Source organism: Triticum aestivum, chromosome 4A, assembly GCF_018294505.1.
Source record: "Triticum aestivum cultivar Chinese Spring chromosome 4A, IWGSC CS RefSeq v2.1, whole genome shotgun sequence".
NCBI classification, from domain to species: domain Eukaryota; kingdom Viridiplantae; phylum Streptophyta; class Magnoliopsida; order Poales; family Poaceae; genus Triticum; species Triticum aestivum.
Window position 1 is genome coordinate 649,771,297 of NC_057803.1, and position 144,179 is coordinate 649,915,475.

Consider the following 144,179-nt stretch of genomic DNA (forward strand, 5'->3'; position numbering starts at 1 on the left):
TTTCCTATAGGTTAGCTCCAAAATAACTTATGTTAGCACAAAATGATCAAGTTTACACAATAAGCTTATAGTCTTCTTCTTATTCTTCTTCTTTTCCAAAATTATTCTTATTCTTCTTCTAGTGTTCTTCTTCTTCTAGTATTCTTCTAGACTTCTTCTTCTTCTTCTTCTTCTAACTTGTTTATCATTTTGCAGATTTGATTTAATTCACGGAAGCTTGCATGGATGGAGTGCTTCTTTTCCATTTGTGTTTTTATTTTGTATCAATGTGAAACTTTTGTGAATTGATGGATAACGATGTTGGATGAACAATGTGAAACTTTTGTAATATGTAACGATGGAACTATGTGTTGGCTATGTATGTATATATGATGGAACTTGTGTGTTGGCTATGATTGTTATATGGATGCTTGTTGTATATATATGTGTTGGATTTCTCATATGTGAAATAGTGACCTGGCATTAAGAAAAAAAAATTAAAAAATTGTTACTAATGGCGCACTACCATGTGGTGCGCCATTAGTATAGCAGACACTAGTGGCGCACTATGGGCAAAACTAATGGCGCACTGCATGGTGCGCCATTAGTACACCAGATACTAATGGCGCACCAGTGGTGCGCCATTAGTAAAAAATACTAGTGGCGTGATACTAATGGCGCACCGGTAGTGCGCCATTAGTAGGCAAAACCGGTGCGCCATTAGTAGGCCTTTTCCTAGTAGTGCCATCACCACTATGCTAACCGAGAAGAGCAGGAGCTAGCTTTGATGGATCAGTCGAAAGGAGATTCGTTGCCGAGAAGACGAAGAGAAGAAGTCACCCGCTGCCCTGCGATCACTCACACCTTGAAGAGCTAGGAAGTCACAGTCGCCATCGAAGGGTATCCCATTGCCTAGCCACGTCGCAACAGAGAGAGCCACTGACCGTGCCGAAGGGCAATGCTCCGCCGAGATAGCCCCTGCACCTCCTCTAGGCCACACCATGGCCACCATCACAAATAGAGGGAGCCAGAGCACTATGCAAAGCAACAAAACCTCACACGCCGTCGAAGGGCACCGAACACCAAGACATCACCGTCGCCAAGAGCCCCCATGAGAGGTCAACCAACAGCACCAAGATGACCAAGGCACCAGTCGCCACAACAGACCACATCCACCGCCACCGCCAAGCATTACAACCACCCAACAACCTCTGCTACCCAGACATCGAGCAACCAACAGCGAATTTCGTGGCTCCAAAAAACAATGCACCCAAGGGGGGGAACGACATCGAGATGCCATCATTGTCCGAACCAATAAAGGATCTAAGGCTTTCGCCCGGAGCACACGAATGAGCAGGTGGCAGCAGCTCCCCAATGACCCTTCAAGAAGGGAAACGACGCCCAAAAGCGTCGCCGTCATCGTTACCGACAAGGTCGGCACAAGGCTTTCGCCTGAGGAACCTGGTCGTCTCCGCAGATGCCAGCGCTTGATTCCAGCAACACAAGACCACCCCATCCCCATGCTAGTCACGGCGAGTGTCCCCGCCAGGTCTAGCAAGAAGCTCCGAAGACACAGCCGCTCATCTCGAGCATCCGCACAAAAAGGAGTAAGAGCAACCTGGGCTGCCATCAGCACCAAACCTCCCACCACTGGCCACACGCCTCCACCACCGCCACATCATGCCCCGCCGGCAGCATCCACCACCGACCCCCCGACCGTGGCCACGGAAGACCGCCACCCGAGCCATATGCAGCCACAGGAAAGGACAGATCTGGACGCCATGAAGCCTCACAGACCAAGCAGAGCAGCTCACCTTCACCACCTCGCTGTCCGTGCCACCATGCCGCACCGCCCAGCATCTCCGCCCCGCCATCATCCTCCGAACACTACCACCGGGAGCACCGGTAGAACGAGAGCACTAGTGCAGAACCAGCCTTTAGTGCCGGTTCATAACGGCCTTTAGTGCCGGTTCGCCAACCGGCACTAAAGAGTGGGGACTAAAGGCCCCCTCCCCTTTAGTACCGGTTTGTCACGAACCGGCGCTAAAGTGCCACCACGTGGCACGAGCCAGGCCCGGGTGCGCGTAGGACATTAGTACCGGTTGGTAACACCAACCGGTACTAAATATTAGGGGGGGGAGGGTTGATTTATTTTCCATTCAATTTTTTTTGTTTTCTGGTATTTCACGATAATACAAATTGTACACGTTATGCATATATATAAATAGATTTTCTCGTATGTAGAACCGCATATATATATATATATCATCGAATGTCTCACAAACCAACACCATTAATTATTCACACATACACATGTATATACATATACAATTTCTCCTACATATGTTGCCTTTGGTGCCTCTGGAGCACGATGACAAGTGGTTCATGGGGGCAGTAGCGGGTAATAGTATTCTCCTTTGGGATGTATGACCTGGTTGAGCAAAAATCCAGCTATTTTCTCTTGAAGTGCTAGTATGCGGTCCGATGGTAGGAGCTTATCCCGCACCGATCTGAACTGTTAAGAAGGAGATCAATATGCATGTGTGTTAGTTGTGTGACTAGATATTGATAATGGTGTGAATAGTGTTGTGACAAACGTACCCAGTCCTGTCTATCAGATCTGCTCCTTTCGCACATCATCATGCGAATGTTCTCGCAGACGTAGAATGCACACAGATTATTCCCCGGTGCCTGCTTCAGGGCCTTTACGAGAATGGAATTGAATCAGATAATGATTAATCAAGCATGATAATTAATTAATGATATTGAAACAAGAATTAAAGAGATGGTAGCTATCTAGTACTACTTAATTACTTACCTTGTGTTGATGCCAAAACAACTTTTTTGCCCACTTGCCTGGAGTCACCTTAATGAACTTTGCCCATGTCCTGCCCGCCAGCAAAGAAAATTAATAAAGGGGTTATTAAATAGTTCATATCAGGAAATGACGAACTAATAATTAATAGGCCGAGATATAGTTAATAATGATTGAAATTACCTGTTGACTACCCCCTTCACGATGGTGTAGTCTTTATCTTCTTTAGCTAGTGAGTCCAGTAATTCAACTTTTCCTTCCTCAACTTTAATGTCTAACAAGACCCAGTGCCAACTGCATACGCACACGTTTGCATGTCTTAATTATTAACATCTAGCTAGCTAGTAAGCAAAAAACAGAATTTGTAGTACAAGACAGTGTGACTCACGGAAAATTTTAAGGAAGTAGTATATCTTCATTGCTATTGAGGCACTTTAAGAACTCTAGCATGCTTTCCTCTACAGCATCTTGACAATATTCAATCTGCCATATGTCCTCATTAATGGTATTTGGGTCAATGAACCCAACGCCATAGCGTCCAGCTTTTTTCATTTCATACATCTTCATCCTGCATATAATACCACAGAAAAAGAATATAGTGAGGATAATTACATGTAATGATTGCTCAAAATTATCACTACATAACTAGCTTGAGACTTAAATTACAGAAAGAAATCACTTACAGACAATAGCAACTGACGATAGACTTGTCGAGTGCGTCTTGATTGTATAACTGAAATAGTTCTGGATACTCAATGGCCCGAGCTTTCTCATGGTAATAATGCTCATGCTTGACATTCACCATGAGGGACTCTCGATTGGAAATCTTGGTAATGTTCATGTACCATTGATGCAATTGATACATTCTCGTTGGGAGGTCCTTGACCTTGTCTGCATGGACCAAAGGTTGGCCTCGGACATATTTCCATGCTATTTCCAATTCTCTAAGCATAGGCATGGGCTCGATTTCGAGGAGTTGTCCAACAGAGATATTGAGCATTTGAGCCTGCATTATATGATCCTGCGTTATTACCACATCGTGCTGGAGAAAGCTAACGGTTTGCCCACAATAATATTTGGCGCGCGTACTACTCCTCTCATGTGTTGTTGGCACAACAAGCGGGGGGATCTCTTGCGCCGCCTGTTCTCCCAACTGGGGAACGGTTTTCCCGCATTTTTTGCCAGCTGCTTGTTGGCTCGAGCTCGAGCTCGCTTCCTTCTTTAGCCGTTCTCGATGTAGTTTCCTGATTTGGCGCTCATAGTCCGAGTCAACAGGCTTGGGAGCTGGTTCTCTAGCCATACGAATGAAGTGGTCAATTACTTTCTCAGGCACTTTCTCCTTTGGCGGCGGTGCCGGTTTCGGTCCAAAATGGGCGTCCACTTGGGCTTGCACTATGGCTGAGTTTTGCTCCTTAGTCATGTCGTAAGGCCTCTGAGGAAGAGGAGCGAGGCTTGGACCATATTTATATCGCTTGTCTCCACCTGTACTTCCTGAACTACCTCGACTCGTACCGCTACGCACCAAAGCTGCGGCATGTCTCTTCTGCGATTGCTGAGACGGCGGAGACGGCTGATGTGGAGTTGGACCAGGAGAAGTGGCCTGACAATGTGCCGGACTTGAAGCAGGAGGTGTGGCCTAACACGGTGCCGGACTTGAAACCGGAGAAGTGGCATGACATTGTGCCGGACTTGAAACCGGAGGAGTCAGCTCACGCATTCGGGGACTTGGAGGAGGTGGCGGACTTCGAGGAGGAGTCGTCTCACGCGTTCGTGGACTTGGAGGAGCGGGAGTCTGCTGACTCGGTGGCGGACTTCGAGGAGTCGGCAGACGACGCGGTGTCGGTGGACTTCAAAAGATGATGCAATCCTTTCTCCATAGGATGATACGATGTATGGCCTCTCCCAGTGTGCGCTCTTCTTCACCTCCAGGAATGTCAAGCGTTAGCCCCGAATATGGGTCCACCACTTCATCAATCATGACACGAGCATAGCCCTCTGTAATCGGGATGCAATGGTAGGTTGCTTCGGGGGTAACTGGAAAAGCAACGCCGTCCACCACCTTCATGGATATGTTCTTCATTTTAGAGTGTAGCTCACAGTTAGTGTTCTCTATGATGTCATCCACAGGGTATGCATCCAGCAGTGTGTCGCCCGGGGCAGAACCAACGCTGCTTCTCGGCATGGATGGGATGGTGCTATCCAATGCTGGACGATCATCCGCTTGCTTCTACCGCTGCTGAGACCCCCTTTCCTGGCTAAGTGAGTCGATCTGCTGCTGCTGCCGCTGCTGGAATTTGAGTGCCAGGTCCGCATGCCTTGCTTCTAGGCCTTGAAGGCGTTCTGCGTCCTGCTTCCTCTGCTCCTCCTCCAGCTTCCTCTTCTTCTCCTCCTCCATCTTCTTTCTTGCACGGGACCTGTAGTCGTCATTCCAGTCCGAAAAGCCCTCATACGAGGGAATAACGCCCATGCCTCGTGTTCTTCCCGGGTGTTCAGGATTTCCCAGGGCGCGCGTAAGCTCGTCGTTCTCTCTGTTGGGCATGAACACCCCCGCTCGAGCTTCTTCTATTGCGTCAAGTATCTTTTGTTCGGCTCCTTTTAGACTTGCCTTCTTCGAAACCAGGCCTGTCTTCGGGTCCAACGCCCCCCATGCGCATAGAACCAAGTTCTGCACCTGGGGCCAGCTCCTAGTAATCGGAGTGACCCCTGCACCCTCCATCTCTTGCTCAGACTTATCCCACTTAGGCAATCCCACCGCGTAGCCACCTGGACCCAGCCTATGGAACTGCGTCTTTCTTGCGGCATTTGCCTTGTTTTTCATCGATCATTCCTTAGATAATTCTGAATCCTTGAAGGTCATGAAATCGTCCCAGTGTTCTCTTTGCTTCTCCAGTGTTCCCTTGAAATCTAGAGTCTTCCTTTCATTAGCGAGGTAGTCGGCCCATACAGTTTCTTGTGGGTGTTGAATGCAATTGCCATCTTCTTAAGAGCAGCGACCTTGACTTTCTCCACATCTGCTTTAGTGAAATGATCTGGTAGGGTGAAATGTTCCATCAGAGATTTCACCAGGTCTTTTTTGGCTCTTTCGTCGACCCAAGTAACACCTGGACGTTTAGTCTTTGGCTCTTTCCATTCTTGAATGGAGATCGGGAGTTTGTCCTTCACAAGAACTCCGCACTGACGAGTCCACTTGTCCGCAACGTTCTTAGGCGTGAGGGGTTCGCCACTAAGTTTGGTGGATTCGATGTGGTACTTTACACCATCCTTCAACAATCTGCCCGGACCTCGCTTTGTCTTGCTGTCTGTAGAAGCAGATTTGCTCGATCCGGAGGGATGATAGAAGAAAGATCGATTCGTTAATATATCTTCAATAAAAAACATGTGATGATCACCAGGATGCATGCCTATATAAATATACCTCGCCGGTAGTCTTTGTTATTTGAAGATCAGCATTGTCTGTGTCATCACAAACATTGTCTGTGTCATCATAATCATAGTTTATGACTTCATCAGCTCGGTCGTCGAGATCTAATATCTTTTCATCACCCTCTCCGGTATTGTTCAGATATTGGGAGCCATCATCTTCATTCAGATCATCTAGCCTGTGAGGGCTGCGTATGATGTCGAACAATTCCTCTTCTCTCTCTCTGCCGGTATTGTCCGCCATAGCTTTTACTTTACTAATTAATACAATAGAAATATAAAACAATTTAGTATTCAAATTAAAATGCATGGATGCAATTAATCAATAAGGAAAAACTGAATCTCGAATACATCGTCTCAAATATATAATCTCGAATACATCATCGTCTTAATGTATATAATCTCGAATACATCGTCTCAAATATTATATATAGAATACGTCACTGGCTAGGTACCTAATAAAGATCGAGTACTACAGAATAATCTAGGACGCCACTCGCGGTTCCTGGGGCGCGGGAGGTGCACACCCAAAGAGAAGGAACCATCACAGGATCATATCTCCGTTCATCTGCCCAAAGAACCCGCCAAGTAGTGGAGAACCTGACATCGTCCATAATAGCCATGTAGCGATGGACGTGCTCATCTTCCTCCCTGACACGGCGACGCACCACCTCCGGCGGGGCCGGCTGCCTCTGCACCGAATGTGGCCCACGCGAACGCCACCAAAGAAGATCAGGGTCGATGACGGGACCCGAGGTCGGGTTCCTCACCAAGCGGCACGCCCCTCCAGGTAGCACCTCCCAGTGCCAGCCCGGCGCAGCCCAATCCCGGACATGGGTCCTCTGAAGCAGGACGTCGTTGTGAACGGGTCGACGGCAAGGATGCGGGCCGGGCATATCATCGAGAACAAATACTATATGCCCGCAAAAAGTAACATTTTTTAAATGATTGGATTGTGATAACTAAAATTCTATATATATATATATATATATATATATATATGCAAATTCTAACAATTTGACATTAATCTAATTCATCTAACTAAAACTAATTCTAAAATTTCTAACATTTCTATAAATATTGCTAACATTTCTATAAATATTTCTATAACTAAAAAACAGAAAACATTTATAACATTTCTATATAACTAACATTTCTAATATGTATATAACTAAAAAACAGAATAATTTCTAACATTTCTATAACTAAAAAACAGAAAAAAATTATAACAAACAAACTAATGTGTGTGTGTGTGTAGTGTGTGTGTGTGTGTGTAGTGTGTGTGTGTGTGTGTGTGTGTGTGTGTAGTGTGTGGGTGTGTGTGGACATGGCGGCCGGGGCGAGCTCACCGGCGAGGCGACGACGACGGGGCAGCGACGACGGGGCGGGGCGGCCGGGGCGACGGGACGGGGCGGCGACGACGGGGCGGGGCAGGGCGCTGCGATGGGCGGCCGGGGCGCGGCGACGGGGACGACGGGGACGGGGACGAGGGGCGGGGGCGGCGACGTCGACGGGGGCGGCGACAAGGGGCGGGGACGGCCGGGGTCGGCGACGAGGGGCGGGGGCAGCGACGTCGACGGGGACAACGTCGATCGTGGCAGGGTGGCGCAACGGAGGGAGGAAACAGAGGGAAGAGACAGAGGGAAACTGAATTTTAATCAAGTGTTGTATATATATGATGGACCTCTAGTACCGGTTGGAGCCACCAACCGGTACTAAAGGTCTGTTTTGGCTAGGCCAAGCGGCGGGAAGCGCACCCCCTTTCGTACCGGGTTGTGGCTCCAACTGGTACTAAAGGGGGGGGGGTCTTTAGTACCGGTTTGAGCCACGACCCGGTACTAAAGGGGGTGTGCTGGCTCCAGGCGGTGCACAAGTTTAGTCCCACCTTGCTAGCCGAGGGGCTACCGCACTGGTTTATAAGCCCCAGTGCGGTAGCTCTCTCGAGCTCCTCTCCTAAGCAGGCCTACTGGGCCTACCTGTCCTCTTTTACCCAGTGGGCCTACTGGGCCTTTGCGGGCCTGCATCCTGGCCCAACTAAAGGTTGTGTTTCTAGTCGTATGCAGGCCGCTTTGGCCCACTAGGCGGGGTTTTTTATATTCTTAATTTTTTTTGCTTTATTTATTTTTATTTTATTTATTTTTGAGTTATTTTTTTGCTGTATTTAGAGTTTCTTTTTGAATATTTTTGCTTTAGGTACAAAAAATTACAAACTTTCTGTTAGTGTCGGTAGTTTTCAAATTTGAATAGTTTAAATTTTGAATTATTTGAAATTTGTGTGAATCACTAGTTTGTGAATAACTTAACTTTGAAAAAAGTTTTTTCGGTGATTCTTTTTTCTTATGTTTAATATTAGTGTGTTTTATCATTATATTCAATTTGGTAATGCTTAGGTTATTTAAAAAATGAAATGCCTTTGTAACAGTTCAGTTTTCGTCGGAAACCCTGATACTTCGAAAGAGATTGTCCATTTTGTACACGAAGTGTATCCAGTTTTTGCCGTAACTCTCTCTACTTTTTTGCACATGCTATTTGTATGAAATTATGATACCATGCCATCTTTCAACCTTTTCTGAGTTCATTTGAAATGCTTTTCAATTTCAGGGTCATTTAGCTGGAAAAAATCAGTAAATGCATGAAAATAATTTGTTTGCACATAAAATTTCTTCGCGTTTCAAATGCCAAAACACATAATTAACTACCCTAACTATTACAGACATTCCCTCCTGGGTGTGAAACACATAAGAAAGTTATGATAGTGAAGCCGATCACATCCGAGATCTTTGGGTGTGAAACTTTTTCTTCGCGTGTGTCCCTTTGCGCCATAGCCATGGAAAATCTTCATCATTTAACTGGATGCTCGGGTCAATATTCACTGTGAATGGAGCAATTTCATCAAACTTTTCATAATCTTCTGACATGTCTGTCTTGTCATCCACTCCCACGATGTTTCTTTTTCCTGAAAGAACTATGTGGCGCTTTGGCTCGTCGTATGATCCATTTGCTTCCTTATCTTTTCTTTTTCTCGGCCTGGTAGACATGTCTTTCACATAAAAAACCTGCGCCACATCATTGGCTAGGACGAATGGTTCGTCTGCATACGCAAGATTGTTGAGATCCACTATTGTCATTCCGTACTGCGGGTCTTCCGTTACCCCGCCTCGTGTCGTATTGACCCATTTGCAAGGAAACAAAGGGACCTTCAAATCACCTGATCCATAGTTAAGTTCCCATATGTCCTCTATGTAACCATAATATGTTTCCTTTCCCGTGTTGGTTGTTGCATCAAAGCAGACACCACTGTTTTGGTTGGTGCTCTTCTTATCTTGGGCGATCGTGTAAAATGTATTCCCATTTATCTGGTACCCTTTGAAAGTCATTATATTCGAAGATGATAACTGGGACAACAAGTACATGTCATTTTGAATATCGCCATCATTCAGGGCACTTTTCTGCAACCAACCGGCGAAAGTCCTGGTTTGTTCGTGTGTAATCCAGTCGTCAGACTTCTCCGGGTGTTTGGACTGTAGAAAATTCTTGTGTTCCTCCATATACGGAGCCACCAAGGCGGAATTCTGTAGAACTGTGTAGTGTGCTTCAGTGAAAGAATACCCGTCCATACATATTATTTGATGCCCTCCTAGCGTGCCTTTTTCTTCCAGTCTGCCCTTATGCCGCGATTTAGGAACACCAATCGGCTTAAGGTCAGGAATAAAGTCAATACAAAACTCAATGACCTCCTCATTTTCATGGCCCTTCGAGATGCTTCCTTCTGGCCTAGCACGGTTATGAACATATTTCTTCAAGACTCCCATGAACCTTTCAAAGGGGAACATATTGTGTAGAAATACAGGACCCAAAACGTTAATCTCTTCGCAAAGGTGAACTAGGACGTGCGTCATGATGTTGAAGAAGGATGGTGGGAACACCAACTCGAAACTGACAAGACATTGCACCAAATCATTCTGTAACCTTGGTATGATTTCTGGATCGATTACCTTCTGAGAGATTGCATTGAGGAATGCACATAGCTTCACAATGGCTAATCGAACGTTTTCCGGTAGAAGCCCCCTCAATGCAACCGGAAGGAGTTGCGTCATAATCACGTGGTAGTCATGAGACTTTAGGTTCTGGAACTTTCTCTCTGCCATATTTATTATTCCCTTTATATTCGACGAGAAGCCAGACTGTACCTTCATGCTGAGCAGGCATTCGAAGAAGATTTCCTTCTCTTCTTTGGTAAGAGCGTAGCTGGCCTGACCCTGATGTATGCCGTCTTTTCCGTGCATACGTTGCTGGTCCTCCCGTGCCTCTGGTGTATCTTTTGTCTTCCCATACACGCCCAAAAAGCCAAGCAGGGTCACGCAAAGATTCTTCGTCACGTGCATCACGTCGATTACGGAGCGGACCTCTAGGTATTTCCAATATGGCAGGTCCCAAAATATAGATTTCTTCTTCCACATGGGTGCGCATCCGTCAGCGTCCTTCGGAACAGGTTGTCCGCCAGGACCCTTTCCAAAGATTACCTTCAAATCCTTGACCATATCATGTACATCAGCACCAGTACGGTGGCGAGGCTTCGTCCGGTGATCCGCCTCACCTTCGAAATGCTTTCCTTTCTTTCTTATGGGATGCCTTGTCGTAAGAAATCGACGATGTCCTAGGTACACATTCTTCCTACAACTATCCAAATATATACTGTCGATATCATCCAAACAGTGCGTGCATCCGCGGTATCCCTTGTTTGTTTGTCCTGAAAGGTTATTGAGAGCAGGCCAATCATTGATGGTCACGAACAGCAACGCCTTTAGGTCAAATTCTTCCTGTCCGTGCTCATCCCACGCACGTACACCTGTTCCATTCCACAGCTGTAATAGTTCTTCAACTAATGGCCTTAGGTACACATCAATGTCGTTGCCGGGTTGCTTAGGGCCTTGGATGAGCACTGACATCATAATGAACTTCCGCTTCATGCACAACCAAGGAGGAACGTTATACAAACATAGAGTCACAGGGCACGTGCTATGGTTGCTGCTCTGCTCCCCAAAAAGATTAATGCCATCTGCGCTTAGACCAAACCATACGTTCCTTGGGTCACCTGCACACTCCTCCCAGTACTTTTCTCGATTTTTCTCCACCGCGAACCGTCAGCGGGTACTCTCAACTTTCGGTCTTTCTTACGGTCTTTTGCGTGCCACCGCATCTCCTTCGCATGCTCTTTGTTTTGGAGCAAACGTTTCAACTATGGTATTATAGGAGCATACCACATCACCTTGGCAGGAATCTTCTTCCTGGGGCGCTCGCCCTCGACATCACAGGGTCATCGCGACTGATCTTATAACGCAATGCACCGCATACCGGGCAAGCGTTCAAATACTCGCACTCACTGCGGTAGAGGATGCAGTCATTAGGGCATGCATGTATCTTTTGCACCTCTAACCCTAGAGGGCAGACAGCCTTCTTTGCTTCATATGTACTCTCGGGCAATTCGTTGTCCTTTGGAAGCATATTCTTTATCATTACCAGAAACTTTCCAAATCCCTTGTCAGATACACCATTCTCTGCCTTCCATTGCAGCAATTCAAGTGTGGTGCCCAACTTTTTTTTTGTCAGCTTCACAATTCGGGTACAACAATTTCTTGTGATCCTCTAACATGCGCTACAACTTCGTCCTCTCCAGATCACTTGCGCAGTTTCTCTTTGCATCGACAATGGCCCGACCTAGATCATCAGCGGGCTCATCTGATGCCTCTTCTTCAGGTTCTTCCCGCATTGCCGGCTCAGCTTCTTCCCCCATTGTTGTATCATCGTATTCAGGGAACCCATGGCCAGGATAGCCGTCGTCGGACATATGCGGCAGTTCCCGCTGCCGGACTCTAGGCGGCCTCTCCCACCGGAATGCATGACCGGTCATCAAGACCACAGACACGGTTAAGACGAGTCCAATACACCATTCTTCACAATGGCTCGGATAAACAGGAGCCAGGGGCTGCACCTGTGTCCCCACAAATAATACGAGGGGCTGAAAACATGTCACACAATCCCACAGTTCGGCTTGCCTCGTTAACAGGCCGGATCTCGAACATTTCTCGAGCATAACTAACTTTTCACACGTTTTCTTTTTCTTTCATTCTCACATACACTACAAGTGCGACACCCTTCCAGGATACGGCACAACGGAGACATAGGCGCAGACGTGCAGCAGGGCCCCGCCCACAGGTTTCTCTTTAGATTAAGCCCCTGCGTAAACCTTCTTTACTGTCTCTTGTTGCTCATCGTCCCTTGGGTATTTCATACACCTGTAAGGGACACTGGCATTTTAGGCTTTTTGCCACGACAGATAAGTGCGCGTAACTGGAACCACAGGGTCAAGGGCATTATTCAGCCCAATATATGTTATAAAGTCCGAATACCTTCGGGAGTGTTCGGCGTCACGAGTTTGGACTTATATGCATTAGCTCTGAATCATGTCTTTGGTAAAATGTTGGGTTAGCCCGGCTCCTGGGTTTGGTGCCTTACGTTCCGTTCTATCGGCTAAGGCAGCCAAAGGAGAATTACTTTGATTGTGCCCTGGTTATTCCGGATGAGCACCTCAGTAGAGAAAGCCGAAAACTGACTGTCATGATATAGCGAGAGACTGATCAACCACTCGAGGACTCATCGGAATCTATAGGATTCCCCCGCAGTAATGAAGGACCGGTCTACCGGTCAAGTACGCGCACCGTATCTGGATGCACGCGGAAGTACCAGGGGCTATATAGTAGCCCCACCTTTCAACTCCTATGGCTAAGCAAAAGTGTTACAACTATATAGTCCGATTGCCTGGTTCGACGTGTGATCACCTCCTTAATGGACCAAGACGTTGGATCAAGTGTGTTCACGCATATTTTCTCGAACACCCAGCATTATGTGCGTGGGGGCTGAAGCCAACGACTGCTAACTTTCACGATTATATGCATATATAAATAGCCGCACAGGAGACACTGTAATACTTTCAGGCAAAAGTATATAAAAAAAGAAGCAGCCTCTATAATCAAACACATAGTTGTTTACAATTTCGTCACTCAAACATGACATTCTTGGAGCACTGGGCCTCTATTCTATGAGCACCGCCTATGACCTTCTCAAAATAGTGCTCGGCTGGGTCTTGGCTTCCTGCCGGACCCCGGGTTGTAATACGGGTGGCCTTCATATCCGCCCAATATGTTTTCACACGGGCAAAAGCCATCCGTGCACCCTCTATGCACGCCGATCTCTTCATGGCATCAATCTGCGCTCTGGCGCCAAATAATCGTTGCACCAAACCAAAGTAACTGTCCGACTTCAACTCCTTCGGCCACAGATGGTCTATTACAGACCTCATTGCAAGGTCGAACAGCCTATGGAGCTCGGCTATAGCGGCCATTTTCTCACTCAAGGGCAAGGAGCACGCTGGAGCATTGAATTGCGACCAGAACAGCCTCTCCATTTTGTTATCCTCATGATCCTTGAATAACTTGGTCGCATCAGCCGCACTCTTCGCCAAGTCCGCATACTCATCTGCGGCGCTCCATAGCTTATCCAACGGAGCATACTTTGGATCTAAAAACTTCATCCGCAACACATAAGGACTTCCGGCCACGATTTCTCCAGCTTGACGAAGTTCCTCCCGTGCGTCTCTAATCTGAGAGTGCACCTCTTTAGCCGAATCCATCGCCTTCTTCAGGTCGGCCGGCTTTGTTTGATTCTCCTTTTCGAGAAGCTCATACCGGCCAGCGGTGTCCCTCAGCTCCATAGCCATCTCGGCTATCTTTTCCTCACTTTAGAGACAAGCGGCCTGTTCGGCCTTTAATTCTTCGGCTGCCTTTAGAGCAGCCGCATTGCTAACCCGAGCTTGTTCCTTGGCTAGAGCAAGCTCTGCCCTCAGGGCCTCAACGGCAGCAGCTCCGCCTGCAACTACATAACATCACATTAATATTTCAACCTTGTTGCAAAAATAGATGTGGATATAGGAAAGCATACTCTGCGACTCCTCGAATCGCTTATTCACAAGCGTGACGTCGGCCTCCACAACATCAATCTGCCGCCTCAATTCGGCGCATTCAGCGGCCTGATCTATTGTTGAACCCTTAGCAACCTGCACATTAATGCAAGCGTGGTCATTATCTGGGAGTTTGATCCTCCGGTTGCTGCCATGGGCTGGCATCCACAGTCTCAGGGGCTACTATCTACACAGAGCGCATGTATCACATGCGGCTCAACTAAAAATTGCGTCTTACCTCAAAGCCTTTGAGCAGGCTCCTAAAAGCTTCGTTTAAACCACTTGTGGCGGAGGAAATTTTCTCCGACACAGTACCCATTAGGGTACGATGATCCTCCAAGAGATCAGCTGACTCCAGGAGGCCCGTCAGCGTGTTCTGTCGGACACCGGACTCTCCCGGACCCTTTCCATTGTCCGCCACAGGAGCCGAACGCGCTGGGCTCGGGGCGACCGAAGTGTTAGCTTCTGGCCCCATTGGATCCGGACTCCTCCGTGACGATACCTCAGGGCCGCCCACCTCTCGGGGCAGAGAGGCAGGTGGGATTTCACTCTCCATCATCTGTGGAAGAAGATCCCCCGAAGACGAACCCTGTTGAGATGAACTGTTAGCCGGGCTACAAACAATAGGTCCCGGTTATTACTCTTAGAGGAAAAAGCAATAAGATCCTTGCTTAATTAAACTTAGAGCTTGGTGGAGGGCTGGCCCGTTTGTGGGCACTATGTGGTGAGGACGCCCTTCAGGGCAGGGCCCTTTGGCGAGGTTCTTTTCCCTTGTTTAGGCGCCCCCGTCTCCAAATCTTCGGAGGCGACCCTCTTCTTCCCGCGGGGGGAGGAAAACTCAGAATCGCCTCCTCGATTCTCCTCCTCCGTTGAGGCGCTGATTCCCCCTGTTCGGATGTGCAATGTGTGAGGCCCACTCTTGGCCTCCCCGCTCTCCCCTTCAGCTCTCTCTGGTGGCACCCGACTTAGTGTCCGTTCAAGAATCCTGTCCATTGCCGGGCCAGGCGAACCTGCGGGAAGAGGGGCCGAACACCTGATCCTCTCCGCCTTACTAAGCCAACCCTGGTTGCGGATAGTGTTCAGATCAATGCCATGACAAATATAAGCAAGGTGTTTGGTTATAGGGTTACTTACTTGGGTATCGAGGCGATTGCAGCTCAGGCCCGCATCCTCGGTGGTGTCCGGACACTTTATTCGTGGTCCGAAGAACAACTTATACATCCCTTCGGGCGTCATGCCGAAGAAGTTCTGAATGGTCCACGGACCTTCTGGATTGAATTCCCACATCCGGAGAGGCCGGCGTTTGCACGGCAGGATCCACCGGACTAGCATTACTTGGATTATTTTGACGAGACTAATGTCCCTCTTGAGGAGCTCCTGAATGCGGCTTTGTAGCATTGGTACATCATTTGCAGGCCCCCAGTTTAGTCCCACGTTGGCCTAGATGCCAGTTGAGGTGGAGGGCCCGAGAGGAAGGCAGGCGCGGCCACCCACTTTGAGCCTCGGGAAGCTGTGACATAGAACCACCTCCATTGCCATAAATCATATACCTCCGGGAAGGAGCCTTCGGGCTATAGGGCATCAGCGTTCCTGCTTATTATGGCACCTCCACACTCTGCGTGTCGCTCCTCAATTATCTTCGGCTTCACATTGAAAGTCTTGAGCCATAAGCCGAAGTGGGGGGCAATGTGAAGGAAGGCTTCACACACAGTGATAAATGACGAGATGTGAAGGATGGAATCCGAAGCTAGATCGTGGAAATCTAGCCCGTAGTAGTGCATGAGCCCCCTCACGAAGGGATCAAGAGTAAGACCTAAGCCCCGGAGGAAGTGGGAGACAAATACGACGCTCTCGTTGGTCTCGGGAGTGGGGATAACCTATTCGGGGGCAGGAAGCCTGTGCTTGACATCGGCGGTCAAATACCCAACCTCCCTAAGCTTCGCAATATCCTCCTCTGTGACAGAGGAAGCCATCCATCGGCCTTGATGGCCAGATCCGGACATGATCGAAGATCCGGGGTGCTTAAGCTCGGGCTTTAGGTGTTGGGACTTAGGGTGCGAGATGTGCGAGCGTGGAGACAGAGGGATAGGCCTCGGCTCCTTTATAAAGGGGGAAGAATATCAAGCGTCCCCGAACGTGGTCGTTTGGGACTTGCCTAAAAACACGGGGTCATGCCAACAGGCACGGTCGAATTACCCATACCGTATTGATGAGAATCCCGCAATAAGGGGAACACGATCTTTGCTCTAACAGAACATGCCAAGGAAACCGCCTCGTGGTGTGTGCGGTAGCAAGTTGTAAGAACTGTTCGCATAAAAACCGGACCGTGGCGTGATTTCACTCTTCGAAGAATTGTCAGCGGATTGGATTCGTGGATTATTATTATTCTCTCTATGGTGATATATGGAATGTTATCTTGCAGAGCCGGACACGGTCCTTGTGTTCGGAATTTATCTTGGAGTATTCGGAGATGGAACCCGCATCGCAATGCCGAAGACAATCTACGCGCCGGACTCATTGTCATTGAAGCCTGGTTCAGGGGCTACTGAGGGAGTCCTGGATAAGGGGGTATCCGGACTGCCGGACTATGTACTTTGGCCGGACTGTTGGACTATGAAGATACAAGATAGAAGACTTCGTCCCGTGTCCGGATGGGACTCTCCTTGGCGTGGAAGGCAAGCTTGGCGATTCGGATGTAGATCTCCTCTCTGTAAACCGACTCTGTGTAACACTAGCCCCCTCTAGTGTCTATATAAACCAGAGGGTTTAGTCCGTAGGACTCATCATCATTATCATCAACAATCATACCATAGGCTAGTTTCCAGGGTTTAGCCTCTTTGATCTCGTGGTAGATCCAGTCTTGTAAAACTCATATCATCAAGATCAATCAAGCAGGAAGTAGGGTATTACCTCCATCGAGAGGGCCCGAACCTGGCTAAACATCATGTCCCCAGCCTCCTGTTACCATTAGCCTTAGACGCACAGTTCGGGACCCCCTACCCGAGATACACCGGTTTTGACACCGACAACGGGTCACCTCGAGTGCTTGCTTATGACGAGTTTGAGCAAGAGCGACTGTGGCAAGATGACGCGACGCTCCTCGAGGAAGATCGTCTTCGGGAGGCTGTGAGAGCAGCACGCTACCAGCAAGCCTTGCGCCGCTACCATAGCCGCAAAGTTCATGCCCGAAGTTTTGAGGAAGGCGACCTTGTTCTTCGGCGTGTTCAATCGGCCAAGAATTACAACAAGTTGACACTGAAGTGGGAAGGACCTTATCGGGTAATACGAGTCACCAGGCCCGGTGCAGTCCGCCTAGAGACCGAAGATGCCATTCCAGTGACCAACTCCTGGAACATTGAACACCTTCGCAAGTTTTACCCATAAGGCACGGCTTGCCCCCCCCCCCGGCGAGTCACCTTTTGTACGAGCCTTGCCAGCAAGGCATGCAACCCTTTGTACAGAGCCAGGCGCAGACCCTGAGAATAAATAAATGAAGCGCTGGCGCCCTAATTTATAGCATGCATGCTAGGTTGAGTCTCTTCCTTGTTAGGGTTGATAGTGCTTAGCAGCGACTAACCCCTAGCATAGAGGTTGAGTCTGCGTCTCTCTATTCTTCTCTGTCCTTCCATTTTTGGTTCACATGATGCGTGACGTATCTGCTAGGCCATGTGGAAGTAAGAAGAACAAGTTGGCGCTCTGGCCCTAGCAAGCCAAGGTTGCCGGGGGCTGAAGATACCAAGATCCGACCCCGGCAAGCCAAAGTTGCCGTGGAAGGACCGCATATTCAGATAAGTTTTTCATCCTCTGCCTTACATTCCCATATGGTACTAGGGGCGTATGAAGCCTCATCTTGTTCCTAAGCCACAGTGCCCCCTTTTTTCTGTACCCGAAGAATCATTTCTTAGGGCAGAATCTGGTTGTGGTCCGTTAGGAAATTCTATATTTTTGGTGGAGTCCGGATGCAAAGCACCTAATTTTTCGTCTCGATATGCATGAGCATAACAGGACTTTGTCTTGTCGAGGGTTTTGGACCGGCCGACTTTTGCTGATTTGGTTGTATATTTGCCATGAAAAAATGTGGAATGTGTATACAAAAATCTTTATCATGTATACGAAAATTTATACAAAACAAATGCAACCTGTACGAAAAAATGTTGATCATGTATTTTACAAAGTTAGTTTAAAAATGTACGAAAAAAATCTTAGTTCAAAATATGTTCTTGTTATTAATTTGTTTTCACAAATTCAAAAATGTTCTTTATTTTCTAAAAATTGTTCCTATATTATTAAAAATACTCGCTTTTCAAAAACAAAATTCTATAAGTTCACAAAATATTCATGTTTTCAAATTATATTTGGGAGTTTCAAAAAATCTTTCCATCTCAAAATTTGTTAACCAATTACCAGAAAATATTCATATTTTCAAATTTTGTTGCGAGTGTGCATAAATATGTCCATTTAAAGAATTGTTTGCAAATTCCAAAAAAAGTTCATGTTTCAATTTTTGTTCGAGATTTTCAAAAAATGTACGCAAGTTTTAGAACCTGTTCATGTGTTCAAGTTTTGTTCGGGAGTTTCAAAAAATGTTCCAAGTTTTCCATAATGTTCGAGTATCGAAAAATTGTTTTCGAATTTGAAAAGTGTTCGGGTTCCAAAAAAACTTTCACGTTTTCTATTTTTGGGAGATTTTAAAAAAATGTTCCCGTTTTCAAAAGCACTATATAAGGCCAAACTCGTGACGCCGAACACTCCCGAAGGTATTCGGACTTTATAACATATATTGGGCTGAATAATGCCCTTGACCCTATGGTTCCAGTTACGCGCACTTATCTGTCATGGCAAAAAGGAGGAGATCTGGTTTATATAGACACTAGAGGGGGCTAGTGTTACACAGAGTCGGTTTACAGAGGAGGAGATCTACATCCCCAACTGTGATACGACATGCGGTATGAACTGGATATGCGGAGTTGAGATTACCGGGGTTGGAAGTCATGTGAGATGTAGGCCCAGTATCCATATACCAGTCGCCGACTCCGGTGTAGGTGTTGGGTGTGTCGGAGCAGAGTGAAGCGCCGCGAGGAGGGTCGGGTCCCAAGGTGCTGGAGGAAGGGCAGTGGCCGCAGTAGGGCGTGCGGCGGGGTAGGCGGGTGCCGCACCAAGGTAGCCATACGGCGCGGCGAACGCGGGCGGGGGTGGCAGCGGCCCATCGTAGCTCCCCTGACCTAATTCCTTCGCCTACATATACTCTTATACCCTGAAAACATCTAGGAGAGCCACGAAACTACTTTTCCACCGCCGCAACCTTCTGTACCCGTGAGATCCCATCTAGGGACCTTTTCCGGTGTCCTGCCGGAGGGGGATTCGATCATTTAGGGCTTCTACATCAACACCATTACCTCTCTCATGAAGCGTGAGTAGTTTACCACAAACCTTCGGATCCATAGTTATTAGCTAGATGGCTTCTTCTCTCTCTTTGATTCTCAATACCATGTTCTCCTTGATGTTCTTGGAGATCTATTCGATGTAATATTATTTTGTAGTGTGTTTACCAAGATCCGATGAATTGGTGATTTATGATCAGATTATCTATGAATATTATTTGGTTCTTCTCTGAATTCTTATATGCATGATTTGATATCTTTGCAAGTCTCTTCGAATTATTGGTTTAGTTTGGCCTACTAGATTGATCTTTCTTGCAATAGGAGAAGTGCTTAGCTTTGGTTCAATCTTGCGGTGTCCTTTCCCAACGACAGTAGGGGCAGCAAGGCACATATTGTATTGTTGCCATCAAGGATAAAAAGATGGGGTTTTTCATCATATTGCTTGAGTTAATTCCTATACATCATGTCATCTTACTTAATGCGTTAGTCCATTCTTTATGAACTTAATACTCTAGATGCATGCTAGATAGCGGTTGATGTGTGGAGTAATAGTAGTAGATGCAGGAAGAAGTCGGTCTATTTTACACGAACGTGATGCCTATGTTCATGATCATTGCCTTTGATATTATCATAACTATGCGCTTTTCTATCAATTGCTCGGCAGTAATTTGTTCACCCGCCGTAATATTTGCTATCTTGCGAGAAGCCACTAGTGAAACCTATGGCCCCCAGGTCTCTTTTCCATTATATTGAATCTCTTTTCCATATTATTTAATCTCGTTTAAATCTTGCTAGTTTCCAATCTACTATTTTGCAATCTTTTACTTTCCGATCTATAAACCAAAAATACCAAAAAATATTTACTTTACCGTTTATCTATCTTTATCAGATCTCACTTTTGCAAGTGATCGTGAAGGGATTAACAACCCCTTTATCGCGTTGGGTGCAAGTTGTTGATTGTTTGTGCAGGTATTCAGTGACTTGTGCGTTGTCTCCTACTGGATTGATACCTTGGTTGTCAAAACTGAGGGAAATACTTTGCTGCATCACCCTTTCCTCCTCAAAGGAAATCCAACGCAAGCTCAAGAGGTAGCAAGAAGGATTTCTGGCGCCTTTGCTGGGATATCTACGCCATGTCAAGCCATACCAAGTACACATCATAAACTCTTCTCCCATGCATTACATTATTTGCCATTCGCCTCTTGTTTTCCTCCCCCCCACTTATAAAACGATTTTCGAAAACCTTTGCCATTTCTTCGCCCCTCTTCCGTTCGTCTCTTTTCGCTTGCTTCTTGTGTGCTTGTGTTTTGGATTGATTGCTTTGTCACAATGGCTCAAGATAATACCAAATTGTGTGACTTTTCCAATACCAACAACAATGATTTTATTAGCACTCCGATTGCTCCCACTACTAATGCTGAATCTTGTGAAATTAATGCCGCTTTGTTGAATCTTGTTATGAAAGATCAATTTTCTAGCCTTCCTAGTCAAGATGCCGCATCCCATCTAAACAATTTCGTTTATTTGTGTGATATGCAAAAGAAGAAAGATGTGGATAATTATATTGTTAAATTGAAGCTATTTCCGTTTTCGCTTAGAGAACGTGCTAAAACTTGGTTTCCATCTTTGCCCAAAAATAGTATTGATTCGTGGAATAAGTGTAAAGATGCTTTCATCTCTAAGTATTTTCCTCCCGCTAAGATCTTCTCCCTTGGGAATGATATTATGAATTTTAAGCAACTTGATCATGAGCATGTTGCACAATCTTGGGAGAGAATGAAATTGATGATACATAATTGCCTACACATGGTTTGAATTTGTGGATGATTATACAAAAAAATTATGCCGGATTAAATTTTGCTTCTAGAAATCTTTAGATTCGGTCGCGGGAGGAACTTTTATGGAAATCACTTTACGCGAGGCTACTAAGCTCGTAGATAATATCATGGTTAATTATTCTCAATGGCACACCGAAAGATCCACTAGTAAAAAAGTTCATGTGATTGAAGAGATTAATGTTTTGAGTGGAAAGATGGATGAGCTTATGAAATTATTTGCTAATAAAAGTGTTTCTTCTAATCTTAATGATATGCCTTTGCCCACTTTGATTGAGAATAATAATGAATCTATGGATGTGAATTTTGTTGGTATGAATAATTTTGGTAACAATGCGTATAGAGGCAATTTTAATCCTAGGCCGTTTCCTAGTAATTCCTTTAATAATTATGGTAATTCCTACAATAAATCTTATGGAAATTTTAATAAGATGCCCTATGATTTTGAGAATAGTGTTAAAGAATTTATGAGTTCGCAAAAGAATTTCAATGCTTTGATTGAAGAAATTTTTCTCAAGATTGATGATTTGGCTAGGAACGTGGATAGGATTTTTGTTGATGTCGATTCTTTGAAACTTAGACCTATCCCACCTGAGCATGATATCAATGAGTCTCTCAAATCCATGAGAATTTCCATTGATGAGTGTAAAGAAAGAATCGCTAAGATGCATGCTAAAAAAGATTGGTTTGTAAAAGTGTGTTCTTCTAGTTTTCATGATGATAACGATGAAGATCTAAAACTGATTGATGCAACTCCTATTAAATCTTTGTTTTCCAATATGAATCTAGATAAATATGGGACTGGAGATGAGTCAACTTTAGTTAAAAGGCTTCCCAATGATTCAGAGTTTTTAGATCTAGATGCAAAAAATTGATAAACGTGGGATTCAAAGGTCAAGACTTTAAGTAGCAATGAACCCACTCTTTTGGATTTCAAGGAATTTAATTATGATAATTGTGGCACCCCGGCTCAGAGAAAACCAGAACGCCCTGTATTCCAGCCTAGAGATCGAGGAGAAGTCTTCTAGAATACGGCACTGCTTAGCATAGAACAAACCAGCTATTTATTATTACATGAATATGAACACAAGGTTTACGATATTACAATGAATAACATCGGTACGGCGACACTATGCCATCCTCAGTTGCTCTATGCAAGCAGCAGAACAACTCGAAGCAGCGGAATAACTCTAGCAGTGGAACAACGACGATGGTGGTGAACTCCACTCCATAGGGACTCTGGCTGGAACGCTTATCCTAGCTCGCACGAACGGAAACCACGACAAGCAAGCAATCAAATTAGGCATGACCTGCAAACTGGCATGACACGCCAGGTCAGTACATTAAATGTACTTGCAAGATCACAATAACTAGAAGCATTCAAGACAGACAACAGCATGGCAATTACAGGTTAAACAAGAATTTAACATGATATCATCAGAATAACATGGCATGACCATCATAAACACGATATAACTATCACAACATGAACATAATAACCCGACAATACTAGCATGCAACATGATGACACTTCATGCACTACTTATTCTGCTCGGGTTAACTCATAACCAACACATGCATCACTTACCAACCTCGGACATCACACGATCATCTTAGGATCAAATCAAGCTTTGTATAAACAATACCGTAGTAATCAGTAAATGACCACAAGGAGCTTGATCTTTACCCATGACTCTCGTACCACATCACGAATATACAACAACTCGGTACCCTCGATACCATCGTGATCCTTACGGCAATCACAACCCGACCAACACTTGGCCCGTGATCCTTACGGCGATCACAACCCGACCAACACTTGGCCCGTGATCCTTACGACGATCACAACCCGACCACCTCGTGGCCAACTCAACACGACGGCCTTACTGCCATCCTTAGTGCAATTTAGTGTGCATATTTATTAGGTGTTGACCCATGGTGTACCCTACTTTTGAGCGTGTCCGTAACCGTGGACTCAGCTATCGATAGATTAAAAACACTCTGTAGAGGTTAGTACACTGTACCCACACGACGGAACCCATGGCCTCACACTCCCATTCGGGTGGACCAACAGCGTTCCGACGAAACCATTTCATTGTCATGACACTCTCCCGGCCTTCCCAACTCAGACCCCAATGGGCTAGTCCTGGGTGACCGTCCTGGCCCGTCCCACTCTGGGACATGGATCCAAAAACTAACTTACAACAGGCTCACAAGGTTATGCTCCGCCTACCTGATCAGGGTAGCGCGCGCCCATAACCTTCCCTAGTTGGAGGCACCGACCAGAGGCACGACAATTAAACGCATTAAGGCCGTCCCATACCGGCAAATGTGGTTGCACTAGGAAGACTCGTTTCAGCGGCACCACGACCCGGTCAACAACATGTTCAAGTTGAATTATTAATCAGGTTCAACTTAATGTGAATAAAAATAACCGGTGTCATAATGCCATACTATGCATCACTTAATATATGCATCACATAATCGTGCAAACAACTGCACCAACCACGCTCCCACAGAGTCATCATCAACACATGCTACCATTCTGGTTAAAACCTCACTTCACTTATACTAAAACCATTTCTGGCATTCTCATCCTTATTCATCATGCAAAATAATATTTTAACTATTCATCAAACTCTGTGACCATATTATTTATTTATTACTTGCAACTAAGTTCTCCTGATCTTGCCAACAATATTTACTTCAATCATTCTATAGTTCAAGTATTTCATCACATCGACAATAACTCATATCCACTGAGCATGGCATACTGACTAGCATGACCATCTCCAACATCAACATGTACTACTAGCAAGCATAAACATAGGAGAATAAATACTAGCAGGTACAACATGATGACAGAGTATAAGGCAACATAGCACAAAAGTGAACATGCAAATTTAACCATCACCGGAACAGCAATAACCATCTTTTCAACAAGCAAACATTTATTAAATATTCAAGTTGACAACCATGGCTATTGCATGACTATCATGGAAGTGGGTATTGTGGCTTGCTTGGGGATGAAGAAGGCACCGGGGAGAAGTGCGGTGAAGCCACGAAAAGATTCGCCGGAAAACGCTCCCTCTCAGAGGGGGCTGAATAAGGGCAAGGGCATAAAGGTCATTTTCATAGTGTCAAACCATAGTGAAAGTGTGGCCAACAGAACGGGCTCGACGAAACAAAGAAGTGGGCGTTGGTTTCACCTCAAACGGAGTTACGGTTGAAAAGTTATGAGGGGTTGAAGTTTAGGGACTTTTCTGCAAAAATAACATGACAACTAAGTCCCTGAGTGGATAAGACAGAAGCGGGTTTTCAGAAATACGTTTTCGTTCAGTGAAAATGCACGCACCAAAAGACGCTTCCACTTGCCACGTCAGCGTGGTCAAGTCAAAGGGGCGGGGGGGGGGGGGGGCTCCTGGGACGCTGACAGGCGGGTCCCGCGCACAGGGGAGGGGCCGAGCCACGCTCGTCTTCTTCCTCCCATTGCTCCCATGTGCAGGACAGAAGATGCAGGGGAGGGGACGCGCTGCCGGCGACGTGGCGGCCGGCTCAGGCCACCTCAGGTCGAGCGGAGACCACCGGCAAGATCGTGGGACCGTGCCGCACCCATCCCCAGGCAGAGGGGCGCCGGGGAGGAGCGGAACGGCCGTGGTGATGGAGGGACGGGAGCGGACTCCGGCGGCCCGTTTTCTTGGAGGGGAGCACTCCGGCGGCGAGGAGGCTAGGGAGAGTGGGCGGGGCGACTTGCAGGGACAAGTGGGAGGCACTGGTGGCGACGGGAGGGAGAGAGGAGCACCGGACGGCCGGATGGCGGGTGGCCGAACGGTGGAGGCGGCGGCCGTGCGCAGAGGCCGCGGCCAGGGTGCACTCCAGCGAGGGGAAAAGGGTTGGGTTGGCTGAGTGGAACGAGGGGAACCTCGCGGACAACTTGAAAGGAGGGGAGGAGACTCGTGCTCGCCGGAACCAAGGAGGGACCGCGGCGGCCGAGACGAACTCCAGCGAAAAGAAGAGGGGGCCGAGGGCTCCGGTGGGCTAGGAGGGACGAGGAGGGGCTTGGGAGCTGCGTAAGAGCCTAGGGGTCCTTTTATAGGCAGAGGGGAAGGCTCTGGAGCTCACGGGCGAGCTCCCGACCAAGCTTTAGTGGCTGACAGAGGCGGGGCACGGCACGGGCATGGCGCTAGCAGCGCATTCATGGCTAACCACACGAGCCATCGATGCAGGGAGATGTAGGGCATCACGGGGCAGCTACTAGACATGGATGGAGGTCGAGACGACGAGGAAGACGACGGGCACAGGGACAAGAAGAAGCTAGAGCGCGCAATGTGCATGACATCAGCGTGACCACCACGCGCACTAGTGCAAATGGCTAGTTTTGGCGTGGCCGGCCATGTCCAGTGGAATCACCTTAGTGACCTTAGTCCAAGAAAAGAAATAAATCGGTCCAGGGGCAAAGAAGATATTTGCGCTTAGCTCCAAAAGTAAATCAGTAAGAAGGTGTTTGTAACTTGCTCTGGTTAAACCAGCTAGGTAAATGAGTAAATATCTTGTCTGGCAGGTTTAGGTACCGAAGGAAATTCATCCTGGAGGTTTTGAGGGTAAAAGGAGCAAGATTTACTACAGTTACTTCACACTTGCATACTTGGTCCAGAAATGAAGATCATGATGGTGCACTCACATGGAGTGTCCACTTGAGCTCAAATTGGGCAAAGATTAGTCATTTGGTCGTGTTATGATGCTGTAAAAAGATCATGCGAAATGGACAAACCAAAATAGCACTTGCTTCACAAACTTCTCTGCTGACCAGAAACTTGGAATAATTATGGTGGTCAAATGGCTCAATTAAATGATGCCAAAATGGGTGGAGAGATGTTTTATGAGTATAATAATGATCTGTTAATTTATCAGGATTTTTGAAGCAATATAAAATATACTTGCTTCACAATCTGAAAATATTGCCAGAAACAAAGATTTGCTCCTGTGCTCACATAGATAATTTTATGGGGCTGCAAATGGGTGGAATGGGTTAATATGAGCACATTAAGGAGTTTGCAAAATTTCAACTCGTTTGGGTACTCCTAGCTAGTACTTCCTTCACAATGCATTCCCTCAGACAGTAACTTTGAAAAATCACTGAGGAAGATTGGCTACGCAAATAAATTTGAACTTGTTCATGAGGACATCATTTGGACATATAAACATGCCCAAAAAGTTTGGGAGTCAATAGGAGAAATATAAATGACACTTCCTTCACCAAGTGCCATTCAGGGCAAAATAGGAAAAGGGATATTGGGGAATTATTTTTGAACATGGAAATGAAATGTTTTGCCATATTTGATCAAGATATGACCCAAAAAATTTATGAGAATTATTTGGGAATTTTTGGAGTGATGAAATATAGGTTTCTTCACAACCTAGGGCAATTTGAGTTATTCCTTTAATAGAAAAGGAATATTCCCAATAAAAAGAATATTGGGATTTGGGCTAGGATGGAAATGAAAGGGTCTAGGGAAAGATTCAGGAATAGCAAGCCACTATGGAAACAAAGAAGAGGGCATCTTCTTCAGTTTCCAGACCACAAAGCCACAGAAAACAAAACTCAGGCAAAAACCTCGGAAAAACAAAAGAAAAGAAAGGGCCAAAAATCAGGCTGTCACAAACCTTACCCCCTTAAAGAAATCTCGTCGTCGAGATTTGGTTGCTCAGGGAACTAGTTTGAATATTCTGACTTAAGGAAACCGTTTCCAACTCGGGTATCCCTTTTTTTCCTTTATTGTTGTTCCCACTAAATTTTTATCCGACTGGCCCTGGGGTAGTTTGCTTTACTATATCCACATTCTGACAGATCTTACCTGGGTTGCTCATTTTTTATATAGGCTCCAATTTCTTTTTAGATCTGCTGACTAGCTGAGTGTGATTTGATTATCACGACTGAAATATATGTCCGTCTCACAAATCCAAAAGTGATTTCCGCTATGTGTGCCACTCGGCACTGACAACCTTTCATGTAATGATGATCAGAATTTTCTGACAAAAACTCAAGCTCTGACTCCTTGCATTGGGTTTCTCCACTAAATGCAGGTCCTTTAGGTTACAAACAGTGAGTTCAAATATAACCGTTTCCTAACAGATTCTGACTCATCGCAGAAGTTTCTAAATTATCTTAACTGGTTCCACTGTTGTGAGTATCAGATCCGTACCAAATATTTGATTGTCGCCTGTCGCGGCCAGCATAAAGTGTTTGGCCTTTATGAGAATATCTGCAGATTTGACTGACGGTGGTTCTGACGGAAATTTTTTGTTCACGACATGCTATCCATGATTATTCATATAAGTGAGGACTCAGGCTTCCAGATTGTTATTCCTCATGCCAATTACTCATGCTGTAGGCATATCCATGTGGATCAATACTGACTTAGACTGTCCAGGGATCTGCACCATGGGGGTCGTATACAATTTTCATACCTGCATCACTGGTCTTTCTCCTTCATTATTGTTTTCTTGGTCTGGATCTTTGGCTGAAAGAGCTGGGTCATATTGCTTCTTCGTATGACCATAGGTACTGTCGGTGCAATTTTTCGGCAATTGTAGTTTATCCTCATTCTTCTGATAGGGTAACCCATTAAATGGCAGGTTCAACACCTCTCAATTTCTGATCGTTGGGAAATGATCATCCGAAACCCTTGCAAGAAATCGGCTAATAAATCAGTAGCCACCAGAATGGTCTTTTACAACTCAGATCTGGGACATTACTGAAATAATTCAACCACGGCTCAGGACGGCCGAAAAGCAGCTCAGAGCATGAGACCGGGTTGATAAGGAGAAGGTGATAGCTCCCTAAAATAGCCAAAAAGCAGCTATAGGGCTACTGTCACAAAAATAAACTCAACAGCTGTACGAGATGGCCGAAAAGCAGCTCAGACTCGTGATAGTCATTGAAGAGAGAAACAAAAATTGGCATCCACCCCGGATGGCTAGAAATAGCTCAGATCACAGGCGTGGTGCCGTCATTGGAGAAACAGGGACAAGGGCTCATCAGGATCATTTTCCAGTTCACAAGTACTTGTATTGAGCTCATTGATGTCGTCAATCCTCATAATTCTTTGTCATGCTGCGGTGTATACTGGCTTTCTTCTCTTAATCATCCTCACGTGGTTATCAGATCCTCATTTGAGTGACTTGTAGGGTCTTGATGGTATGCTCATTGCATATATATGAGGACCTGATTCCAAGACAGACGTGTCTTCTTACTGATTCTTGATTCAGACCAAAATGTTGCGAATCTGATTCTTGGGATTCACTATCATATGCTGCCAATTCACAGCGTACTACCTTGTACCAATGTCTCACTGAGGAATATTTGCTGGCTTGTGCCCGAAACTTTCATCGGACAGCTTGCTGAAGAAGACTAGATATCATGCTTCAGAAGCTTACCCCCTTAAAGACTTTGCTGGGGAAAGACTCAGTACCTTATGCTGGAAGCTTTTGCAGTTGCTTACTGAAGAAGGCAGAGTACCTTGTACAGGAAGTTATCCAGGTACATCGAGTTCCAAAATCATCCTCAACGGAAAATTAAACTTGTATCTGAGCCATACCTTTGATAATATTCTGTCAACCTTGCACACAATTTATCTTCTTGCTGATTTAATCATTTTGTTGTGATGAGTGCACGTTAATGCAAACTTGATACTGACGGTCCATTCATGATTTCTTTTGCATTCAAACGAGATATTCCAATTTTCATTGCAGTCTGCTGATAATTCCATTCTGTTTAGCTGAGTTTCCAAATATATGCATTTCTTGCTGACTCTTCGGGTCTGGTGTCGGCTGACGAGCAACTTTAATAAGGGAAAAAATTGTAACACCGAAGGCCCAAAGAAAGGAACAATAGAAACGACTAAAACAAAAGCACACAAGCATTCTACTAATATAATTAATCAAGCAATAATCACATATTACTGCTAGTCACACAATATGCATGCCTACTTAAGCACACAAATTTCGCGGAATCTCCGGTACTACGATCTAGTATGCTGTGACAATGTGCACGAGGACGAATAATTGTGTGGAAGAATTGGTGTAAACAGCGCTACACCAAGTGCTAGCTTAGCCAGATAGCAATCTTGACTAGCTCGGAGGCGAGGACGTACTCGGTAACCATGCAGTGGGACGCCAAGGTCGCAACCACATCATTATCAAGCGGACGGAAAAAGATCCGTACTCGTCCAAGAAATAGGATAGCGGGGAAAAACTGAGGCTGCCGACATTGCCCTTTCTTGATAACTAAGATCATTAAGGGTTGCCAACACGATAGAATAAAAGAACGATTCGGAATAGACGCATGTCCATAACTGAAACGATAGTCAGGACTGAAAGAAAGACATCGGTGTGATACCTGAGCACCATTTTTGCAAACAGTGTCGGGATCACTTGGCATCACTCTGCTGGGACAGAAACGACACCAAACACCGAAAGAAAAAGGGTCTGGGAAAAGCAAAGGTTGAGCTGTAGTGGATCCGAACCGATGCCAGCTACACTCACCAGATAAACCGTTATCACAAATACTAAGGCTATATGCATGCTATGTGACAAACAAATGCAGCAATCAAGTGCAACAAACCAACTGGGGTTTAGACTACCGTTTTCTAACGTTCGCGCGGTCTAGGGCGTCCTACAGCCAGACCTGCTCTGATACCAAGCATGTGGCACCCCGGCTCAGAGAAAACCGGAACGCCCCGTACTTCCAGCCCAGAGATCGAGGAGAAGTCTTCTGGAATATGGTACTGCTTAGCATAGAACAAACTAGCTCTTTATTATTACACTAATATGAACACAAGGTCTCCGATATTACAATGAATAACATCGGTACGGAGACACTACGCCATCCTCAGTTGCTCTATGCAAGTAGCAGAACAACTCGAAGCAGCGGAATAACTCTAGCAGCGGAACAATGACGACGGTGGTTAACTCCACTCCGCAGGGACTCTGGCTGGAACGCTTATCCTAGGTCGCACGAACGGAAACCACGACAAGCAAGCAATCAAATCCGGCATGACCTGCAAACTGGCATGACACGCCAGGTCAGTACATTGAATGTACTTGCAAGCTCACAATAATCAGAAGCATTCAAGACAGACAACAGCATGGCAATTACAGGTTAAACAGGAATTTAACATGATATCATCAGAATAACATGGCATGCCATCATAAACACGATATAACTATCACAACATGAACATAATAATCCGACAATACTAGCATGCAACAGGATGACACTTCATGCACTACTTATTCTGCTCGGGTTAACTCATAACCAACACATGCATCACTTACCAACCTCGGACATCACACGATCATCTTAGGATCAAATCAAGCTTGGTATAAACAATACCGTAGTAATCAGTAAATGACCACAAGGAGCTTGATATTTACCCATGACTCTCATACCACATCATGAATATACAACAACTCGGTACCCTCGATACCATCATGATCCTTACGGCGATCACAACCCGACCAACACTTGGCCTGTGATCCTTACGGCGATCACAACCTGACCAACACTTGGCCCGTGATCCTTACGGCGATCACAACCCGACCACCTCGTTGCCAACTCAACACGACGGCCTTACTGCCATCCTTAGTGCAATTTAGTGTGCATATTTATTAAGTGTTGACCCATGGTGTACCCTACATTCGAGCGTGTCCGTAACTGTGGACTCGGCTATCGATAGATTAAAAACACTCTGCAGAGGTTAGTACACTGTACCCACACTATGGAACCCATGGCCTCACACTCCCATTTGGGTGGACCAATTGCGTTCTGACGAAACCATTTCATTGTCATGACACTCTCCCAGCCTTCCTGACTCAGACCCCAACAGGCTAGTCCTGGGTGGCCTCGTGTCTACCTCCAGACACCTCGATCACCATCGTGGCCCGTCCCACTCTGGGACATGGATCCAAAAACTAACTTACAACAGGCTCACAAGGTTATGCTCCGCCTACCTGATCAGGGTAGCGCGCGCCCATAACCTTCCCTAGTTGGAGGCACCGACCAGAGGCACAACAATGAAACGCATTAAGGCCGTCCCATACCGGCAAATGTGGTTGCACTAGGAAGACTCGTTTCAGCGGCACCACGACCCGGTCAACAACATGTTCAAGTTGAATTATTAATCAGGTTTAACTTAATGTGAATAAAAATAACCGGTGTCATAATGCCATACTATGCATCACTTAATATATGCATCACATAATCGTGCAAACAACTGCACCAACCACGCTCCCACGGAGTCATCATCAACACATGCTACCATTCTGGTTAAAACCTCACTTTACTTATACTAAAACCATTTCTGGCATTCTCATCCTTATTCATCATGCAAAATAATATTTTAACTATTCATCAAACTCTATGACCATATTATTTATTTATTACTTGCAACTAAGTTCTCCTGATCTTGCCAACAATATTTACTTCAATCATTCTGTAGTTCAAGTATTTCATCACATCGACAATAACTCATATCCACTGAGCATGGCATACTGACTAGCATGACCATCTCCAACATCAACATGTACTACTAGCAAGCATAAACATAGGAGAATAAATACTAGCAGGTACAACATGATCACAGAGTATAAGACAACATAGCACAAAAGTGAACATGCAAATTTAACAATCACTGGAACAACGATAACCATCTTTTCAACAAGAAAACATTTATTAAATATTCAAGTTTACTACCATGGCTATTGCATGACTATCATGCAAGTGGGTATTGTGGCTTGCCTGGGGATGAAGAAGGCACCGGGGAGAAGTGCGGTGAAGTCGCGAAAAGATTCGCCGGAAAACATTGTCTCTCAGAGGGGGCTGAATAAGGGCAAGGGCATAAAGGTCATTTTGACAGTGTTAAACCATAGTGAAAGTGTGAGCAACAGAACAGACTCTACGAAACAAAGAAGTGGGCGTTGGTTTCACCTCAAACGGAGTTACGGTTGAAAAGTTACGAGGGGTTGAATTTCAAGGACGTTTTTGCAAAAATAACATCACAACTAAGTCCCTGAGTGGATAAGACAGAAAAGGGTTTTCAGAAATACATTTTCGGTCAGTGAAAACACATGCATCAAAAGACGCTTCCACTTGCCACGTCAGCATGGTCAAGTTAACGGCGGGGGGGGGGGGGCTGCTCCTGGGACGCTGACAGGCGGGTCCCCCGCGCAGGGGTGGGGCCGAGCCACGCTCGTCTTCTTCCTCCCGCTGCTCCCCCGTGCAGGACAGAAGATGCAGGGGAGGGGTCACGCTGCCGGCGACATGGCGGCCGGCTCAGGCCACCTCAGGTCGAGCGGAGACCACCGGTGAGATTGTGGGACCGTGTCGCACCCATCCCCAGGCAGAGGGGGCACCGGGTAGGAGCGGAACGGCCGTGGTGATGGAGGGATGGGAGCGGACTCCGGCGGCCCGTTTTCTTGGAGGGGGAGCACTTCGGCGGTGAGGAGGCTAGGGAGAGTGGGCGGGACGACTTGCGGGGACGAATGGGAAGCTCTGGTGGCGACGGGAGGGAGAGAGGAGCACCGGACGGCTGGACGGGCAGGTGGCCGAATGGTGGAGGCGGCGGCCGTGTGCAGAGGCCGCGGCCAGGGTGCACTCGGGCGAGGGGAAAAGGGTTGGGGTGGCTGAGTGGAACAAGGGGAACCTCACAGACAACTTGAAAGGAGGGGAGGAGACTCGTGCTCGCCGGAACCAAGGAGGAACTGCGGCGGCCGAGACAAACTCTGGCGAAAAGAAGAGAGGGCCGAGGGCTCCGGTGGGCTAGGAGGGAAGAGGAGGGGCTTGGGAGCTGCGTAAGAGCCTAGGGGTCCTTTTATAGGCAGAGGGGAAGGCTCTGGAGCTCACGGGCGATCTCCCGACCAAGCTTTAGTGGCTGACAGAGGCGGGGCACGGCACGGGCATGGCGCTAGGAGCGCATTCATGGCTAACCACACGAGCCATCGATGCAGGGAGATGCAGGGCATCACGGGGCAGCTACTAGACATGGATGGAGGTCGAGACGATGAGGGAGACGACGGGCAGAGGGACAAGAAGAATCTAGAGCGCGCAATGTGCATGACATCAGCGTGATCACCACGCGCACTAGTGCAAATGGCTAGTTTTGGCATGGCCAACCATGTCCAGTAGAATCACCTTAGTGACCTTAGTCCAACTAAAGAAATAAATCGGTCCAGGGGCAAAGAAGATATTTGCGCTTAGCTCCAAAAGTAAATCAGTAAGAAGGTGTTTGTAACTTGCTCTGGTTAAACCAGCCAGGTAAATCAGTAAATATCTTGTCTGGGAGGTTTAGCTACCGAAGGAAATTCATCCTGGAGGTTTTGAGGGTAAAAGGATCAAGATTTACTACAGTTACTTCACAATTGCATACTTGGTCCAGAAATGAAGATCATGATGGTGCACTCACATGGAGTGCCCACTTGAGCTCAAATTGGGCAAATATTAGTCATTTGGTCGTGTGATGATGCTGTAAAAAGCTCATGCGAAATGGACAAACCAAAATAGCACTTGCTTCACAAACTTCTCTACTGACCAGAAACTTGGAATAATTATGGTGGTCAAATGGCTCAATGAAATGATGCCAAAATGGGTGGAGAGATGTTGTATGAGTATAAGAATGGTCTGTTAATTTATCAGGATTTTTGAAGCAATATAAAATATACTTGCTTCACAATCTGAAAATATTGCCAGAAACAAAGATTTGCTCCTGTGCTCACATAGATAATTTTATGGGGCTGCAAATGGGTGGAAGGGGTTAATATGAGCACATTAAGGAGTTTGCAAAAGTTCAACTCGTTTGGGTACTCCTAGCTAGTACTTCCTTCACAATGCATTCCCTCAGACAGGAACTTTGAAAAATCACTGAGGAAGATTTGCTAGGCAAATAAATTTGAACTTGTGCATGAGGCCATTATTTGGACATATAAACATGCCCAAAAAGGTTTGGAGTCAATAGGAGAAATATAAATGACACTTCCTTCACCAAGTGCCATTCAGGGCAGAATAGGAAAAGGAATATTGGGGAATTATTTTTGAACATGGCAATGAAACATTTTGCCATATTTGGTCAAGATATGACCCAAAGAATTTATGAGAATTATTTGGTAATTTTTGGAGTGATGGAAATATAGGTTGCTTCACAACCTAGGGCAATTTGAGTTATTTCTTTAATAGAAAAGGTATATTCCCAATAAAAAGAATATTGGGATTTGGGCTAGGATGGAAATGAAAGGGTCTAGGGAAAGATTTGGGAATGGTAAGCCACTCTGGAAACAAAGAAGAGGGCATGTTCTTCAGTTTCCAGACCACAAAGCCACGGAAAAAGAAAACTCAGGCAAAAACTTTGGAAAAACAAAAGAAAATGAAAGGACCAAAAATCAGGCTGTCACAATAATTGTTATTAATAGATGTATTTCCTTGTTGCAATCCGTGTTAAATTCTCCTCATGCTTATAATCAAAACAAAGCTTTTACTAACCATATCGTTGATGCTATTATGCAATCTTTTGAAGAAAAGCTTGAACTAGAAGTTTCTATCCCTAGAAAACTTTTTGATGAGTGGGAACCTACTATTAAGATTAAGATTAAATATTATTAATGCTATGCTTTGTGTGATTTGGGTGCTAGTGTTTCCACAATTCCAAAAACTTTGTGTGATGTGTTAGGTTTCCGTGAATTTGATGATTGTTCTTTAAATTTGCATCTTGCGGATTCCACTATTAAGAAACCTATGGGAAGGATTAATTATGTTCTTATTGTTGCAAATAGGAATTATGTGCCCGTAGATTTCATTGTTCTTGATATAGATTGCAATCCTACATGTCCTTTTATTCTTGGTAGACCTTTCCTTAGAACGATTGGTGCAATTATTTATATGAAAGAAGGAAACATTAGATTCCAATTTCCGTGAAGGAAAGGCATGGAACACTTTCCTAGGAAGAAAATTAAATTGCCTTATGAATCTATTATGAGAGCCACTTATGGATTGCATACCAAAGATGGCAATACCAAGATCTATTTGTGTTCTTATGCCTAGCTAGGGGCGTTAAACGATAGCGCTTGTTGGGAGGCAACCCAATTTTATTTTTCTTCTTTGCTTTTTGCTCCTGTTTAGTAATAAATAATTCATCTAGCCTCTGGTTAGATGTGGTTTTATATTTTAATTAGTGTTTATGCCAAGTAGAACCTTTAGGATAGCTTACGGTGATAGTTGTGTTGATCCTACTAAAAATCAGAAACTTTTGTGCTTAGTAAATTAGTTTTGAAAATTCACAGAAACGTTCTTTTGATCTGATTGTTTTTCTCTGGATTGGTACACAAATTGCTCAGGTTTTCCCAATTTGGATGGATTTTTGGAGTTACAGAAGTATTCGGGAGTTACAGATTACTACAGACTATTCTGTTTTTGACAGATTCTGTTTTTCGTGTGTTGTTTGCTTATTTTGATGAATCTATGGGTAGTATCGGGGGGTATGAACCATGGAGAAGTTGGAATACTTTAGATATTACACCAATATAAATAAAGAATGAGTTTGCAATAGTACCTTAAAGTGGTGATTTATTTTCTTATACTAACGGAGCTCATGAGATTTTCTACCGAGTTTTGTGTTGTGAAGTTTTCATGTTTTGGGTAAGCATTTTATGGATTATGGAATAAGGAGTGGCAAGAGCCTAAGCTTGGGGATTCCCAAGGCACCCCAAGTTAATATTCAAGGACAACCAAAAGCCTAAGCTTGGGGATGCCCCGAAAGACATCCTCTCTTTCGTCTTCGTCTATCGGCAACTTTACTTGAGGCTATATTTTATTCACCACATGATATGTGTTTTGCTTGGAGCGTCTTGTATGATTTGAGTCTTTGCTTTTTAGTTTACCACAATCATCCTTGTTGTACACATATTTTGGGAGAGACACGCATGAATCATAATTTATTAGAATACTCTATGTGCTTCACTTATATCTTTTGAGCTAGGCAATATTGCTCTAGTGCTTCACTTATATAATTTTTAGAGCATGGCGGTGGCTTTATTTTATATAAATTGTTGAACTCTCATGCTTCACTTATATTATTTTGAGAGTCTTTTAGATCAGTATGGTAATTTTCTTGGGTTATAAAACTAGTCCTAATATGATGGGCATCCAAGATGGATATAATAAAAATTTCATATGAAGTGCATTGAATACTATGAGAAGTTTGATTCTTTATGGTTGTTTTCAGATATGAAGATGGTGATACTAGAGTCATGCTAGTGGAGTAATTGTGAATTTGAGAGATACTTGTGTTAAAGTTTGTGATTCCCGTAGCATGCACGTATGGTGAACCGTTATGTGATGAAGTTGGAGCATGATTTATTTATTTAGTGTCTTCCTTATGAGTGGAGGTAGGGATCGCGCGATGGTTAACTCCTACCGACCCTTCCCCTAGGAGCATGTGCGTAGTGCTTTGTTTTGATGACTTGTAGATTTTTGCAATAAGTATGTGAGTTCTTTATGACTAATGTTGAGTCCATGGATTATACGCACTCTCAACCTTCCACCATTGCTAGCCTCTCTTGTGCCGCACAACTTTCGCCGATACCATAACACGCACCATTACCTTCCTCAAAACAGCCACCATACCAACCTATTATGGCATTTCCATAGCCATTCCGAGATATATTGCCATGCAACTTTCCACCATTCTGTTTATTATGACACGCTCCATCATTGTCATATTGCTTTGCATGATCATGTAGTTGACATTGTATTTGTGGCAAAGCCATCGTTCATAATTCTTTCATCCATGTCACTCTTGAATCATTGCACATCCCGGTACACTGTCGGAGGCATTCACATAGAGTCATATTTTGTTCTAAGCATTGAGTTGTAAGTAAAGTGTGATGATCTTCATTATTAAAGCATTGTCCCATGTGAGGAAAGGATGATGGAGACTATGATTCCCCCACAAGTCGGGATGAGACTCTGGATGAAAAAAAAGAGAAAAAAGAGGCCATAAAAGAAGAGAAGGCCCAAATAAAAAATGAGAGAAAAAGATAGAAGGGACAATGTTACTATCCTTTTTCCACACTTGTGCTTCAAAGTAGCACCATGATCTTCATGATAGAGAGTCTCCTATGTTGACACTTTCATATACTAGTGGGAATTTTCATTATAAGAACTTGGCTTGTATATTCCAACGATGGACTTTCTCAAAGTTCCCTAGGTATTTGTGAGCAAGCGAGTTGGATGCACACCCACTTAGTTCATTTTTGAGCTTTCATACACTTATAGCTCTAGTGCATCTGTTGCATGGCAATCCCTACTCACTCACATTGATATCTACTGATGGGCATCTCCATATCCCATTGATACGCCTAGTTGATGTGAGACTATCTTCTCCTTTTTTGTCTTCTCCAAAACCACCATTCTGTTCCACCTACAGTGCTATGTCCATTGCTCACGCTCATGTATTGCGTGAAAGTTGAAAAAGTTTGAGAATACTAAAGTATGAAACAAATGCTTGGCTGAAACCGAGATTGTACATGATTTAAATATTTTGTGTGATGAAGATAGAGCATAGCCAGAGTATATGATTTTGTAGGGATAACTTTCTTTAGCCATGTTATTTTGAGAAGACATGATTGTTTTGTTAGTATGCTTGAGGTATTATTGTTTTATGTCAATATTAAACTTTTGTTTTGAATCTCTTGGATCTGAACATTCATGCCACAATAAAGAAAATTACATGGATAAATATGTTAGGTAGCATTCCACATCAAACATTATGTTTTTTATCATTTACCTACTCGAGGACGAGCAGGAATTAAGCTTGGGGATGCTTGATATGTCTCCAACGTATCTATAAATTTTTATTGTTCCATGCTATTATATTATTTGTTTGGGATTTTTAATAGGCATTTATATGCTATTTTATATTATTTTTGGGACTATCCTATTAGCCGAGGGCCCAGTGCCAGTTTTTTTTGCCTATTTAGAGTTTCGCGGAAAAGGAATACCGAACGGAATGAAACCTTCACGATGATCTTTCTTGGACCGAAAGCAAACTAGGAGACTTGGAGATGAAGTCGGAGACGCAACGATGCAGCCACAAGACAGGAGGGCGCGCCCAGGGGGTAGGGCACGCCCCCTACGTCGTGGGCCCCTCGTAGCACCCCTGACCTAGTTTCGTCGCCTATATATACTCTTATACCCTGAAAACATCCAGGAGAGCCACAAAATCACGTTTCCACCCCCTCAACCTTCCGTACTCGTGAGATCCCATCTAGGGACCTTTTCCGGTGTCCTGCCGGAGGGGGATTCGATCACAGAGGGCTTCTACATCAACACCATTACCTCTCCGATGAAGCGTGGGTAGTTTTCCACAGACCTTCGGGTCCATATTTATTAGCTAGATGGCTTCTTCTCTCTCTTTTATTCTTAATACCATGTTCTCCTCGATGTTCTTGGAGATCTACTCAATGTAATATTCTTTTGCGGTGTGTTTGCCGAGATCTGATGAATTGTGGATTTATGATCAGATTATCTATGAATATTATTTGGTTCTTCTCTGAATTCTTATATGCATGATTTTATATCTTTGCAAGTCTCTTCGAATTATCGGTTTAGTTTTGCCTACTAGATTGATATTTCTTGCAATAGGAGAAGTGCTTAGCTTTGGGCTCAATCTTGCGGTGTCCTTTCCCAGTAACAGTAGGGGCAGCAAGGCACGTATTGTATTGTTGCCATCGAGGATAAAAAGATGGGGTTTTTCATCATATTACATGAGTTAATTCCTCTACATCGTGTCATCTTACTTAATGCGTTACTCCATTTTTTATGAACTTAATACTCTAGATGCATGCTGGATAATGGTCAATGCATGGAGTAATAGTACTAGATGCATGCAGGAGTCGGTCTATTTGACACGAACGTGATGCCCATGTTCATGATCATTGCCTTAGATATTATCATAACTATGCACTTTTCTATCAATTGCTTTACAGTAATTTGTTCACCCACCGTAATATTTGCTATCTTGAGAGAAGCCACTAGTGAAACCTATGGCCCCCGGGTCTCTTTTTCATTATATTGAATCTCTTTTCCATATTATTTAATCTCGTTTAAATCTTGCTAGTTTCCGATCTACTATTTTGCAATCTTTTACTTTCCGATCTATAAAACAAAAATACCAAAAATCTTTACTTAAACGTTTATCTATGTATATCAGAGCTCACTTTTGCAAGTGACCGTGGAGGGATTGTCAACCCCTTTATCACGTTGGTTGCAAGTTGTTGATTGTTTGTGCAGGTATTCAGTGACTTGTGCGTTGTCTCCTACTGGATTGATACCTTGGTTCTCAAAACTGAGGGAAATACTTACGCTACATTGTTGCATCACCCTTTCCTCTTCAAGGGAAAACCAATGCTAGCTCAACAGATAGCAGGCGCATACAATAAGCGTCAATGGATGAGTCATGTGGATGGCAGCCAAAAAATTCCTGCTGAAGAAACACGCGGCGCTGGAGGGCATTGTCGGTGAAGAGCCCGTTCAGCTTCGCCCACACCGTCTGCGCTTCGTCCTTGTTGCACACGATGGTGTGGAAGAGGTCCTTGGAGATGGTTTGGTATAGCCAGCGGGTGATGGTGGTGTCGGTGGTCATCCAGTCGTCATCCGCGAACATGAGGCCGGTGTCGACGGAGCCATCAATGTGATCATTGAGGTGGTACTCGCGGAAGACGAGGAATAAATAGGTTTTCTAGGCATAGTAGGTGGAGTTGGGGTAGTTCAGGATGATGGGTGTCGGTGTTAAAACCGGCGGATCTCGAGTAGGGGGTGCCGAACTGTGCGTCTAAGGTCGATCGTAACAGGAGACAGGGGACACGATGTTTACCCAGGTTCTGGCCCTCTCTATGGAGGCAATACCCTACTTCCTGCTTGATTGATCTTGATGAATATGAGTATTACAAGAGTTGATCTACCATGAGATCATAATGGCTAAACCCTAGAAGTCTAGCTTGTATGATTGTCATAATGATCTATCGACTAGCCTGGCCTTGGCTTATATAATGCACCACAGGCCTAGGATAACAAGAGTCCTAGCCGAATACGTTGGTGGAGAGGAGTCCTTGTCTTGACCACCAAGTCTTGTGGAATACTCCTTGTATGAGGCATGGGCTACCCGAAGTGACCCATGAGTGAACCGCCATGGGGGTCCTCGGCCTGACCCACCTGGTCGGGAGACAATGTGGTGAGTACCCCCTAGTCCAGGACACCGTCAATGGGTACACGATCGAAGATGTAAAGATCATGGATGAGTTCCACCGGAGGAGGAGCCGGACCGTCCAAGGGGTTGGAGGGGATGGAGAAGGAGGAGTGGGGAGAGGCCATCGGTGGAGATGGAGGTTTGGGCGCAACAGCAAAAGGAAGCGGCAGCGCGGGTGGGTTCGATCAATGGCGGCGGCTCGGGTGGATGGGGATCGGGACAGGGAAGGAGAGGTGGCGATCGGGGTGGGAAGGGGAGGTGGCGATTGGGTGAGGGAGAAGCGAAGGGATGAGGCGCATGCGTCGGCGGGGCTAGATGCGGCAGCGGCGCGGGAAGGTGGCAGCGACGGCAACGAGGGGGCGGCGGCAGCGCATCTAGGGCTTAGGCAGAAGCTAGGGTAGGATCGGGAAGGAAACTGATACCATGTTGGAAGGCAATGCAACTCTCGATATTGATCGGGTTCACAACGCACATATATATGTACAAGGGGGAGCCCTCAGCCTCATCTATACAAGGAAACTAGAGGTGGAGCTGGTAGGAGATTATCCTAACTAGAACGGTTTCAATTTGTAGGATGAGAAAGAAACCTCATCCTTTGGTGCACACTAACCGATGAAGCTCAACCCTCTCTCGAACTGAGCTATTTCTGCGTGTAGGCCTACATAATATGTTCAACATATACCCCTGGCGGAAGGCAGTTTTCTGGTGCAGAGCGCCCCAGTGCCGTCATGTGGCGCTTGTTGGGTGCTTCTCTCATTGGAAAAAAATTCTCTAATTTTTCATATATCATTTTTGCTTTTAACTTTTATTTCTGGGTTTTTTGAGTTTCCAGGGATTTCCAGGTTTTTTGGGTACTTTTTTCTGTGTTTGTTCTATTCCGCATGAACAATAGGTTTGCTTACAAAAAAAATTGAAGTATAGATGTGCTTTCATGCTTCCGAAAAAAGTGAAGCACAAATGTGCTTCCGTGCTTATTTTTTGTTTTTTTTTCATTTTTTGGGGTTTCTAGTTTTTTATTTTTGGTTTTTTTGGTTTCCAATTTTTTATTTCTGGTTTCTTTTTCTTTTTTTCTCTAGTTTCTTTGGTTTTCGATTTATTTTTGATATCATGTTTCCAATTTTTTTCGGTTTCCATGTGAAGCTGGGATTTCACACGAGAAGACGACTGTGCTTCTGTGTGAAGCATAAGTTGCACTTATGTGCTTCCCCAAAAAGTGTAGCATAGATGTGCTTCCGTGTGAAGCACAATTGTGTGTCTATGCTTCCCCAAAAGTGAAGTACAGGTCTGCTTCCGCGTGAAGCACATCTAGAAAAGCACAAGTTAGTTTACTTGGAAGCACGGATTCTTAAAGTTTGGAAGCACATATTTTCCAAAAAAATATACGTCGAAACCTATCAACATGAGATCTAGTTTCAAAGATCTCGACGCGAGAAACACAATGGTGAAAATGGTTGATGATTTGGATGCACAGTTCAAAATATAAAAAAGTCATCACGTACCTCCCGTGCATGAGAAGAAATTCCACCAAAACTTCCAGGTTACGACAAGTGTCACCATGTAGTGCGACATTTTTCACCATCAAAGATGGTAGGAGTGACCTTTGTAAGGGGTACCCCTTAACTAGTGATTCTGCACGTCCAACGAAACCGGTCACCTAGGTGTGGGTCTCTGATCCACACACATATGAAAAAGTATGGCCCAAGTATACAATATGGACGACATACATATGTTCCAAAGTGAGGCATTAGGACTGTCTTAAGAAAAAAATTCCGGTTCCCGGTTCGGTTGCTGCCCTTGTGGGTAGCACGCACCCCCCGGTCTCTACCTCACGAGATGGTGCCCCTTGCGATGGGCCTAAATGTTGTTGGTCCTGGCAGCTATTGCTACCAAACCACGAGTGTAGAATCTCTCGCAATGGGTAGTATTATAAATTAACTAGAGCATCATGGCGCGCGTTGTTGCATCCGTCCCTTCTTTTGATAGAATAAATATGATTTTTGGTAAGTATAAAGTGACAAATAAGTTGAAAAAATGTCTAAGTTACTATATGTAGAATGAATATATGTATACACACTTAATAAATATAGTTATGCTTATAATATGAACACATATAAAGTGGAGAACATACAAGTGATAACAACATCACCAAAAGAAAAACAATTTATACAAAGACAAGTACTTTGGTCATTCTCTGTGGAGAGCATGGCATCTCTAGAAGCATAAATGGAAGAAAGCACATCAAGTCTACATGGTAAGGCGAGACGTTGCAGGTATATTCCAACTGCTTTAGTATCTCTAGTGGCATCAACTATCGTCCTACATAATATAGTGAAGTAGTTGTTTGTATACACATCAAGAGAAACTACTACACCGACGACCATGTTGCGAGTCCTAATATGGTGCTTATACAAAAAGAGTCCAGCATAAGTAATGCAATTCCTAAGAAAATGTGAAGACTTTGATCATTAGTAAAACTAAAGTTGCAGTATAGATCTGCACAATCAACTACAGTTGCAGAGATGGAAGAAACATCATCTAACGAACATATATTTATTTGGGAGAAATGATGTACATGATATGGTCATGTTGATAATCATATTTTTTTCATGTAATTAGGAGGCAATTCCTTGCATATGAAGATGTAGCTAGTGGGTCCCAGCTGTCAGGGGGAGGAAACATTTTTTCTGCTTAATAAGGAGGAACTTTCCTTGCGTGCGACCATGGACCTCGTGGGTCCTAGTTGTCAGCCTTACCGTGTACAGTCCTCTTCCGATCACTCTCGTTTGTTGATCACGCCGCGCAGAGCGCAACAATTTTGGTTTCGCTGTTGGATAGTATTCGTCGTCATCTATCCAGTAAGCTTGAGTTTCCTCAATTCGAAGCTCATTTGCAGAAGTTATGGCAATTTTGGTTTTCTTCTAGTCATCTGTAGTTGTGCTTGTGAGCTGGAGGCCACAAGTTGTAGTACCACTCTGGTTAGCGGTAGTACCACTTATAAGTGGTACTACCGCTGTCCGGTACCGCGCCTACTACCGCTGCTTCTAGGAATTCAGCTTTCATGTCGGGTTTGCGCGGAAATGCAACGGTAGTGCGAAGCGGTAGTACCGCCTTTAAGCAGTAGTACTGCACGCTACTAGCGCTGCGCTGCCGCTCCCTCTAGGTCTCGATGCACTCTCAGCGGAGGTGAAGCGGTTGTGGAGGGCAGCACTACTTCCTATAAGCAGTAGTACCGCTTAGCTGGGCAGTAGTACCACTGTAGCAGTTCTACTGCTTCTCCCCTGTTCCTGCTCTGCTTCTGAGTAACCCCGTGCTGCAACCCCAACGGTAGTACCGCTGGAGCAACCGGTAATACCGCTACGGCTGCACTACCGGCTCGTGGCTTCGTGCCATTGCACTGCTTTTGGGTTACTACCGCCCGAGCGATAGTGCCGCTCTGTACGGGCTAGGAGCAAGGTAACAGTTGGATTTTTCCCTCCTATAAAAGGGGTTCTTCTTCCCCTTTGAACCTTATCATTCGAGCTCGTGTTTTTCCTCCATTATTGACCTTCTTCGAGCTTGCTAACTCTCGAACCCTCCAATGATTCTTGCTAGTTCTTGAGGGAAAAGAGAGAGGAGATCTAAATCTACGTTTCCACCAATCACTTTCTCCTCTATGTGAGGGGAACCCCTTAGATCAAGATCTTGGAGTTCTTCGTGTTCTCTTCTTCGTTCTTCCTCTCATTTCCCTCCCTATCATTAGTTGCTTTGGTGGGATTTGGGAGAGAAGGACTAGGGCACTTTGTGTGCCCTTGCCATTGCATTTGGTGCATCGGTTTGAGTTCTCCACGGTGATACGTGGAAGTGAAGTTGAGAAGCTTGTTACTCTTGTGTGTTTGGACACCCTAGAGTTTGTTCCTCTTGGTTGTCTTGATACCCTAGATGGTTGGTGTTGTTGAAACTCAATCATTGTGGTGTAAAGCTCCGGGCAAGCGTCGGGGTCTCCAATTGGGTTGTGCAGGTCGCCCCGAGCAATTTTACGGGTACCAGTGACCGCCCCAAGGGTTTCCAAAGTGTACATGTTTGGTCACTGCCACAAGGGTTGGCATTTGTATGGGTTTGGTGACTGCCGTCAAGGGTCCCTTAGTGGAATCACGGCATCTTGCCCTGTGCGAGAGCGTTAGGAGATTACGATGGCCCTAGTGGCTTCTTGGGGAGCATTCTGCCTCCACACCAGTCCAAACGGTGATTAACATCCGCAAGGGTGTGAACTTCGGGATACATCATGTCTCAGCTGCCTCGGTTATCTCTTACCCAACCCCTTTACTTATGCACTTTACTTTGTGATAGCCATAGTGTTTCATGTTATGTATCTTGCTATCTCCTAGTTATTTATCTTGCTTAGCATAAGTTGTTGGTGCACATAGGTGAGCCTAGTTATTTTAGATTTTGTGCTTGACAAATTAAATGCTAGTTTTATTCTGCATTTGTTCAAGCCTAAACCATAATTATGTTAATGCACCAATTCACCCCCCCCCCCTCTAGGCGACATCCACAATCTTTCAATACAAGTACTCCCCTGTCCTTAAAATGGATAGAAATGGATGTATCTAGAACTAAAAATATGTCTAGATACATCCATTTCCGCGACAAATAATTTGGGATGGAGGGAGTATATACTTAACATATACTTATCCCGTATGAATTTTCATTGATACAACAGGAACGGAAAGAAATTCAAAAGAGATTTTAGTCTAAACATATCCAAAGCTGGTTGATAAGTTTCCAAAAAAACAATCGATCAAGAGTGTGTTTCCTGCCTATTTTGTATCCTCTATAATGTATCAGGACATGCTTTCACACCAATGGTTCAATATTTAAACGGAATACTAGTACACACCAGGATAAGGCATCAATAAATCTTTATCTTTTTCATTCCTCATTCGAAATAGATTGACACATGAGGCATACCAGTATATATATGCCCATATATGCATCCAAAGATTCATCGAGCAAACAAGCAAACACTCCAGCCTACCATTGCACCCATCCCACAACTTTGTCAACTCTTCTCTTTGAAATGGAGAATGTTGTAGTGTTGATTGTTGGCGTTGGGCCAGCAGGCCTTGCAACAGCAGCATGCCTTAGCCAATTCTCAATTCCCTATCTCATTGTCGAGTGTGAAAGTTGCAGCGCGTCGCTTTGGCGCAACCGCGCCTACGATCGCCTCAAGCTGCATCTTGCAAAGGAGTTCTGTGAGTTGCCACACATGTCATACCCACTAGATGCTCCAACATACATACCAAAAACCTTGTTTGTCAAGTACTTGGATGACTATGTTGAGCGTTTTAATATTCAACCCAAGTATCTCACTAGTGTGGAGTCATCCACATTTGACGATGACGAAAAATGTTGGTCCATCATGGCACATGACATGGCAAAGAGCACAATAGTCAGGTTCACAACAAAGTTTCTTGTTGTGGCAAGTGGTGAGAATAGTGCAGAGAATATTCCAATGACCCCCGGACTATAAAGTTTTCCAGGTGATGTCATCCACTCCTCAAGCTACAAGTCAGGCAAGAGCTACTCTGGCATGAATGTATTGGTTGTTGGATCTGGCAACTCCAGAATGGAAATTGCTTATGACCTTGCGGCCCATGGTGCCAATACTTCAGTTGTTATACGAAGCCCGGTATGTACATGCACTATATATTATTTTTTAACCTGGAAACACTAGCGAATCCCCCACCCCACCCTACGGGCACTATATATTTTCAGTGGGTACATGGAAATTTCTTATTATAACCACCACTAGATGGATGTTATTTTCCAGAGTTATTACTAGAAAGTATTTCATGGTATAGAGCGATAGACTATTTTATAACATGCACAAACAACTAAGCAATCAGACGAACTACACCGAAAAATTAGCTCTTGAAAGAAGATGATTCTATGAAATTTTATTTTAGGATGCACGGTTCAAAAGAGACGTGACAAGTTTTGTGGTTGCAGATTCATGTAATGACAAAGGAACTAATCCGGTTGGGGATGACACTTGCTCGCCGCCTTCCACTGAATCTAGTGGATAACCTCCTTGTGATGGCGGCGAATTTAATATTTGGAGACCTATCGAGGTATGGCATTAGAAGGCCAAAAATGGGTCCAATGATCCTCAAGTCAAAAACCGGCCGATCCGCTGTTATTGATGTTGGCACTGTTGGGTTAATCAAAAAAGGTATCATCAAAGTAAGTATAGCCTTAACATGACATAAATTTCATAGCATATGTTATCTTTATATGCCAAGTTATCAATATTCTATTCATCTCCTACAGGTACATGGGAGCATTAGTAAGATCATGGGTGATATAGTTGAATTTCAATGCAGTAAAAAGATATCATTTAACGTGATTGTGTTTGCAACTGGATACAAAAGCACAACAAATATATGGCTCAAGGTAACAACATTGTTGTTTGAATATGTCTGAGTTTGTTTTCTTGGTGCAACAATTGTTAAATCTGCTAACAAGCTCTATGTTATTTTTTTATCCTAGAATGGTGAGAGCATGTTAAATGGCAATGGACTGCCCATCAAAGAATATCCGAATCATTGGAAAGGTGAAAATGGGCTCTATTGTGCTGGGTTAGGAAGGAGAGGATTGGCTGGTATTGCGGCAGATGCCAAGAATATCGCCAATGAATGCGTCTTCGACAATGCGATGTCTTCCATCACTGGGCTCCTCAACAAGATCAAGGATGAGATCCAATGATGGGCTAAGGCAGGGGCACAAGACCCGCGGGTTGTTCTGCACCAATCCTGGGATGTCCACTGAGTTGTATGATGTACTGCAATATTAACGTCCTAGGAGGACTATAACTTTCCCCCATCCTTTCAATGCAATGAATTGCAAAGGTCATTTGCGTTTCTTGATTTTTTTATCTTTTACATGTAGTTTACCAGGGCTAGTGTGCTAGACGGTTGATTCTTTGAAAAATCTATCCACTGCCACCTGTCTATCTATCTTCATCCATATTTGATAGAACTAGATTTTTGTTTATTTCAAGGTTCATATGTGCCAGGGAGTAAGCATTACTTTTATAATATAATCAAGGGATTTATACTCACATGGTGCAAAGAGCTTTGTAATTTTTATTGAACAGTTACCTACAGTATTTTATTTACTTCAATTTACACATGCAAAAGTCATCCCCTTGAACATGATGTTTAACAACAAGGGGACTAACTGCTCGTGAAAAAAAAACAAGGGACTAAGTGCAATTAATACAAAGACAATGCTACACCTACATAAAATAATCTATGTTACTTTACGTAATGTGCAGCGTGGACACTCTGGATTGGATATAGGAGGATTGGGGGGGGGCACCTCTCTCAAAATTAGGGGGGAGAGAATCATTGTTAGAAAGTCTACGTTATACACCCCTCGTATAAAGGGTAGTATAGACTTTTGCCTAATCACCGTGTACGTTGTACATGGCTAATTTAGAAACGGGCACACAACTGCGCCCCCTCCCCCCTCCCCTCCATGGCCTGGGCTTGGCCCACCCCTCACGGTCTTTCCGTACAGGGCTAGTTTAGAGACAGGCACACAACTCCCCCACCCCCACCACCAATGGGTCAAACCCTATTCGGCGCCTTTAGCGCCCGAATAAGGCATTTCCGCAAACGGGCGCATACCCCTCGCTGCGCAATGGGCCGACCCATTTCTGCCCCTTTTTTTGTTCGAAACCGCAAAAAACTATGGGTTGTTGACACTCGAACTCGCAACCTCACGACTTCCTCTTTTTATGTTAGCTACGGTAACGAACTACACAACTACCCTCATTTGATTTGAGACATCCTTTCTCCTTTTATGAAATCTTCCTTACCTTTTCTTTTTCTCCTTTTTTTCTTTTTTTTCTTGTTTTCTTGTTCCTTCTTTTCTTTCTTTTTCTTAAATGCATGATTATTTAAAAAAACCAGTGAAATTTTTCCCAGTTCGTGAACTATTTATTCAAAATTGATGAACTTTTTCGAATTTGTGAACCTTTTGTGGAAACTAGTGAACCTTTTTCACATTAGTGAACTTTTTTACCGAAATTGTTGAACTTTTTATAAACCCGAGAACCTTTTTTCAAAATTCGGTGAACTCTTTTCAAATTTGTGAACTTTATCGTCTAAATCGGTGATTTTTCTAAAATCAATAAACTTTTCTCAAATCCATGAAGTTTTTTCAAAATTTGGTGAACTCTTTTAAAATTTGTGAATGTTTTTTTATCATACTCAATGAACCTTTTTAAAATCCATGAACTTTTCTCAAATCTGTGAGCTTTTTTCAAAATTCAGAGAGCTATTTTCAAATTTGTGAACTTTTTTTTTATCAAAATCGATGAACTTGTTTTGATTTTATGAATTTGTTTTGAGAAAATCTGAGAACTGATTTTGAAATAGATGAGCTTTTTAAGAATTTGTGAAATCTTTTTTTCATATTTACAAGTTTTTCCCGAAATAATTTATACTGGGACCGGAAAAATGGTCAAATAGCATGTTTTTCAATTGATGACATCATAGCGATTGTGGTGCAGTGGTTAGTCACTCTTGTATTTAGAGTTAGCATGCTGGTTTGATTCCCGCATTTTAGAAAATAGTAGCGCAGTATTCACGTTTCCGTTTTTGATCATTTTTGCTAGACGCCAGAGATGTGGACAGCCCATTACTGGCTGCCTTCGAGCACCAGCTAGCCTAAAGCTCCACCAACGGCCTGGGCTTGGCCCATTCACATTTTCTTTTGTTTTTCCAAACTTCAAAAAAATGGGCAAGAGTAGGTTACAATCTCTCAACCTAACGGATCAAATCAACTAGGACAACCAACTCGGCCACAATAACTTACGTGCCAATAAACTGTTTTTCCTCTTTTTTGTTATGCCTCAACTGTGTAACACTACAACGAAGGCTCTAATTATATTATTTGCATTTTCTTTCGCCAGTTTTTCTACAGTTTTTTTATTTTCCTTTTTCCTGTATTCTTTCTTAAAAGCATGAACCTTTTTCAATTTTCTAGAACTTTTTTTCAAATCTGTGTTTTTTTTCAGTTTCTTGCAAACTGTCTAGTGAACATTTTTTAAAATCCATGAATACTTTTCAGTTTTTTGCAACTTTTTTAGTGAACTTCCTTTTTTAAATCTGTGAACTTTTTTTAAATCCATGAATTGTTTTTCAAAAAACGATGAACTTTTTCCAAATCCGAGAATTATTGTTCAAAATCCGGATGCTTTTTCAAATATGTGATTTTTTTTCAAAATTGATGAACTTTTTTAAAATCCGTGAACTTTTTGGTCCAAATCGATGAACTTTTGTCAAACCGTGAACTTCATTTCAAAACCCATGAACTTTTTTTCAAATCGTGAAGTTTTTTCAAATTTGACAATTTTTTGGAAAAAATTATGAATTGTTTTCCAATTTTGTGAACTTTTCAAAATCATGAACAAATTTCGAAATCCATGAAATTTTCCAATTTTCTGAACACTTTTTGAATTAATGCATTTTTCCCCATCCTTTCAATGCAATGAAATGCAAAGGTCTTTTGCGTTTTCTCGATTTTTTTTCATCTTTTCATGTAGTTTACCAGCGTTAGTGTGCTAGACGGTTGATTCTTTGAGAAATCTATCCACTGCCACCTGTCTATCTATATTTGATAGAACTACTCTTCTGTTTATTTCAAGGTTCATATGTGTCAGGGAGTAAGCATTGCTTTTATAGTATAATCATGGGCTTTATACTCACATGGTGCAAAGAGCTTTGTAAGTTTTGTTGAACAGTTAGCTACAGTATTTTATTTACTTGAATTTACAGATGCAAAAGTCATCCACTTGAACATGATGTGTAACAACAAGGGACTAAGTGCAATTAATACAATCCCGAATCATCAACAACAAATGGTGCAAAAGATAATCAAGTCAAAGTTGTTCATTTCTTCATGACAAACACAAACGAGTAATTGCAGTAGCTTCCAAGTTTTTATTTATTACTCCAAACATTTTCTTGATATGTACGTGATTCAGCACCAATCTTCAAGACAATCCAGGATAGATGTTTTATACCCGTTCCATATTAATTAGTGAAAAAAATTTCAAGTTTAATCTACCACTGAGTTCCTTCGCAGTACCACCTTCAGCAGTTTCTTCGCCACTTCCGTCAGAGTTTAGACATCCTCTCATGTTTCTTCCCTTTCTGTAGAGGCAAGGAGAATGACGTGTGCCTCAGTTTGCACTTTGTTATTAGTCAGACTAATATTATAGGCATGGCATCCAGATTTCATCCATAGGCATGACATCCAGATTTTGTCGATTATAGCTACCATTTATCATTGTGCCAATGGAATTGCTAGAACTAGTCAATGTTGGAAATTCACCCTCAGGATTGATCACATCAAATCGCAAGAGCAACTAATTAACGAGCGTTCCTTTGGGAGCCTCGCAATGATCAGGGCCACTTGGCGCTCTCAGCCATTCGCCACGTATCGCGCTTTGGGCGCTACCTCTGGATTTTGTTTTTTTATTTTTCCGCACGCATTTTCGGCTTTTTAAACGGGTTTTCCGGGTTTTTTCGACGTTTTGGTCTTCCACCGGTCTTCCCCAACTTTTCGACAAAAAAACGAGAGTCATGGTTTTGATTCCGCGAGAGGCACGGTTTTGCTTTCACGAGAGTCACGGTCGTGCCTCACAGAAGCGAAAAAACGTGTTTTCTTTTTTTTCGCGAGAGTCACGGTTTTGCTTCCGCGAGAGGCACGGTTGTGCTTTCGGGAGAGTCACGGCCGTGTCTCTCGGAAACGGGAAAAAAAAACGCGTTTTCTGTTTTTTTCGTGAGAGTCACGGTTTCGCTTCCGCGAGAGGCACGGTTGTGCTTTCGCGAGAGTCACGGCCGTGCCTCCTCGGAAACGGAAAAATAAAAACGCATTTTCTGTTTTTTTTTCTTTCGCGAGAGTCACGGTTTGGCTTCCGCGAGAGGCATGGTTGTGATTTCGTCAGAGGCACAGGCGTGCCTCTTTCGGAAAGGGAAAAAACCCGTGCTCCTGGTTCGGTTTTTTTGTCTGTTTTTTTCGTGAAAAAGAGTTCGTCAAAACCTATCAACATGTGATAATCTAACGGCGAAATTGTTTCGAAATTTGGAGGCACGGTTCAAGAGATAAAACATTTTAAATAAACGGATCTATGAAAAAAGGAAACTTCCAAGTTGAGACAATTGGCGCATATGTAGCGCATCACTTGTCGCAACCTAGGGAAGTTGGAGTTATCTTCGCAACGAGTACTTCTTAACTAGTGATTTCATCAAATCGCACGATGAACACGCGCACATAAAACTGATAGCCAAGGCCCATATCGAGCGCTTTGTTTTTCTCTTTATTTCTATTTTCTGGTTTTCTCTCCACGGTTACAAAACTCACCCAACACTGCGTATATATACACATAGCCAGGACTAACTATCCTACTCGAAGCCGACTCACCCCCCGGGCAATCGAAGGCGTTTCTTTCTTCCGCCAGAAGAAAGAAAAGGCGACCTCGCCGCCAGGAGTCTTCCCCGCCGCCGCCGTCCGGCGGCCTCGGTCGTCGGTGGTGAGGGGGGTCACTGGATCCATGCGCGTGGATCGTTTTCTCTTTTGTAGATTAGGATTTTAGGCCGTTCATCGTCTTGGCTTCGGCGACGGCTATGGCGGCGCTGAATAAAGTTTCTTTGGATCCTACTCCAACAAGGCGATCGGTCCTATGGTTGGGGATGGATTTGGCAATCAGTCTGTTCAAGCAAGGATTGCGTGGCGGCGGCGACATCCCTGTGGTGGACCTGTGTCCTCGGGCTCCGCAGTTGTGACGGCGTTTGCTCCAGCGCCGGCGCAGAGCTTGGGAGGTAGTCCAGGAGCGGATGCAGATTGTGGTCTGCATCGGTGACATCTGGAAGATGGTGGATCGTGTGCTGGGTTCGCGGTTCGTGGATGGCAGATGTGGTTTTCTCCTCCGGCGTTCTAGTCGTGTGGGGGTGCCAGATCTGGAGTTCGATGGCGTGTCCGAGGTGTTGCCCCGGTCTGATTCGTTCAACGGTAATGGTTTTACCTTTGGTGAACCACCTTGGAGGTCCGCAAAGCTGCATGTCAGCGATGGAGCCGCTACGAGCTCGGGTGTGAAGGTGATTCGTCACTTTTCCCTTTGGTGGCTACTATCGTGGTTCTAGAGGCAGGTGACGGATGTTGGTGTCAAGTTCAAAGATTTCTTCAATCTTGATTGTAATTTTACTTCTTGGTTGTTGTTCTTTTGTGCAAAGGCTAGCTTTCTGCTGTCTTTTTAGTTTTGCCAAGTCGGTTACATGACTTGTACTACGATACTTATGATATAAATAAGACACGTATTACCATGCAAAAAAAAAAAGCCGACTCACCCAAGCCAACACGTACCAAAACTAGCACACGTAACCGAATCAACCGAAACTAATCCAATTCCTATACGTACTACTTCTCAGTACTAGGACACGGCCAACTCCTGGCATACAAGCCAACGAAGACACCAAACCGGACTCAACTAATCACCGGCTACCTTGATTATTGATTACGCTTATACTAGTTCTTACAAAACTCAACTAGTAAAGCTCACAACATATAATTATTTGAATTATTCCAACATAGTCAGCGATGAGCGCCGCAGGAGGAGCCTAAATGGCTCACAAACAACAAAAAATATGAAAATTTATCTATTTCAATTATTACCCACTATTCCGTTTATGCCTGTATTTGTAGCCTGGTTGTCCGGCAGCAGTACACATTATATAGTAGTAGCGCACTTACCGAAGTGGTCACCGGGCAGGCGCCTCCCACCCCTTCACCGCGCAAGCAACACCGGCCCCGGGAAATGCCTCTGCCTGCGCGCCATCTCCATCTCCATCCTCGTGCTCACCAGCTGACCTCAGAGCAGCTCCAACGCGCCGACCCAATGGACATGCATTTGAATCGGGTCATCCACCCCCCCCCCCCCCTTTTTGTTTAGGACGACCGTGCGCCCAACCGGCCGACCCAATTCACGTCCGTGCAGAAAACCATGCAAAATGAACTGCGCACCACCAAAAATAGCAACTTCTGATTTGTCTTAACTGAAAGAATAGCCTGAACTCTTAGAGAAGGCACAGAACTTCTTCAGATTCACCTATCTTTGTTGAGGCTTTCAAATTTACCCGCAAAAAAAAGCATTTTGCAGAAAAAGGGAGTACTATTGAATGTTAATAAATAATTCTTCTGCAGGTTGATACATAATTCACAAGACCACTTCACGCGCTACCCGGCCGCTGAAAATGGCCATTTCGTGCCGGCTCCGGCGCAGCAGCTGTCTTGCTGCAACGCTGCCTACTATGCTCAATGCTCAAAGCATAGTGAACCACCTTACTGAAACTAATCAGAGAAGCATGTGGGCTAGCAGAAGGATAGTGGAGGACGAACAAATGTACATAATCCATGTTCAGGGCAATGCTGGCATCAGTCTCCCAGTTACGCTAGTCGTCAAGAAGCTCCAGAGTGTGGATGGAATAGTGGACGGTAATCCGGAGAACCGCTGCAAGTCAGAGATGATCCTATAAGCCAGCATCTGTCACGACAACATCGTCAACATCCTACACTTCATCTAGAAGATGCGATGATGCTCGTTCACACGTACGAGGTGAATGGCAGCCTTGACCACTGGCTGCACTAGCGGAGGAGGGCGAACCACCGCTCAGCTGGCCGCAGAGGAAGGCCATCGCCATTGGCGTGGCCCAAGGGCTCTGCCACTTACACCATGGATGCAATAGACCGATTGTCCACCACAACATCACCTCTAATAACATTTTGCTTGATCAGGAGTTGAATGCCAAGATCGCCAGTTTTGGTGCTGCACAGATGAACATAACCGGGCTCAACCAGCCATTGCCTATCGCGGGGTTTGTATTTGGTAACTTTGGATACACAGCTCCAGGTATGGTGGGCGATCTATGCTTGCAATGAAATTCCATCTTATAACTAGCATGATCATTTACTAAATAGACATATAATTTGTTATTTGTAGAATATGGGAGGGTGGCAAGCCAGCTGGCGGAGAAGGTAGACACGTACAGCTTCGGTGTGGTGCTGCTGGAGCTTGTCATGGGGAGGGTGGCCAATGGAGCAGATGGTCAGTGAGCAATATGGGCAAGTGACAACTTCAGTAAGCCGATGGCGAAGAAGCTGCAACGGTTTAAGATTGTTGTTGACAAGGGCATCCCAGATCAAGAAAGGTACATGGAGGAGATGGCAACCATGTTCAGGTTGGGTGTGGATTGCACTGTCGAGGATCCGCAGCAAAGGACTTCCATGAAGATGGCTCTCAAACAACTCCGTTGTGGCCATGGGCGCGGCCGATTCGGTGGCCTTCTCACCAGCTATAGCATGTAGGGCCACCAGCTAAACCAAGTACCTTAACTTTATTTACTTTTTTAAAAAGGGGGAAAAGGCAAAGGCCTTCCCTACTGTTCACATGAAAAAGAAAGAAATTGAAATGTCCCTGATTACAATGGGCACTTATATCAAAAAAATGTTGCTTCCTCCCATAATAATTGTTGCCACTTGCTTTTATCCGTGCACGATGTGGTTGCAATGCTTGAAAACATGAAGTTTTCATAATGCTATTGAAACGGTGTTTGTTCTGTTTCTGACTGCTTCGCACATGCCTATATGACGTAACACTTCTGTTGAATCTTTAATGATGTTAATATTTGGAGTGATTGCTAATTTGGAAGTTGCAAAATGAACTTTCTTGCTGCAGAATATTGAGTTAATTAGGCAACACAACATTCTCATATTTCTGACATCGAAATCTTGAATTCTTAGGAAGTATCCCCTCTAGATGTTTGCAGGAGAGCCAAATTATGTTCTTCTTGGGCACCCAATGGAAAGGAACAAATGAAGAGCACACCTATTTTGCTGAAATGGATAGTCATGAACTGGTAGGCTGCAGTTCTAAATGTAACTTGCCACATTGCCATGAGTATACACTAGTAGAAAACAGGGCTACCGTTCGGCCCTGGCCAGCCCATTAGTCCCAGTTCTTCAAGAACCGGGACCAATGGGGGGTATTAGACCCGGTTCGTGAGCCCAGGGGGCCTGCCGAGGCCTCGTGGGCATTGGTCCTGGTTCGTGTGGAACCATTTGTCCCGGTTCGAGCCACGAACTGGGACCAATGGTCCTCGCCGCTGGCCCACAACCATTGGTCCCGGTTCGTGGCTTTAACCGGGACAGAACGAGTGGCTTTAGTCCCGGTTCATGCCACGAACCGGGACAAATAAATTGCTTACATATACCCACCGCCGCGGCAGAGCACTCCAGAGTGCTCTGTTTTGTCAAGCCGGCGAGGGGAGGGCATTTGGGTGCTCTAGTTCACCTCCTATGCACATGAGGTGTTCGATGAAATGCCCGAGCCACACTAGTTAAGCTTTCTCCTCTTGAAACTCGACCTCCGAGCTCCATTTTCAACGAGATTTGTCTAGATTTAGCGGTCCGTCCTGCCCCGTCCCCGCCCCGTCTTCACCGCCTTCGATCGCCCGTGCCGATCTTGTCGCCGGCACCATCATGGTGAGCCTCTTGTTCTTATCTTCTTTCTGAAAGAAAAAATCCTGACTTCGGATAGATACTTGTCTAATTTTCTTACTTTTATTATTCCTTGTTATTATATAGTGCGAAGGTTTTGGTATCCGCCCCCGTCGGCCCTCGTCCTGTCTATGATTCAGATGTGGTATATATTATCTTTTCATAACTATTTGGTTCATTTATTATTTATGACAATTATGCCGACCAATGTGACATAGATTTTATTTATGTAGGAGGTTGTTGAACCGGAAATTCCAACCGACCCTATTGTCGAGAGGTTAAATTTAGTTGAAGAAGAAAACAATTACTTGAAGAAAAAAAATAAGAAAAATTGAGGAGGAGAAGATGATATTGGAGTTGCATGTTGCGGATCTCGTCGATGATCACAAGATCAAGATGGATGCAATGCGGTTGAAGATTAAAAAGATTAGAAAATATGCCATTCATACCGAGGCTTGGTATCCTTATGCAGTTGGATCAGTTGTTACCTTAGATGCTCTGGAGAGCTATATGTTGTTCAATGAGAACTATGTATGTACTTTGGTTTTAATGCTCTGGAGAACTATGTATGTACTTTGGTTTCAGAGTTCATTTCAAATGCTTTTCAACTTCATGGTCTTACAGCTTTGAATGGTGCATTTTGAACACAGAAAAACAAGGAAGTTCAAATAAGTTCAAAAAAAAATTGAAATCCCTTTGTAAAAGACGAGTTTCCGTATGAAACCCTCATACTTCGAAAGCCTCTCTACTTTCTTGCACATGCTATGTGGGTGAAATGATGATACCATGCCAACTTGGAACCTTTTCAGAGTTCATTTCAAATGCTTTTCAATTTCATGGTCTTATAGCTCAAAATAATCAGTAAATGCATGAAAAATAACAAATGAAGTCAGAAAGGGTTGTAAATTGATGATGTGGCTTTGAATGGTGCATTTTGAACACAGAAAAATAAGGGGGTTCAAATAAGTTCAAAAGAAATGAAATCCCTTTGTAACAGACGAGTTTCCGTATGAAACCCTGATACTTCGAAGGAGATTGTCTGTTTTGTACACGAAGTGCATCCAGTTTTTGCCGTAAGCCTCTCTACTTTCTTGCACATGCTATGTGGGTGAAATGATGATACCATGCCAACTTGGAACCTTTTCAGAGTTCATTTCAAATGATTTTCAATTTCATGGTCTTATAACTCAAAATAATCAGTAAATGCATGAAAAATAACAAATGAAGTCAGAAAGGGTTGTAAATTGATGATGTGACTTTGAATGGTGCATTTTTAACATAGAAAAACAAGGGGGTTCAAATAATTTCAAAAGAAATGAAATCCCTTTGTAACAGACGAGTTTCTGTATGAAACCCTGATACTTCGAATGAGATTGTCTGTTTTATACACGAAGTGCATCCAGTTTCTGCCGTAAGCCTCTCTACTTTCTTGCACATGCTATGTGGGTGAAATGATGATACCATGCCAACTTGGAACCTTTTCAGAGTTAATTTCAAATGCTTTTCAATTTCATGGTCTTATAGCTCAAAATAATCAGTAAATGCATGAAAAATAACAAATGAAGTCAGAAACAAAATAAAATAAAATAAATAAGTAATTTGAAACAAAATAATATAAACTTTAATAAAATAGATAAGTAGAAACAAAAAAGACTTTAATAACATAAATGAAATTTATGAAACTAAAATTATCAAAGTATTTTCTGTTCAAAACATTATAAGCAACTTCTAGTATTATTGAAACTAAAATTATATAAAATTGATGCAACTAAAATTATCAAAGTATTTTCTGTTCAAAATCATTAAAAGCAAAAAGAATTTTCATAAAGAACTTCTTTGTTAGAAACTTTAATAGCAAAAAGAATTATCATAAAATAAAATTAATAAGTAATTATAAAAAAATAAAAAATAAGTATTTTATTGTAAGTAGAAACAAAACAAAATAAATAAAGCAAAAAAGAAAACAAAAAAACTGGGAAAAATAAAAAAATTGACACCAACTAGGCCACCACGGCCTGAATACGACTAGAAACCCATCCATGGGCCAGGATTCAGGCCCGCAGTAGGCCCAGAAGGCCCAACAGGCAAAGTTGTAGCAAGTAGGCCCGTAAGCCTGCAGTGGAGAGGAGCTCGAGAGGGGTGCGGCAGTGGGGCTTATAAACCACTGCGTGCCCCTCTCAACTAGTGAGGTGGGTGATAACCCACAAGTGTAGGGGATCACAACAGCTTTCGAGGGTGAAGTACAGCCCAAATTTATTGATTCGACACAAGGGGAGCCAAAGAATATTCTTGAGTATTAGCAATTGAGTTGTCAATTCAACCACACCTGGATAACTTAGTATCTGCAGCAAAATATTTAGTAGCAAGAGTGGTATGATAGTAATGGTAACAGTAGCAACAGAAAAGGTAAATGTTTTTCGGTTTTTGTAGTAGTTGTAACAGTAGCAACGGAAAAGTAAATAAGCGAAGAACAATATGTGAAAAGCTCATAGGCAATGGATCAGTGATGGATAATTATGCCGGATGCGATTCCTCATGCAATAGTTATAACATAGGGTGATATAGAACTAGCTCCAATTCATCAATGTAATGTAGACATGTATTCCGTAAATAGTCACACGTGCTTATGGAAAAGAACTTGCATGACATCTTTTGTCCTACCCTCCCGTGGCAGCGGGGTCCTAGTGGAAACTAAGGGATATTAAGGCCTCCTTTTAATAGAGAACTGGACCAAAGCATTATAACATAGTGAATACATGAACTCCTCAAACTACGGTCATCACCGAGAAGTATCCCGATTATTGTCACTTCGGGGTTGTCGGATCATAACACATAATAGGTGACTATAGACTTGCAAGATAGGATCAAGAACACACATATATTCATGAAAACATAATAGGTTCAGATATGGAATCATGGCACTCGGGCCCTAGTGACAAGCATTAAGCATAGCAAAGTCATAGCAACATCAATCTCAGAACATAGTGGATACTAGGGATAAAACCCTAACAAAACTAACTTGATTACATGGTAAATCTCATCCAACCCATCACCGTCCAGCAAGCCTACAATGGAATTACTCACGCACGGCGGTGAGCATCATGAAATTGGTGATGGAGGATGGTTGATGATGACGACGACGACGAATCCCCCTCTCCGGAGCCCCGAACGGACTCCAGATCAGCCCTCCCGAGAGAGATCAGGGCTTGGCGGTGACTTCGTGTCGTGAAACACGATGAAATTTCTCCTTGAATTTTTTTATCCCCGAGACAGTATATATGGAGTTGGAGTTGAGGTCGGAGGAGGTCCGGGGGCCCATGAGATAGGAGGGCGCGCCCCTGGGGGAGGGGGGTGCCCCCTGTCTCGTGGACAGCCCGTGGGCCCCCTGGCCTTGATTCTTTCGCGAAAAATTCTTATTAATTCTGAAAAGTGCCTCCGTGGATTTCCAGGACATTCCGAGAACTTTTCTTTTCTACACATAAAACAACATCATGGCAGTTCTGCTGAAAACAGCGTCAGTCCGGGTTAGTTTCATTCAAATCATGCAAGTTAGAGTCCAAAACAAGGGCAAAAGTGTTTGGAAAAGTAGATACGTTGGAGACGTATCAACTCCCCCAAGCTTAAACCTTTGCTTGTCCTCAAGCAATTCAGTTGACAAACTGAAAGTGATAAAGAAAAAACTTTTACAAACTCTGTTTGCTCTTGTTGTTGCAAACATGAAAAGCCAGCATTCAAGTTTCAGCAAATATAATGAACTAACCATACACACGATAACACATAGGTCTCACAATTACTCATATCAATAGCATAATCAGCTAGCGAGTCATAATAATCAAACTCGGATGACAACACTTTCTCAAAATAATCATAACATGATATAACAAAATGGTATCTCGCTAGCCCTTTCTGAGACCACAAAACATAAATGCAGAGCACCTTTAAAGATCAAGGACTGACTAAACATTGTAATTCATGGTAAAAGAGATCCAGTCAAGTCATACCCAATATAAACCAATAATAATGAATGCAAATGACAGTGTGCTCTCCAGCGGGTGCTTTTAATAAGAAGGATGATGACTCAACATAAAAGTAAATTGATAGGCCCTTCACAGAGGGAAGCAGGGATTTGTAGAGGTGCCAGAGCTCGATTTTTAAAAATAGAGATTGAATAACATTTTGAGCGGCATACTTTCGCTGTCAACACAACACCTATGAGATGGCTGTATCTTCCATACTAAATGCATTATAGACAGTTCCCAAACAGAATGGTAAAGGTTTATACTCTCCCAACCACCAACAAGCATCAATCCATGGCTTTCTTGAAACAACGAGTGCCTCCAACATACAACAGCCCTGGGGGAGTTTTGTTTAATTATTTTGATTTGCTTTGATCTTTTTGGATCATGGGACTGGGCATCCCGGTTACCGGCCCTTTCTCGTGAATGAGGAGCGGAGTCCACTCCTCTGAGAATAACACATCTAGCATGGAAGATATAGGCAGCCCTAGTTGTAACATGAGCTGCTCGAGCATACAAAACAGAATTTCATTTGAAGGTTTGGTGTTTGGCACATACAAATTTACTTGGAACGGCAGGTAGATACCGCATATAGGAAGGTATAGTGGACTCATATGGAACAACTTTGGGGTTTAAGGAGTTTGGATGCACAAGCAGTATTCCCGCTTAGTACAGGTGAAGGCTAGCAAAAGACTGAGAAGCGACCAACTGAGAGAGCGACAACAGTCGTAAGCATGCATTAAAATTAATTCACACCGGATGCAAGCATGAGTAGGATATAATCCACCATGAACATAAATATCATGAAGGCTATGTTGATTTGATTCAACTACATGCGTGAACATGTGCCAAGTCGAGTCACTCAATTCATTCAAAGGAGGATACCATCCCATCATATCACATCATAATCATTCTAATAGCATGTTGGCACCCAAGGTAAACCATTATCTATCTATACCTATACTAATTACAGACTCCCAAGAAATTATCATGTTAATCAGAAATTAGCAACCGTTAATCTAGGATGGGACCGCGTTATTACGGTCTAGATTAACTTCCGTACAGAAAAAACCAACAAACCTTTAGGCCAACTAAGTTTGGCCGAAAACAGATTGATTTGAAAGCCCAACATCTTTGAAGCTGAAAAACTGGCCCATAATGCTCTCACGGTTCTAGAAAAATAAGTTAAACGAGAATATCTCCAATATATGTTCCTCCACCGTCTCCTCTTCTCCCTGCAAAAAAACAACAAATCTGAAGAGTCCATATCTCTCACGTCTCTCTCTAAAGCTTTCATGTTTCTTTTCTATCTCTCACGTCTCTCTCTAAAGCTTTCATGTTTCTTTTCTTCTCTCATGTCTTTTCCTCCCCGATGGAAAACAGATATGTATCTCTCTTAAATTGGAGGAATCCTTTCAAGAAAAGAGTCCATCTGATCAAGACAAAATACATGGTGTTTGATGAACAACCGGCTCTCCTGAACCAATTGGTGCTCAGCATACCTCCGAGCTTGATCTGCTTTTCATCTCTTGCTTGGGTTCCTGCAGGAAGCGCACACGACCTCTCTTCATGTTGCCGCCACATAGCTGGGGCCTAATCTATGCATGCTACTATGATGTACTAGAGTACCAGACTATCAGGTCAATGTATGTGTCCTAGATCAACCATAAGCCTGATAGCTATGGTGCTGCAGCGCCGCCAGAGCCGCTGCATCCATGAGCAGAGACTCCCCCTGCATGGCGGATCTCCTATCTGCACCACCACCTCGCCCATGGACTCCTCTCAAGTCTCAACATGGAAGTGGACGGTGGAACGTGACGCCCTCCTCACTAGCAATTGTATGTTTCTGCAACTAGCTTGCATTCAAGCTAGACCTAGGTATGTGCTCTGTTCTGTACTTCTGCTGTAGACCTAGGTATCTACTCTGTTCTGTACTTAATTTATTGAATGACTGAATTGCAGACTTTTTTTGGTTCTGTTCGTAATTTATTGACGAACATTGATTGCAAATCAGCGTGCAGTATTTTCACCATCAGCCATCTAATCTGCGGTTGAAAGTGGTTTTTTATCAATCTGAGAAATATGTTTGGGTCTCTCTTTCTGCTAGCCAATCAGTTCACTCTTTAAGTATGCACGCGCTCTCATGAGATGTTGTGTATGAGTGCAAACTGGTACAATTTCGATTTGTCCGCTGTTTCTCATCTCCATCAGATTGGCTTCAATTATCCGTTCAGCTAGCCATCCTATGTTTTAGATGAATTGAGCAATGCACAACGCTACTAGATTTTCTACTTATATGTTCTAACAACGACCTATAAACTGGTAAGAAGTATAAACAATAACTTTAATTTCTCAGAAGTACAATATTTGTACAGAACGGCAGAGTCCATGGCCATAGTTTCCCCATGGCATGAAACACACTTTTTAACCTCCTAGATGTCAATAGGATTAGACTATAATTTCCATGTACATATCTTCAGCCATCTATAATCTGTGTCTTCTGTTTGATTGCTCCCTAAGTATGAATTGCTTACTCCATACTTTGCTGAAAGTTAGACAATCAGAGTAGGCAATTTGGTAATTACGTGAGACAATCAGAGTAGGCAACTTGGTTATTATGTGAGAAATTTTATTCGGATATTTGTTTTAGTCTGATATAGATGTTCAGAAAATCCACTATTTTCTACAATTTGTTGTTGGCATTAATTAGTTATTTCCATATGAATTAAGAAGAGAAATTCCTAATCTCAATCATTGTCTTTAGTAGATCCTTCAGTTATATAGGTTATTAAGGGAAATGATCAGATCTGGCACTAATTGGAGTAAATGGTTCTGTTGGTAATTTATTGACGAACATTGATTGCAAATCAGCGTGCAGTATTTTCACCATCAACCATCTAATCTGCGGTTGAAAGTGGTTTTTTATCAATCTTAGATATATGTTTGGGTCTCTCTTTCTGCTAGCCAATCAGTTCACTCTTTAAGTATGCACGTGCTCTCATGAGATATTGTGTATGAGTGCAAACTGGTACAATTTGGATTTGTCCGCTGTTTCTCATGTCCATCAGATTGGCTTCAATTATCCGTTCAGCTAGCCATCCTATGTTTTAGATGAATCGAGCAATGCGCAACGCTACTAGATTTTCTACTTATATGTTCTAACAACGACCTATAAACTGGTAAGAAGTATAAACAATAACTTTAATTTCTCAGAAGTACAATATTTGTACAGAACGGCAGAGTCCATGGCCATAGTTTCCCCATGGTATGAAACACACTTTCTAACCTCCTAGATGTCAATAGGATTAGACTATAATTTCCATGTACATATCTTCAGCCATCTATAATCTGTGTCTTTTGTTTGATTGCTCCCTAAGTATGAATTGCTTACTCCATACTTTGCTGAAAGTTAGACAATCAAAGTAGGCAACTTGGTTATTATGTGAGAAATTTTATTCGGATATTTGTTTTAGTCAGATACAGATGTTCAGAAAATGCACTATTTTCTACAATTTGTTGTTGGCATTAATTAGTTATTTCCTCATGAATTAAGAAGAGAAATTCCTAATCTCAATCATTGTCTTTAGTAGATCCTTCAGTTATATAGGTTATTAAGGGAAATGATCAGATCTGGCACTAATTGGAGTAAATGAGGATCAGAATGGTTAATAACCAAGAATTGACTATGATCTTTCCTTCTTGAGGAGATACATAGGTGGCACGGTTGCAAGAAGGTTTATTTGGCTGGAACAAGATTTTATGTTCAAGAATAAATTATGCTAATTTTTTTGTTAGCTACATGTATGGCACATATAAGTAATATTTGTTTGCTACAAAGCTATACACCTACGCTTCTTTACCTCTATCAACATAGTGGTGCAGACTTACAATTATTGAGCCCTAGGAAAGTTGTGATTAGTAAATTTACATTTCCATAAGTAGTTGCGAGGAAACACTCCAACACAATTTGAATCGACCGAGCGAAGATAATAATTGGGGTGCTCTCTTCTCAGGATCTATATACTATAGATGTTAACACTGATTCACTGTTGTGCATGTTTAAAGAAGCCCGGCCCCACGTAATCTTCCACCATATGAATACCACAATGAGCTTTATTAGTGCTGCTTTGCTGAATCTCGGTGATTAAATTAACACCTTATTTTCCATATATATGTAAAATGGTTGCTGATGGTTTACAACAATGCAGTCCTGAACATACAATGTGACTCCTTTCATCCCAGTAAATACATACATAGGGATGGACTAAGATGTTAGCTTTTTTCGACATGTTTGGTTTTATGTCAACAAATCATGTTCATATGTTCTCCTTTTTTTTCTGCAAACAGATCAGTATATTTTCTTAGAGTTTATGGACGTCACACTACCTTGTATGTTCCTGCTTTCATATCAAAATTTTAGGACAGACATTGCTGAATTTACTGTTTGAGATATAATGTATTTCCGAAAATCGATTTAACTGAGATTAGTTTTTGTAGTGAGGCCTCTAAAACTTCCATGATTAGCGGATGCAATAAAGTATTTGAGGTTATGTTTGGTTTTAATTATTCAGTTGGAGCAGAGGCTCTATTTTATCTAATCTGCATATGAGAGATGTACTTCAGGTTAGTGGCGGAGGTATCTTCTTAATAGCTGATGGATTCCTAATTCACGGCTTGCTAGCACCTTCCTATGTTATGTCACTTCCCTACGTGAGTTTATGGGCAATCTGCTACATGTTGAACATGCCATACAAAATTCAAGAGAATTTCTGCACCAACCTTGAGTTAATTCCGGGTAATCACTTCGATTTTTTTGTATCCTCGGGAATCTTTTAAGAACAGACAAGCTTCATGGTATCTCTTATTGATTGTTTGTATCATACGAGATCAAGTAGTCAATAGATGGACATATGAGTATGTATGTTGTTCTTATATTGTATGGCTAAATATGTATGTACAGTCTACATCGATTCAAGAATTAACTTAATATATGAAATTCTGAACCAAAGTATGTTTACTTTGTATTAGTGAAGCATCCTGATGTAAAGCTTTTCTTAAATTGTTGCAATGAAAAAAGTGGGCAGGCTGATTGAGTGTTTGCTAGAATTTCCACAAGGATCTCCTTTTTTCTTTTCTTTTGATAAGATTGGCATGGATGGTGTCCACTGTCTTGATGTTGTAAACTGTTCCAAGAATGCAAAGACATGTGTTTTAATCTTTATGTGCAAATATATTTAATGGTAATCGAAATATTTCTTTCCTAAATGATAACACTATTTTTTGGGGTTCTAAGTCTATATATATACATCACAACTGGAGTCCGAGTACTGAACATTAATATTATAATTCTTGATGGCAAACAAATTTCAACAGAGCAACGTGAACATGTCATTGTTAGTGTGTACCTGTTCATCCTGCAACCAAACAATATCACATTTCCCGGCAAATAAAGTGTTTAGTGAAATATTAGATCATTTTTATTTACCTGGTAACCTTAGAACATGAATTATATGATCTTAGAATGTCATTTCACAATTTCTGCTTTTATGGATACGATATGATGTGAATAACGCATGTTACTATTTGTATACGACGCAAACACGTGAATATGTATCGAGTCTGCGACACCTGCAAGCATTTGGGGTCGTGGCAAGAAGCTGAAATGATAGATTATGTATTGTTGTACTGTGTATAAAAGTTTGGACATGTATAAATGTACTGCTAGCCAGCCACATATGTACCAGAAAGATACAGCAGATTTGGACATGTATATTTTTTTTATAAATTAGTGTGTTTCCGAAGTTTTTGATGCACTAGAGAATTGGAGTGTTAAGGGTGAGAGGATCAATGTGGATGTACAAAATGAAGGATTTTGTCAGTGCAGTTGTATAGCTGCTGGATATTTTTATTTTTGGATGATGTATCGTTAATGATCTATTGTAATTTTACGCTGTCGAATTTTTTTTTACATGTTCGGCGTATTGTTTTGGAGATGACATGAATATTCTTTTTCTCAGAGGTTTCCTGATTACTCTTGATTGAAATAATAACACCTCCATCGATGAATAATTAATTTATTATGTCTTGATTATATAATTTTAATCATTCCCGCAAAATAGAATAGATATATACATGCTTTATATGTCAAGTTTATTTTATGCCTTATTACTTTGCTAAAATATCTTTTTTCTCTATAGAATGTCCACTCAAACTAATATTACCAGGACCGGTGGAACACAGAAGAGAAAACAATCATTTTCGTAACACAGTATACACATGCCCAATGATTATAACTAGCCCGTGCAAACGCACGGGTTGACGACTAGTAACTCATAGCTAATCAAGCATGACACAAGCAACTATAACCTCTAAATGTCACTACAAATATGTTTATTTCATAATAGCTGACTCAGGAACGATGAATCATCATATTTACAAAAACAAGAGAGGTCAAGTTCATATCAGCTTTTCTCATCCCAATAAGTGCATCATATTTCATCATTATTGCCTTTCACTCGCACGACCGAACGATGTGTATAATAATAAGAGTGTACGTGCATTGGACTAAGCTGGAATCTGCAAGCATTCAACTCAAGAGAGAAGACAAGTAATATGGGCTCTAATTATAAATAATCATTCATGCATATGAGAGCCACTAAACATTTTCAATATGGTCTTCTCGACCCTCAGAAGAAAGAAAAGAAAATAAAACTATTTACACGGGAAAGCTCCCAACAAGTAAAAGAAGAACGAGAAATCTTTTTGGGTTTTAATTTTAATTTCTACTACAAGCAAGGAAATTAAACTAACTAATTTTTTGGGTTTTTCTTAAGGTTTATCAAACACACAAGAAGAAAACTAGAAAAAGAGATTTAAACTAACATGGATAATACAATGAAAGAGTATGAGCACCGACGACTAGTGTGTGAACATGAATGTAAAGTCGGTGAGAAATACGTACTCCCCCAAGCTTAGGCTTTTGGCCTAAGTTGGTTTAATACCAAGGACCGCCTGGCTGATATCCATAAGTGAAACTGGGATTGTACTGAGATGCAGAGGCAACAGCCTCCTGGGCAGCAGCGTGTTGGCGGGTTGCCTCCATTTCCCTCTCATATTCAGTGGCTTCTTCCCTGGTGATAACATATCCTCCTCTTGCCTGATAATCAAAAAGGTAGGGAGCAGGAAGAGTGACAGGGACGACGTTGTGTCTATCATAGATTAGTCGATAATGGAGGAATTGTTCATTCCTCTGAAGAAATTTATGATCAAACATAGCTTCTTTATCTAAATAAGCAGGATGTACAATCATATCCCCCTCTCGTGGAGCTATATTAAGAAAATTTGCCACACGGGTTGCATAAATTCCTCAAAAGAAATTTCCTTTTTTACTATTATTATGCAACCTACGTACAACTATTGCCCCCAAGTTATAACCTCTGTAAGCAAACACAACACTCTTGAGGACACAAAGATCAGGAGCACACAAGTGACTTACTTCGTCCTTACCGTTAATGCATTTACCAATAAAGAGAGCAAAGTAATGTATAGCAGGAAAATGAATGCTCCCTATGGTAGCTTGTGCTACGTCCCTAGATTCTCCCACAGTAATACTAGCAAGAAAATCTCTAAATTCAGATTTGCGAGGATCATTGATATTACCCCACCGAGGGAGTTTGCAAGCAGTTGTGAAATCCTCCAAATCCATGGTATAAGATGTATCATAATTATCAAACATAACACTAGGAGAATTACGCGAAGAAATATATTCGAACCTCCGCACAAAGGAATCAGTTAAATGATAATATTGAGGACACTTATCTTGTAAGAAGTCCTTTAGCTCGGCATTACGCACATACGCGTCAAATTCCTCCTTGAAGCCTGCTTCGACCTTAAAATCATCGGATGGCCACTCGCAAGCCCGTACATATGCATCCCTCGGCAATTTAACGTCTTGCTCTCGTATAGCAATCCTTGGCCCTTTCTTTGCCGAGGAGCCACCTTGGTACATTCTCCTAAGCATATTTCTTTTTTTGAAAATTTCTGAAATTTCAGTAACTTCAAAATAAAAGTGCATAAAACTAAACAAGATTGATAGAAACTACTCCTACAAGTGCCTAGAGCCTATATCATGCATTGGAATTGCTTGGGACCTCAAAAATTTAACATGCAAGCTCAAGAACAGGGTCACCAAGGCAGCAAGGATTTGCAATGAATAAAGCACTAGAACAAAAACTAATTGGACCAATGGAGGAGTCACATACCAAGCAACAATCTCCCAAAGCAGTTTTGCAAATGGAGCTTTGAGCTAAGAGATCGAAAATCGCAGCAAAACGAGCTAGAACTTGGGCTTGAGCTGGATGGGGATTTTTTTGGGTAGAAGATGAAGTGTGTGGGTGCTGGCATAAGTGGAGGGGAGCCACCAGGGGTCCACGAGACAGGGGGGAGCGCCCTACAGGGGGGCGCGCCCTCCTCTCTCGTGGCCTGGTGCTTGGCCCTCCTGCAGTGTTTTCAGTGCCTAAAATCCTCAAATATTTCAGAAAAAATCATACTAAATTTGCAGGGCATTTGGAGCACTTTTATTTTCGGACTATCTTTTTATTGCACGGATAAATCAGAAAACAGACATATAATATTATTTTTGCTTTATTTATTCTAAATAACAGAAAGTAAAAAGAGGGTACAGAAGGTTGTGCCTTCTAGTTTCATCCATCTCGTGATCATCAAAATGAATCCACTAACAAGGTTGATCAAGTCTTGTTAACAAACTCCTTCCGAATAACACGGGACAGGAGAAATTTCTAATAACACTAAGTTACCTCAACGGGGATATGAAAATCCCCAACAATAAGAATATCATACTTTTTCTTGACAGTAGGGAGAGGAAATTCAAAACCTCCAAAAATGATAGTTGGAACTTTTTCAATAGAATTGATGCTATGAACTTGAGATTGTTTCCTCGGAAAGTGTACCGTATGCTCATTACCATTAACATGAAAAGTGAGATTGCCTTTGTTGCAATCAATAACAGCCCCTGCAGTATTAAGAAAAGGTCTACCAAGGATAATAGACATACTATTGTCCTCGGGAATATCAAGAATAACAAAGTCCGTTAAAATAGTGACATTTGCAACCACAACAGGCACATCCTCACAAATACCGACAGGTATAGCAGTTGATTTATCGGCCATTTGCAAAGATATTTCAGTAGGTGTCAACTTATTCAATTCAAGTCTACGATATAAAGAGAGAGGCATAACACTAACACCGGCTCCAAGATCACATAAAGCAGTTCTAACATAATTTGTTTTAATGGAGCATGGTATAGTTGGTACACCCGGACCTCCAAGTTTCTTTGGTATTCCACCCTTAAAAGTGTAATTAGCAAGCATGGTGGAAATTTCTGCTTCTGGTATCTTTCTTTTATTTGTGATGATATCCTTCATATATTTAGCATAAGGATTTGCTTTAAGCATATCAGTTAAGCGCATACGTAAGAAAATAGGTCTAATCATTTCCGCAAAACGCTCAAAATCCTCATCATATTTGACTTGGATGGTTTAGGAGGAAGGGTCATGGGTTTCTGAACCCATGGTTCTCTTTCTTTACCGTGCTTCCTAGCAACAAAATCTCTCTTATCATAACGTTGATTCTTTTATTGTGGGTTATCAAGATCAACAACAGGTTCAATCTCTACATCATTATCTTTGCTAGGTTGAGCATCAACATGAACATTATCATTAACATTATTACTAGGTTCATGTTCATCACCTGATTGCGTTTCAGCATCAGAAATAGAAATATTATTAGGATTCTCAGGTGTTTCTACATTAGGTTCACTAGAAGTTTGCAAAGTTCTATCATTTTTCTTCTTCTTCTTAGGAGAACTAGGTGCCTCTAAATTATTTCTCTAAGAATCTTGCTCGATTCTCTTAGGGTGGCCTTCAGGATACAAAGGTTCCTGAGTCATTCTACCAGTTCAGGATACAAACGACACCGATGGTCAAGAAGGACTGGGTGAAGAAGAGGGCTATGTTCATGATGGCTCCGGTGACCCATTAATGCCGGTACAAGAAGAGGGCTATGTTCATGATGGCTCCGGTGACCCAATGGAGGTACAAGAAGGAGACCGTGCTGACTGCTCCGGTGACCGAACCGAGTCCGGCCAGGTATATATATATTAGTTAAGCCCGTGCTGGCTAGTTAATTGATGCATTCATTGTTTTCATATGTACACATATTAATTAATCGTCTTTATTCTTTTTCTCTAGCCCTCCGGATCGAGCTCAACTTCGGTAAAGAAACGAAGCCTGAAGAAAAAGTTGCGCTCAGATGAAAGGTTTGAGATCACAGCAATCGCGCGCGATGGCAAGCCGATTGAACCCATCCGAACAAGGGATGCATTTCGTGCTCAGTGCAGGGTTCTTGTTAGGGCAAGATCCCGATCAGTGTCCAGCAATGGTTAAAGCCAAAGAAGGAAGACCCTGAGGTGCCGACGTCTTATGTCTCCGATATGCAGAAAGAAGATCTTTGGACAACGCTTAAGGCAAATTTCACCCTACCACCAGAGGAGGATCCAGAGAAGCCAGTTAAAGAGGAATTGATCAAGTCTCATGCTCTTAAGAAGATGGCAGAACTATTGAGGAGGTGGAAGAATGAGCTGAAAATGTTTGTCGACAAAGAAGAGACACTAGAATTCACCGGCCGGTTTGAGAAGATCAGAGATCAATGGCCCGCATTTGTGGCCCACAAGACATCGGAAAAGAGTAAGAAGATGTCAGCGACAAACAAGATTAATGCTGCGAAGAAGAAGCATCACCATCGCATGGGGTCAGGTGGTTACCTCAAAGCCTGACCTTTGTGGGACAAGGCTGGGAATGACCTGATTGCTAAAGGGGTCGAACCAGAGACATTGAGATGGCCAGACCGTTGCCGGACTTGGTTCTTCGGGGTTGGAAGAACCGTGGACCCTGTATCAGGGAAGTGCCTTTGGACGGAAGAGCAACTGCGAATACCCGTAAAGAAGCTTCGGCACTATATCGCCGCAGCACAGGAAGGGACGTTCGTTCTAGACATAGAGAAGGACGAGCTCACAATGGCCCTTGGGAATCCTGAGCACCCTGGACGGACACGAGGCACGCCAGGCTCCATTCCGTGGAAGGCTGGGTTTCTGGACGCAGGGGGTTACAAAACCCAGGAGAGGAGGAAGAAAGTGGAGCATAGCCAACTGCAGGCGCTGCACGAAAGGGTACAAGGGCTAGAGGAACGAGAAGCAGATCGCAGCAAACGACCTGCCGAAGCTTCCCCTGAAGCTACCCCGCCATCTCAGCGGAGAAGCAGCGTGGCTTCCACCAAGCAGACTCAGCAGCTGGAGCCTATCTTCGCGGGCTACCCCGTGGATGCTATCACAAAGTCTCAACATTGCCACCTTATGACGTGATGGATGACATTGAAAGTCAAGGCGGCTGTTGGCTCTATTATACCTAATGAACCTGGCTCAACCTACCATGGCCAGCCGATTCCAGAAGGATATGCTAGGGTGATGGTGGATCAAATAACGGACGGATTTGAGGACCTTGAGCTTGACCACCCTACGGGTGAAGGGGAGATTCGGATGGGTTCTTCTCTGAAGACTCCATGCCTATGGCGGAAGGATCTCATAAACCTTCCGAACTGGACGCCTCCGCCTCCTCCTCCTCATCCGGCGAGTCAGGGCACTCCACCTCCTCCTCCGCCTCCTCCGGCGAGTGATTAGGGCACTCAGCCTCCTTCTTCAGCGCGTGGCGGCACTCCGCCTCCTTCTCCGCCTGTGCCGGCGCACCCGAGCAGCCAGCTGCCTCCTCCTTCTCCGCCTCGCCAGCAAGGGCAAAAGAGACCCGCCGCCGCCCTCGCTGCTCCGGCGCGTCGTAGTCCTTCTCCTCTGCCTCGTAAGCAAGCACGAAATAAGACAGCCGCAGCCGCTCCGTCTGCTCCGGCGTCTAGCAGTACAGCCAGAGGCGGGAGGCAATACAGATACGGTCCATCTCTCAAGCCTCTAGAGAAGTTACCATACGAGAGGACCAAGGAGGAAAACGCGAAGATCGTGCAGACCAAATTGAAGGACTTCTTTGAAGGGTTGAAAGCAAAGAGACATCCACCTCCGGAGGAGAAGGTAGATCCGGTGAAAGCAAAGCGCACTATCGATGCCCTGAGGAAACCACCAAAGTCTCCGCCGAAAACCAACTATGAGGGCATTACTGAAAAGGCATATCTCCAAGCGGAGCGGTCGGGAAGTACTGTCAGTGATCAAAGGTTAAAAGAACGAGCAGCTGGGGAAAAAATTGCCCAGCTCGGCGAACAAGCAAAGCAATCGTGTCCCCCGCTCAATGTGTGTAGCGACATCGTCGCTAATGCTCCGGGGACGGTGCCCGGTTATAGAAATCTTAGAGATTACCTGCCTGATGATGTACATTTTGATTTCTTGGAGGTGGACGAACAAAGATACGAGTACGGGAAGCCTCTCGTCAAAGATGAAAAATCTCTAACAATGATGATGCGAAGATTCCATAATTGGCACATGAAAACCTACAGACAGTCTGGGGGATGATTACTTTGTATCTGAGAATTAAAGAGGAGCACGACCTCATTGGAACTGATCTGTTGCCTGTTCCATTTGAGGAGTTCTTCGAGTTCTTTAATCAAAAGGCCCTCGATAAATTAACGGTCTTCTGCTACTATCTGTAAGTACTATTTCTGTCATTAAGTCTCTATATATAGCTTGGCTCTTTCATTGCATGTATTTATAATTAATTATCCTCACTATATTATGCAGATTGAAGATCGTCGAGTGCAAAAAACAAGAAATGTATGATATTGGGTTCATTAACACAAATATCATAGATGAATTTTAGGTTAAAAAGAACGCCGAAGAGGCCGAGGCCAACTTGCTACAGTCGTTGATCAAAAATCAAATCAAAGATTTAATACTCTTTCCTTACAACTTCGAGTGAGTGTTACTGTCTTGTGCATATTCGGTTTCCCTTATTACTCGAGCGAAGTTATAGTAATGTAATTGATGAGTTATGCATGCGTGCGCAACTTCCACTATGTTCTTCTGGAGATTAAGCTTGAGCGGGGACTAGTAACCGTCTTAGACTCGAGAAGAAAAGATCCTGAAACCTATGCGGACATGACTAAATTGCTCAACAAGTAAGTTCAATCGATCATTATCGCACCATATCGGCAACTTTTCGTTCATTTCCTGATATCTCAAGTAATAATAATTATTTTCTTTGTCTTGCAGGGTTTGGAAACAGTTCACCGCAGAAGCTCCGGGACTGCCGAAGGAGCTGCGATATACATACCCGAAAGTAAGTACTACTAGCTAGCTAGTTGCGCACATCTCCCATTGATTCTATAGCTATACTTTCATCAATGCCATTTATAATGCTTCATTATCAGTTTGATTGACCTCTATTTGGCAGGAACAAGGGAATGATTTCTGTGGATACTACGTGTGCGAGTTCATCTACAACGCGACTTTGAAAAATATGCGGGGCTACTCTAAAAGACAATATGAAGTGCGTAAGCAATAATATTCACAATTTCATTTTATTACACCACCATTTCTGTTGAGTTTCATTCATATATGTATTAACCCCCTTCTTCAAATTAGACGTGGCAGATACGGAATGAACTCCTACCACAAGATTGCATGAAAGCAATTCAAGAGGAATTGGCGGCATTCTTTCTTGACCACGTCATCAATAAAGCTGGAGAATACCATGTGGAAGTTGATTTCAAATGCTAGGGGATTGTAAGAGATCTTACATATTGTATATGTATGTAGCCAGTAGTGTCGGATAGATAATACGAAAAGTTGTTGTTCGACCAATCTCTCGGAGAAGGAGAGGTCGATCGATCACTTCTCTCGGTATGCATGACAAACTTCTGTACTTAATAGTTTCCTTCATTTTCTTACTAGCTAGCGTGTCGAGGGCCTCTCTATGTACAGTACGTAGCGTCGACCAAGCACGGACATAAGAGAGGACACTTCTCTCTATTAATTAGCTAGCTAACTCAATATATGAAACACCTAAATTAACCCCCCAAAACCCCCAACACCCCCCTTCAAAAAAGCAAAAACCCCAGCCCCTGAAATGCTGACGCGTGGATGCCTTTTGGTCCCTGTTGGTGCCACCAACTGGGACCAAAGGACCTCCTACCTGGGCTCGGCGCACCGGCCACATGGAGGCCCATTTGTCCCGGTTCGTGTTAGAACCGGGACTAAAGGTCTAGGGCATTAGTAACGACCCTTTAGTCCCGGTTCAAGAACCGGGACAAAAGGCCCTAACCAACCGGGACTAGTGGGGGTTTTTCTACTAGTGATATATATATGTGGAGATACTCATTGGATATTGAAGTTACTTTGTACGGTGACTATATGAATGATTTTGTCAGATGTGTCTGCTTGGATTCAAATAATTTATCAGGGTATCTTGTATCTTCCAGATACATCATTGGTGAGGATGTTGTCGAACTGAAGGGCGAAGGGCATGTGAGCTTATTTGAGAAGCATGACATCGTAATGCTTCTCGCATCCAATATAAGTAACCATGCGAAGCAAGAAATATCGGCCAAAATGAAGTCCATGAGAAAACAAAGTGGGTCTCAACTGCTCTAGCTTTCAAGAATGAGTTCTTCGTAGGATGGGGTAGCACATCCAAAATTATGTTAATCTTTGGAGTGCTTGCTCCTTGGAAGCTTGCAAAGGGAACTTTCTTGTTAGGGAATATTGAGTGAAGTCGGTAATATAACATTCTGATGTTTCTGAGAGCAAAGCCCTTGCTGTTCTGTACTGCACATCGTGGATTCTTAGGAAGTATTCCTTTCAGGGATATTTGCAGGAGAACAAATTTATGATATTTCTATGTGGGGATCTAATGAAAATAATCAGATGACACAACTATTTTATCGTTTGAAACTCATAAATGTTATTGCAATGTTGTTGTATTGTGATTACATGAAAGCCAATGTTGCGCGTTTCCTGTGCGAATTTAAAGAATTTGTCTGTTGCTTTAGTTCTCAAACTTTTGTGTTTCACAAATTCTTATCGAGGTATCTTATTTCTTTCAGATACGCCACCAGTGATGTTCTCGAAGTGAAGGGCAAAGTGGCATGTGAGATCAGCTCCTGATGAACTGACATTGACTGAGCTTATGTTCAGTGGTACTTTGAAATATGCTACTTTAGAGTAGATGGTGGCTCTGCTTTCTTTCCTTGTTTGGCGAAAAAAGCTTTAGGATGCCCCAAAGCCACGGTAGGAGCAAGAGTCAACTCAAATGGTTGCTTGAATGCAAGGTACCTAATATACTACTCCTTCATTTCCATAATTCTTGTCGTGGTTGGAGGGAGTAGTAAACAACCTATTGCTGATGTCATAGAAATATATTAGCTCCACAACTGATCCTAATACCAGAACCTATATTTATGGCCTTGCCCATGAAAGATCTAGATCTACGTGATGAAATTGCAATGTGCTAACATTTCCCCATGTATAGGTTTAGAACCTTCTTATTACCTAGCTCGTACTACTCTTGTTCATGTAAGGATATGACAGAAACAAGGGTGCTCTACTGCAATTTTTTTAAGTTGTTGCTGCCTGGATGGCTATGTCTTGAGAAATGCATCAGTTTAAACTGAATATGTGGAATGCCATCAGTACCAGCTGAATGTGTCAAACTGGTGTGGTTACAAATTAATCGGTGTGCAATCTGCAAACTGATAGCGGTCGGTGAAATATCTTTATTTTCCATTCATTGTTGCATCATCTTTACTTGCTTTCCGTTTACTATCGCCGCTTGTGGATTTTGCTCTTGTTGAAGTTGTGTTTCTATGCCCAGCGCAGTTCCTGTTCTTTTAGCATGCTCTTGTTGAAGACAACAGATGAATTATGACTATCCGCGCATTGCTCTTCTGCCATGCACATCACCTATTCTGATTGTAAATGGAAGAACTGCAAATGGCCAGGTGCAGGATTCAATTATCAAGACAAGTTGAACTTGAAAGTATAAGATACATAACCGAACAAATGGAGTTGAGAAACAACACACAAACTAGGTTCCAATAGGACCGTATCTCAAAACAAGATGAGGTAGCAAAACCACAACTAACTCTTTTTTCACGGCAGCACAAACGGCATGCCGAATAGCAGCTGACAAAAGAACAAGCGGAACAAATCTACCATGTTGACAACGACCCAAGGAGCTTATGCTCAAAACATGCCTTCCTGCGCATGGAGTTTCTAGATAGCCAACCTGAGGAAACTGTTCAATGCTCGACAAGATAGATGGTACAAGTGCAACCCGACGACCAGAGTGTAAGGCCATCCTTGCTCAATCAGTACTTTGGTGTCGATAGCCCAGAAGACACCTCCAGAGTCCATCTCCATACGGAAGGAAGGTTAACTGGCCATGACGGGTTAGTCTACAAGTATAGGGAAAGGAAAGAAATGCTTGCATAATACATAGAAAAGGAAAGAAACACTAACAATCTTTCTTGAAGCTTAATTAGCATACAATTACTCCCCCGTCCAAAATTACGTCCTGAAGATGGATGTATCTAGAACTAAAAACACGTCTAGATACATCCAATTCTGTGACAAGTAATTCGGGACGGAGGGAGTATGTACTGAACATATCCCTATCCTATATGAATTTTCATTGATGACAACATGAATGGAAAGAAATTCAAAAGATATATTAGTCTAAACATATCCAAAGCCGGTTGATAAGTTTCCAAAAAACCAATCGATCAAGAGTGTGTTTCCTGCCTATTATGTATCCCCTATAATGTATCAGGACATGCTTCCACACGAACAGTTCAATATTTAGATGGAATACTAGTACACACCAGGATAAGGCGTCAATAAATCTTTACCTTTTTCATTCATCACTCTAAATAGATTGACACATGAAGCATACCAGTATATATATGCCCACATATGCATCCAAAGATTCATCAAGCAATCAAGCAAACACTCCAGCCTACAATTGCACCCATCCCACAACTTTGTCAACTCTTCTCTTTGAAATGGAGAATGTTATAGTGTTGATTGTTGGCGCTGGGCCAGCAGGCCTTGCAACAGCAGCATGCCTTAGCCAATTCTCAATTCCCTATGTCATTGTCGAGCGTGAAAGTTGTAGCGCGTCGCTTTGGCGCAACCGTGCCTACGATCGCCTCAAGCTGCATCTTGCAAAGGAGTTCTGTGAGTTGCCACACATGTCATACCCACTAGATGCGCCAACATACATACCAAAAACCTTGTTTGTGAAGTACTTGGATGACTATGTTGAGTGTTTCAATATTCAACCCAAGTATCTCACTAGTGTGGAGTCATCCACATTTGACAATGATGAAAAATGTTGGTCCATCATGGCGCATGACATGGCAAAGAGCACAATAGTCAGGTTCACAGCAAAGTTTCTTGTTGTGGCAAGTGGTGAGAATAGTGTAGAGAACATTCCAATGATCCCCGGACTGCAAAGTTTCCCAGGTGATGTCATCCACTCCTCAAGCTACAAGTCAGGAAAGAGCTACTCTGGCATGAATGTATTGGTCGTTGGATCTGGCAACTCTGTAATGGAAATTGCTTATGACCTTGCGGCCCATGGTGCCAATACTTCAATCATTATACGAAGCCCGGTATGTACACACATTATATATTATTATTTTTGACCTGGAAACACTAGGGGTTCCCCCCACCCCCACCCCCACCCTACGGGTAGTATATATTTTCAGTGGGTACAGAGCAATTTCTTATTATAGTCTCCACTAGAAGGATGCAATTTTTCAGAGTTATTACTAGAAAGTAATTCATGGTATAGAGCGATAGACTGTTTTATAACATGCACGGACAACTAAACAATTAGACGAACTACACAGAAAAATAACTCTTGAAAAAGGATGATTCTATGAAATTTTATTTTATGATGCAGGCTTCAAAAGAGATGTGACATGTTTTGTGGTTGCAGATTCATGTAATGACAAAGGAATTAATCCGGTTGGGGATGACACTTGCTTGTCGTCTTCCACTGAATCTAGTGGATAACCTCCTTGTGATGGCGGTGAATTTAATATTTGGAGACCTATCAAGGTATGGCATCAGAAGGCCAAAAATCGGCCCAATGATCCTTAAGTCAGAAACCGGCCGATCCGCTGTTATTGATGTTGGCACTATTGGGTTAATCAAAAAAGGTATCATCAAAGTAAGTATATCCTTGACATGACATAAATTTCATAACATATATTGTCTTCATATGCCAAGTTATCAATATTCTATTCATCTCCTATAGGTACAAGGCAGCATTAGTAAGATCATGGGCGATATAGTTGAATTTCGGTGCAGTAAAAAAATATCATTTGACGCAATTGTGTTTGCAACTGGATACAAAAGCACAACAAATATATGGCTCAAGGTAACAACATCAATGTTTGAATATGTCTGAGTTTGTTTTCTTGGTGCAATAATTGTTAAATCTGCTAACAAGCTCCATGTTGTTGTTTTTATCCTAGAATGGTGAGAACATGTTAAATGGCAATGGACTTCCCATCAAAGAATATCCGAATCATTGGAAAGGTGAAAATGGGCTCTACTGTGCTGGGTTAGGAAGGAGAGGATTGGCTGGTATTGCGGCAGATGCCGAGAATATCGCCAATGACATCAAATCAGTGATAGGCGTTATGTCTGGCTAAATTATCAAATCAGTGAATGTGTCTTCTACAACGCGATGCCTTCCATTGCTTGGCTCCTCAACAAGAACAAGGATGAGATTCGATGCAGGGCTAGGGTAGGGGCACAAGGCCTGCGGGTTGTTCTGCACCAATCCTGGAATGTCCACTTAGTTGTATGATGTACTATAAAATTAACCTCCTAGGAGGACTGTAACTTTTCCCATCCTTTCAATGCAACGAAACGCAAAGGTCTTTTGCGTTTTATCGATTTTTTTATCTTTTACATGTAGTTTACCAGGGCTAGTGTGCTAGACGGTTAATTCTTTGAGAAATCTATCCACTGGCACATGTCTATCTAAATTTGATAGAACTAAATTTTTGTTTATTTCAAGATTCATATGTGCTGGGGAGTAAGCATTACTTTTATAATATAATCAAGGGCTTTATACTCTCATGGTGCAAAGAGCATTGTAATTTTTGTCGAATAGTTACCTACAATATTTCATTTACTTGAATTTACACATGCAAAAGTCATCCGCTTGAACATGATGTTTAACAACAAGGGATTAAGTGCAATTAATATAATCCCAAATCATGAACAACAAATGGTGCAAAAGATTATCAAGTCAAAGTTGTTCATTTTTTCATGTCAGACACACACGAGTAATTGTAGTAGCTTCCAAGTTTTTATTTATTAATTGTCAAATGAATATCAAATTTACGATTTCTAGAAATATGATGGTAATTGAAATGAATGATAACAATTTCTCCTAATTTTTGCTTGATATGTACATGATTCAGCACCAATCTTCAAGCTAGGACATGATTTCATTCCATATTAATTAGTGAAAACTAATTTCCAGTTTAGTCTACCACCGAGCATAAACGTAATTACCTTCTCAGAACCACCTTCAGCAGTTGCTTCGCCACTTCCTTTAGAGTTTAGACATTCTCTGGCATTTCCTCCCTTTCTACAGAGGCATGGAGAATGAAGTATACTCTCAGTTTGCGCTTTGTTATCATAGGCATGGCATCCAGATTTCATCCATAGGCACGGCGTCCAGATTTCTTGGATTATAGCTACCATTTATCAATGTGCAAATGGAATTGCTAGAACTAGTCGGCGATGAGTGCCCCAAGAGGAGCCGAAATGGCTCACAAACAACAACAAAAGGTATGTACATATATTTATTTCTATTATTACCCACTATTCTGTTTATGCTTGTCTTTGTAGCCCGGCTGTCCGGCAGCAGTACAGATTGTATAGTAGTAGCGCACCTACCGGAGTGGTTACTGGTCGACGCCTCCCACCGCTCCGCCGCGCGAGCGACACCGGCCCCGGGAAATGCCTCTGCCTACGCGTCATCTCCATCTCCATCCTCGTACCCTCCAGCTGACCCCAGAGCAACTCCAACACGCCGACCCAAAAGGACACGCGCTTTATCCATTTTTCCCGTTTGGGTCAGGTCATCTTCCCCCTTCTGTGTTTGGCTCGGCCGTGCATCCAACCAGCCGACCCAATTCCATCCGCACAGAAAACCATATGAAATATAAAAGGGTCGTGGCTATATATCGTGCCAGCGGCAATGCCATCGCCCCGAGTTAATGCCAGCGCCATGCCAGCGATTGACATACATGCATCCTTCTAAAAAAGACCAAACAGTTCATGCTAGCGCACTTGCTAGTGGCTGGCACACATGCCAGCACACAGAAGGGGCGGGAGTTCAACCACGCCATCTCGGGCGTGGTCATGTCGACACACTCGCCGGCATGCAAAAAAAAGATGGCTCTCTCCACCATAATCACTCGTCCTTGAACTTGAGCATGTCGGTCTCTTCTTGAACGAAGGTTTCTTCCTCGGGGAGACCATGCTCAAGTCCACCTTCATGATCTCCAACCCCTTCGTCATGCAAGTGAGTGTCACTTATTTTTCCTTGGTCTTGGCATTAGGACTGTCTTAAGAAAAAATTTCTGGTTCCCGGTTCGGTTGCTGCCCCTGTGGGTAGCATGCACCCCCCGGTCTCTACCTCACGAGATGGTGCCCCTTGCGATGGGCCTAAATGTTGTTGGTCCTGGCAGCTATTGCTACCAAACCACGAGTGTAGAATCTCTCGCAATGGGTAGTATTATAAATTAACTAGAGCATCATGGCGCGCGTTGTTGCGCCCATCCCTTCTTTTGATAGAATAAATATGATTTTTGGTAAGAATGAAGTGACAAATAAGTTGAAAAAATGTCTAAGTTACTATATATAGAATGAATATATGTATACACACTTAATAAATATAGTTATGCTAATAATATGAACACATATAAAGTGGAGAACATACAAGTGATAACAACATCACCAAAAGAAAAACAATTTATACAAAGACAAGTACTTTGGTCATTCTCTGTGGAGAGCATGGCATCTCTAGAAGCATAAATGGAAGAAAGCACATCAAGTCTACATGGTAAGGTGAGATGTTGCAGGTATATTCCAACTGCTTTAGTATCTCTAGTGGCATCAACTATCGTCCTACATAATACAGTGAAGTAGTTGTTTGTATACACATCAAGAGAAACTACTACACCGACGACCATGTTGCGAGTCCTAATATGGTGTTTATAAAAAAAGAGTCCAGCATAAATAATGCAATTCCTAAGAAAATGTGAAGACTTTGATCATTAGTAAAACCAAAGTTGCAGTATAGATCTGCACAATCAACTACAGTTGCAGAGATGGAAGAAACATCATCTACCGAACATATATTTATTTGGGAGAAATGATGTACATGATATGGTCATATTGATAATCATATTTTTTTCATGTAATAAGGAGGCAATTTCTTGCATGTGAAGATGTAGCTGGTGGGTCCCAGCTGTCAGGGGGAGGAAACATTTTTCCGCTTAATAAGGAGGAACTTTCCTTGCGTGCGACCATGGACCTCGTGGGTCCCAGTTGTCAGCCTCACCATGTACAGTCCTCTTCCGATCACTCTTGTTTGTTGATCACGCCACGCAGAGCGCAACAATTTTGGTTTCGCCGTTGGATAGTATTCATCGTCATCTATCCAGTAAGCTTGAGTTTCCTTAATTCGGAGCTCATTTGCAGAAGTTATGGCAGTTCTGGTTTTCTTCTAGTCATTTGTTGTTGTGCTTCTGAGCTGGAGGCCACAAGTGGTAGTACCGCTCTGGTTAGCGGTAGTACCACTTATAAGTGGTAGTACCGCTGTCCGGTACCGCGCCTACTACCGCTGCTTCTAGGAATTCAGCTTTCATGTCGGGTTTCGCGAAAATGCAACGGTAGTGTGAAGCGGTAGTACCGCCGTTAAGCAGTAGTACTACACGCTACTATCGCTGCACTGCCGCTCCCTCCAGGTCTCGATGCACTCTCAGCGGAGGTGAAGCGGCTGTGGAGGGCAACACTACTGCCTATAAGTAGTAGTACCACTTAGATGGGTAGTAGTACCGCTGTAGCAGTTCTACTGCTTCTCCCCTGTTCCTGCTCTACTTCCGAGAAACCCCGAGCTGCAACCCTAGCGGTAGTACCGCTGGGGCGACCAGTAGTACCTCTACGGCTGCACTACCGCCTCGTGGCTTCGTGCAATTGCACTGCTTTTGGGTTACTACCGCCCGAGCGGTAATGCCGCTCTGTACGGGCTAGGAGCAAGGTAACAGTTGGATTTTTCTGCCTCCTATAAAAGGGGTTCTTCTTCCCCTTTGAACCTTATCCTTCGAGCTCGTGTTTTTCCTCCATTATTGAACTTCTTCGAGCTTGCTAACTCTCGAACCCTCCAATGATTCTTGCTAGTTCTTGAGGGAAAAGAGAGAGGAGATCTAGATCTACGTTTCCACCAATCATTTTCTCCTCTATGTGAGGGGAACCCCTGAGATCAAGATCTTGGAGTTCTTCGTGTTCTCTTCTTTGTTCTTCCTCTCATTTTCCTCCCTATCATTAGTTGCTTTGGTGGGATTTGGGAGAGAAGGACTTGGGCACTCTGTGTGCCCTTGCCATTGCATTTGGTGCATCGGTTTGAGTTCTCCACGGTGATACGTGGAAGTGAAGTTGAGAAGCTTGTTACTCTTGTGTGTTTGGACACCCTAGAGTTTGTTCCTCTTGGGTGCCTTGATACCCTAGATGGTTGGTGTTGCCGAAACTCAATCATTGTGGCGTAAAGCTCCGAGCAAGTGTCGGGATCTCCAATTGGGTTGTGGAGGTCGCCCCGAGCAATTTTACGGGTACCAGTGACCGCCCCCAAGGGTTGCCAAAGTGTACGGGTTTGGTCACCGCCACAAGGGTTGCCATTTGTATGGGTTCGGTGACCGCCCTCAAGGGTCCCTTAGTGGAATCACGACATCTTGCACTGTGCGAGAGCGTGAGGAGATTACGATGGCCCTAGTGGCTTCTTGGGGAGCATTGTGCCTCCACACCACTCCAAACGGAGATTAGCATCCGCAAGGGTGTGAACTTCGGGATACATCATGTCTCCGCTGCCTCGGTTATCTCTTACCCGACCCCTTTACTTATGCACTTTACTTTGTGATAGCCATAGTGTTTCATGTTATGTATCTTCCTATCGCCTAGTTATTTATCTTGCTTAGCATAAGTTGTTGGTGCACATAGGTGAGCCTAGTTATTTTAGATTATGTGCTTGACAAATTAAATGCTACTTTTATTCTGCATTTGTTCAAGCCTAAATCATAATTATGTTAATGCACCAATTCACCCCCCCCCCCCCTCTAGGCGACATCCACGATCTTTCAACACTCCCCCGTCCCGAATTACGTCCTGAAAATGGATAGAAATGGATGTATCTAGAACTAAAAATATGTCTAGATACATACATTTCAGCGACAAATAATTTGGGATGGAGGGAGTATATACTTAACATATCCTTATCCCGTATGAATTTTCATTGATGACAACGAGAATGGAAAGAAATTCAAAAGAGATTTTAGTCTAAACATATCCAAAGTTGGTTGATAAGTTTCCAAAAAAAATCGATCAAGAGTGCATTTCCTGCCTATTTTGTATCCTCTATAATGTATCAGGACATGCTTTCACACCAATAGTTCAATATTTAGACGGAATACTAGTACACACCAGGATAAGGCTTCAATAAATCTTTACCTTTTTCATTCCTCATTCTAAATAGATTGACACATGCGGCATACCAGTATATATATGCCCATATATGCATCCAAAGATTCATCGAGCAAACAAGAAAACACTCCAGCCTACCATTGCACCCATCCCACAACTTTGTCAACTGTTCTCTTTGAAATGGAGAATGTTGTAGTGTTGATTGTTGGCGTTGGGCCAGCAGGCCTTGCAATAGCAGCATCTTGCAAAGGAGTTCTATGAGTTGCCACACATGTCATACCCACTAGATGCTCCAACATACATACCAAAAACCTTGTTTGTCAAGTACTTGGATGACTATCTTGAGTGTTTCAATATTCAACCCAAGTATCTCACTAGTGTGGAGTCATCCACATTTGACGATGACGAAAAATGCTGGTCCATCATGGCACATGACATGGAAAAGAGCACAATAGTCAGGTTCACCGCAAAGTTTCTTGTTGTGGCAAGTGGTGAGAATAGTGCAGAGAATATTCCAATGATCCCCGGACTGCAAAGTTTTCCGGGTGATGTCATCCACTCCTCAAGCTACAAGTCAGGCAAGAGCTACTCTGGCATGAATGTATTGGTTGTTGGATCTGGCAACTCCGGAATGGAAATTGCTTATGACCTTGTGGCCCATGGTGCCAATACTTCAGTTGTTATACGAAGCCCGGTATGTACATGCACTATATATTATTTTTTGACCTGGAAACACTAGCGAATCCCCCACCCCACCCTACGGGCACTATATATTTTCAGTGGGTACATGGAAATTTCTTATTATAACCACCACTAGATGGATGCTATTTTCCAGAGTTATTACTAGAAGTATTTCATGGTATAGAGAGATAGACTATTTTATAACATGCACAAACAACTAAGCAATTAGACGAACTACACCGAAAAATTAGCTCTTGAAAGAAGATGATTCTATGAAATTTTATTTTATGATGCATGCTTCAAAAGAGATGTGACAAGTTTTGTGGTTGCAGATTCATGTAGTGACAAAGGAACTAATCCGGTTGGGGATGACACTTGCTCGCCGTCTTCCACTGAATCTAGTGGATAACCTCCTTGTGATGGCGGCGAATTTAATATTTGGAGACCTATCGAGGTATGGCATCAGAAGGCCAAAAATGGGTCCAATGATCCTCAAGTAAAAAACCGGCCGATCCACTGTTATTGATGTTGGCACTGTTGGGTTAATCAAAAAAGGTATCATCAAAGTAAGTATAGCCTTAACATGACATACATTTTATAGCATATGTTATCTTTATATGCCAAGTTATCAATATTCTATTCATCTCCTACAGGTACATGGGAGCATTAGTAACATCATGGGCGATATAGTTGAATTTCAGTGCAGTAAAAAGATATCATTTAACGTGATTGTGTTTGCAACTGGATACAAAAGCACAACAAATATATGGCTCAAGGTAACAACATTGTTGTTTGAATATGTCTGAGTTTGTTTTCTTGGTGCAACAATTGTTAAATCTGCTAACAAGCTCTATGTTATTTTTTTATCCCAGAATGGTGAGAGCATGTTAAATGGCAATGGACTGCCCATCAAAGAATATCCGAATCATTGGAAAGGTGAAAATGGGCTCTACTGTGCTGGGTTAGGAAGGAGAGGATTGGCTGGTATTGCAGAAGATGCCAAGAATATCGCCAATGACATCAAATAGTGCTAGGCGCTATGTTCGGCCAAATTATCAAACAGTGAATGCGTCTTAGACAACGCGATGTCTTCCATCATCGGGATCCTCAACAAGATCAAGGATGAGATCCAATGATGGGCTAAGGCAGGGGCACAAGACCCGCGGGTTGTTCTGCGCCAATCCTGGGATGTCCACTGAGTTGTATGATGTACTGCAATATTAACCTCCAAGGAGGACTATAACTTTCCCCCATCCTTTCAATGCAATGAAACGCAAAGGTCATTTGCGTTTTCTTGATTTTTTTTATCTTTTACATATTGTTTACCAAGGCTAGTGTGCTAGACGGTTGATTCTTTGAAAAATCTATCCACTGCCACATGTCTATCTATCTTCATCCATATTTGATAGAACTAGATTTTTGTTTATTTCAAGGTTCATATGTGCCAGGGAGTAAGCATTACTTTTATAATATAATCAGGGGATTTGTACTCACATGGTGCAATGAGCTTTGTAATTTTTATTGAACAGTTAGCTACAGTATTTTATTTACTTAAATTTACACATGCAAAAGTCATCCCCTTGAACATGATGTTTAACAACAAGGGGACTAACTGCCCGTGAAAAAAAACAAGGGACTAAGTGCAATTAATACAAGGACAATGCTACACCTACATAAAATAAACTATGTTACTTTACGTAATGTGCAACGTGGACACTCTGGATTGGATATAGGAGGATTTGGGGGGGGGGGGGCACCTCCCTCAAAATTAGGGGGGAGAGAATCATTGTTAGGAAGTCTACGTTATACACCCCTCGTATAAACGGTAGTATAGACTTTTGCCTAATCACCGTATATGTTGTACAGGGCTAATTTAGAAACGGGCACACAACTGCGCCCCCCCCCCCCCCTCCCCTCCACGGCCTGGGCTTGGCCCACCCCTCACGGTCTTTCCGTACAAGGCTAGTTTAGAGACGGGCACACAACTCCCCCACCCCCACCACCAATGGGCCAAACCCTATTCGGCCCCTTTAGCGCCCGAATAAGGCATTTCCGCAAACTGGTGCATACCCCTTGCTGCGCACTGGGCCGACCCATTTCGGCCCCATTTTTTGTTCGAAACTGCAAAAAACTATGGGCTGTTGACACTCAAACTCGCAACCTCGCGACTTCCTCCTTTTATGTTAGCTACGGTAACCAACTACACAACTACCCTCATTTGATTTGAGACATCCTTTCTCCTTTTATGAAATCTTCCTTACTTTTTCTTTTTCTCCTATCTTTTTCTTTTTTTCTTTTTTTCTTGTTCCTTCTTTTCTTTCTTTTTCTTAAATGCATGATTATTTAAAAAAATCCAGTGAAATTTTCCCAGTTCATGAACTATTTATTCAAAATTGATGAACTTTTTCGAATTTGTGAACCTTTAGTGAAAACTAGTGAACCTTTTTCACGTTAGTGAACTTCTTTACCGAAATTGTTGAACTTTTTATAAACCCGAGAACCTTTTTTCAAAATTCGGTGAACTCTTTTCAAATTTGTGAACTTTTTCGTCTAAATCGGTGATTTTTCTAAAACCAATGAACTTTTCTCAAATCCGTGAAGTTTTTTTCAAAATTTGGTGAACTCTTTTAAAATTTGTGAACTTTTTTTATTATACTCAATGAACCTTTTTAAAATCCATGAACTTTTCTCAAATCTGTGAGGTTTTTTCAAAATTCAGAGAACTATTTTCAAATTTGTGAACTTTTTTTTATCAAAATCGATGAACTTGTTTCGATTTTATGAATTTTTTTGAGAAAATCTGAGAACTGGTTTTGAAATAGATGAACTTTTTAAGAATTTGTGAAATCTTTGTTCATATTTACGAGTTTTTCCCCAAATAATTTATACTGGGACCGGAAAAATGGTCAAATAGCATGTTTTTCAATTGATGACATCATAGCGATTGTGGTGCAGTGGTTAGTCACTCTTGTATTTAGAGTTAGCATGCTGGTTTGATTCCCGCATTTTAGAAAATAGTAGCACAGTATTCACGTTTCTTTTATGATCATTTTTGCTAGACGCCAGCTATGCTGGACGGCCCATTACTGGCTGCCTTCGAGCAGCATCTAGCCTAAAGCTCCACCAACGGCCTGGGCTTGGCCCATTCACATTTTCTTTTGTTTTTCCAAACTTCAAAAAATGGACAAGAGTAGGTTACAATCTCTCAACCTAACGGATCAAGTCAACTAGGACAACCAACTCGTCCACAATAACTTACGTGCCAATAAACTGTTTTTTCCTCTTTTTTGTTGTGCGTCAACTGTGTAATACTACAACGAAGGCTCTAATTATATTATTTGCGTTTTCTTTCGCCAGTTTTTCTACAATTTTTTTATTTTCCTTTTTCCTGTATTCTTTCTTAAAATCATGAACCTTTTTCAATTTTCTAGAACTTTTTTCAAATCTGTGTTTTTTTTCAGTTTTTTGCAATCTGTCTAGTGAACATTTTTTAAAATCCATGAATACTTTTCAGTTTTTTGCAACTTTTTTAGTGAACTTCCTTTTTTAAATCTGTGAACTTTTTTTAAATCCATGAATTGTTTTTCAAAAAACGATGAACTTTTTCCAAATCCGAGAATTATTGTTCAAAATCCGGATGCTTTTTCAAATATGTGATTTTATTTCAAAATTGATGAACTTTTTTCAAATCCGTGAACTTTTTAGTCCAAATCGATGAACTTTTGTCAAACCTGAGAACTTCATTTCAAAACCCATGAACTTTTTTTCAAATCGTGAAGTTTTTTCAAATTTGACAATTTTTTGGAAAAAATTATGAATTGTTTTCCAATTTTGTGAACTTTTCAAAATCATGAACAAATTTCGAAATCCATGAAATGTTCCAATTTTCTGAACACTTTTTTAATTAATGCATTTTTCCCCATCCTTTCAATGCAATGAAATGCAAAGGTCTTTTGTGTTTTCTCGATTTTCTTTCATCTTTTCATGTAGTTTACCAGCGTTAGTGTGCTAGACGGTTGATTCTTTGAGAAATCTATCCACTGCCACCTGTCTATCTATCTTTGATAGAACTACTCTTCTGTTTATTTCAAGGTTCGTATGTGTCAGGGAGTAAGCATTGCTTTTATAGTATAATCAAGGGCTTTATACTCACATGGTGCAAAGAGCTTTGTAAGTTTTGTTGAACAGTTAGCTACAGTATTTTATTTACTTGAATTTACAGATGCAAAAGTCATCCGCTTGAACATGATGTGTAACAACAAGGGACTAAGTGCAATTAATACAATCCCAAATCATCAACAGCAAATGGTGCAAAAGATAATCAAGTCAAAGTTGTTCATTTCTTCATGTCAAACACAAACGAGTAATTGCAGTAGCTTCCAAGTTTTTATTTATTACTCCAAACATTTGCTTGATATGTACGTGATTCAGCACCAATCTTCAAGACAATGCAGGATAGATGTTTTATACCCGTTCCATATTAATTAGTGAAAAAAAATCAAGTTTAATCTACCACTGAGTTCCTTCGCAGTACCACCTTCAGCAGTTTCTTCGCCACTTCCGTCAGAGTTTAGACATCCTCTCGTGTTTCTTCCCTTTCTGTAGAGGCAAGGAGAATGAAGTGTGCCTCAATTTGCACTTTGTTATTAGTCAGACTAATATTATAGGCATGGCATCCAGATTTCATCCATAGGCATGACATTCAGATTTCGTCGATTATAGCTACCATTTATCAATGTGCAAATGGAATTGCTAGAACTAGTCAATGTTGGAAATTCACCCTCAGGATTGATCACATCAAATCACGAGAGCAACTAATTAACGAGCGTTTCTTTGGGAGCCTCGTAATGATCAGCGCCACTTGGTGCTCTCAGCCATGCGCCATGTATCGCGCTTTGGGCGCTCCCTCCGAATTTTTTTTTTATTTTTCCGCACGCATTTTCGCCTTTTTAAACGGTTTTTTCCGGGTTTTTTGATGTTTTGGTTTTCCACAGGTCTTCCCCAGCTTTTCGACAAAAAAAACGAGAGTCACGGTTTTGATTCCGCGGGGGGCACGGTTTTGCTTTCACGAGAGTCACGGCCGTGCCTCACAGAAGTGAAAAAAACGTGTTTTCTTTTTTTTTTTCGCGAGAGTCAGGGTTTTGCTTCCGCGAGAGGCACGGTTGTGCTTTCGGGAGAGTCACAGCCGTGTCTCTCGGAAACGAAAAAAAAGTGTTTTCTGTTTTATTTTCGCGAGAGTCACGGTTTCACTTCCGCGAGAGGCACGGTTGTGCTTTCGCGAGAGTCACGGCCGTGCCTCCTCGGAAACGGAAAAATAAAAACGCATTTTCTGTTTTTTTTCTTTCGCGAGAGTCACGGTTTGGCTTTCGCGAGAGGCATGGTTGTGATTTCGTCAGAGGCACGGGCGTGCCTCTTTCGGAAAGGGAAAAAACCCGTGCTCCCGGTTCGGTTTTTTCGTCCGTTTTTTCGTGAAAAAAAAGTTCGTCAAAACCTATCAACATGTGATCTAGTTTTGAAGATCTTGACGCGGGGAATCTAACGGCAAAATCGGTTCGAAATTTGGACGCGCGGTTTAAGAGATAAAATATTTTAAATAAACAAATCTACGAAAAAAGGGAAAACTGCCAGGTTAAGACAAGTGGCGCACATGCAGCGCGTCACTTGTCGCAACATAGGGAAGTTGGAGTTATCTTCGCAACGAGTACTCCTTAACTAGTGATTTCATCAAATCGTACGATGAACATGCGCACATAAAACTGATAGCCAAGGCCCATATCGAGGGCTTTGTTTTTCTCTTTATTTCTATTTTCTGGTTTTCTCTCCACGGTTACAAAACTCACCCAACACTGCGTATATATACACATAGCCAGGACTAACTATCCTACTCGAAGCCGACTCACCCAAGCCAGCACGTACCAAAACTAGCACACGGAACCGAATCAACCGAAACTAATCCAATTCCTATACGTACTACCTCTCAGTACTAGGACACGGCCAACTCCTGGCATACAAGCCAACGAAGACCCCAAACCGGACTCAACTAATCACCGGCTACCTTGATTACGCTTATACTAGTTCTTACAAAACTCAACTAGTAAAGCTCACACACATATAATTGTTTGGATTATTCAAACATAGTCAGCGATGAGCGCCGCAAGAGGAGCCTAAATGGCTCACAAACAACAAAAAAGTATGAAAATTTATTTATTTCTATTATTACCCACTATTCCGTTTATGCCTGTATTTGTAGCCTGGTTGTCCGGCAACAGTACACATTATATAGTAGTAGCGCACTTACCGAAGTGGTCACCGGGCAGGCGCCTCCCACCCCTCCGCCGCGCAAGCGACACCGGCCCCGGAAAATGCCTCTGCCTGCGCGCCATCTCCATCTCCATCCTCGTGCTCACCAGCTGACCTCAGAGCAGCTCCAACGCGCCGACCCTAATGGACACGCGCTTTGTCCGCTTTTTGTCCGTTTGAATCGGGTCGTCCGCCCCCCTTTTTGTTTAGGACAACCGTGCGCCCAACCGGCCGACCCAATTCACGTCCGCGCAGAAAACCATGCAAAATGAACTGCGCACCACCAAAAATAGCAACTTCTGATTTGTCTTAACTGAAAGAATACCCTGAACTCTTAGAGAAGGCACAGAACTTCTTCAGATTCACCGATCTTTGTTGTGGCTTTCAAATTTACCCGCAAAAAAAAGCATTTTGCCGAAAGAGGGAGTACTATTGAATGTTAACTAGGTGATACCCCGCGCATTGCTGCGGAAATTTTGTATTGAAGACTGGATGCAATGATCAATATGAAAAATGATGCTAGGAATTTATCTATTGGAACCATGTATGGACTGATGCATAGAGCTTTTGACATGGCATACTCTTAATTTTGCAGTAATATTTAGAGAAGCCTAATTATGGACACCAATTGGAAGCACAATCGACATAATGAACTCAAAAAACTTTGCAAGGAATTTGACTAAAATTTTTGGCATGACCTTTCCTTAATTTTCTAGCATTTGAACATGTCACAGGAAGATACTATATATTGAGAACAAAACGTCACAGGAAGATAGTATATATTTGAAACAATTGTAAGGAAAAGTATTGACACCAGTTGGAAGCAAAAAATGACATAATCAGCTTAATAAAAGTGCATACAAATCCAAAGATTTCATAATTCAGACTTATTACATAAAATTAGTCGATATCTGATGACATGCTTAGGCTGATCATGAAGTAGTTGTAATGATAGTTTTGGAGGTAATTTTCAATGGAAGGTGGTGCAATCCGTAGGTGCTTTTCGTGCGTCTTGAAGATTCCCTGGTCCTTGCATGGTTGTTGAAGGTGCCCTACATGTTAATAGAAGAACATTATTGGTAATGTTATTGTTGTAGCAAAGGGCGACAAAACTTTATATAATTTTGTTTGGATATGAGAACTGATAGTACCTATGTGTTTTTATTACTGCTATCCTCTTGTCCTTCATAGTTGTTCATTTTCTCATTGTTATCTGCAATGCTGTTTGATTGATGATGGAAAGTTAGATTGTGAATCTCATTTTTCTATGTGATATGAGAAGAAGCACGTACTCTTGCTTATGCTTTTTGACAACCTGGAGATGCACTTGTGTATCCTGAAGATGTTCATGTTGTTGACTGGCATGTAAACAGGAGATATTGTTATCAATGCGTACTCTGTTTGTTGACTGGCATGTAAATAGGTAGATGTACTTTTCAAAGAACTTCAGTGATAAACAGGAAATATTGTTATCAATTAGTACCCCTCTTTGTTGGTGGCTCCATCTTCTGTAAATTGGATGCTTCTTTTCGCTGAAGAGTACCTGCAACCAAAAATCGCCATTTGAATTCCATATTGAATATAAGCTGAATGTTCTTTAGTAGAACTTGAAAAGGTATTACCTATTTATGATTTTGTCGGTGTCCATAGTTGCAGATTGGCAAGGGGGAGGCATAGTATTGCCCAAGTGGACTTGTGTTAGGCTCCCTGGACTGCGAATAGGAAAAGTTTGGTGAACATTGTGTAGACAGAGGATGTAACTTCTATTTTGTGATTGATGGCAAACCTCTGGATGCTCTTTGATGATGATGGACTGTTCTCCAGGTCTTTGCTTGGAGTTGACTGGAAGTATTTAATGGTTTAAGTTCAATATTTTAGGTAATACAATTGTAATTAGGATGGAGTTATTTTGTAAATTGATGAAAATTGTCTAACCTTTGTAGAGGGCAGTATTTGTGCATTGTCAACTGAGAAGCTTTTCTTTATGACATAACTTATGGGGAATCTGTATACCAAATCAACCTTCATTCCTATATAGAACAATCTGGTTTTCCCAATGGCATTATCTAGGGCGGTCACATGTTCCGCGGTATCAACTTTCATGTTTTGAGAAGCTTGTATGGCATCTCGCTCAACCAGTTCTTCAGCAATTTTAGAGAAAGCAATGGCATCTAAATCTCCTGAGTCATCTGTAAGTGTTATTGGTAGCTTGTACCTGGAGAATTTGATAGTTGTTTTTATGGAACAAAATATGTAAATGAAGGCAAATGTTGTATAAAAACAGAGATCGTACAATGGCTTTGGAGATGAATTTGTGCAAAGGCATGTTGGAGTATCTGAGTTGTTGTTGTATCCTCTGTCACAATGTTTGCATCCTTTGTAGTACCATTTAGTTGAAGGTACAATAGATTTAACTTTCGCAATGGTGCTGTAGGTAGCTCCTTCCTAAGAGTTTGCAAAAAGGGTGCATTGAGAATTTGCTGTAGAAGTTCACTGATATACAAATAATAGGGTAGATAAGATGATTGACCTGAAAATTTGAGGTGGGCATATCTGATATTTGTTGAAGTGTGTACATTTTCCCTGCTGCTTGAATAGGAGATAAATGCATAACCTGAGGTAGTTGGTGTCGCAGAGCTGGAGATTCCCATTTATAGCTTCAAAAAGAAGCAGTGAGAAAAATATCAGCATGTTAGATTTTGGAAAAAGAAGGTAGTAGTTGCAAATATAAAGGATAATCGCTGACCTGGTTTGGTAGTTTTTAACTTGAGATGTATCCAAGTCAATGTAAACTTTTGTTGCAGAGGTTGAGGATGCATGCAGGGCACCTATATGTATATATGGTTACATGTCGTATTAGTTTTGGCTCTTATAGTCATTTTAAGAGAGAATATTTGAGCAGTTACCTAGAAAGCTCCCAGCTGTGAGACCTGCAAAAATGCCAACTACAATGCCTTCTTGTGATTTTTTAAGTACAGCTTCTTCATCAAATGTTTCACCATGGTGGCCCCAAAGACGTATTTCTTGTGTCTGTTCACTGCATATGTGGAACAAACATTTGTTGACACAAAGTGTATAGGGATGGAAAAGTTTTAACACACTGTAGTAGTAGAAGAAACATACTCTAGGTTTTGAATTTTGATTTTCCTGAGTTTATTTGTAGATGTCTGACTTGCATAATCAAATGGCCCAATGTGGCTAATGACTCCTATTATATCTGGAGAGAGAAACCACATACAAAATTAATTTATGTGTTAATATTAGTATGAAAGAAAAAAAGGAAATCCAAGTGTTACCTTGAAGTGGTTTTGCAAAAGTATCTTTTTCTGGTAGATTATCAAATGGAAAAAAATTGAAGGAAAACTTTGGTATATTTGTCCCTCTGGTTTCAAGTCGGTGAACCTTAGTGCTGTGCTTGAATTGCAACATATAGTCTTGGTGGTGATATATATGGGTTTTGTTTTTATATTAACAGCTGCAATATCATTAAAGATGTAGACATGTCCTTCTGTGAGTAAGGGGCGAAATTGTCTTTGAAATTTTTTGGGTACACTGATCTGCGCCATATTGCCCTGCCATAATATTCGATGATGATGTGAAAATCAGTAGTACATTTGTTCAATAATATGATTATTATGTTGGAAATAGAAATATTAATGATGGACTTACATATTCATCTAAAAGGATACCATCAATGCTGATGAGAGGATCTGCAAACTTGGATTTCATGTTTATTGCATCCCATAGGCGTAAGAGTCGTCCAAATACCTTACAACTCTGTTGACCAAGAGTGATGGTTTTAAGGGCTGTAGTGGATTCCATTGATGTAATATTCCTGAAAGGGAAGCAAGTAATTGCATAATAACGATGTATTAAATGGAGAAATAATTATGTAGGGTAAACACACTTGAATGTAGGAAATTCCTTTATTCAGTTCATAGTCTATTAATTTGACTAAAAACTTCAGCATAGACTACATTATGGGTGCGATTCTCATAAAAAACTGGACTATTTTCGATTAGAACTCTCAACCCCTTTGGTGAAGTAACTCTGGAAAATGCTACATATAATTGACCATGAGAGAACACTGGAGATGGAAAATAGACTCCAACTCTATTTAAGGTTTGCCCTTGACTCTTGTTTATGGTCATTGCATACGGAAGGCGCACGGGGAACTGGCGCCGTCTCAATTTGAAGGGCCACCTTGAGTGAGTTGATGTTGTGACAATGTGTGGGATATATACTTTTGAACCTGTAGCCTTCCCTGTTATGATTTCACCTTCAATCACATGATTTGTCAATTGGGTGACAATCAGCCTAGTACCATTACAAAGTCCCCTTGATGGATCAAGATTGCGGAAAAGCATAATTGGAACACCAATCTTCAAGTGCAACTTATGGTCAGGAAGTCCGGGCATCGGAATTGTGTTTAGAAACTCTATTGGGTATAATGCTTCAAGAGTGGAATGATTAGCAGTGCTATCGTCAATTGAATCAGAACTATAGTAAGACATTTCAGTCGTTTTTAGCTGAGCAATTATTCGGGTATTTATATCTGAAACCACCTCATTTGTAGGTGCTAAAATTGCACGTTGACACAAATATGATGAAATATTTGCTGGCTCAGAACCTAAGTCATAGACAAATGATATCAATCCATCAAGGTTCCTACAATCTGACGATAGAAGCAAAGACTCTGGAATCTTTATAAATGAGTTACTGGAATCATTTGGGACAGAAACAATCGGTTCTGTTCCATTGCCCACCCTAAGAAGCCATTCAGCAAAATTACTTAGCTCCTCTCTTTCTAAGGTGGAGAGATTTCCTGACTTGAGCCTCATATTTTCAGTTAACTCGAGAAGCTTACATTGTCTCCATAAATAAGAATTAACAATGCATGACCTTAGAATTTGGGCTTTTGTTGCATTGTGTATTACTGGAAGTGTTTGCCTAAAATCTCCACCAAGCACAACAGTTATACCACCAAATTGCTTATTTTCTGCATTTTGCCTTATTTCTGATAATATATCTCTAAGTGTACGGTCCAATGCTTCAAAACAATATCTATGATTAGCAGGGGCCTCATCCCATACAATAAGAGAAGTTTTTTGGATAAGTTCTGCTAAGTGTGTATTTTTCTTTATACTACACATGGAACTCTGAGAAATGTCTAAAGGAATTTTAAAACAGGAATGGGGGGTTCGACCCCATGGTAGCAGTAGGGAAGCAATTCCTGATGATGCAACTGCTAATGCAATTTTCCCTTTGCTTCTTACAGAATTAAGCAAAGTAGTCCATAAGAAAGTTTTTCCAGTTCCTCCATATCCATAAACAAAAAATGTTTGACCTTCAGCATTCATCATAGAATTGTAAATAGCATCAAAAACATCTTTCTGGTTGTTGTTCAGCATTGAAAGGTTGTCATGTAAAGTGGCAGTCATAGCAGGCACATCATAATTGAGCTCATCTAGTAGTAGCCTATTTTGTCCAGAAATATTAGTAGTGTCATCAGGTAGCGGCAAATTAAAACGGGATAAACAATATCCTGCATCTTTTAGCAATTTATCCAATTCATTCAAAAGATAAGATGAAATATATATATCGGCCAAGGGATTGCTAGCTTGAACACGATTCTGACTCAATTGATGGGCTGCATCTTCAGACATTTTTTATGCATGGTCATCAAAAAGTTTTCTAGGATTTGTTACCTCACAAAAGAGCAAAACTGTGACAAACAGTTGGCGTAACTGGTAAGGCATAGCCCATTGAGCGGCATCTTTTAAGGCATTGGACCATTCTTCATCATCACCAAGGAGACCTAAAGCCTCACATGCAGCACGAAATGTAGGATATTCATGGCCATTTATAGTTCTGATTTGAGGGAAGGAGGTTGGACCTTTGACAATGTTGAGCAACAAACGTAGATACTGAAGGTCCCCTTGGTAAGGGTTGACATAAGCAATTCTGCCAATTCTTCTAGAACCACAACGATAATCCCAGTATTTGCCATTTGAGTTGGAGTGCCATGTAAAATATTCAGGAAATTCTATGTAGGTATATTGTTTAGCCAGAGGGTGTTGCATATTAGCTTCTAACCTGCAGTCAACTTAGTCGTCATATTCCTTGGATTTTCAATCACTTCTTCAAGGTCATCATCTTCTGAGTAAATTACATTATTCTCAAATGGAAGATGAACTGGAAGTCTTCCTACGGAAGGGTCTGCATAGTGAATATCATACTCTAGCAAGCGCCAAGCAACCTCATTTGGTGTAGTACAACGACATTCTAGATAATTTTCTATTTCATTGACTGTTTCACTTGATGAATTGGATGATCCAGAATTTGAATGGATTTTAGTTCTGGCAGAATCAAATCCTTTTGTGACATACTTGAAAAGATATTTGTGCATGCCATCATGATTAACCTTCTCTACATTTATGTGAGCTTGATATTTAACTACCAAGTCGACATTGTGAGGAACAACAAATCTGTTATCAATGTCAACTCCATTTTTGTTGACGGTTATTCCATTGTTTGGCCTTGCATATTGTGTGAAATCATTCTCCAATATAGTTGTTTGCTCACAGGAATCTTTAGGATAGAATTTTGTGCATTTTCCTTCAGACATACAGGGAGATTTAGTATTTAGATTTCCACAGGGCCCGTGTATCATGAATGACGATACAGCATCATAACCTATTGGATCATTTTTAGGATCTGGCAACTGAGCCGAAATAAGAAAGTCTATCTTTTTCGCATCTAGGGGCTCATCTTTGGATAACCATATGATGATATGGACATGAGGAAGTCCACGTTTCTGAAATTCAATGGTGTAGATAACTACAAAAGACAGGCATGTTATTTACGTAAAGGAAATGTTGGATTCGGGCAACATTAAATCAATTAATGATGTGGGGAGACAAATTACCTGCATTCGTTGGTCCAAAGAAAATTTTCTTTTTAATATCATCCATTAGCATATTTAGCTTCATTTTGAATACCCTATTGACAATATCTGGACGGTCAGAAGGTTGTTGCCCTGGAATGGATGATAGAACCTCTACTATCTCAGGCCAAGCTGCATTTGAAGTGAATGTGACCAAGAGATCTGGGCAGCCATATTTCCTACATATAGCGATCGAATCTTGATAATTTTGGTACATATATCGCGGGCCTCCGGTGAATGAAGATGGCAATATAATCCTTTGACCAACTGAAGAACCGGATGTATTACCTCTTGAGACAAAATTGGTCAAGTCATTATATGGTGATGATCTATATTTTTTCTGAAATCCGGGCTTGCGATAGAATGCAATACGAAATTCTTCAACACAACAATAACCATCCACTTCATAAGCTTGTGTCAATCTTTTACCTCTCAATGGCGTGTTGAAATCACCTGGTCTATCATGTAGTCTATATGCATAGTACTCTAGCATAGTCACTTTCTTACGGCTTATAGCTTGACTTTGTGGCGAGGTGCGGTACATGAGGTCATCATGGTAACCATCCTCTCCATATGGAAATAATAGAGGATACTGCATAGCCATAAACTTGCAATGTTTTTCATTGATTTGTTGTAATCCTGATGAACGATTATCTATTATAATGTCCCGCCCAACATCAGTTGACCCAATATCACCAACAACCAACCCTACAACCTCAGATGCGACCGGAGCACTATAGATGTCTCCATGTGCATCAGGTTTGCCATATAATCTGATAAAGAACTGATCAGGAGCATCTGCGGTCAATCTTTCCCGTGCTGTTCTAAATAGTTTCACTATGGGATTATGGGTGTTAAGCATCGATATAAGGGACTGGACAATATCTTGATTAGCATTGAAAGAAGGGCGGGCAGACGAAGACCGAGATGATGAAGGGCGAGAAGATGCAGTAATATTTATGCGGTTTCTAACCTCATGCTCTGTATCATAGATATACAATTGTGCATATTCTGGTCGACGATTCTCAGGTCGCATTAGAGTACCGATACGATGGCAGACTTGACCACTAATCTTGAAAACATAGGGTGCTCGGCCATCATTTATGGATTCAATAACTTTAGCACCCATTGAAGTCATCGCAAACATGGTATTATACTGCCTGATATGATCAAAAAAGTGGTTCGAAGTTGCAGTGTTCTGTGAGGTTAATAAATCCAATAGAGGCTGAGGAGGAGGATCATATGGTTTCAGCAAGATTTTCCCTCCTTTACAACACAAATTATATGTTGGATCAGAAGTATGTCTCTCTCTGCCGATACGCTCTTCATACCAAAACAAAGAACGACAATGTTTGCATGAATGTGTGCCCCCCCCCAAGGTTTAAGGGTTGAAAGATAGTTCCTGAAAGATAGGCCATGTATATTTCTCTTAATTTGTACAAAATGGAGACTTCAATCTGCAATACACTAATTTGGTAAATAATAAGAGCTTACGATTATGGATTAATGCCAAATTTTGTGTTTGGGAAGCTAACGTAGAGGACTCTCCGGTTAATCGTCGGCGTACTGAATGTTTATCTGTAGATGTTTTTGCTAGTTCATAGGAAGCATAGGTTGATGGAAACATATATAAGGAACAAAAATATCCTAACTAACCTCTATTTCTAAGTTGTGTACGTTGGCGGCGGTTATCGGAAGCGGCAGATTGGTTTATTTCAGGTATGACAACTGGTTGTGACTGACGACGGGGGCGCCCACGACCGCGTTGGACTGAATGGCTACCAGGATTTGTAGAAGAATTTGCGGTGCTATCCATCTTAGCAAAGCATGTGGGCAAAATTGACTTAAATGGAAGCAGATTGTAGCCTATATGATTGAATAAATATATCACACAAAATAATCCAAGGTAGGAAATTCATACGGTATCTAATATGTATGGAACAATATGGATGGTGCATATGTTCGCATACCAATGGAAGAAGCAGGGGACCGCTGCAAAAATGAATTGAAGCCAATCCGAGGAGCAAGAGACCTACTATAGCAGAAGTTGAAGAACCTTTTGATCTGGAGAGCAATCTACAAAAAAATTAAACATAAGTTGAAGGTTAGGAGAAATCCAGGGTGACTGAAAACTGGAAGCATGCTGCAGGAAAATAACTACAATTTAGTGATAAATGCCATGGCCAGTGGCCTGGAGGAAGGGTGAGTACGCATACGGGAGGGATGGGGGCACTCCCGAGCTACACCTTGGATACATCATGATAGTTTTTTCGGTTTTGGAATTTTTCAGAAAAGGAGCAAAATAATTGGGACAAAGCATTGAATTGGGACATATCCACAAGTATCCAAGACGCATCCAACATGTATCCGGATTTCTTTTCCTTCATTCTTAATGTTAATTCTTCAGATACCTGTTTAGATACGGTATCCAATACATATTCTCAGTTTGTAGAAACATGTATCCTGCAGGTGTACAACGGAGCTTGGAGGGAAGCACCGCAACAATTGTGTATTGAAGTGTCACACCGGTTGCTAATTTTTTGGTCCTCTTCAAGGAGAAATTATATTTTGTCATAGCAGCTTCTTGTTATAAACACAATAATTTTATATTGATTCTCCAAACTGAGAGGCCTATTATATTTGAACCTCATCCTCATATCCACTAAGAAGAAAGCCAAATTTCCTGCGCTAACCCATGTTTATTTCTCAATTTTCTGATTGTAGGATCCTGCTACCACCGGCCATGCAAAGCAAATCGGTAGGCAAAGATATACCTTCAAATATACTAATTCATTTTATTTCTTTGTTTTCATCACTGCTAACCAATTTGGCCCGTCCTAAATTAGAAACATGTGCAGGTCATAGTGCTAACCAATTTCTGTAAGCATCTAATATCATAATCAAATAGCAATTTGATGAAATAGGAATCTGAAAAAAATGCAAGGAGCAAACGACCTGTGATGTAATGTGGCCAATCCAAGCAGCAAAAAACCTACAGGCTCAGCATCCTTCCATCCCCAGCACAACCTGAGAAATTTGAAAGCATAATCTTGTGAGGATAGAAATCTTCAGAGAGGGCAGAAAAGAGGGAGTGTGCACCTAGCAGGGCTGAAGTTGATTCCCGGACGTGGAGGTGAGCAGGCGTTCGTGGTTGATGCGTATGGCAGAGGGGTTATAAGCACAATCTTTTCCACAATTACAGGGCAATGAAGCAAGAGATAATGAGGTCCATAAATTGAGTTGCAAGGCCATTTCAAATGCATTTGTGGCATGGAGGTTGAAGAGCGGGGAAGATGAAGGAATTTGGTGGAATTAATGCTCATATGTGGAGCAGGGGTGACTGGCAGGGGGGCATTGGGCGTGGTGGCGTATGTGGAGCTGCGATGAATGGCAGGGGGGCATTGGGCGTGGTGGCGTAACTCACCGGCGGTGGCTGGCCATGAGGACGATCAATTGGGGAAGGGAGGCAGAATCCATGGCGGCGGCAGCTGGATCCCGGGCAGGGGGGGCATTGAAGGGGGCCATTGAATCCATGGCGGCGGCGGCGGCTGGATCCCGCGCCTCTGGAGAGGTTGCTCGCCGGGGACGACCGGTGGTGAGGGCGGCACGGTTAGCAGGGGCGGCTGGCTGGAGGCAAGCATGATTCGCGGCGAGAGGTGGGAGAGGCCGCGGTGGCTGGACGGGGAAGAGCAGGTCGGCTAGGTCGTGCACAACCGCCGGAAGGGTGTGGGTCGTAAGTGTGTATCCAGGATGATAGATGCCCATGGGCTCTACACCCAGCCCAGAAGAACGTGGACGTGCACGGCCCAAACTAACTGGATATGCAGTAGCGGACGGAACAATAGGAACGAAGCGGTATTTTCCACTTAGCGGTGGCAACACTCTGTAATTTCGTCAACATTTAATCAAACGGCTACAAACTACTGAGCTATACTGCATCAACGGCTGAAACAATTCAGATGACGTGGCTCGATGTGGAGGCAGCAAAATCAGCTAGTGGGGTGCCCCTATTTAGATATAGAAGATAAATAATTCTTCTGCAGGTTGATACACACAAGACCACTTCACGCGCTACCTGGCCGCTGAAAATGGCCATTTCGCCCCGGCTCCGGTGCAGCAGCTGTCTTGCTGCAACGCTGCCTACTATGCTCAATGCTCAAAGCATAGTGAACCACCTTACTGAAACTAATCAGAGAACCATGTGGGCTAGCAGAATGATAGTGGAGGACGAACAACTGTACATAATCCATGTTTAGGGCAATGCTGGCATCGGTCTCCCAGTTACGCTGGTCGTCAAGAAGGTCCAGAGTGTGGATGGAATAGTGGACGGTAATCTGGAGAACCGCTGCAAGTCAGATGATCCTGTAAGCCAGCATCTGTCACTACAACATCGTCAACATCCTACACTTCATCCAGAGGGAAGACGCGATGATGCTCGTTTACGCGTACGAGGTGAATGGCAACCTTGACCACTGGCTGCACTGGCGGAGGAGGGCGAACCACCACTCAGCTGGCCGAAGAGGAAGGCCATCGCCATTGGCGTGGCCCAAGGGCTTTGCCACTTACACCATGGACGCAATAGACAGATTGTCCACCACAACATCACCTCTAATAACATCTTGCTTGATCAGGAGTTGAATGCCAAGATTGCCGGGCTCAACCAACCATTGCCTATCATGGGGTTTGTATTTGGTAACTTTGGATACAGAGCTCCAGGTATGGTGGGCGATCTATGCTTGCAATGAAATTCCGTCTTATAACTAGCATGATCATTTACTAAATAGCCATATAATTGGTTATTTGTAGAATATGGGAGGGCGGCAAGCCAGCTGATGGAGAAGGTAGACACGTACAGCTTCGGTGTGGTGCTGCTGGAGCTTGTCATGGGGCGGGTGGCCAGTGTAGCAGATGGTCAGTTAGCAATATGGGCAAGTGACAACTTCAGTAAGCTGATGGCAAAGAAGCTGCAATGGTTTAAGATTGTTGTGGACAAGGGCATCCCAGATCAAGAAAGGTACATGGAGGAGATGGCAACCATGTTCAGGTTGGGCGTGGATTGCACTATCGAGGATCCGCAGCAAAGGCCTTCCATGCAGATGGCTCTCAAACGACTTCATTGTGGCCGTGGGCGCGGCCGATTCGGAAACCTTCTCACCTGCTATAGCCTGTAGGGCCACCAGCTAAACCAAGTGCCTTAACTTTATTTACTTTTTTAAAAAGGGGGAAAAGGCAAAGGCATTCCCTACTATTCACATGAAAAAGAAAGAAATTGAAATGTCCCGGATTACAATGGGCACTTATATCAAAAAATGTTACTTCCTCCCGTAATAGTTTTCGCCACTTGCTTTTATCCGTGCACGATGTGGTTGCAATGCTTGAAAACAGGAAGTTTTCATAATGCTATTGAAACAATGTTTGTTCTGTTTCTGACTGCTTCGCACATGCCTATATGACGTAACACTTCTATTGAACTTTAAGGATGTTAGTATTTGGAGTGGTTGTTGATTTGGAAGTTGCAAAATGAACTTTCTTGTTATAGAATATTGAGTTAATTAGGCAGAACAGCATTCTCATGTTTCTGACATCGAAATCTTGAATTCTTAGGAAGTATCCCCTCTAGATGTTTGCAGGAGAGCCAAATTATGTTCTTCTTGGGCACCCAATGGAAAAGAACAAATGTAGAGCACACCTATTTTGCTGAAATGGATGATCACTAACTGGTAGGCTGTAGTTCTAAATGTAACTTGCCACATTGCTATGAGTATATATATAGATGTGGAGATACTCATTGCGTATTGCAGTTAGTTTGTATGGTGACTATATGAAAGATTTTGTCAGATGTGTCTGCTTGGATTTAAATAGTTTATCAGGGTATCTTGTATCTTCCAGATACATCACTGGTGAGGATGTTGTCGAAGTGAAGGGCGAAGGGCATGTGAGCTTATTTCAGAAGCATGACATCATAATGCTTCTCGCATCCAATATAAGCTGACCATGCCAAGCAAGAAATATCAGCCAAAATGAAGTCCATAAGAAAACAAAGTGGGACTCAACTGCTCTAGATTTTAAGAATGAGTTCTTCATAGGATGGGGTAGCACATCCAAAATTATGTTAGTCTTTGCAGTTCTTGCTCCTTGGAAACTTGCAAAGAGAACTTTCTTGTTAGGGAATATTGAGTGAAGTAGGTAATATAACATTTTGATGTTTCTGATAGCAAAGCCCTTGTTGTTCTGTACTGCACATCGTGGATTCTTAGGAAGTATTCTTTGCAGGGATATTTGCAGGAGAACAAATTTATGATCTTTCTGTGTGGGGACCTAATGAAAACAATTAGATGACACAACTATTTTATCGTTTGAAACTTATAAATGTATCTAACAGATACTCATTGTAAATTGCAATGCTGTTGTATTCTGATTACATGAAAGCCAATGTTGCATGTTTCCTGTGTGAATTTAAAGAATTTGTCTGTTGCTTCAGTTCCCAACCTTTTGTGTTTCACAAATTCTTATCGGGGTGTCTTATTTCTTTCAGATGCGTCACTAGTGATGATGTTCTTGAAGTGAAAGGAAAAGTGCCATGTGAGATCAGCTCCTGATGAACTGACATTGACTGAGCTTATGTTCTGTGGTAGATGCTACTGTAGAGCAGATGGTGACTCTACTTTCTTTCCTTGTTTGGCGAGAAAAGCTTCAGGATGCCCCAAAGCCACGGTAGGAGCAAGAGACAACTCAAATGGTTGCTTGAATGCAAGGTACCTAATATACTACTCCCTCCGTTCCATAATTCTTGTCGTGGTTGGAGGGAGTAGTAAACAACCTATTGCTGATGTCACATCAATATATTAGATCCCCAACTGATCCTAATACTAGAACATATTGTTATGGTCTTTCCCATGACAGATCCAGATCTACGTGATGAAATTGCAATGTCCTAACATTTCCCCATGTACAGGTTTACAACCTTCTAATTACTTGGTTCGTACTGTTCTTGTTCATGGAAGGATATGACAGAAACAAGGGTGCTCTACTGCAATTTTCGTTTTAAGTTGTTGCTGCATGGATGGCTATGTCTTGAGAAATACATCAGTTTAAACTGAATATGTGGAATGCCATCAATACCAGCTGAATGTGTCAAACTGATGTGGTTACAAATTAATCAGTGTGCAAACTGCAAACTGATAGTGGTCAGTGAAATACCTTTATTTTCCATTCATTGTTGCATCATCTTTACTTGCTTTCCGTTTACTGCCGCCGCTTGTGGATTTTGCTCTTGTTGAAGTTGTGTTTCTATGTCCAGCGCAGTTCGTGTTCTTTTAACATGCTCTTGTTGAAGACAGCAGATGAATTATGATTATCCGCGCATTGCTCTTCTGCCATGCACATCGCCTATTCTGATTCTAAATGGAAGAACTTCAAATGGCCAGGTGTAGGATTCATTTATCAATGTAAGTTGAACTTGAAAGTATGCGATACATAACTGAACAAAAGGAGTTGAGAAACAACACACAAACTAGGTTCCAATAGGACCCAGATCTCAAAACAAGATGAGGTAGCAGAACCACAACTAACTCTTTTTTCACGGGAGCACAAAGGGCGTGCCGAATAGCAGCTGACAAAAGAACAAGCGGAACAAATCTATCGTGCGGACGACGGCCCGAGGAGCTTATGCTCAAAACATGCCTTGCTGCGGATGGAGTTTCTAGATAGCCAACATGAGGAAACTGTTCAATGCTCGACAGGATAGATGGTACAAGTGCAACTCGACCACCAGAGTGTAAGGCCATCCATGTTCGATCAGTACTTTAGCTTCGACAGCCCAGAAGACACCTGCAGAGTCCATCTCCATAGAGAAGGAAGGCTAACTGGCCATGACGGGTTAGTCTACAAGTATAAGGAAAGGAAAGAAATGCTTGCATAATACATAGAAAATGAAAGAAACACTAACAATCTTTCTTGAATCTTAATTAGCATACAAGTACTCCCCCGTCCCGAATTACGTCCTGAAAATGGATGTATCTAGAACTAAAAATACGTCTAGATACATCTAATTATGCGACAAGTAATTTGGGACGGAGGGAGTATATACTGAACATATCCCTATCCTATATGAATTTTTATTGATGACAACAGTAACTGAAAGAAATTCAAAAGAGATTTTAGTCTAGACATATCCAAAGTCGGTTGATAAATTTCCAAAAAAAGACCAATCGATCAAGAGTGCGTTTCCTGCCTATTCTGTATCCCCTATAATGTATCAGGACATGCTTTCACACCAACGGTTCAATATTTAGATGGAATACTAGTACACACCAGGATAAGGCATCAATAAATCTTTACCTTTTTCATTCCTCATTCTAAATAGATTGACACATGAAACATACCAGCATATATATGCCCACATATGCATCCAAAGATTCATCAAGCAAACAAGCAAACACTCCAGACTACAATTGCACCCATCCCACAACTCTGTCAACTCTTCTCTTCGAAATGGAGAATGTTGTAATGTTGATTGTTGGCGCTGGGCCAGCAGGCCTTGCAACAGCAGCATGCCTTAGCCAATTCTCAATTCCCTATGTCATTGTCGAGTGTGAAAGTTGCAACGCATCGCTTTGGCGCAACCATGCCTACGACCGCCTCAAGCTACATCTTGCAAAGGAGTTCTATGAGTTGCCACACATGTCATACCCACTAGATGTGCCAACATACATACAAAAAACTTTGTTTGCAAAGTACTTGGATGACTATGTTGAGCGTTTCAATATTCAACCCAAGTATCTCACTAGTGTGGAGTCATCCACATTTGATAATGAAGAAAAATGTTGGTCCATCATGGCACATGACATGGCAAAGAGCACAATAGTCAGGTTCACGGCAAAGTTTCTTGTCGTGGCAAGTGGTGAGAATAGTGCAGAGAATATTCCAATGATCCCCAGACTGCAAAGTTTCCTGGGTGATGTCATCCACTCCTCAAGCTACAAGTCAGGCAAGAGCTACTCTGGCATGGATGTATTGGTCGTTGGATCTGGCAACTCTGGAATGGAAATTGCTTATGACCTTGCGGCCCATGGTGCCAATACTTCAATCATTATACGAAGCCAGGTATGTACACACACTATATATTATTTTTGGACCTGGAAACACTAGGGGGTCCTCCCACCCCCACCCTACGGGCACTATATATTTTCGGTGGATACAAGGCAATTTCTTATTATAGTCTCCACTAGAAGGATGCAATTTTTCAGAGTTATTACTAGAAAGTATTTCATGGTATAGAGCGATAGACTGTTTTATAACATGCACAAACAAATAAACAATTAGACGAACTACACTGAAAAAAATAACTCTTGAAAGAAGATGATTCTGTGAAATTTTATTTTATGATGCAAGCTTCAAAGAGATGTGACATGTTTTGTGGTTGCAGATTCATGTAATGACAAAAGAATTAATCCGGTTGGGGATGACACTTGCTCGCCATCTTCCACTGAATCTAGTGGATAACCTCCTTGTGATGGCGGCGAATTTAATATTTGGAGACCTATCGAGGTATGGCATCAGAAGGCCAAAAATCGGTCCAGGGCTAGTGTGCTAGACGGTTGATTCTTTGAGAAATCTATCCACTACCACTTGTCTATCTATCTTTGATAGAACTATTTTTTTTTCAAGGTTCATATGTGCCAGGGAGTAAGCATTACTTTTATAATATAATCAAGGGCTTTATACTCACATGGTGCAAAGTGCTTTGTAATTTTTGTTGAATAGTTACATACAGTATTTTATTTACTTGGATTTACACATGCAAAAGTCATCCGCTTGAACATGATGTTTAACAACAAGGGATTAAGTGCAATTAATACAATCCCGAATCATGAACAGCAAATGGTGCAAAAGATAATCAAGTCAAAGTTGTTCAATTTTTTCATGTCAAACACACACGAGTAATTGTAGTAGCTTCCAAGTTTTTATTTATTAATTGTCAAATGAATATCCAATTGACGATTTCTAGAAATATGATGGTAATTGAAATGAATGATAACAAGGCCTCCCAATATTTGCTTGATATGTACATGATTCAGCACCAATCTTCAAGCCAGGACAGGATTTCACTCCATATTAATTAGTGTAAACTAATTTTTAGTTTAATCTACCACCGAGCACAAACGTAATTACCTTCTCAGAACCACCTTCAGGAGTTGCTTCGCCACTTCCTTTAGAGTTTAGTCATTCTCTGGCATTTCTTCCCTTTCTGCAGAGGCAAGGAGAATGAAGTGTACCTCTGTTTGCGCTTTGTTATCATAGGCATGGCATCTAGATTTGGTCCATTATAGCTACCATTTATCAATGTGCAAATTGAATTGCTAGAACTAGTCGGCGATGAGCGCCGCAAGAGGAGCCTAAATGGCTCACAAACAACAACAAAAGGTATGTACATTTATTTATTTCTATTATTACCCACTATTCTGTTTATGCATGTATTCGTAGCCCGGCTGTCCGGTAGCGGTACAGATTATATAGTAATAGTGCATCTACCAGAGTGGTCACCGGGCGACGCCTCCCACAGCTCCGCTGCGCGAGCGACACCGGCCCCGGGAAATGCCTCTGCCTACGCGTCATCTCCATCTCCATCCTCGTACCCTCCAGCTGACCTCAGAGCAACTCCAACATGTCGACCCAAAAGGACACGTCTGTTTAGGTCAGGTCGTCCGTCCCCTTCTGTGTTTGGCTCGGATGTGCATCCAACCGGCCGGCCCAATTCACGTCCACGCAAAAAACCATATAAATTATAAAAAGACACGTGGCTATAGATCATGCCAGCAGCTATGACATCGCCCAGAGTTAATGCCGGCGCCAAGCCAGCGACTGACATACATGCATCCTTCTAAAAACACCAAACAGTTCATGCTAGCGCACTTGCCAGCGGCTGGCACACGTGCCAGCACACAAAAGGGGCGGGAGTTCAACCACTCCATCTCGGGCATGGTCATGCTGACACACTTGTCGGCATACAAAAAAAGATGGCACTCTCCGCCATAATCGCTCGTCATCAAACTCATGTCGGTCTGCATCTTCTCGAATGAAGGTTTCTTCCTTGGGGGCACCGTGCTCAAGTCCACCTTCATGATCTCCACCCCCTTCGTCATGCAAGCGAGTGCCACTTCTTTTGCCTTGGTCTTGGCATTAGTGGCCTCAAATTTGAGCATCTTCATTTGCTTCTCCGCCTCCATATCGAGTCTCTTCCTTTGTATCAAGGCCTTCATTTTCTCTCCTTTGTCTAGCCGGCGCTTCTCCTCCCTTATGTCCTTCTTGGTCATCATGCCTTCCAATGTTGCATGCAAGGCAATCAACGCTGGATCATACTTGTCCTCTTTCTTGGAGTTGGTCTTCCCCCTCGGATGCGGCTTCTCTTCCTCGCCATCCTCGACGGCCTCCTTCCCTCCACACGCCTTCATGGAGGCGTATCGCGCCTTGAACTTCTCGTCCACGTTGATGACCATCCAACAATGGTTGAGGTTGAACGACTTGTTCCCATGTTGGGCCTTGAAACCTTCCAAAGCTTGAAATGCTTACAAATGAAGTGCATGCAAGCATATGGGGAAACGGACAAGCAAGCATATGGGCAAATGGACAAGAAACAAAGGAGACGAAGATGGATGCATTTATACCACGTCCTTCATGTCGAGGCCACTCACGGGACGTCCCTCGATACTCTCAAGGGTGGCACATAATTTGTTGCACTCTTGTTGTATCACCCTCTAACGCTTCAAGAGAGACACCCACCCACACTTGCTATCGATCTTGTACGGTGCAAACTTCTTGCGGTCAGGATATTCGCGATGAACACGTAGCCAAAAGGTCGAGTGGCCGGGAGCGTGAGCGAGCGGTAGTTTTTTGGGAAAGAGAGGGAAATGGCGGTGGCTGTGCCGCCGACTGGCGGGCCAGGGAGAGGAGTAGGCGGGCGTCACGCGCGTTCGTTTCATGTCCGCGTCAACGCAAGCTAGACCCAAATTTGAGTCGGGAATGGGTCGCATGGTGTACAAAAAGCGGACGCGCGTTCGTTTGGTTCGCCAGGTTTGGCTGATTTTTCTATTTGTTTCTATCTAAATTGACATGAATTAGGTCGGCACATCGGAGTTCCTCTCATCTCCCATCTCCTGCTTGCCCCACGCCAAGAAACGACAATCCATGGTGGCACGACAACGAGAGGTCACGAACGGGGAAGAAGAAGCGGCGGGGAAAGGAGTGGTGGTGAATGGGAACGGCAGCAGCAGAGTGCAGTCACCAATGGCGTGGCTCCAATCTGCGGGTGGCACAGGATGTCGGAGCTAGCAAGATGAAGAGGAGGATGGAGAGCGATGGCCGAGCCCTTTCTGCTTCGCTCCCTACTGGGCCTTCTAGCGACCCAAACTACTCACTCATCCTGCTAGTGCTTGAAATTTAGTAAAGCAAAAAAAAGTGAAATTTAGTAAAGCAAATGCATTCCCCAAAACAAAATGCTACATGTCCCTTAAAAAAACAAAATGCTACATTCCTCTAAAACAATGCTAGTGGATTTTCTATGTATTATCTACAAAAATAGGTGCTCTTCTAGTGTGTTCGAGGCCATTAAGATGTGTGATAGAAAACATTAGAGCACCGTGCTAACGTTCATGTGTTTACACCCTACCTTCCTCCTGAAGCACGAATACTTTAGCTAAAAAATCACTCTAAATGCTCAAGGTGTTGATCATTTGAGGTAAAAAAAAGGATTTGAGACATTCTGTCATTAGAGAGATTTGTTTAGCGGGATGAACCTCGTTTTCTACGATGATAATGGAAAGCAAGTCTGTATAATTTTTTGGTAATCCTCTCCTAGTTTCCATCACTTAAAATTCTCTAAAATAGAATTCAAACACTACCTGTATTTCTCGTACTCTGTCTGCTTGGACATTCTACTGTTCATTATTTCCTTAGTTTTCCTAAGTTTGTGGGTAGTAGGAGAGATTTTTTCATTAGGACCTCATTTCAATTTCCACTTCTTTCATACGGGTTATCACTCTTTTTAGATGTTGTTTTGGAACAAATTAGTTTGCTTTGAGAGTTCTCTCGCTAAAACCAATATATTTTATTCCTTACATATATTCTTAGATGTTGTAGAAAATAATCTCCTCAAATAATAATTTCCCCGTGGAGATGAACACGGGACACATGTTTTGCCCAGGCTCACCCCTCTCGATGCAGTTAATAGCCCTACTCCTGTTGGTCTGTGATTATCTCAAGGAGGATTTTGAGGGTCTCGGCGAGCTGCGCATTAATTCGATGAGTCCTATATGGCCGTTCTTGACAAATGTCTAGATTGGTTTGGCTGGGTAGCTATTGTAGGTATTTGACAGATCTTGAATGTGTCCTTTGTCTTGGCGGCAGGTTACCTTACATAGGGGTATAGCTCGGTGGCATTATAGCTTTTTGTGCCATACAACATGGACTCCTTCGAGTTCGGCATATGCACATCTTGCTCTAAGGAAACGAGGGTGCCACGTCCAGGGGAGCAACTAACGTACGGATACCCCTGGCAGAAGGCAGTTTTCTGGTGAAGAGTGCCCCAGTGCCATCACGTGGCGCTTGTTGGGTGCTTCTCTCATTGGAAAAAATTCGCTATTTTTTCATATATCATTTTTCCTTTTATCTTTTATTTCTGGGTTTTTTGAGTTTCCAGAGTTTTCAGGTTTTTTGGTACTTTTTCGGTGTTTGTTTTGTTCCGCATGAACAATAGTTGTGCTTACAAAAAAATTAAAGCATAGATGTGCTTTCATGCTTCCATAAAAAGTGAAGCACAAATGTGCTTCCGTGCTTATTTTCATTTTTTTCATTTTTTGGGGTTTCTAGTTTTTTATTTTTGGTTTTTTTGGTTTCCAGTTTTTTAATTTCTGGTTTCTTTTCCCTTTTTTCTCTGGTTTCTTTGGTTTTCGATTTATTTTTGGTATCAGGTTTCCAATTTTTTTTCGGTTTCCACGTGAAGCTGGGCTTTCACGTGAAAAGACAATTGTTCTTCTGTGTGAAGCATAAATTGCACTTTTGTGCTTCCCCAAAAAGTGAAGCATAGATGTGCTTCCGCGTGAAGCACAATTGTGCTTTTGTGCTTCCCCAAAAGTGAAGTACAGGTATGCTTCCGCATGAAGCACATCACGCAAAAGGACAAGTTAGCTTACTTGGAGCACGGATTCTTAGAGTTTGGAAGCACATATTTCCTTAAAAAATCGTTGAAACCTATCAACATGGGATCTAGTTTCAAAGATCTCGCCCCGAGAAACACAATGGTGAAAAAAGTTCATGATTTGGATGCACAGTTCAAGACATAAACAAATCCACACGTACCTCCCGCACATGAGAAGAAATTCCACCAAAACTTCCAGGTTGCGACAAGTGTCACCATGCAGTGCGACACTTGTCACCATCAGAGATGGTAGGAGTGACCTTTGTAAGGGGTACCCCTTAAATAGTGATTCCGCACGTCCAGCGAAACTGGTCACCTAGGTGTGGGTCTTTGATCCACACACATATGAAAAATTATGGCCCAAGTATACAATATGGACAACATAGATACATTCCAAAGTGAGGCATTAGGGCTGTCTTAAGAAAAAGTTTCTGGTTTCTGGTTCCCAGTTCCCGGTTCGGTTCCTGCCCCTGTGGGAAGCACGCAACCCCCCCCCCCCCCCCCCCCGTTTCTCTGCCTCACGAGATGGTGCCCCTTGCGATGGGCCTACATGTTGTGCGTCCTACCAGCTATTGTTACCAAACCACGATTGTACAATCTCTCACAATGGGTAGTATTATAAATTAACTAGAGCATGATGGCACGCGTTGTTGCGCCCGTCCCTTTTTTCGATAGAATAAATATGATTTTTGGTAAATATTAAGTGAAAAAAAGTTGAATACAAAAATATCTAAGTTACTATATGTAGAATGAATATATGTATACACTTAATAAATATAGTTATGCTAATAATATGAACACATATAAAGTGGAAAACATACAAGTGATAACAACATCATGAAAAGAAAAACAATTTACACAAAGACAACTACTTTGGTCATTCTCTGTGGAGAGCATGGCATCTCTAGAAGCATAAATGGAAGAAAGCACATGAAGTCTACATGGTAAGGCGAGATGTTGCAGGTATATTCCAACTGCTTTAGTATCTCTAGTGGCATCAACTATCGTCCTACATAATACAGTGAAGTAGTTGTTTGTATACACATCAAGAGAAATTACTACACTGACGATCATGTTACGAGTCCTAAGATGGTGTTTATACAAAAAGAGTCCATCATAAGTAATGCAGTTACTAAGAAAATGTGAACACTTTGATCATTAGTAAAACTAAAGTTGCAGTATAGATCTGCACAATCAACTACAGTTGCAGAGATGGAAGAAACATCATCTACCGAACATATATTTATTTGGGAGAAATGATGTACACGATATGGTCATATTGATAATCATATTATTTTTTCATGTAATAAGGAGGCACTTCCTTGCGTGTGAAGATATAGCTGGTGGATCCCAGCTGTCAGGGGGAGGAAACATTTTTTGGCTTAATAAGGAGGAACTTTCCTTGCGTGCGACCACGGACCGTGTGGGTCCCAGCTATCATCCTCTCTATGTACAGACCTCTTTGGATGACTCCCGTTTGTTGATCACGCCACGCCGAGCACAGCAATTTTGGTTTCACTGTTGGATAGCATTCGTTGTCATCTATCTAGTAAGCTTGAGTCTTCTCAATTCGGAGCTCATTTGCAGAAGTTATGGCAGTTCTGGTTTTCTTGTAGTCATGTGTTGTTGTGGTTATGAGCTGGAGGCCACAAGTGGTAGTACCGCTCTGGTTAGCGGTAGTACCGCTTATAAGTGGTAGTACCGTTGTCCAGTACCGCGACTACTACCGCTACTTCTGGGAACTCGGCTTTCGTGTCGGGTTTGCGTGGAAATGCAACGGTAGTGTGAAGCGGTAGTATCGCCTTTAAGCATTAGTACTGCCCGCTACTACCGCTGCACGTACGCTCCCTCCAGGTCTCGATGCACTCTCAGCGGAGGTGAAGCGGCTATGGAGGACAGCACTACTGCCTATAAGCAGTAGTACCACTTAAATGGGCAGTAGTACCGTTGTAGCAGTTCTACTGCTTCTCCCCTGTTCCTTCTCTGCTTCTGAGTAACCCCGAGCTGCAACCCCAGCGGTAGTACCGCTAGGGCGAGCGGTAGAACCGCTCCGGCTGCACTACCGCCTCGTGGCTTCGTGCCATTGCACTACTTTTGGGTTACTACCGCCCGAGCGGTAGTGCCGCTCTGTGCAGGCTGGGAGCAAGGTAACGGTTGGATTTTTTTCCCTCCTATAAAAGGGCTCTTCTTCCCCTTTGAACCTTATCCTTTGAGCTCGTGTTCTTACCCCATTATTGACCTTCTTCGAGCTTGCTAACTCTCAATCCCTCCAATGATTCTTGCTAGTTCTTGAGGAAAAAGAGAGAAGAGATCTAGATCTATGTTTCCACCAATCATTTTCTCCTCTATGTGAGGGAAACCCCTTGGATATAGATCTTGGATTTCTTCGTGTTCTCTTCTTCATTCTTCCTCTCATTTTCCTCCCTAGCATTAGTTGCTTTGGTGGGAATTTGGAGAGAAGGACTTGGGCACTCTGTGTGCCCTTGCCATTGCATTTGGTGCATCAATTTGAGTTCTTCACGGTGATATGTGGAAGTGAAGTTGAGAAGCTTGTTACTCTTAGGTGTTTGGGCACCCTACAGCTTGTTCCTCTTGTGTGCCTTGATACACTAGATGGTTGGTGTTATCAAAACTCAATCATTGTGGTGTAAAGCTCCGGGCAAGCGCCGGGGTCTCCAATTACGTTGTGGAGATTACCCCGAGCAATTCTACGGGTACCGGTGGCCGCCCCCAGGGGTTGCCAAAGTGTATGTGTTCGGTGACCGCCACAAGGGTTGCCATTTGTACGGGTCTGATGACCGCCCCCAAGGGCCCCTTAGTGGAATCACGACATCTTGCACTGAGCGAGAGCGTGAGGAGATTATGGTGGCCCTAGTGGCTTCTTGGGAAGCATTGTGCCTCCACACCACTTCAAACGGAGACCAGCATCCGTAAGGGTGTGAACTTCAGGATACATCATGTCTCCGCGTGCCTCGGCTATCTCTTACCCGAGCCCTTTACTTATGCACTTTACTTTGTGATATCCATAGTGTTTCATGTTATATATCTTGCTATCACCTAGTTGTTTATCTTGCTTAGCATAAGTTGTTGGTGCACATAGGTGAGCCTAGTTATTTTAGGTTTTGTGCTTGACAAATTAAATGCTAGTTTTATTCTGTATTCGTTCAAGCCTAAACTGTAATAATGTTAATGCACCAATTCACCCCCCCCCCCTTAGGTGACAACCACGATCTTTCAATACAAGTACTTCCCCGTCCCAAATTACGTCTTCAAAATGGATAGAAATGGATGTATCTAGAACTAAAAAATATGTGATACATCCATTTCTGCGACAAATAATTTGGATGGAGGGAGTATATACTAAACATATCCTTATCCCGTATGAATTTTCATTGATGACAACAGGAACGGAAAGAAATTCTAAAGAGATTTTAGTCTAAACATATCCAAAGCCGGTTGATAAGTTTCCAAAAAAAACAATCGATCAAGAGTGTGTTTCCTGTCTATTTTGTATCCTCTGTAATGTATCAGGACATGCTTTCACACCAACGGTTCCATATTTAGACGGAATACTAGTACACACCAGGATAAGGCGTCAATAAATCTTTACCTTTTTCATTCCTCATTCTAAATAGATTGACACATGAAACATACCAGTATATATATATGCCCATATATGCATCCAAAGATTCATCGAGCAAGCAAGTAAACACTCCAGCCTACCATTGCACCCATCCCACAACTTTGTCAACTCTTCTCTTTGAAATGGAGAATGTTGTAGTGTTGGTTGTTGGCGCTGGGCCAGCAGGCCTTGCAACAGCAGCATGCCTTAGCCAATTCTCAATTCCTTATGTAATTGTCGAGCGTGAAAGTTGCAGCGCGTCGCTTTGGCGCAACCGCGCCTATGATCGCCTAAAGCTGCATCTTGCAAAGGAGTTCTGTGAGTTGCCACACATGTCATACCCACTAGATGCTCCAACATACATACCAAAAATGTTGTTTGTGAAGTACTTGGATGACTATGTTGAGCGTTTCAATATTCAACCCAAGTATCTCACTAGTGTGGAGTCATCCACATTTGACGATGACGAAAAATGTTGGTCCATTGTGGCACATGACATGGCAAAGAGCACAATAGTCAGGTTCACAGCGAAGTTTCTTGTTGTGGCAAGTGGTGAGAACAGTGTAGAGAATATTCAAATGATCCCCGAACTGCAAAGTTTTCTGGGTGATGTCATCCACTCCTCAAGCTTCAAATCAGGCAAGAGCTACTCTGGCATGAATGTATTGGTCGTTGGATCTGGCAACTCTGGAATGGAAATTGCTTATTACCTTGCGGCCCATGGTGCCAATACTTCAGTCGTTATACGAAGCCCGGTATGTACACGCGCTATATATTATTTTTTGACCTGGAAACACTAGGGAATCCCCCACCCCCACCCTACGGGCACTATATATTTTCAGTGGGTACATTGCAATTTCTTATTATAACCACCACTAGATGGATGCAATTTTTCAGAGTTATTACTAGAAAGTATTTCATGGTATAGAGCGATAGACTATTTTTATTACATGCACAAACAACTAAGCAATTAGACGAACTACAATGAAAAATTAACTCTTGAAAGAAGATGATTCTATGAAATTTTATTCGATGATGCAGGCTTCAAAAGAGATGTGACAAGTTTTGTGGTTGCAGATTCATGTAATGACAAAGGAACTAATCCGGTTGGGGATGACACTTGCTCGCCGCCTTCCACTGAATCTAGTGGATAACCTCCTTGTGATGGCGGCAAATTTAATATTTGGAGACCTGTCGAGGTATGGCATTAGAAGGCCAAAAATGGGTCCAATGACCCTCAAGTCAAAAACGGGTCGATCCGCTGTTATTGATGTTAGCACTGTTGGGTTAATCAAAAAAGGTATCATCAAAGTAAGTATATCTTAACATGACATAAATGTCATAACATATGTTGTCTTTATATGCCAAGTTATCAATATTCTATTCTTCTCCTTCAGGTACAGGGGAGCATTAGTAAGATCACGGGCGATATAGTTGAATTTCAATGCAGTAAAAAGATATCATTTGACGTGATTGTGTTTGCAACTGGATACAAAAGCACAGCAAATATATGGATGAAGGTAACAACATCGATGTTTGAATATGTCTGAGTTTGTTTTCTTGGTGCAACAATTGTTAAATCTGCTAACAAGTTCTATGTTATTTTTTTATCCTAGAATGGTGAGAGCATGTTAAATGGCAATGGACTACCCATCAAAGAATATTCGAATCATTGGAAAGGTGAAAATGGGCTCTACTGTGCTGGGTTAGGAAGGAGGGGATTGGCTGGTATTGCAGCAGATGCCAAGAATATCGCCAATGACATCAAATCAGTGATAGGCGCCATGTCCAGCTAAATTATCAAACAGTGAATGCGTCTTCGATAATGCGATGCCTTCCATCACTGGGCTCCTCAACAAGATCAAGGATGAGATCCAATGATGGGCTAAGGCAGGGGCACAAGGCCCACGGGTTGTTCTGCACCAATCCTGGGATGTCCACTGTGTTGTATGATGTACTGTAAAATTAACCTCCTAGGAGGACTATAACTTCCCCCCATCCTTCCAATGCAATGAACCGAAAAGGTCATTTGCGTTTTCTCGATTTGTTTGTTTATCTTTTACATGTAGTTTACCAGGGCTAGTGTGCTAGACGGTTGATTCTTTGAAAAATCTATCCACCGCCACCTGTGTATCTATCTTCATCTATATTTGGTAGAACTAGATTTTTTCTTATGCCAAGGTTCATATGTGCCAGGGACTAAGCATTACTTTTATAATATAATCAAGGGATTTATACTCACATGGTGCATAGAGCTTTGTAATTTTTATCGAACAGTTACCTACAGTATTTTATTTACTTGAACTTACACATGCAGAAGTCATCCCCTTGAACACTATGTTTAACAACAAGGGACTAACTGCCCACGAAAAAAACAAGGGACTAAGTGTAATTAATACAAGGACAATGCTACACCTACGTAAACTAATCTATGTATTTTACGTAATGTGCAACGTGGACACTATGGATTGGATATAAGAGGATTGGAGGGGCACCTCCCTCAAAATCAGGGGGAGAGAATTATTGTTAGAAAGTCTATGTTATACACCCCTCGTATAAAGGGTAATATAGACTTTTGCCTAATCATTGTATACGTTGTATAGGACTAATTTAGAAACGGGCACACACCTGCCCCCTCCCCCCCCCCAGCCTTGGCTTTGCCCACCCCTCACAGTCTTTTCGTACAGGGCTAGTTTAGAAACGGGCACACAACTTCCCCCCCCCTCCCCACCAACAGGCCAAACCCTATTCGGCGCCTTTAGCACCCGAATAAGGCATTTCCGCAAATGGGCGCATACCCCTCTCTGCGCACTGGGCCGGCCCATTTCTGCCCCTTTTTTTGTTCAAAACTGCAAAAAACTATGGGTTGTTGACACTCGAACTCACAACCTCGCGACCTCCTTCTTTTACGTTAGCTACAGTAACCAACTACAGAACTACACAAGTACCCTCATTTAATTTGTAACATCCTTTCTCCTTTTATGAAATCTTCTTTTCTTTTTTCTTTTTCTCCTTTCTTTTTCTTTTTTCTTTTTCTTTTTTCTTTTTCTTTCTTTCTTGTTCCTTCTTTTCTTTCTTTTTCTTAAATGCATGATTTAAAAAAAAACTAGTGAACTTTTTCCCAGTTCGTGAACTATTTATTCAAAATTGATGAACTTTTTTGAATTTGTGAACCTTTTGTGAAACTAGTGAACCTTTTTCACATTAGTGAACTCTTTTACCAAAATTGGTGAACTTTTTCATAAACCTGAGAACTTTTTTACAAAATCGGGTGAACTCTTTTCAAATTTGTGAACTTTTTTTTACCTAAATTGATGACTTCTTTAAAAATCCTTGAACTTTTCTCAAATCCGTGAACTTTATTTCAAAATTTGGTGAACTCTTTTACTATTTGTGAACTTTCTTTTTATCATAATTGATGAACCATTTTAAAATCCATGAACTTTTATCAAATCCGTGAGCTTTTTTCAAAATTCAGAGATCTATTTTCAAATTTGTGAACCTTTTTTTTATCAAAATCGATGAACTTTTTTCGATTTTATGAATTTGTTTTGAGAAAATCCGAGAACTGCTTTTGAAATAGATGGACTTTTTAAGAATTCGTGAAATCTTTTTTCATATTTACGAGTTTTTCCCGAAATAATTTATACTGGGACCGGAAAAATGGTCAATAGCGTGTTTTTCAATTGATGACATCAAAGCGATGGTGGTGCAGTGGTTGGTCGCTCTTTTATTTAGAGTTGGCATGCTGGTTTGTTTCCTGCATTTTGCAAAATAGTAGCGCGCAGTATTCATGTATATTTTTGGAGCATTTTTGCTAGACGCCAGCGATGCTGGGCCGGCCCGTTACTGCCTGCCTTCGAGCGCCAGCTAGCCCTAAGCGCCGCTGAGGGCGCCGAAGAGGACCTCTCTCCACCAACGGCCTGGGCTTGGCCCATTCACATTTTCTTTTGTTTTTCCAAACTTCAAAAAATGGGCAAGAGTAGGTTACAATCTATCAACCTAACAGATCAAGTAAACTAGGACAACCAACTCGGCCACAACAACTTACATGCCAATAAACTGTTTTTTCCTCTTTTTTTGTTATGCGTCAACTATGTAACACTACAACGAAGGCCCTATTTATATTAGTTGTGTTTTCTTTCGCCGGTTTTTCTATAGTGAACATTTTTTAGTGAACATTTTTTTAAATCCATGAATATTTTTCAGTTTTTTGCAACTTTTTAGTGAACTTCCTTTTTCAAATATGTGAAGTTTTTTTAAATTCATGAATTATTTTTCAAAAAATTATGATTTTTTTCCAAGTTTGTGAACTTTTCAAAGTCATGAACAAAATTCGAAATTCATGAAATTCTCCAAATTTCTAAACATTTTTTGATTAATTCACTTTTTTACAAATTGGTGAACTATTTTCAAATTCATGAACTTTGTTGAATTCAAAAACATTCTCTGTATTCATGCGCTTTTTCACAGAAAGTACTTGCAAGGGAAAAAAATTGGTAGATATTTTGTTGAAAAAAATCTCTAGATGGATTGAAGGATTAATTCGGAAGGTGGAGCGAGAGGAGCGATCGAGCAAGCTATATGGGCCACGACCCACTAGGAGAGTGCGTGAGCGCTAGCTAGTCCACGCGGCGCTTAAGGCGCCCACGAGGAGCTGTCATGCGGGGAGTAGTGTCACACAAACCGACGCACCCCCCTCTTGGGGTCGCCCATTTATTGATTGCATGACCTTGTATGATCAATTCAAGGCATTTTATCAGTCAAATAAATGGTCGGATGTGTCGCAAATTGCATACGGTGTCGTTCAAACCTGGTATGAATGCCTAACATGGGCATGCCCACCTGCATGCAAAATTAGGGTTGGTTCTAAGGTTTCTAAAAAGTACATGTTCAATGCAGAGTGTTTGGGTCGGCTAGAAGGGTCTGTTTGGGAGCACCTCGTTTCTCGACATCCCTTAAATGACCCAATTTATTTTCATGGCCTTGTAAGAAAAATTGATGGGCGAGCTTAAAGCACATTGTTACGCCTTCCTCAGACCCTGCGTAGGCGGGAGCTACATGCACCAGGCTACCCTTTTATGACCTTGTATGATCAATTCAAGGCATGATGCCAAGTTGTTTTGATTTTTGACAAATTTTACATTTTCTAGAGTTTTCTCAGTCAAAAAAATGGTTGGAAAATTGAAAAAAAAAGGTTGGATGTATTGCAAATTGAATACGGTGTCGTTCAAACCTTTTATGAATGCCTAACATGGGCATGACCACCTCCATATAAAATTAGGTTTGGTCCTGCGGTTTCTAAAAAAAATATCATGTTCAACAGAGAGAGTTCGGGTCGGCAAGAAGGGTCCGTTTGGGAGCAGCTCTTTTCTCGACATCCCTTAAATGGCCCAATTTATTTTCATGGCCTTGTAAGACAAATTGTTGGGCGAGCTTAAAGCACGTTGTTTCCCGACATTCTTGGAATGGCCCTAATTTTTTCCATGACCTTGAACTCAAATTGCAAACCACATACTTTTGTTAAATTTATCAAAAAAAAATCTAAAACACAAATATTTCTTAAAATTCTGAACGAAAAAATCGAAAACCAGAATATTTTCTGAAGGTCATACAAAAGGGAAAAAAGTGTAAAATGGGCAGACCCAGGTAGGGTGTGTGCCAAATTGCATGCCTCTTTCTTGAGCAGTATATTGCTAGCTAAACTAGCAAGTAGCACACTAGCTTATCTATTATATATAAAAAGTGCTTGATGGACTCGCTAGGAAAAAGATAATAATCTAGAAAAACCCACAAAAATCAGAAACATCCGGCCATTCATTTACTAGAATAAAAATCTATAGCCATTAGATATTATTTAAAGTGAAGAAATTACCCACCATTACCATTAGTGAAAAAAAGGATAGGCGAGGATGGTACGTTTCCTAAAGAAAGAAAAGAGGATTCTCAAAAAAAAAAAACTGGATGACACGTTTCCTGGAGGAGCACGTTTCCTAAAAAAGCTATGCAGGACGTGGGTGGACGTTTCCTAAAAAAGCTATGCATGCAATCTTTCCTTGAGACACCCACGTATCAAAATTTAAATTGCATGCATTCCCCTATTACCCTATATATAATAAAAATGTACAACCATGTTTCATGTACATGGACATATGAAACAAATGCTTGGTTTCACTGGTCCTATTGTGCGGTGGCTCCTTGGGTCATATTTTCCACCGATGTCGAGCAGATTGACGAAGCGACCAGAGGCAACAACGTCAACTCTGACTAGGCAAAATAAATATTGGTCCAGGGCTATTCTTCTGTTGTCCAGCTTCCTACAACTCATCTAGCTGGGTCTGAACTCTGTGTTTATGTGATACCTATGTTTGAAACGCCTCTACTAGCAGCTCAGTTCTTCCGGTTCTATAGCCGCCCTTTACCATTATCGGTTACTTCTATATCCAGGGTCATTGGAGTCCATGGTCGAGCTCCAAACATGAAACACATATACTGTTTGAGCCTTGAGCGAAGACCCATTCAAAGTTAGGATGTGCCGAGACCAAACCTAGATCGATGTGTTTAAATAATAATGATCCCCAGACCTCTGTCTGTAAGGATTTATAATATTTTTATGTTCTTATCTTTGATATGAGCACATGTAATACTCAAAATTTCTTAAGTCCTCTTCTACGTGCCCAAACAATATTGGTTGGAGGGTCACCTTTCGTTGTGCAACTACCTCGGACTCATGTTTAAAATGGGTCACGGAATTACATTTCATCAGGGTAATTGTTGGTTAATACATAATACCAAAAACTATTCAGAACGATAGGATAATGATACAAGGAAATAGTTCTGGTCAAAAAGACCTATACAGCAAATATAATAATGTCAATCATGAAAAGAAAACATATCAAGATATTTGTGAAAACTAAAACCGTATATATTTCATATTTAAAGTTCAATCAGCACCTATAAATAAATAAGCATCAACCAGTAAATATTCGACGACCAGTTAAGGTAGCACCTTGACCAATATATGACTGCAATAGAGAATTTCCTAGAATATACGCCATCAACTGAAAGCCTGACTTAATTGTAAAATTTCGGTGTTGACATGCTCAAATATAGAAATCCTATATCTGCATTATTTATGGATTAGGTTGTTTCTTTATAAGAAAATAAAATCACCATCTATCTATTATATATAAATATATAAAAAATAATTAACGGGCTAATCTGAAAAGGAGAAATAATTTAGAAAATACCACAATCATTACAAATATCTAGCCATTAATTTGGTGGACATTTCTATTTAATTTTAAAATAAACGGACTAGATCTATATTTGAGAAGAAAAAAAACTATATACATGAGGACCACCGCACCTCTCAATGCACCCTCGATCCCGTCTAGGCGAACCAAGGAGCAATGGTCTGTATACAAAAGAAATATACGAGGGAAACCCTAAGCAAAAAAAGGAATAATAGGGCAGCGCCGCTGCACATCTTACCAGCCAATCGGCCGTACCCTTGCCTGGTTGCCTCAGCAACATCCAAGCTCCGCCAACGGAAGGACTACCAGTATGGCGATGTACAGGGGGCAAACCTGCAAGTCTGGTAGACACTTTTACTTCTTTTTCAAATTCTCAGGTACATAATTGTTCAATTCATTATTAATTAATAGGCACACGGACCATTGTTTAATGCTCATCCTCTGTGCTCGCATGGATGCAAGATTAAAGCATGTACACAACCGGCTAGCTGGGAACTGGTGCATATGCATATCCCAAGAGGCTAGATGAAAAGCATGTCCAAGCTTGAGGCGTTGACACCTTTTTTACCCTTATGCGCATAACTGTTGGGCACGGCACTTGAGACCTATAAAAATCAGATTTGCTTTCGTCGGGGCTACAGTATACTAAATTACAACTATTTAGAAAAATTATCATTTGTTGCAGCGTCTCTTAAAAAAGTGGAACCCTGCTGCTTGGGGAATGTGTGAGCATATAGTTGATAAATATAACATATAAACACAATGACTTCCCTTGCCCTATTGAAACTGACACTGCCATACGGGTGGAACCACTGCCCGTCAAAACTGACTATGCAACTGGGTATCGAGTTCGACATCGGCCCAGCGACGTTACCGGCTGCTGCGTATTGGCGAATCTGGTCGTCTCTTGAACCGGTAGTACAACTATGGATTTTCCATTGAGCACATAAAGTTGGTCATGGATGCGGTGCAGCTATAACTGTGCACAAGGTATCCTCCTGTTTCTAAGGTGGTCTTTTCAGGTCAATGGGATGCTTAGGTGAGAGGTATCCTCCTGTTTCTAAGGTGGTCTTTTCAGGTCAATGGGACGCTTAGGTGAGAAGATGATACGCCGGTCCTGCTTTGGGTGTAGTATTGTTTTAACTTAACTGAATTAATGTCCACCAAATAAAGAAAAGCTAATGCGAAGCATTTTAATGGTTATATAGTATACAAATGCCCTTTTATTTCATATACCAAATTCAATAACTGAAAATGTGTTCACTAAGATGTTCACAATCAATTTAAAAGGCTAGGTCAAACACAATTGATGAATATTATAGGTACATACATATACAACTAAACATGTTAACATGGTATCCTTAGACAACATTAGCAGATATACATACACAAAATTCTATCAATATAAATTGCACAGTAGGAATGATTTTGAAAAGTTAGTATTATCAGCATAACACTATTTACCACCAGGAATTCTAATTCCTCACCCCTAGCCTACCATAACTTCAAAGCATAAGAAATAACAATACTTGAGGTAAAATTACTGTGGGAGGGTAAAATAGAGCTCCCACCATTGTAGAAGGGAGAGAGGTAATTTTACATTACGCATGTTAGTAAGTTATGACAGGTTTCTGACGTCATAATGGTTTCTCACATGCAGGGCGTAACTTACAGGCATGCATGTTGTAAAATTACCACGCTCTGTTTTGTTATGATGGGAGATTAGTCACCTCCCTCCCCATTGTAATTTTTAAGTTTGTCCATGTGGTGGGCGAGGGGTGAGGAACACCCAGATGAATAGCATGACCATATCAGTGACAAAACCTAACTTAACTAAGAAAAAAATGACTGCAAAAGGCTGATATTTTAAAATGTGGTCACATTTAGTACCAGTTTACATTAGATGAAAAAAAATTCTATGCTCTCAATATAACTTTATAAATACTAGCCCGCACATCGGGCGGGCCACTTGACTAGTTTTTTAAAAAAGAAGCAAGCACATAGGCTGCTTAATTGATTCCGACTGTACCCACACGCCTTGCTGCAGACGTAGCCTCCAGGTGCCCAAGTCAATTAGCGTGCGCCTGGCTGCCTAGGTCCAGACACCAGCCGCGTTCCGCATGCGCCAGCCTCAAGTGCTCTGCACAATTTAGTACCACATCACGGGGCGAGCTGCAGCGAGGTGGGTGGAGGGAAATAAAAGGAGGAGTGATGAACGGTTCAACTCATATATGCAGTTATTTTCCACACCAAAGCTATTTTTGGTTAACTGAAATAAGGTCATCGATTTTTAAAAGAAACCAAAATATTAGAAACATATTCATCAATTTTTAAAAGGTTCATAAATTTCCAAAAAAATCTTCACACATTTTTTAGAAACTCATAGATTTTGAAAAAACAAATTGCCCAATTTGAGAAAAAATCACAAAAAAAGTTCATGTGTTTTGAAAAACAACGTGTGTGAATTTGAATTTTTTTTCATGATTTTGAAGAAAAGTTCAAGAATTTGAAGCAAATTTCATGTGTTTAAAAAAAGACGTGTGTGGAAGTAATCCAAGATGTCCGGAGTTCGAATCCTACTTCATGCACATATTGTTTGGATGTTAAAAAAATAAGAAAACATATATGGGCCAAACCCAGGACGAAGGGGTGTGTGCGCCGGTTCGTGTGACGCTACTCCATGTACAAGGTATACGTTGAGAACTCCTAGTCAGTGCCTTTTTAGGGTTGCTTAGCCGAACTGACACCCATGCTCGAGCGCTTTGGGCTGGCCCAGCAAACGAGAACATTGTTCGCATGATCGGTTGACAAGGCGGCTGGTTGGCCCTTGACTATCAGACATTTGGCAGTTGAGAAAGCTGACGAAATTTGAAAAAAAATCACGAGTTTCAAAAAATAATTTGTGAAAATTCAAAAAATTTCACGAATTCAAAAACAAAATCATGATTTTGACCAAAAAGTTTGTGGATTCCGAAAAAAGTTCACGGGTTGATGACAGGTCATCAATTTGAAGAAAAAGTGCATATGATTGAGAAGAGTTCAAAATTTGAAAAAAAAACTCATTGATTTTGAATTGAAATAATACAAATTTGGAAAAGGTTTATTATTTTTTTAAACTTCACAAAGATAGAAAAAAATTGAACCGATTTTGAAAGAAAGTTTACGGATTTGTAAAAAGATCATCGATTTTGATAAAAAAATTTATGAATTAGAAAAATGTTCAATGCTTTTTAAAAAGTACATCACTTTAAAAGAAGTTCACGGATTTCCACAAAAAAATATGAGTTTGAAACAAGTTCACCAATTTTGAAAAACAATGTTTAGGAATTCAAAAAAAAGCTCACCGGATTTTCAGAAGTTTGTCTATTTGGATAAAGAGTTCACGCAAATTGGGAAAAAATTCATGAATTTTCTAAAAGGTTCACAATAACTGAAAAAAGCTTACTAATTTGAAGAAAAATTCACAAATTAAGAAAACAAAAACAAATACAAAAGAAAAAAAGTCATAGAAAAAACAGCCAAAGAGAACAAGAAAACCCAGAAAAGAAAACCATACATGTTACATTTGCCACCAAAAAACGGAAAAAGGCATAAGTGAGCACATCAAAGTAACATGGCGCAGTGGTGCTTGCCTATGGGACTGAACATCGAGGTCTCAAGTTATCTGTCTGAATGCATTATTTTCGTAATTTTTGAATCTCAGAAGAGAAGAAAAAAAATACTAAATGGGCCGAGCCCAGGATGACGACTGGATGTGTGCCAAGTTGCAAAAAAGTGTTATAACGGGCCATATAGGGATTGGGTATACATATACGAACGAAGAGTTTACAAAATATGACCATCGTGCCCTTTCTTATGACGAGGTATGGGCTAATCTGGGTCGTTCTTGTGTTTAGGGGGGAGGGGGTGTACAAAAGCAGAAGTGAATCATCAACAACAAATGGTGCAAAAGATAATCAAGTCAAAGCTGTTCATTTTTTCATGTCAAACACACACGAGTAATTGTAGTAGCTTCCAAGTTTTTATGTATTAATTGTCAAATGGATATCAAATTGAAGATTTCTAGAAATACAATGGTAATTGAAATGAATGATAACAAGTTCTCCAAACATTTGCTTGATATGTACATGATTCAGCACCAATCTTCGACCCAAGCCAGGATAGATGTTTTCTTTTTGTTCCGTATTAATTAGTGAAAACTAATTTCTAGTTTAATCTATCACTGAGCACAAACGTAATTACCTTCTCAGAACCAGTTCAGCAATTGCTTCGCCACTTCCTTTAGAGTTTAGACATTCTCTGGCGTTTCTTCCCTTTCTGCAGAGGCAAGGAGAATGAAGTGTACTTCAGTTTGCGCTTTGTGTTATTAGTCAAACTAATATCTCTAGTAATTGTCAATAGACTTCAAAACTCAGAAGATTCAACAAAAACTTTCTCCTGAATTACACATGGACATACTACCGGTGTAACTGCTTAATTTTATCACCAAAAGACAAACGGATCAGCCAACTAGTCTTCATTACAGTTGTTTCTAAAACATAAATATCAAATAGTATTTCACGAAGACCAGCAGGTTCTCCTTGTTAAACTTATCATACACTCCCTTTATCATGGACCAATTATTTTCCTGGTCTAGATTAGTAGATTACTGCACCCATAACGAATACAATTCAAGACCCTATAAAAACATTTATTGTTTCACAAGACAAAAAATTAATACTTCATTATCAGTCCACGTCAAACATGAATCGTGGTTTTTCCTCCCATACAAAGCAATTTTATCAACTACTATCGTTTTCTCAAAAAATCTCCAATTCTCATATATCAGAACACCATAAAGGCATCCACACAAAAAAAGAACACCATAAAGGAATGAACATGAACTACACTATTTTCATGTATTGGAGACACAAAGCTCAGATCATACCAAATGCCCGAGTCCTGCGTCAATTCCATCAAATGCCAATTAATGCAAAAACATAACATACAGAGGATGCTTCCATGCTTTACGGATTTGTTATCTAATTTAACTCTAGAAAAAGAACTTAAAAAGAGAGACTATTTCACAAACATATTACTTTGTGTTATGGGATACAAACTAACACACTTCCTAATCTCACTATGAAAAGTTAATAATGCATTATCATTTAAAACTACTAGATACCATCAGCGATACACATTCACATGAAAAATCAGATGAGGTATTCAATTTCCATGATACAACCACTAACTTTCTACCTATATAATGCACATAATAACAATTTGAGCTTTGAGAGTTTCTTTGATGTAGATAGGGCCGTATGCATCGCTCTGATGCAGAGGCCGGGGATATCCCCTTTTCAAAAAAAAGATAGGAGTCTTATCATGTGGTTTAATAATGTTGGGTTCTTAAGCTATTGTTGAGTGTTCAGTTTTTCAAGTTCAATACTTTTTCGTGAGAACCAATCATCACAGCCAAATGTATGCTCCCTTTCCTCATGAATTGGTTGCTCTAACCGAAGCAAATAAAGGCTATGGTAGGGATAGGTAAAGGCACTAGACAGTGGCCAACTTCATATAGCATATCCCCTGGGCATTCTCAATACACTGACGGGGCACAGAAAAACACAATTTCAGATCAAAACGGAAGCTCACTTGAAGCAACTAGGACAGAGAATACACATTTAAATCCAATTTCAACCTCTTGGTTACTACTCATCGCCTGCCAATACACAACATGTCACTATTCGCCATCTCAACCTTCCTTCAGCCTTATATATTTGCTTGAGGCCACCTCTCACGACAAAAGGAATGAGATATATATACAAGAGAGATGGTACAGTAAGGCAGGCGAGTCAAATACCATGACTGGTAGCGGGCTCGTCACTGGTTTGGCCAATTGATAACAGTAAGTGCTCGAATCACCATAGTATCTTATTAGAAGTATGGAGGGGGTGGGGTAGTCATATAACAACTTTTACAGAAAGTTGGCGTTAACCTAGTTTGTCCTTAGAGCAACTATGACACGAGCTTGTCCTTAAACTTGCTCTTTGGGGGAGAAAATAGAGGAGTACGATCACTGCCTATATTTGAGCAGAAGATGCTTACTTTGAGGGCACCTTCTAAAAAGACCTAAAACTAAAAAACTTTAGAGGAAGTGCTAGGTGATGTTAACTCATATAAAAAAACTCATATGAGAAAACAGTCGTTAAAAGTAAAATTGTTGTTTTTTAAAGGAAGTTAATTGTTTCTTGGAATGCCTAGAGATGCTCTTAGGCCAATTCCACCTCTCGACCCCAAACGGACACATTTGTCCGTTTGGGGTGGGAAATAGGTGCTGTTTGGGGGCGGACGATCGGCGGACGCATCTGCGCCCAACGCGCAGCAGAGAGGCCCCGACCCCAAACTGTCTGTGGTGCATGCGCCTTGCCGGAACTCGCTCACGTCGTGCCCACGCCTCGCCGCAGTTCGCCCAGTCGTGTCTGCGCCTCGCCGGAGTTCGCCCCGTCATGCCTGCGCACCCACCTGTAGCAGCAGGCCCCGCGTGCATGTCCCGCCCCGCCTGCCCCGCGCATGGTCGTGTCGCCATGCTGCGCGCTCGGCCGTGCCCGCACCCTGCTCCTGCCGCCCCGCTCCGCCCACCGCGAACTCGCCCGCGCCCTGCTTAGCGTCCCGCCGCACGCCGGCCTCGCCTTCCCAGTGCATGGCCGCGCCGCCCGCTGCATGCCCCGCCCCGCCTGCCGCGCGCCTCGTCGCACGCTCGCACCGCCAAGCCCGCGCATGGCCGTGATGTCTACTATGCAACTTTATTCTTGTAGACTCGTGTTGGGCCTCCAAGCGCAGAGTTTTGTAGGACAGTAGCAACTTTCCCTCAAGTGGATGACCTAAGATTTATCAATCCGTGAGAGGCATAGGATGAAGATGGTCACTCTCAAACAACCCTGCAACCAAATAGCAAAAAGTCTCTTGTGTCCCCAACACACCAAATACAATGGTAAATTGTATAGGTGCACTAGTTTGGTGAAGAGATGGTGATACAAGTGGAGTAATGATAGTAGATATTGATTTTTGCAATAGGAACAATAAAAGATAGCAAGGTAGTAATTGATAAAACGGAGCACAAACAATATTACAATGATTGAAAATGAGGCCTAGGGTCTGTACTTTCGCTACTGCAATCACTCAACAATGATAATCTAGTTGGATCATATAACCATCCCTTAATGTGTGATGCAGAATCACTCCAAAGTTCTTATCTAGTGGAGAATATAAGAAGAAATTGTTTGTAGGGTACGAAACCACCTTAAAGTTATTCTTTTCGTTCGATCTATTCAAGAGTTCATACTAATATGACGCAATGTTATTCTTTTTGTTCGATCTATCCAAGAGTTCATACTAAAATAACACCATATGATACGCATCAACCAACTCTAATGTCACCTAGATACTCCAATGTCACCACAAGTATCCATGAGTTAATTATAGAGGTAATATCACCAGAAGTTATACAACTTGCGTTTGATGTTCAGTTTGATTACAAAACTTATAAAATACGGAATTGTAGTCACATAACTTGTCATCTCATATAAATACGGTCACTTCGTATCCCGTGCTGACGTGGCATGCCAGCAGGGCTATGACCCACCATCAGTGACTGAATCAAATTGGTTCAACACGTCGTGTGTCTTTTCACAAAACACCCCTCACTCTATATTTAAACACACATAAGTCCCCCATCAGCATGTATGTGTCCCACTTATCAGCATGATGTCGGTGCAAGAAATGAGAAATAGAAAGCACACGGCGGGGTTTGAACTGACGACTACATATGCGCACATGCACTAGCGAACCACTCCCCCAAGCACAATTTCATGCTTTTGTTGAGATACATTTACATTTATACTGAACGCATTTTTTACTCGATTCCACTTTCTCGGCTTTGGCCAAGAAAATAGGTTTCCAAAAAAAAAAATCTTTTTTTGCCAGAATTTTTCAAATGAAATTCAGATTTTAAAAACACCTTAAATTTTTTAATGTTTAACAAAAAACATACATAAACTTGTTCACGAGCAAGCATTTTTTCGGTTCCTTTTTTTGAATGGTCTGCAAAATCCGGTTTTTGAAATATCTCATCAATTCTTGTTCTTTTTTGCCCGAAATTTTGAATTCAATTTTTTAGAGTCTAAATATATTTAGTTTAATACATTAATTTAAATAAGTGTTCATGTACCGTGGTCAGCCCGACTTCTTTCTTATAGAAAGTCATGAGTCCAATTCATTGTTGCGGCTCCAAGAACAATATTTTAAATAACATGATTTTTTAAAATGAATGTGAATACCAAAAGAATAATATTTCCCAAAAGAAGGTCTGATATTGTATGCTTATATAGGATTAACTTGTCCATGTATTGTTAGACTAGTTTCTCTCGTTTAAATTCAAAAAAGTTGGGCGCTAACAATTTTTTCTCTTAATGGAAATTCGATCTGAGAAAAATTATTTGGATATGAGTAGTCGTCATTGCAAAAATACAAAATTTATTGTTTCTCTTTATGAACACAAATAGGTACTTGATTTAGGTTGCTCATGTGTGGGTGTATTATTATTATGTTGTCGTGGGTTAGAAACCATCAGCCGCAACATTTTATTTTATTTTATTTGAGGGCCTTTATTCGTAATAAATAAATTTGAGGGGTTTTGTGCAAAAAAAAATGCGTGCGCATATCATCCTGAAGCGACATTTGTTGTTGATAGTGGGCTCATGCATGCATGGCATGCCACATCAGCGGGGCATACGTGCGTAGACAGCTGAATAGACTGTATTTGCACCTAAATACAAGTTACATGACCAGAAATCCGTGTTTTTTAAAGTTTTAGCACCAAACTGCACATCCAACGCAAGTTTTGTGACTAGCATTGATATTACCTCTTAATTATACGATACCCATAAAAAAATTTTAGATTCATAATACTCGATCCAACACAAAGAACCTCAAATTCAGGTTCAGATTCATGATACTCAAAGATTTCTACCGAAGAAATAAGGACAAAAACATGCATCAACCTCTATGCATAGATTACCCCGATGTCACCTCGGGAATTCGCGAGTTGAGTGCCAAAACATATATCAAGTGAATCAATATAATACCTCATTGTCACCACGGGTATTCATATGCAAGGCATATATCAAGTGCTCTCAAATCCATAAAAATATTCAATCTCATAAAACAAAATCTCAAAGGAGATCGTGCCATCAAGAACACGAGAGAGAGATTAAACACATAACTACTGTTACAACCCCTCAGCCCCGAGGGTGGACTACTCCCTCCTCATCATGGTGGCCATATGGATGATGAAGATGGCCACCGGTGATGATTTCTCCCTCCAGCGGAGTGCCAAAACGGGGTCTAGATTGATTTTTCGTGGCTACAGACGTTTGCGGCAAAGAACTTCTCGTCTATCCACTCCCTAGGATTTTTGGAATATTTGAAAATTTATAGGGCGAAGAGGCGGTGCGGGAGACCACCGAGGTTGGCACAACCCACCAGGACGCGCCTGGCCCCCCAGGCGCGCCCAGGTGGGTTGTGGCCCTCTCGGGGCACCCCTCTGGTACTTCTTTGGCCCAAGTTGTGTCTTCTGGTCCAGAAAATTCTCTAAATAGTTTCGATGTGTTTGGACTCCGTTTGGTATTGATTTTCTATATGTAAAAAACAAGCAAAAAATAGCAACTGACACTGGGCACTATGTCATTAGAATATTCCTAAAAAATGATATAAAGTTGCTATAAAATGATTGTAAAACATATAAGAATAATAATATAACAACATGAATACTTCATAAATTATAGATACATTAGAGACGTATCAAACCGCGCCGCGCGCGCCCCGCCCCGCCCGCTGCGCGCTCGGCCGCGCACACACCCTACTCCTGCCGCCCCCCGCCTGCGTGGTGAGAGCTACAAAGGCGGAGGAGGATCCATGCAGTAGTAGCAGCAGCCTGCCGGCGACAGAGTCGGCGAGGAGGGGTAGCTTCAGCAGCAACAGCCCGCCGGCGGCGGAGTTGGCGAGGAGGGCCAGCTCCAACATCAGTAGATCAAGTGGCGGCGCGCTATGGGACGACTGGTGGAGCGCGACGGCCGTGGCGATTTTGGGCCGCACGGCGGCCCCAACGCGCTACGAGACGACTGGCAGAGGACAGCGGCGGGTGGTGGTGGCGAGCGCGGCGGTGGGCGGCAACCGCGAGGAGCTTGGAGCGCTCCGTGCATTTTATTGTAGTCACCGATATGTGGTCCATGGGCAGATGTTTCGTCCGTTTCAGACGCATTTGCTCCGCGTTTGGAGTCGGGCCGGACAGAAACGAACCTCTGAGGGCATCTTTGTCCGTTTAGGTACGCCCGTTGGGCCCTGTTTCGCCCCAAAGGGATGTCCGCGGATGATTTGAGGTCGCGAGGTGGAGTTGGCCTTAGATGCCATGAGAGCTATAAAAATATGTGTTTGATCGGGAGGCGCACGAATCTTGGCGCACATCTACCCTCTTCCTCCCTCTGTTATCCATTCCGCCACTGTTCACTCCCGAGCCACTCCGCAGCCCCTGCTCCAATGGCGCTGTGCCGGACGGCGCCCGCCAACTCCTCCTGCTTCCACCCCCGCGCCGTCGCCAGCTCGCCCTCCTCTCTCAGGTCAGCCTCCTCCTCCGTCTCCCCCTCGTACGCCCCCCTCCTGAAACCCTGGCTGACCCTCCCCAATCTTCTCGCCTCCGCCTCTGTTTCCCCTTTCGCAGCGTGGGCACCAAGGTCTTCGTCGGGTTGAAGGCCCAGACCAGGCTCGGTGAGCACGAAAACCGAACCAAATCGTTCCAATTTACTCTGGGGTTCGTTGTTCCGGTGGCTGATTTCGGTTTTGGTGGCTGGATTGCTGAGCAGGCTCGTCCGAGTCGTCGTGCCCGAATGTCAACGCCCGGTTCTACACCGCCGTCAACCGGAGGGTCTCTCTAGGGTATGCACACGCACGCCCATCCGTATGCGTAGCCTCTGTTTTGCTCGTTGTATTGATATAATATGTGGTGTGGTGCTGCACATTCGTCAGGTGTTTGTTCAGTCCCCATTTCGGGTGGTAGTTGACTAGTTTTGCATTCTGTGCTTGTTCATGTAATTGTCGCTGTCTGCGTATGAATTGACGGATGATTTTGAGTTTTGATGATTGCATCGAGTGCATCAGTGGTCTCTATATAGTATTTCGATGGATGGGGAATATTTAGAAGATGTTCATTTCGTAAATGAAATTGTTTGTGCACAAATCAAGTTGGGAGCTTGTGTCGGTACATCAACTATCAATGAGATACCCCTAAAAAAACTATCAATGAGATGCCTCATTTGTTATTGTTCTATCTATAATCCACAGATTTGATACATTTATAGTAGCCAGTTATATCTGTAAATTTTGCTGTGGTTTGCTGGACACATTTGTTCCCTTAAGTATCACAGTCTACTAATATTTATACTTATTAGGTTGTCAAACAAGAGGGCTACCAGGGCACGTATTTCCATGATGCCTGTCGGCACCCCACGGGTACCGTACAGAACACCTGGTGAAGGAACCTGGCAGTGGCTTGACATATGGAATGCTTTAGTAAGACCTCGCAATACCTAATAAAATGACTAATCCGTTGCACCGACTCCTAATTTTTATTTGCTGTATACAGTATCGTGAACGGATTATCTTCATTGGGGACACTATTGATGAAGAATTCAGTAACCAAGTACTGGCAAGCATGCTGTATCTTGACAGTGTTGATGACACAAAGAAGATTCTTCTATACATCAATGGTCCAGGAGGAGATGTAAGAACTCGGCAACACTACCCTTTTGTTCTTGTTGGTTGGCCTTCTTTTATGTCACTTTTTTTGGGGTCATGTTCTTGTGTCCTGTAGGTTGACCTTCTAAAGAATTCGAAACCAAGTTGATGTCCCCATAGTTTATATCTTGAAAAAGAAAAACTGGGTTGAACTGATCGGATCTAAGGGGCTGCCATTGCTATTCTGTAGTTTAGTAAGTGAGTGATTGCCTGAACTTTAGTATCTTGTGCTGAGTTATGTATGCTGTCCTACTTTTGTGGGACAAAATCACAAAACCAGTGCAAAAACTTTTATAGCTATGAAATGGAAAACTCAGGAAAGAGAGGATTTATTCTATTGTGATAGTCTTAGAGGCAAAATTAAGTGATCACAGTATAACATTATTCCAATTGTAGTAGCTCTAATTATTTGGAAAGCTCACTGGAAATTGAAGTTATCTACAGATCGGTGTGGGCATGCATCATTTTAACAATGGCGAGTACATTTGATATGGTAAAACTGGGATGTCCCAATAGTTTATCTTAAAAGGACAAAACTGGGATGAACTAAGTGGATCTGACGGGCTGCCAATGCTACTCTGTAGTTTAGTAAGGGATTTTCTGAACTTTAGTATTTTATTCTGAGTTGGGTATGCTGTCCTGCTCTTATGGGACAAAACTATTGCAGAAACTTGTATCGCTATGAAATGGAAATACTCATTCTGGAAAGAGAGAATCTCTATTGTGATAATCTTGGGAGGCAAGATTAAGCGATGTCAGCATAACAAATATTCCAAATGTAGTAGTTCTAATTGGTTGGAAAGCTCACTGGGAATTTAAGTTCATTATAAATTAGCGCGGGCATGCACCATTTTTTTTCACGGGAGTCCCTTTGATAAATGCAACAGGGATATTTTGTAATCCGTTTTTCAGTGTACCTTATGGCTTGTGAAGATATGTTTGTTTCGATGTTCCAGAATGGGTACAAAGCTACAAAAGTGTCTCATCGAAGAAATACTCTTAGCTAACACAAATTTGCCTAGGAGAGCCTTTCTAATTCTTGTGTTCTCTATTGATATTCCAGCTTACACCATGCATGGCGTTATATGATACCATGCTAAGCCTAAAGAGTCCAATTGGTACTCATTGCCTGGGCTTTGCATTCAACTTGGCAGGATTCATTCTTGCAGCTGGTCAAAAGGTATTGGCACTTAAATACCAACTTCTTTCTGGAACTTGTTTGGTTCTTTGTGCCCACTATAATGCTTGTTTTGCTGCTCTTTTATACTACTATGTAGGGTTCACGTACTGGTATGCCTCTTTGCCGTGTTTCACTTCAGTCACCTGCTGGAGCAGCTCGAGGCCAGGTCTGGGCATAGCAGAAGCTTACTGATCAGTTTCTTGTAAAAATCCCCATGGTGTACAGTTATTGTTGTTATTGCTGAACTGCATTATCGTACACTTGTTTTTTCCTACAGGCTGATGATATAGAAAACGAGTCAAACGAACTTAATCGAATCAAGAACTATCTTTACGGCAAGCTAGCAGAGCACACGGGCCATTCTGTTGAAAAGGTCAGCATTTTCTGTCACATGTTGCAGTCACTTTCTCCCTCATCACCTGCAGTTAGTACTTAGCTTTCAGTTACTGTGGAAACGCCTTTTAGCGTTTCCCGCTTACTTTCACCATGCATAACTAGGCTTTGATTCGTTCTGTTTTCTCGTATATCATCCTTAAAGGAAAAATCTGATGTGAAATACCGTACTGCCACTTTCCCTATACGCGCAGCATTTATCATGATTCAGTTACTAGGTTGATCTCCGCGAATGCAATCCTAGCTGCATTCCTCTCATCCGAAGTGTCTACTCTTGCAGGTTCATGAGGACTTGTCCAGGTCGAAGCGCTTCGACGCCGAAGGAGCCCTCGAATACGGGATCATCGACCGTATCGTCAGGCCTTCCCGGATCAAGAAAGAGGGCGGCTCGACCACCGGTCAGAAGAAGGAGCTGCGGAATCTGGGACTCGGCTAATCGTAGATGTTAGCGCACCAGAGTTAGCCCTAGACTGCCACAGTTTTTGAATTTTTCCACGTCTTCGAAATCTTGACGCTTCCTTGCATTGGTCCATGTGGATGTACGAGATTTAGCTTGTTCTCTCCGGTATGCGGTAGCAGGAAGAGGTGATAGGCGGTGGCTATCTTTTCCGTTTTTCATACACACCCAGAAACGCCGCGCACGTTTGATGATTTCGCGCGACATTAATGTTCTTGTTGAGCCAGTGGTCCGGCAAGATGCCGTCTGATTTTTTTTAATTTTTTTTTGCGGGAATTTCTGATAGTGGTTGGTTGCCGTCTTTCTTTTCCTTATCTTCTCTTCAGGAAGGTCGCGGCGGGCTGTCTGAAGCTTTGTTTTTTGATATTTCAGGGAGGGTGCTAGTTGTGGCCTGCCTGCAACATGCTAACTGCAAACTGATATTCTCACCATATATGCAGATTATAGTAGTGGTGTAACGCAACTGTCGCTGGATAATTGAGGAGTGGTAGTAGCGAGCGTGGACGTGAGAGACCAGGAGGAGCGAATCGCCGAAGCCTTAGCTGTGGAATCGCTCGCGCCAATGATTGAAATGATTGTACTAGTACTGTCTATCTGTCAGGTGCCCACGTTTGGTCAACCGCTTGGAGGGCTATCATTGGGCGTCCATTGGGGCGGCAAGGCAAGGCAAGGCAACCAGAGCCGCAAGCTCTCGGCCGGCGGCCCCGGAGACAGGCCACCTTACGGTTCTACGCGTAGAATAAGTAGATGATGATGATGATGATCTGATGATGGTGATGATTGGTAGGTGAAGATCGGTTGGTTCCCGGTGCAAGCTCAGATAGATGTACGTATAGAAGGAAGCATGGCATTGCAATCACGCATGATTGGCATGTCCTCTAGATAGTCCATGATACTCCGTACATACGTGCCTGTCACAGAAGGGGTGCGGTTCGGGTGACGGGGTGAGAAACACCGTGCCGCCAATCTCGGCAGTCCGACGGATGGGCGGACGGACGTGGCTGTGACTGTGAGCCCGCACGTACTTATTATCTGGCACCCCCCCAAGATGACATGGAACGCACGGCGTAGTGCGTGCAGAGGAAGAAGCGGGACGCCGACCGAGCTCCGGCTCTGTCCACACGGCACGACCCGGCCGGGGCCTGGGAGGGAGCTTCCTTGGCGCAGGTCGGTTGAGCGCAGCGGCCGCTGTGCGTCGGGCCGGGCCGGTGATACCTGCATGGATCGATCGCTCACTGGCGTACGCGTGCCAGTCGCCGCAGAAATTTTCGCAGAGGTAGACGGATGGCAGCATGGGTCGTGCGCGCACGCAGGGGGGGCGCTGGAGCGGTGGAGGCCTTGCTCTGGCCGAGCGGCGCCGCAGGGCCGGTGGTCGCCCGCCGCGGAGCACGCCAGGCATGAGGCATGGCCGGTGGCTGCTCTGAGCCTGCGGCGCAGGGAAGGATCGCCGGATCATCGACGGAAGCGACAGGTCACCCTCCCCCTGCCTTCGATCTGGGCGCCTGGTCACGCACGCACGCACGCAGGCGATCGGCGGGCCGGTGGTTGCCATGCCCTGGCAATGGCATGGCAGTTGTTGATCGCGCGCGCGCGTCTGGGCACGCACGCACCGACGCACGGCAAAGATTCGGTCGCCCGAACCGCCGAAAGGACGACACGGCCCCTGGCTGAGCCGAGCTGAGCACGCACGGACGCCCCGCGGGATGGCTGGCGCTGTCGGCACGACATACGACATGCGTCGCCGCCGCCGGTCTCACACGCACACACACCCGCACACACGACCGAACGGAGTGGTATTCGGTCGACATACTCACATTTTATGTATATTTTACACTATGTTTTTACATTCGTAATTTTACGTAACATAAAATATTTTTTACAGCGAGTACATATTTTCTTATGTTTTCTTTTTATGTATGAGATAAGACAAAATTTACGAAACGTAAAAATACGGTGCATTGATGTTAAAATAGAGAAGGGGTGAAGAATAACTATTTCTCATTCAGGGTGACGAATAGCGTGACCCCCTCTCTCTCTCTATAAACTCATATGGCAACTTCGGTCGATTATCACGTTCCCCGTGTGCTTCATCATCTTGTACCTGTCGCCCACGAACGGGCGGAGGCAAAGTTCAACCGGACGGAAGAGGTCACGGCCGGCTAGCAAGAGCCGAGACCGATTACATGGCAAAAAATCTTACCTTTTTTCTTTTCTACAAGAAAAACTTCTGATCCATTCATCATCTGTCATGGCACTATAAGGAGCAAGACCTCTTTATGGTACCAAATGTTGAATTTAGCCAAAGGGTCGTTTGCATAAAAATATCAACAACATGCACAATTGAAACATGTATCATGCCGCAACCTAAGCCTACGCTAGAAGGTTAGGTTTCTCGTGGTGGAACAAGCCCACCTAGGCTAAAGTCCTAAACTTGACACATATGCTCCCATATTTTCTGGATCTTTTTCTGTAGGTTGAGCTAGATGGTTCCCTTTATCTTGTCCATCCATTTTTGCATCATGGTCTGTATAGACACATTCGTGTTTTTTGTTTTTCTCAAACGAAATAACATATAAACTTCAAACTTTGCATGACAATGAGACATCCTAACCATAATGTGAGAAAAAACTTTCAATTTTTTTCAAGTATTTTAAATACTTAAAATAATCATTTTAATAAAAAATATATCTCATTTTGAATATGTATGTCGGACCAAAAAAATCTGAAAAAAGCACACATTGAAGTTCGAAAGTTTGTTCGATCTGCAAAGTTTCAAGTCCATATGTTGTTTCATTTGAGAGAAACAAGAATGAGAAATTTTGATGTAGTAAGTTAGTTGAAGAGCACAGTGAAGGAAATATGCCCTAGAGGCAATAATAAAGTTATTATTTATTTCCTTATATCATGATAAATGTTTATTATTCATGCTAGAATTGTGTTAACCGGAAACATAATACATGTGTGAATACATAGACAAACATAATGTCACTAGTATGCCTCTACTTGACTAGCTCATTAATCAAAGATGGTTAAGTTTCCTAACCATAGACATGAGTTGTTATTTGATTAACGGGATCACATCATTAGAAGAATGATGTGATTGACTTGACCCATTCTGTTAGCCTTAGCACTTGATCGTTTAGTATGTTGCTACTGCTTTCTTCATGACTTATACATGTTCCTATGACTATGAGATTATGCAACTCCCGTTTATCGAAGGAACACTTTGTGTGCTACCAAACGTCACAACGTAAATGGGTGATTATAAAGGAGCTCTACAGGTGTCTCCGAAGGTACATGTTGGGTTGGCGTATTTCGAGATTAGGATTTGTCACTCCGATTGTCGGAGAGGTATCTCTGGGCCCACTCGGTAATGCACATCACTATAAGCCTTGCAAGCATTGCAACTAATGAGTTAGTTGCGGGATGATGTATTATGTAACGAGTAAAGAGACTTGCCAGTAACGAGATTGAACTAGGTATTAAGATACCGACGATCAAATCTCGGGCAAGTAATATACCGATGACAAAGGGAACAACGTATGTTGTTATGCGGCTTGACCGATAAAGATCTTCGTAGAATATGTGGGAGCCAATATGAGCATCCAGGTTCCGCTGTTGGTTATTGACCGGAGACATGTCTCGGTCATGTCTACATTGTTCTCGAACCCATAGGGTCCGCACGCTTAAGGTTTCGATGACAGTTATATTATGAGTTTATGAGTTTTGATGTACCGAAGGAGTTCGGAGTCCCGGATGAGATCGGGGACATGACAAGGAGTCTCAAAATGGTCGAGACGTAAAGATCGATATATTGGATGACTATATTCGGACTTCGTAAAGGTTCCGAGTGATTCAGGTATTTTTCGGAGTACCGGAGAGTTACGGGAATTCGCCGGGAGTATATGAGCCTTATTGGGCCATACGGGAATAGAGGAGAGAGGCCGAAAGGAAGGAGGCGCACAGACCCCCTCTGGTCCGAATTGGACAAGGGGCGCAGCCCCCTTTTCCTTCTTCCTCTCCCCCTCTTTCCCCTTCTCCTACTCCAACAAGGAAGGAGGGAGTCCTACTCCCGGTGGGAGTAGGACTCCCCTTGGCGCGCCCCCTCCTAGGCCGGCCGCCCCCTCCCCCCTTGCTGCTTTATATACGGGGGCAGGGGGGCACATCTAGACAGAACAACAATTGATCCCTTGGATCTCTTAGCCGTGTGCGGTGCCCCCCCTCCACCATAGTCCTCCTCGATAGTATTGTAGCGGTGCTTAGGCGAAGCCCTACGACGGTAGAACATCAAGATCGTCACCACGCCGTCGTGCTGACGGAACTCTCCCTCGACACTCGGCTGGATCGGAGTTCAAGGGACGTCATCGAGCTGAACGTGTGCTAGAACTCGGAGGTGCCGTAGTTTGGTGCTTGACCGGTCGGGCCGTGAAGACGTACGACTACATCAACCGCGTTGTTCTAACGCTTCCGCTTTCGCTCTACGAGGGTACGTGGACACACTCTCCCCTCTCGTTGCTATGTATCACCATGATCTTGCGTGTGCGTAGGAAGTTTTTTGAAATTACTACGTTCCCCAACAGTGCCATCCGAGCCATGTTTTATGTGTAGATGTCATATGCACGAGTAGAACACAAGTGAGTTGTGGGCGATATAAGTCATACTGCTTACCAGCATGTCATACTTTGGTTCGGTGGTATTGTTGGATGAAGCGGCCTGGACCGACATTACGCGTACGCATACGCGAGACTGGTTCTACCGACGTGCTTTGCACACAGGTGGCTGGCGGGTGTCAGTTTCTCCAACTTTAGTTGAACCGAGTGTGGCTACGCCCGGTCCTTGCGAAGGTTAAAACAACACCAACTTGACAAGCTATCGTTGTGGTTTTGATGCGTAGTAAGAACGGTTCTTGCTCAGCCCATAGCAGCCGCATAAAATTTGCAACAACAAAGTAGAGGACATCTAACTTGTTTTTGCAGCAAAATGTTGTGATGTGATATGGTCAAGACGTGATGAGATATAAGTTGTTGTATGAGATGATCATGTTTTATTGAAGTTATCGGCAACTGGCAGAAGCCCTATGGTTGTCTCTTTGTTGCATACGATGCAAGTGCCAAATAATTGCTTTACTGTATCGCTATGCGATAGCAATAGTTGCAAGAGCAATAGTTGGCGAGACGATCATGTAACGGCACATTGATATAGATCAAGATGATGAAGATCATGGTGTCGTGCCGGTGACGATAGAGATCATGACAGTACTTTGGAGATGGAGATCAAAGGCGCAAGATGATCATGGCCATATCATGTCACATATTTTGATTGCATATGATGTTTATCTGTTATACATCTTATTTTGCTTAGTTCGGCGGTAGCATTTTAAGATGATCTCTCACTAATTATCAAGAAGTGTTCTCCCTAAGTATGCACCGTTGCGAAAGTTCTTCGTGCTGAGACACCACGTGATGATCGGGTGCGATAGGCTCTACGTTCAAATACAACGAGTGCAAAAAAGTTGCACACGCGGAATACTCAGGTTAAACTTGACGAGCCTAGCATATAACAGATATGGCCTCGGAACACGGAGACTGAAAGGTCGAGCGTGAATCATATAGTAGATATGATCAACATAGTGATGTTCACCATTGAAACTACTCCATCTCACGTGATGATCGGGCATGGTTTAGTTGATTTGGATCACGTGATCACTTAGATGACTAGAGAGATGTCTATCTAAGTGGGAGTTCTTAAGTAATATGATTGATTGAACTTTAATTTATCATGAACTTAGTCCTGATAGTATTTTGCAAATTATATTATAGATCAATAGCTCGCATTGTTGCTTCCCTATGTTTATTTTGATATGTTCCTAGAGAAAAATATGTTGAAAGATGTTAGTAGCAATGATGCGGATTGGATCCGTGATATGAGGTTTATCCTCATTGCTGCACAGAAGATTTATGTCCTTGGTGCACCGCTAGGTGACAAACCTATTGCAGGAGCAGATGCAGACGTTATGAACGTTTGGCTAGCTCAAAATGATGACTACTTGATAGTTTAGTGCACCATGCTTAAATGGCTTAGAATCGGGACTTCAAAGACGTTTTGAACGTCATGGACCATATGAGATGTTCCAGGAGTTGAAGTTAATATTTCCAGCAAATACCCGAGTTGAGAGATATGAAGTCTCCAACAAGTTCTATAGCTAAAAGATGAAGGAGAATCGCTCAACTAGTGAGCATGTGGTCATATTGTCTGGGTACTTCAATCGCTTGAATCAAGTGGGAGTTAATCTTCCAGATAAGATAGTGATTGACAGAATTCTCTAGTCACCATCACTAAGTTACTAGAACTTCGTGATGAACTATAGTATGCAAGGGATGATGAAAACGATTCCCGAGCTCTTCGTGATGCTGAAATCGACGAAGGTAGAAATCAAGAAAGAGCATCAAGTGTTGATGATTGACAAGACTACTAGTTTCAAGAAAAGGGCAAAGGGAAAGAAAGGGAAACTTGAAGTAGAATGGCAAACAAGTTGTCACTCCCGTGAAGAAGACCAAAGCTGGACCAAAGCCTGAAACTGAGTGCTTACACTGCAAAGGAAATGATCACTGGAAGCGGAAATGCCCTGAATATTTGGTGGATAAGAAGGATGGCAAAGTGAACAAGGGTATATTTGATATACAAGTTATTGATGTGTGCCTTACTAGTGTTTATAGTAGTCCCTGAGTATTTGATAATTGTTCGGTTGCTAAATATTAATAACTCGAAACAGGAGTTACAGAATAAACAGAGACTAGTTGAGGGTGAAGTGACGATGTGTGTTGGAAGTAGTTCCAAGATTGATATGATCATCACTCTCCCTACACTTTCGAGATTAGTGTAGAACCTAAATAAATGTTATTTGGCGTTTGCGTTGAGCATGAATATGATTTGATCATGTTTATTGCAATACGGTTATTCATTTAAAGTCAGAGAATAATTGTTGTTCTATTTACATGAATAGAGCCTTCAATGGTCATACACCCAATGAAAATAGTTTGTTGGATCTCGATCGTAGTGATACACATATTCATAATATTGATACCAAAAGATGCAAAGTTTATAATGGTAGTGCAACTTATTTGTGGCACTGCCGTTTGGGTCATATCGGTATAAAGCGCATGAAGAAA

General features: G+C 42.6%; 5 protein-coding genes and 3 pseudogenes across 8 annotated transcripts; 6 read left to right on the plus strand and 2 right to left on the minus strand.

Moving 5' to 3' along the window:
* Positions 1-45,795: 45,795 nt before the first annotated feature.
* Positions 45,796-47,483, plus strand: LOC123084191 (probable indole-3-pyruvate monooxygenase YUCCA10; annotated as a pseudogene).
* Positions 47,484-54,040: 6,557 nt separating this feature from the next.
* On the plus strand, positions 54,041-76,065 carry LOC123084192 (MDIS1-interacting receptor like kinase 1-like; annotated as a pseudogene).
* A 1,360-nt stretch (positions 76,066-77,425) lies between these two features.
* On the plus strand, positions 77,426-79,087 carry LOC123082887 (probable indole-3-pyruvate monooxygenase YUCCA10). The gene is made up of 4 exons (XM_044505103.1): positions 77,426-78,037; positions 78,367-78,600; positions 78,688-78,810; positions 78,908-79,087. The coding sequence occupies exons 1-4, from the start codon at positions 77,426-77,428 to the stop codon at positions 79,085-79,087; spliced, it is 1,149 nt and encodes a 382-aa protein (XP_044361038.1).
* Positions 79,088-91,866: 12,779 nt separating this feature from the next.
* LOC123087869 (uncharacterized) lies at positions 91,867-101,812 on the minus strand. 4 transcript variants are annotated; one of them, XM_044509992.1, is made up of 17 exons: positions 101,179-101,812; positions 101,035-101,106; positions 100,050-100,155; positions 94,803-94,968; positions 94,430-94,705; positions 94,257-94,350; positions 94,040-94,170; positions 93,880-93,961; positions 93,664-93,790; positions 93,427-93,578; positions 93,069-93,348; positions 92,920-92,975; positions 92,756-92,845; positions 92,617-92,676; positions 92,426-92,491; positions 92,285-92,354; positions 91,867-92,185 (listed from the first exon to the last, which is right to left on the minus strand). In XM_044509992.1, exons 5-16 carry the CDS (start codon positions 94,560-94,562, stop codon positions 92,285-92,287), a joined length of 1,341 nt encoding a protein of 446 aa, XP_044365927.1. In that variant the 5' UTR covers positions 94,563-94,705; positions 94,803-94,968; positions 100,050-100,155; positions 101,035-101,106; positions 101,179-101,812; the 3' UTR covers positions 91,867-92,185. The 4 variants fall into 4 exon arrangements, 3 of the variants coding, with proteins under 3 accessions (XP_044365927.1, XP_044365926.1, XP_044365925.1); XR_006441550.1 differs by having other exon boundaries at positions 92,109-92,185; positions 92,285-92,346; XM_044509991.1 differs by lacking the exon at positions 92,285-92,354 and having other exon boundaries at positions 101,504-101,812.
* LOC123084193 (ATP-dependent DNA helicase PIF1-like) lies at positions 94,933-97,672 on the minus strand. The gene is made up of 2 exons (XM_044505918.1): positions 95,378-97,672; positions 94,933-94,968 (listed from the first exon to the last, which is right to left on the minus strand). Exons 1-2 carry the CDS (start codon positions 96,797-96,799, stop codon positions 94,933-94,935), a joined length of 1,458 nt encoding a protein of 485 aa, XP_044361853.1. The 5' UTR covers positions 96,800-97,672.
* A 355-nt stretch (positions 101,813-102,167) lies between the features above and the next one.
* LOC123084195 (probable receptor-like serine/threonine-protein kinase At4g34500) lies at positions 102,168-103,250 on the plus strand (annotated as a pseudogene).
* A 12,788-nt stretch (positions 103,251-116,038) lies between these two features.
* Positions 116,039-117,691, plus strand: LOC123082888 (probable indole-3-pyruvate monooxygenase YUCCA11). The gene is made up of 4 exons (XM_044505104.1): positions 116,039-116,650; positions 116,973-117,206; positions 117,293-117,364; positions 117,512-117,691. Exons 1-4 carry the CDS (start codon positions 116,039-116,041, stop codon positions 117,689-117,691), a joined length of 1,098 nt encoding a protein of 365 aa, XP_044361039.1.
* A 15,906-nt stretch (positions 117,692-133,597) lies between these two features.
* Positions 133,598-137,236, plus strand: LOC123087871 (ATP-dependent Clp protease proteolytic subunit-related protein 2, chloroplastic). The gene is made up of 9 exons (XM_044509993.1): positions 133,598-133,806; positions 133,908-133,954; positions 134,050-134,122; positions 134,635-134,755; positions 134,829-134,966; positions 136,044-136,160; positions 136,258-136,326; positions 136,438-136,533; positions 136,834-137,236. Exons 1-9 carry the CDS (start codon positions 133,616-133,618, stop codon positions 136,987-136,989), a joined length of 1,008 nt encoding a protein of 335 aa, XP_044365928.1. The 5' UTR covers positions 133,598-133,615; the 3' UTR covers positions 136,990-137,236.
* The last annotated feature ends 6,943 nt before the right edge of the window (positions 137,237-144,179 follow it).

Coding starts and splice junctions, on each gene's coding strand:
- LOC123082887 (XM_044505103.1), top strand. CDS start 77,426: ATGGAGAATGTTATAGTGTTGATTGTTGGCGCTGGGCCAGCAGGCCTT. Junction 78,038..78,366: donor CAATCATTATACGAAGCCCG/GTATGTACACAC, acceptor TTGTGGTTGCAG/ATTCATGTAATGACAAAGGA. Junction 78,811..78,907: donor CAACAAATATATGGCTCAAG/GTAACAACATCA, acceptor TTTTTATCCTAG/AATGGTGAGAACATGTTAAA.
- LOC123087869 (XM_044509991.1), bottom strand. CDS start 94,562: ATGTTGCAATTCAAGCACAGCACTAAGGTTCACCGACTTGAAACCAGA. Junction 92,846..92,919: donor TCATCAAAGAGCATCCAGAG/GTTTGCCATCAA, acceptor TCCTATTCGCAG/TCCAGGGAGCCTAACACAAG. Junction 92,186..92,425: donor GTCAAAAAGCATAAGCAAGA/GTACGTGCTTCT, acceptor ATTAACATGTAG/GGCACCTTCAACAACCATGC.
- LOC123084193 (XM_044505918.1), bottom strand. CDS start 96,799: ATGTCTGAAGATGCAGCCCATCAATTGAGTCAGAATCGTGTTCAAGCT. Junction 94,969..95,377: donor GGAAGGCTACAGGTTCAAAA/GTATATATCCCA, acceptor CTTCCCTTTCAG/GAATATTACATCAATGGAAT.
- LOC123082888 (XM_044505104.1), top strand. CDS start 116,039: ATGGAGAATGTTGTAGTGTTGGTTGTTGGCGCTGGGCCAGCAGGCCTT. Junction 116,651..116,972: donor CAGTCGTTATACGAAGCCCG/GTATGTACACGC, acceptor TTGTGGTTGCAG/ATTCATGTAATGACAAAGGA. Junction 117,365..117,511: donor GTAAAAAGATATCATTTGAC/GTGATTGTGTTT, acceptor TTTTTATCCTAG/AATGGTGAGAGCATGTTAAA.
- LOC123087871 (XM_044509993.1), top strand. CDS start 133,616: ATGTGTTTGATCGGGAGGCGCACGAATCTTGGCGCACATCTACCCTCT. Junction 133,807..133,907: donor AGCTCGCCCTCCTCTCTCAG/GTCAGCCTCCTC, acceptor CCCCTTTCGCAG/CGTGGGCACCAAGGTCTTCG. Junction 134,967..136,043: donor TCAATGGTCCAGGAGGAGAT/GTAAGAACTCGG, acceptor TTGATATTCCAG/CTTACACCATGCATGGCGTT.